Below are 144,179 nucleotides of genomic sequence, written 5' to 3' on the forward strand. Positions count from 1 at the left end.
TGAAAATGCTTGTTGATGCTGGCTCGACATATTTCAAAACTTCCACCAACCAACACATTCAAATCCACATTTTTGTGCTCGATGCTCCATTTAGTATCCTGTGTCCACGTCAACGTTTTCAAGTGAAAATGGAAAAGTTGAATTCTGTTTTGAGAGTCCGTTCACGCGACAACAGCGCTCGTAGCCTCTGAAAAAATGCGACATTTTGAAAATGGCTCCTAATGTGGAACTTTTCGAGAAAGTGCCAACGCCGCCTCCGTGGAAATGGCAGCAACATTACGCATGCGCACCACAGCGGTAGTTACTAGTTCTTCTGCACATGCTCAGTAGATGACGATAAGAACAGTGTTTCCTCCAGAGTGCCAGGACTCCCAGCTCTCTTGGGACTGCCATTACTATGTAAACGGACATCGTTTTCAAAACGATGCCGTGTAAACATGAAACTTTTCTGTTATGAAAACAATGAAACAACGCTTTTTTTGTCTTGAAACATTGTTTTGGTGGCTGGGCTTTCGTCGCTCCTTTGGAGATCTCGAGCAAATTATCACGGAAGCGAAGCAGTTTCCAGCAGAAAGTCTAATGCACAGGCCTAATGCACCCAAAATTTGCTCGTGGTTTTATCTTCAGTAAATCACCGTTGAAGCACACACAGAGCGAACTCAGTCAATTTAACAGTTTCTGCAGTCAGTCAGGCCCTGTGCAGGTTTTAACGGGTTCATGCCCTCCCTGCTTGACTCTCACCCTGACCAATTGTAACATGAACCCTAAAACCAATTTCTGACCCTTAAAGAACTGTAAAATATAGAGGAGCCCTGCATTTGACAGTATGTTCCCAGTTCTTGGGCTCACAGCGTAAGAAATACAAGATCCTACACATGGGCTGTATCGTCATGTCTTCCAGGGACTTTAATCCATCATCATCTCCAGCCATCTGGAGTTACAGCCTTCCTTTCTCTTTCTTTTTTCCTGATTCACAACTTCGAAACAGCATCTATTTCTGAGCGTTGTTTTTTTTTCCCCCTGTTGCATGCTGACCATTAAACATATATTTACAGCACAGCAGGACGCCACAACAGCTCTTAAGTCCTATAAAACATCCGGGATTCACAAGTCCATCTCCTCCGCCTGACATCCTTCCGTCCCAACAACTGCGAGATAATGACTATTCCACCTGGCACAAATCCTCTGAAAAGAAACAGAATCAAGTCGGGACTGTAAACTATAAATCAATGCGATTCGCTCTGCCCGGGCTGATCCAGCCTCTACGTGTATTAAGCAATTTCATATGGATTTCTCCTAAATTGACATTTCTGACTGGAGACGGTCAGGTGGAGGAGATTTGGGAAAACCAGGTGACACCGTGTCTATTTTCTGCTGAAAGCTGCAGGCGTTTTGACTGACGCCGCAACACACTGCTGGTGCTGCACACGGCAGCGTTTTTTTTTTCCAGCCGTTCACAGAGAACGGCCTGTTTAATATTCTGACGGAGCAGGATAAACACTTAACATAAGGAAGCACTTGATTCAAGCGGGACGATTCAAGTCAGACACCGGATGGGAAGGGGGACATGAAAGAGGCCCCTTCATGACTCCGACCGGCCCCCCAGGTCAAGTTTCAAAGTCACACACACACACACACACACACACACACACACACACACACACACACACACACACACACACACACACACACACACACACACACACACACACGCTCTCGACTGTATTTGCGCTTCAGATGTACCAAGCAAGCACAAAACACACTCCACTGACAACCCTGTGTAAACTGTCTATAGTGTGGGGAGGTTTACCCCGTGATGTCAAGCAGTCAGTACTTTATTGTTAAAAAACAAACCTGAGGATTTTAGACTGATGAATTATTTAAAGCTCCATAAACGCCCCGAGGAGCTTCAAGGAGTTTGACCGCTGCGCTTCTGCACATGGTATCAGATAAAAAGCGGCATACTTGAAAAGTTAACTCCTTTTTTTTTTAATTCCTTCGACATCAGAGAAGCTCAAACAAACATCGAAGACGAACATTCAATTCATCGCCGTCGGTCAATTTCTATTTAGATTTCAGGAATAGAAGGAAGAAGCTAATTTTGGCAGCATGGAAAGTTTTCCGTTTACACAGCAGCACTTTGAAAATGACATCCGTTTACATGGAAACGGCAGGAACGCTGAAAATTATGTAGTCCGCAGGCCAGGCCACAAGTTGGCGCAATTGTTTGTTTTTGTAACGAAACCACACACACATGCACGCAGAGAGCAATATGCTATGATTATTAATATGGACATTTGTATGGACCAAATTGGATGCTATTGCAGGTGACTCAAAAATAAAACAAATGACCAATATCGGCTATGAAACAATCCGAGCACCGTTGTCGTGTAAACGGACGGCCAAATCGCAATGGAAGATTTGCGTTTTCGCTTGAAAACGTTGAGTAAACAAGCCCTGACTCACACAGCAATTCGTTTTTTATTTACTCTGGATGTATTTTAAAACTTGTAATGCCGATCATTTCAAAGGTGTAATTCTCTACTTTAATGTCTTCTACAGCAGCTTTTTTAAAAGGCCGAAGGTCTTTTCTCTGATTTCACCCACTTCTATCACCAGCAAGTTCACTCTCACAAAGCGAGCGGATGATACTCGTTATGCTAATGTTTTTGAGTGAAGAGGAATTATTGATCATAGATCAGAGCCATGTGGCGTCGTACAGGAAGTACAGAGGAGTGTTAGGGGGGACGGGGGGGGGGGACTCGGGCAGGTTTAAATGAGAAAAGTGAAATGAATTATGCACATCCACCTTCTCCTCATTATGTGGAGCCATCTGAGTGGTAATTAAATTCATGCACTGATAGGATTCCCTCGTTTTCTGCCACCATGCTTTCCTCGTGCACTTTGTCATTCTGGCACTTTTCTAGGAGGGAGGGGGAGTCGTGGCGGAGGGCGGCCTCAACGAGGCAGGCAGTTATGAACAGAGCAACACATTTTACTTTCATACTATTTATTTCCTTTGACACTGTTATGTCTTCAAATCTGACTGGATTCTCCTTTCATTTTACAATCAGGACTGTAATTATTGACATGTTGAAAACTGTTGGAAATTGATTATTGTTATTGTGTAACTATTATTGAATCTGCTCTGATTTATTGTCATGGACACAGACACTTGCCAGACAGAGCTACACCATTTTACACATCATTTTCAAAATGTTACTCTCAAAACACAAAACTTTTCTGAAGCGAAAATGTAAAAAAAACATTTTCACTTTAAACATTTTTATGTTAATGAGGTCTTGGGCTATAACAGTGCAGCTGCTTTAATAGGAGAGGCACAGAGGAATCCTGCATATTTTCTTCCACACCGACCTGCAGTCCGCACGGGCCTCCGTTTGGCCTTGAGGCTACCACATGGCTCTCTGCTGAGAATAGAGCGCTTTCCCTGTGAACAGCCGAGGGTTCAGAGTCATTACAGAGAATATGTGACAGAGGTGTAGCAAAGGTTAAACATACTGAAGATTGTGATAAAGCCACATTTTATACAGATCACAAAACAGGGTGTGCAAGCAGAGGCAGACCCAACCAAGAAAGTACGACCGGCTCAGACTGTTCGATGGACTTTATTTGTCTGAAAGCATCAAAATACAAACAAATCAGAGTGTTGACCATTGTTTTATTAGTATATTTTGAACCTTTAATGGCAGAATGAGTATTTTTAGACTTATCTTTGAAATAGTGCACCTTGTCACAAACTCACAGTTTGGATGCCATTCAAATTTGAAACAAGCTTTCACTGAGGCCCTGTTTACCCGGTTTTATGTGAAAATGCGAAACTTTCATTGCATTTTGGATGTCTGTTTACAATGCAATGGTGGAAATGACAAAAAAACTGTGAAAAAGCTCTACATCCTAGAAATAGCATTGGTCAATGTGGAAAAGAGGAATTTTCCCACAGGGAATCAATAAGGTATGATCAGTTTTAGTTTTATTCCCTTTTGAATTCCAGTGAAGTTCAATATAATCGATAAAACAAAGCATAACCCTACTCACTGTGAAACCAATAAGGGTGTATTCATATCTGGCAACGCTGCTATTGCTGCGTTCGGATTCATTTCTGGAAGTTTGAACTCTCCCATGTAACGCTTGATGTGCGGCAAATGAACTGACCTTTTTAAAAAGCTGAATTCACTTTCAAATGAACTCTTGTTCTGTCGTTGTTCAATTGACGTCTGAAGGACGGCAGAGTTATGAACAAATCTAACAAAGAACACGGCTGGCTTCAGACGCACTGGATTTTTCCCCACACATTGTAAATAATGTGCACAATGGACTCCGTACATTTTATAAGCTGTTAGAGAATTCTTTGCTTGCACACAATAATCCAAAATGGAGTTATGTCCCAGAATATACATCAATACATGTCTGCTATGCAGTTTGTTTACTGCTATTGATCCAATGTGAAAAACACCAAGCTGAGTACAACAGGGATCAGACAAGAGAGCAAATTTAATGCCTAAATGTGATAGAATCTTGCAACAGTTTTCAAATAAATAGTTAAGATATCATTAAAAATATGATTAAAAAGGTATTTAAAAGGTAGAGCTGAGTGTCGTCTGCACAGCAGCGGAGTTGAATATATACTTATAATAAATGCTTTACAATTTCACACTATAGTTAAAGTTTGTTTTATTTTTGGAAGCAAAAACTATCCGTCATCGCTACTGATTTGTTCAATTTGGGGGATGAATGAAGAAATCTTCTATCTTTCACAGGGAAACAAAGACACTCCATATTCAATTTATTATGACCACTTTACCTCAAACACTCGTTTTCGAACTGTGGAGGAAACCACAGTGAGAACATGCAAACTGGGCAGAACAGCTCAAAATTTGAACTGCGGACATTCCCTCTATGAGAAAAGGGAACTAACCACTCCACCACATTGCGGCTTTGCCCGGTAATTTTCTGTTGATAAGGATTGTTTCAGCACTATTGCTCGAGGCCGCATGTGTTTTTCCCATCCACTCATCGACATCCATCTTCAGGGAGCCATCCTCCGAGCGGCCGATCTGCATCTGATGGTCAAAGCAAAGCCTTAAAGCCCTACATTATTTCAGCAGGGAGGAGGAGACAGTCCATTTTGCAAATTAACTCCTTGAGGAGGCTGCGGTCTTGCAATATCCTCGCCTCCCCGATGTACAGCCCTGCGGAGGGAGCAGCACAGAGCAGGAAACCGCTCCTGCGAAGACGGGCGTGGATTTATGATGCGGAGGCAAGTGCGACTGAACAAGACCTATTCCCATCTGGGCTGGGAGCCACTGCTGGACTGAGATTTATGACGAGGATGACACAGCTGATTACTCTTGGTTACCGAAGAGAATTGGACGCGGACCAGCTTCGGGGATGTTTAGTGTGCTCGTGTTTACAAAAGGGCAAATGGAACAACGGTAACCGGGATTTGTTAATGTCTCCTTCAGATATGACCTTCACCAAATCTCCTTCATCTTCATCGGTCTGCAGACATCAGTGGACCAGACCTATTTCAAGAAGACATGTTGAAACTGAGACATTTTACGAGTTCACAGAAAATATTAGCTCATTTTGAATTTCATGACCCAAATACGTCTTTTTTTTTTCTTTTTTTTTTTACAATTGTGGTGGATGAATAAAATAAAAATAATTAGAAAACAAAGAAAGGAAAGAATAAATAAATACCACACCCAGACTAATGATAAAAACACACTGAGCCCGCTGGCTCTGGATGTGGAGAAATGTGGTGTCTTTGCTATGACCCCATAAACTACATGAACTGTGGACTTCTCCTGATTCCTCTTGACAAATTTGTGGGCTCGGCATTACACTGTGGCCAAAACCTGGACTTTAAGAGTTCAGCCAAACCAAATAATAGACTGCACAAAGCCTGAGGAGTTGTTATGACCCCTCTGACATGCCTGGGATGTGCTTCTGGATTGTGGTCCGGGTTGCACCAAGCGAGAGAGTGTCACCTACGGAGACGCAGCCAGGCGAAGCAATCCCGCCAAGGTCGTAAAAACAAATCAAAGAAATGCTTTTATTCTTGAGTAAATCAGCATGAGGTCAAGTTCAAGTGGAAATAACAAATAGGAAAGGAAAGCCCAGCCAACGTTTGTCTGTTTTCCCTCAACTTACATTTATTGCAAGTCTAAATTCGGCCTTGCTTAACGTGGCATGTACGACACCCTGAGATTTGACTATTATTAAAATCCACTCTGCGTCTCTCAGCCTCGTCAAAGACTTGGGTGACAAATCTACTTTTTGTGAGCTTACAGTTAAGGGGAAATAGTGTCGACATGTCAGGAAAGACAAAGGACAGACACACACATTGCTTGACATTAACTTGGAATAAGTGTGGTTTTCTCACAAACCACTTGCCCCTCCCTACCCAAAGCCTACTTTTAGGCCTCTGGGAGGCATCGAGTCCATTCCACGGCTCTCAGTTCCTCTTGGCTGTTTTGGATGAGATTTCGGGGGAAAGCGGTTGCTCTGTGTGATTGATGAGCCATGGCCAATTAGAAGCTTATCCTCGGAGGCCCACAAAGACACCCGTGATCTCAGACACAAACATTGGTGGCCATGGGGCTTGGGAATACCTGTTGTCCGTGGAAAAACGGGAAGGCATCCGGAGAGCAGCTGTGGTGGACACTCGCTTTTCCCAGGAGGCTTCGGATGCTTCACCGACTCAAAATACCTTTTTAAAACAACCCGGGAAGCATTTTAAAACAACAAAAGCTCTGTCCTGTGAGGGGAAATTCCTTGGATGATGTCAGTATTCCAGCATGGTGCCATCCCGGTGGGGGCAGGGTGGCGGATGGCTGCTCCGTCTGACACAGTGTGGTTGACGAGCAACAGGGCGCCAGACAGGAGCTTGTTAGACAAACTATGACAACAAAATGTTGCCCTTGAAAATCAATTAGACAGCCTCTCTGCATCTGTTTCTGCTCGGAGTTATGCAGCGCCGTCTGCCTCGCTCTGTTTTCTCTCCAAGGGTCTGACTCCACTGCCGTTCAGATGGTCATCCCTGTGGGATTAGTGATGGCACTAAAACCACTGGGACAGTGCTTGTAAATCACAGCAGATGAACTGAAGCGTTGACAGGTCTAGGAGGCCCTCGGTCATTTGACTGGACCATTTATTGGGGCGTCCTGGTCGGGGAGTGCTCCATTACAGATAGTCAGTGTGTTCCCGACATGCAAAACTCAAATAAAAAATGATTTTGACCATTTTGCGAGATCCATATGTGGCCGGCAGCCTGCAAGCGAGGGCTAACAAGACCTTTCTTAACAAAGTCTATTAATGTCCCTTCAGCACTTTGCTTACACAAGCCGTGCCGGTGATGGCCTAAATTGATTCAACATGTCACCTTTTCACCACAAAGTGCCAAGGAGCTGTGTTTTAAATGGAAAGCTGGGTTAATTCCGGGACCCTTGAAATGACTGAAGAAAGCCTTTTTCCTCTTTGCACTCAGAAAACCAGACTGCCAGAGAGCCTGACACCGTACAATCCCATCAATCTTCCTGACAGCTGCTTTTCCACTCCAGCATTATTTGGGTTTGCTTTCTTTGCGTGTAAACTAAGCCACTTTTTACAGTATTTCAAAAAGATTAAGTTTCAAAAGAAAACCCTGGCTTTATGTGTCTACTTATTAGTGTTGTGTGCGCTCCCATGCTTCAGGTGGAAGAACAAACGCCACTCTTTGTTTACATATCCTGTGTCCAGTGCTTATTTTGACCAAAAGGACGATACAACTGACCTCAGCTGCAAAGTGGTAAAAGCTGCTTTATCAACCTGAAAAATCAAAGTAAAGCAAAGCTTTCAAGGACAATAAAACTCTCCCGATTAGCTCTAAACTCACCTCACACGTAAAGTCGTACATTTAGTCTGTGTCACATCGTTACTTTCATTAGAGAGATTGTGAAAGGTTGAGTATGGAGTCCCGCTGCCCTCCAATACCACTGAGGGTTACGTTATATTTAGTCAAACATAGATCACGATCTGCTGTGGAGATCCCAGAAGGGACCATTCCAAAGACCATCATTACATTTATTACATCCATCCATCTTTTATACTGCTTTTAAGTTCAGGGCCACAGGGAGGTGGAGACGATCGCGGCTCTGGGCGAAGGCGGGATACATGCTGGATTGATCCTCACTCCATCACAGGAAAAACACACGGAGAGAAAACGAATCGCATTCACACCCATGAGAAAATCTGGACTGACGCCTTGAGACAAAAGAAACCCACTCACACACAGGGAGAACATTCAAACCTACGCTTTGTTTACACGACAACGTTTCAAGTGAAAATGCACTGTTTTGGGATTTTTCCTCGCAGAGAAGTTTTGTGTTTACACAGAAACATTTTGAACACAGTGTCTGACTACACTGAAAAGGCAGAAATGTTAGAATTATGTAATTTTCATGTTTGGCCAGTAGTTGGCGAGTTGTTTTTGTGATGAAACCACACACACATACACACAGTGAACAATACGCTACAAACATTAACAATGGGAATGAGTCGGAGTGATCTCAGAAAGATGCATTTTCAGTGGCTTCAACCACTGTTGTTGAGTAAACAGACCCCTCAAAAGAGTTTTGCATTCGGTCTGAAATCAAACCACTGACCATCATGCTGTGAGGCAAGTGTGCACACCACTATAACACCATGTAGCCCATATTTAAGACATAAATCATGAAGTAAAATGTAAAAACGTGAACCTTTTTCTGTTAACGACTCTCCTCTTCACCTTTATACAACCACCCTGGTGAGTCTGTCAAAAAAGAAATTGCAAGGGTGCAATGTCTGTCTCTATCCTCAAAGTAAACTGCCTTTATTTACCTCTAAGGCAGGGGTGTCAAACATCAGGCCCGTGGGCCAGAACCGGCCCCCAAGAGACTCCAATCCGGCCAAACCACCAAGCAAATTGTAAATATTTCAAATATTTAAAAACACATTTCCTCAGAGTAGGGACATAACACAACACTGAGACTCGAGCTGAAATGTCGGCGATGCTGCCATGAAAGTTATATACCTCGTTGCTCATCTCAAAGCCATATTGCCAGGGTGATTTTATAAAACCACCCATAATGCAACAGCTATAGGAGAATTTTTCTGGGACATTTCACTGTATTTTGCACCAGAAAGTTTCATTCAAATTGGGTTTATGTCAAGATTGTAGTCAATTTTACATAGTAATTATTTGGTGTTTGCAAAAATATTAAAATTTTCATCAGATATATTCTGCGCCACAACAAAGAAAAACCTTAAAGTTGAAATTTATAGGTATGTGGCCTTTTCACTTAAATGTGCACACACAAAAGAAAACCCTGATCCGAGGTATATTTTAACACCAAACACACAAGCAAACCTGGGTCACTCTGAAAATGGTAGCGACTTTTATTGCTGTGAGCAGCAGAAGGTGAGTTGTGTGAATCCTGCAGAAGCGAACGTCCTCTGGCTGCCAATCAGGCCGCTTTTACGCTGATAAACGGTGTCATCACCCTGACAATACCAGCCCTCGCTCCCTTTGTTCCCTCACTTCTCTCTGGAGAGGATGTCTACAGCCATTTCATTTTTGTCAAGATGGTGAAAGCAGTGTGATGAAAGGGACTCGTACTGAGACCACCACCAGAGGTGGAATGACTGTAAAGAGTCTCTGAAAAGCCCACTCAAGTTGAGTCCCCACCCCACTCCTATTGTTTCTGAGCCATTTCACTCCACTTTTCCCATCTGTTCGTCAGGTCCTGTCTTCTGGTGAACCTTCTGGATGGAGGGCATTGGAGGGATGTTTAGCTTTGTCTTGACTTACCGGAGTGCGTTGTGCAATTATCTGAACAAAAGGACTTTCTGACGTCAAGAAACAAGAATTCCTACAGAATTGTCTTCGTCTGTTTGGTGGGAGAAAAAAAAAAGAAAGAGAGAGAAAAGAATCAATATCAAATTGTCTTTTGTATCTTGAAATACTATAAAAATGAAATATCTTGTCTCAGTGCATTAGCCTGAGACTAATGGTCAGGCAGGAGCGTGAGGAGATCCCCCGAGGCCGGACTATTCACACTCACTCAGAGGACAAACTATTCCTTCATGCAATAAACAAATATTATTCCGTTCCAGTCCAGGAGAGGAAAGCCGGCCGCTTCATCTCCAACAAGCCTGTTTGTTATTGTAGCTCTGTGAGGTTGTGTTAGTGGAGGTGGCCTGCTGCGCCACAATAACTGGCTGTTTGCGCCCTGCACAGGCATTTACATGGTATCTTTAACCCTGTTTATATGACGTTTTTAAGTAAAAATGCAATGTTTTTGTAACGTCCTTTTACATGACAACGGTGCTTGCAGTCGCTGAAAACGCAACTGTTAGGAAATGTCTCCCACGGAGGAACTCTTTAAAAGTGCTCTGATTCCGACTCCATCTCCATGTAAATGGAGGAAAATGCAACATTCTGGAAAAATCGTTTTCATCATTTCCGTGTAAACGCGAAACTAATCTGAAACTCAAAGGATTTTCACTTGAAACACTGCAGGAAGAGAATGAAATCAATGCGAAATTGAAAAGAGGTACATAGAAATACTGAGAACCAATCTTCATCGCAGCCCTTTGATCAAAAGCACATGTAAAGAGTTTGACCGGGTCAGCGCTGAATGGAATCTTGTAGAACAGAACATAATGGCTATCTCCGGCAATAAAGGTGATGTTTGCTGGATCTGAGATGGCCTTGTGTGTATTGTTGGCATTCATCAGCCTCTGCATCCAAACGGCGCGTGAAGATTACAGCATGTAATCTTAGCAGGGGGAAGAGGAGCTGGCGGTGCAGTGAAATAAGTGAGATGGATCAGAAGAGCTGGACGCTCAGCTTGGATTGCAGTGAGAGTTGACTTCATCGACAATGGCTGTGATTGTAAAAGATGTTTGCTTCAAAGGTGATTCATAAAACAAATCAGAGCAGTTAAGACGTTAATAATTTGTGCATATCTGCAAAATTAGAACACTAAGAATAACTGAGGAGCTAACCATATTGGATGCAGTTTGCACAATCAGATTAAACTGTCTGTCTGCACTAGGAAAATGCATTTGCTTAAGTATATAAGCATTCTGCTGTCATTAGATTTGCATATTGAGGGTAATAACTGGATGGCTTTTTTCTCTTTCTGTGGCCGTGAGGGTCAACAAAATGATCACACGCATAAATAACCGTCAAGTTAAAGGACACTCAAGGGCAGGACACCTCACGCTGAATCAGACAATATTGGCAATATTGCTTATGAAAAACGTTTATTTCTACCTATTGGTTGTAAATGATTTCAGTGTAGGTGACTGTTCGCACTTTATGGAAGTACAGGAGTGTGAAATACAGGACTGTGAGATTTAAATAAAAAATAAAAATTCCTCCTTCGTCACCATTGCCATCAGACTCCTGAACAGCAGACAAGAATCACAGACTATGTCACTAATATAACAGATTTAGCACACAACTGATTACACTTTATTCATGATTCTTCTTCTTCCTATTTTACTCATTGTATATAGACATTTATTTTCCTATTTTTTCTCTACTTTTGTTGATGTATTATACATCGAATGTAATATGCACTGTTCTCCTTTACTGCTGGCATTCTCTGTGGACAGCAGAGAAAGAATTTCATTGTACGTGGAAACAAAGTTTTCTGATGTGCATATGGCTACAATGTTTTAATGAAATGAAATTTAATTTCATTTAATTTTATTTAATTTCATTTCATTTCATTTAATTTCATTAACTATATCTTTGAAAGATATTATTGTTTGCGCTAAATAAATAATCACTAAATTAGAATCAAACAAAACAGAACAGGATGTATATTTTATTAATATGGTTTAAAATTAAATTAGTTAGTACTTCACTTTAAAGATTAACGGGAAGAAAATGTATATTGAAGTTCCAATAATAAACCTTAATTTTTTTATATGTTTATGCATTTTAATATTATTTTTTGATAATAAAAACACAATTTAAACGTCATTACGTATGAAGTTGACGTTTGTTGACCCGGAAGTGTTTCCAGTTACCCAATGCGGTCACAATGGCAGCGCGCTGCTTGTGAAGGGTCGTTACCGGAGCTTGTTACCGGAGCCGGCTTTATGCACCGAGAACATGTATAAAACACCATGTAGCAGGCTGACAGGTAATCCCCAGAGGAGGCTCTCATCTAGGAGCTGTGCTGGTTTATTTTTAAGTTACTTTAAATACTCATTTATTATAATCGGCTCTCGATGCTAAAGCGGAAGCTAATATGTTAGCTTAGCATGTGACCTTAAAAACCACCTAGCGGAATCATAACACAACTAAATAAGGAAAATTTTTTACCTCCAACTCGTTTATTGTAACTATGTGCCGATCGATGTCTTTTTGACGGGTGAAATTGAGCTTTAAACGGAACTTTCTCAGTAAGCGTGGGTTAAATAAGGACACGGTCGAGGAAAGGTTGTTGTTCTGTTGTCCTCATCACTTTGGGTCTATATTACTCAACCTAAAGTAATGATAGAACTCCTTTAAGCCTCATTGTATGCTGTAGTGGCTTGTCATGTTCATATTGAAGTTACTTAATGGCTCATAGTCAATGGAGATACTGTCCACTTGACTATGCGAACGAGGAGCTGTTCTATGCTTACAGGATATTCTATTTTACTGACAACATTCATTTGGCTGAATGGATGACATTCGCGATGTTTTGTGGAAGGCTCTGCATGCCACCGAGTCATCCTCTCTAACATGAATATGTGAGCATTTGATCAATATCTCGTGCAATGTCTACACGTTTTGTTGGAAGGAGTTTGTTATTCAGACTAACATGTTTTGGGAAGATGCGGCCATCCCTGAGTCTGATTGTTGCAGAAAGTCTCCTTCTCTGGGTCTGGTTCTACAGGTTTCAGGAGTGAATAATCCTCCCTTCTCTCCTCTAAATTGCACTACATTTGTACTCAGTTTTCCTCTAACAGACAAACCTGTCATGTTGGAATGCAGTTACTAAACACTGCTATCGTTCCAGGATTTGTTGGTGGAAGCGTGAAACAGAAATTAGTCCAAAGTGTGCCCCGATGTAACCAGACAACTCGTGGCATCATTCACCTGTACAGAAGAGACCCATCAAACTGGCTGACATATCAACATCTCAACTTCCTTAAACGTCAAGTATGTTTATTGAAATACTGATGCAGCCCCATGCTGAGTACTCACACTTCTTCCTCTTTGTTTGGATGTCTGTGGTCGTAAGAGCTAATGCTTTTCCCAGAAATAATCTAGTCTTATCTTTTCTTATCTTTTTTTTTCTCCAGTATGTGGCAAAGAACAACAGTGAGCTTCACCAACGTGCCGTCCCGAAACAGGCACCCGTGTTGACCATTGTAGACGAGAGAGATGACAGTGTTGAAAGGCAAGTGGAGAGAATACCAACTCTCGATCCTGCGGTCGCAGACAACGTCTCAAAGCCGCAGGATGTCAGCAGTAAGGCTCAGTCTGAAACTTCCAACACGAAGCCCGCTACAGGAGCTGCGGCAGCCCAACTTGATTTGGCGTCTCGGATGGTTTCGGGTTCAAATGAGACTCCACACATCCAGGCGGAGACGGATGAAGCCAAGGAGGATCGTCTGGGCAGACATTGGAAGCAGGTGAAGGTTGATCGGGCGGATTTACTTGACGTCTACGCCAGACTCTCCAAGATCAAACTCACAGGTAGAGCACAAAAAGTTATAATGTTGACATGTACAGGTACTACTAAAAATTACAATACCAGTGATAACTAAACACATTTTAGCTATTTATTCTCTTGGAAATCAGAAACTAAAACTTTTTTTGGATTTTCTTTTTTTTTTTTTTTTTTTTTGCTAATTATACCTTCTAGTTAAAAAATGTAGGGGGGGAAATGATTTTTGAAGTTTACAACATTTTCAGATCCAACAATTTAGATTTGTGTGGTGTTTTTGCAGAAAAAAATATTGAATAAAAGAAAAATATACGCGAGAATATTAGATTTACATTGTAATTCATCCTAAATAAGACATTTTTTCAGTTTGTATATTCAAAGCCTTTATTGATTTGTTACAAACTGACAAGTTTTACTTCCAGATATTCTCCAGATGATATTCTTGCCTTATTTATCTATTACACCTCCAGTGTGTAACAGCCTCCAGGCTAACGAATTAAACAAATACAGACACACATTTATTGCTGTTTTACAAAAATACTGTAAACAGGTATTATTTTCACACGACAGAGCTTTAAATATAAATCTCTTTTTTAGTCAGTAAGTGTTTTCATCCTACAGCTGATGTGCTGGTATAATTTTATATATGCTCACTATGATCAAAAATAGGGTCATAACAGTGGGAAAGAGTTTGTTTGGGAGCTGTGGTTGTTTGGACTGTTTCACTGTCGTATTGAGCTGAACGTGTGCTGCTATTACTGAGGAAAAACTAGATGTCATGTTTTTAACAGAAACTGAGTTAAATGAAAACAATCGTGCAGCAGCACTTACTGAGTCGGCTCCTCCACCCTTCACATTTATCAGAGAGTTTTAAAGAAAGGAGGTGGAGTAGCTTCTCTGTATAATGATACGTATCAATGCAAACAGCTATCATAAGAAAAGTTTGGCTCTTTTCATCATGTTGTCCAAGTGGAATCTTCCTGTCAGGCTATATTAGAAACTTAAACCACCAAAATACAACCTTCTTTTATGACTTTAGAAAATTACTGTCTGCTGTATGTATTGATTATAACTCCTAGATCATTTTGGACTTTCCAGCATGTAAGAAGGGATTCATTTTAAATGTTATTTCCAAAAGTCCAAACATTTCTGAGGTTATGGTGACGGATATGGCTGTTTCTGTTTATTCCAGCAAGAAATGTTTGTGCAAGGAAGAAGGTTAATTAATTACATTTGAACCTAATGTTCAAGTTCATTTGATAGAAATAAATGTATTTAACCCTTTACAGGTCACTTACTGTATTGAAAATTGTATCCCAAGTATGTTGTTATAGGCTATTTTGAGACTTTCGTCCCGATTTCTTTGATTAAAGGGAATTTCTTTACATAATTTCATATCTATTCACCTTACCATTTGGGCATCGTTTTTTTCAACACACCTTCATATTTTGGACTTTATGGTTTTTATTTCATTTTCAATTCCTGTACACTAGACCTGAAATCACACAGAAAAAAATTGTAAGATCTTTAGTTTTACTGTGGAAACCAAAAACAATGCACGTATGATTTGTAAATGTTTAACTTAAGAATATGTTCAGCAGTCAACAAATCTATATGCACACATTTACATTAAAAAGCAGGTGTTTTTGTACAACAATTTCCAAAGCATTCAAATTACACAAGTTAACTGTGCAACTTTAAAAAACAGCATCTGTAGAACATGAACAATTCTGCTGCAGACCCAGTTGCATTGTCTTCTCATTTTTTTGACACACTCTACACAATTGTACCATACCCTAATCGATTAATTTAGAATGTCAGCATTTTCTTTCAAATAGTCCCGCTTGTACTGTTTCTTCAGGCAGCCACTGCTCACCAAACGCCATGTAAATATTCAAGGAACTTCGTGTTGGGAATAATTTTTGTCATAATTGTTAAATTGTGACAGACAAAATGAACTGGCCATATGAATACACACTGATGTACTGTCACATGTACAAGGTTTAAGTTAAGTCAGGCATGACATCATGATTTGTAATGACTCAGTCAACTGTCCGAACCTGGAGTAAAAAGGGCAAAGAAAATGTACATTTTTGATATATTGTGAAATTTAAAATAGTTTATGTGCTGCATGCTGTTTTAGTAGGTAAACTATAAACCGAATCTTCCCGGCTGACTAATTTAAATTCTTCGGTTGATTTCAGCTCTGGTGGTCACGACTGCAGCAGCCGGCTTCGCCATGGCGCCTGTACCATTCGACCCCGTCCTCTTCGTCGTGTCCTCTCTGGGAACAGGCCTCGCCTCATGTGCTGCCAATTCCATCAACCAGGTTGGTTATCTCCGTGCAGAAGAAGACAACCATGTATGTCTTTAGATATGAGCACTGATGACAGCTGACGGAGTGAGTCAACATCTGGTCTACATGTTGCCTACAAAATCTGAAACCGACCGAGAATCACAGGATTACAATCATAGATGATTTACTACTGCTAATTAATGGACGTACAAACACAATACGAAGACATTAAACATGGCGCTTGTTTCAAGAGCTGCACTGAACGTGACAGATGTTTCTGCTCTTGTATACGTTTATTTTCGAAGTACCAATTTCCTCTTGGAAAGAGGGTGACTTCAGAGCTGGCAGGATATCTGTAGGTCTCCTGGCGGTTTAGATTTTTTATATTGACATATTATACAAACACGAATTTGCTTGTTGACAGACACACATGTCCAGTTTCCTTTTTGGAGACGATTTTGTTCCTAAAAGCTGAAATAGCCTGAACATCTCTTTTTTGTTCTTTTTCTTTTTCACTCTTTCTACCTTCCAGTTTCGCTACGCATTTCAAAAATGCATCGAGCTAAGTGTAATGCTGTTATTATTTCTCCGCTGAAAGGTCTTTTTGAAGCCGTAAACAAAGGAGGGGTGCTGTGTTTGGACTCTTAAAAGCCGAGGATAAGTAGAGCCGCACTCTGCTGTTGACGTTGTACATTGGAATTTGCTCCGTGACTTAAAATTATTAGTATAATGGCTGACCTCTCCCTCAGCCTTGAATTGAACTGTGCTTAGTGGTGTCTTTGGCCTGTAATTTGGCAAAAAACCTTGATTACACTGCAGGTTCATAGCTTGGAGGAAGATCTGCCGCCCCCTCCCCTGCGTCACCTTCACAGCTTTGTTGCTTTTGCTGTTGACATGTTTTCCAGTGCTGAAAGTCACTGTAAAGTCTAAATCAGGGGGGTTCAAAATGTAGTTGATGTGACACATATAGCCCAATGTCATCTTGAGTTGGCCGGACCGGTAAAATAGTGCCATAATAAACTTTGAGTTTAAACTTTTAAGTTTTTCTTTGTTGTGGCACAGAGTATACGTGATGAACATGACTGTATTTTCACCAAACCAAACAATTACTACCAGAAATAACTACAATCGCAACATACAGCCAATTTTAAAGAAACCTTGTGCTGCAAAATACAGTGAAATGTCCAAAAAAACCTCTCTAGCGTTTGCATTATGCATTTATCTCAGCTTGGGTCTCAGTGTTGTTATGTCCACTACTCTTAAGAAATGTGTTTAAAAAAAAATAAGTATGTTTTATTTGCAATTTTTATAATTTGCTTGGTGGTTTGGCTGGATTGGAGCCTCTTGCAGGCCAGTATTGGCCCACGGGCCTTATGTTTGACACCCCAGCAGTAAAATCTGAATAGTTTGTAATCACAATGACGATTATGGATCTCAGTTTGTGTGGTGTGTCCCCGGTATGAGCTTTTCTGTGCCGGTTTTCTCACACAGCCCATTAACACATGTTATAAGCCAAGTAGTCACTCCAAATTGCCCGTAGGTTTGAGTGTGTGTGTGTGTGTGTTGGACTGGTGGTCTGCCCAGTGTGTACACTGCATAGCTGGGATTGGCTCCAGCCCCCATCAAACCTATTATGGGTAAGATGGATGGACGGAGAGGGTTACATATGTGTGCATGAATGTGTACACCGCACAGTTCTGTTGCTGTGGTCAGGCATGAATAGTGTCAATCAGTCCATCACAAAGGTTGCCTCTGTATTGTCTTTGCATTGGCCTGTAACGGAGCCGGCTTCTCCGTGTGTGCCTCCACCTCACACTGAGCAGGTGTGTAAATATCCTTCAGGTATGTGAAAAATGTCCCCTTCAGTCGAGGCCGACTCGAGCTTTGAGGCGTTCAAAGCGTTGAGTGACAGAAGAGGCAGCAGCCACTGTCCGTGCCCTGGCTTCCCCTCATCTGTGAGTCGGATCATTTTCGAAAAGTAGCATTTTCAGTGGCTCCAAACAACGCTGTAGTGAAAACGGACTCGCAAAGCACATCGAGCATTATGCATTTACACTTTAAAACTTCATGAAAACGAGGCCTAAATCAGCCTCATACTTCACCTAAACAATGTCATGTATTCCTCTCTCGAAGCTTCCTCGAGTCTCCTTTCATACTCAGAACGAACGGGGGAAACCGCATGCTCGACTCTGCTGCTCATCCCACAAATGCATGCTACTTTTAAAAGTGTCACCATTTAAAATACAAGTAATGTTATCAGATTTATTGTCAACAAGCATTGCAGCAATAATAAAATAAAAAACCCTCAACACTTGGATTGTTTTATATAAGTCAGCTTTTGAAGTGGAATCAAACCCCTGCTTAAATCCTGAACATTAACACAACGGCATTACCTCGGAGAAATGTGGCAGGATCGAGTGCGGGGAAACCCCAGCCTCTTTGTATTGACTTTCTGAGCTTCATAATAAACATCTTGGGTATCATGGAATTTTTAAACCTGTTTTAATGCAATAATCCAGTGTCGACTAACATCAAACAGTGGTTTTGAAGTTGTAAGAACATTTATTATTCGACTGTGTAAATGAAGCATCCAGAGGGTAAATCTATGGAGACTGACAAGATTGTGGCTGTCTGAGAGATTCTGGCCTTCATTGTGGATTTTGCATGTGGGTGAAAAGCGTCCTATACCAGAATTTGTGGTATTTAGCGAATGCTTCACATGGTTTTTGTAGATAAATACACAGAAAGATCCTGCAGGGTAATACTTACACATTTCTCTCTGTTTTCACAAATGGCCTTGTGTATGTTCGCCTGGAATTCAACAGTGCTTAATCTGTTTGAGGCCAAGAAATGGTATGCGAGTGGGGTCTTTCTCATAAGTCAGATTCATTCTGCTCCCTTATCCAAAAGTTTGTCTGGGGGCATTTTGCATGTCATCATAGTCTTAATTGGAAAGTCTGAGATGGGATTATTGTCTCGGACAAATTAGCCACCTGTGTTCATGGAGAGGTAACTTTGAAGCAAGCTTGAACCTAAAAGGGGATTTAAAGGGAGAGTTTCCTTCGCAGAGAGAGCTTGTTTATAGCTGGCTGTGCCCGTTTTCTGTCTTTGTGTTGGCTGTATGAAAGTTTTTGATAAAGAATAGTGTAAGGAAACAAAACAAGAAAGGAATACACTGAGAAAACAGTCGAGATTCGGTATGGAGTTTAAAAATTGCACCCTGTAATATTTGTGAGTTTAAAACCTTCAATCACATAATTTAACTATGTGAGATTTTAAGGGTATCATTTTGCATCTCGGCAGCATCCCACAACGTCCTGAATAAAGTCACTGTCATTATGAGTTGCATTATCTTCTCAGACCAGTTGGACAGTGCTTCTGGCTAAATGATGTCAAATTAGCAGCCTTAGCTGTGGTTAATAACGTCCATTCACCCCCTGGAGGTTCTGCCTTGAGGTTGTATGAGCCATAAAGTAGTTCAAGTATTAGTTACAAAACTGCATGAAACTAGTTAGTGGTGTTTATTTTCTTGTCATAATGAGCAATTTCCCTCATAGATTGGCTGTGACACTGCAAATTTTAGCTTTTTCTTTTTTTTTTGCTCCACCCCTGGCAACGTGTGCACTTTTAATTTAACAGCTGCTCGCCAATAAAATGCACATTTACTACACCATCATGGGGATGACATGGAGTTTCTCAACATGCCCCCATGATGTACAGAGTCTATCTCTCAGACTTCTCATCGCGCTGCATTAAAACGTGGAGGGGACTGCTGGATAACTGCTTTACAGCTCAACTACTGGCAGGTTGTTTAAGCGTTTTGTACAATCAAACATTTTGTAATATTCCTGCTGCAGACGTTCAAGAGATCGGCCAACTAAGTATTGAAAGTGCCTTTCTCCATTCGAAGTATCCCGAGCTGGCTTTGTCACTTTGTTTGTAGGAAGATGCCCCCCCCCCCCCCCCCCCCCCAAAAGTAATTATACACATAAACATAGGAGATGTCAGGCGTGACTCATAATTGCCCGTTGCAGCTCCACTGTGGTGATACTCGCCAGCTCTTTGTTGTTGACTGACACACTCGGCATTATCATTTGGCTCTTTCTATTAGACATACCTTCACCTGCATGCAGTGGATTTCAACACGTCGGCCGTCCATTTGTTTTTCGTAATCTCCAAACGAAAACATGGAGCTGAAAAGAAAATGAACCCGACTTCAGATGTGTTGCCATGTCTTTTTTTTTTTTTCTTCTTCTTCTTCTTCTTCTTCTTCTTCTTCATTTAGTCCTTTTCATCTTTTGAATACCGGTGCTCCACCGCTAGTGTGTTTAGGTGTGATCAAAGCAAAAGTCTTTTTATATGGGGAATCAAACAAAAGCCTGACGAGCAAATCAAAGCAGAGAAAGACCCTTGTGAAGATCACTTCCTATGGATTCAGCTGCTCCACCCTAATCCTTTAATGTTCTGCATCTAAAGAGGCAGAGGAGTGCGCCCGTGTGTGTGTGACCGCACAACTGTCGAATTACCTTTAGGAAAAGAGGAAAAATGCCTCGAGGGAGAGAAAAAGGCTTTGGCTCGAGGAAGTGGCAGTGAGACCTTCAGCTGAGCTGTCAAAAGCTAAGGCTGCTCTTTGTCCCACTGGGAAGTGCCTGCAGGGCAAACAGAAACGCTGTGGTTTCTTTTTAAAAATGGGACTTTATTTAGGAAACTGATGGGAGGGTGGAAGCACACAGGAGTCACGTAACAATGGCATGTCACCGTCTAGAGTTTCCCACCACAGTCGGAAGGCTCTGTGTTGCAGTCCGAGAGGACAGTGAGGTCCAGCCGTGAAGGGATGTAATCATTTAAGCTCCCAGTTCAGTACTCTCCTGGACAGTGCGTTTCGAAAAAGTCAAACAGCAAACAGTTTCGGTTGCCACTAAACGTCAATGAAGGGGGGAAAACTCTACTTTTAGGAAACTGTCCCAGCCAGTTTGCAGTGTGTTTGTGGAACCAAGTCTACCAAAGTTTTGCTTTTTCACTTGAAAACATTGTCATGTAAACAGGACCTAAGGTATGCAACAAAAAACACGGCTTCCCGAATATTCAGACCCACATGAGACTCTGCAGGTGTTCCAGCCGTCGTCTCCTTGTCGTCTGCTCAGTACTTCAGCTAATTGGATAATTGGGTCAAAGCAGAGTTTGAGGCCAAAGCCCAAAAATCCCAGCGGTCTCAGATCACCAGCAGTGTAAATAAGACCTGATGTGGCCTTTTACTGTCAAATAAATGCTGCTCCACTATTTTGACAGCATCTGTAGTGTAAGTCACACCACGTCAGTCCTGCCTGTTTGTTTTGATGGAGATTCACACTGGCTTGTTTTGTGGCTGACGAGATGAAGGCAGCCGGTTTCCTTTTGTGTCTGTTCTCCGCCGATCCGTCTGAGGCTGGCACGCACAAGCGAGCCCCCACAAGCCCCCGTAGCCCATCCACCCTGAGCTACGCCCTACTCCTCTGTCCTGTGCAGGCATGCATTATTTACCCTCCTGCACGCTCTCATCTACGAGCATCTTGGTCAGCCCCTCTGAGTGTACGGGTCCACGAGTGCACATAGGCTCAGGTCTGCAGAGTCGTGTGTTACATGTTTTTTATTGTTCGGGATGCTCAGAGCAGTTCCAAAGAATCTGTTTTAATGTCAAATCTGACGCTGACAGCTGAGGGACCAGCACACCTGAGCTATAGCATAGCATTTTAAACCTTCTCTCATCAACAAAGTAATGATCTGTACACTTTGCAGTGTCGTATAAACCTTCTTTATCCAGCAGAAGCCTCTGTTTTCTACTTTTAAATCAATGCAAAGCTTCTTCAAGCCCATTCATACCGGTGTTGTAACCCTACAACACAGACCAGTTAAGATCTTGATCTTGAACTTTTGCTTCTGTTTTGTTTGAACTCATCTTTTTAATTATATTTATCAAAACATTAGGCTGTCAGGCTGTTGTGCTGTCATTTGTAATATGAGCTGAATCAAGCCTGGAAATTCCCCATCAGTATTCTACATACTAAGTCCCCTTTGATTCATATCTGATGAAATTCATTGTATCTGTAGTTTCAACTATCAAAACATAGACAATTTAGTGACAATTTAACATATTGGTCCTTGTAATATCTTTTCCACTATATGTCTAATATGTAGTGGCGCACCATCTGTGGATCACTTTCATGGAGATAAAGGTCAGATGCATCAGATTGAATGGGCCATTAGACAACAAAAGACACACCGTCTTGACTACAGACGCTCCGGTTCAAATCTCGTTTTCCACCGGCTCAGTTAAAACAAAAGACAGAGCCGATCTTTGACATTAATAGTTTTCAGCTTTTTGTTTGACGGTTGTTCACCAAGCTGTTAAATCACCCCGAAGAAAGAAATGGAAATTCCCTTTTTAATTGCCTTGCAAGATGGAACAAAAAGGACGTGGTGGGTATCTCTGTCTCTCGGTGCTGGATTAAAATGAATATTTAACCAGACAGCCCTGTTTAATAGTTAATTTCTTTAAAGCCTTTTGTCTTTGTCAACGGTGGGGTGCCAGTCCGCTTCAAACTGTACAAATGGATCTCCTTGTATAGCCTCAGATGGGGGACAGATGCTGCCCTCTGATTAAGTCATCAAGGCTAAATCCACCTATTGCATTTCTCTAGTGCCCTGGAGATAAATTCCCAAGAGAAAGTAGAAGGAAAAAAAACCCTGTTTCTTGGCAAATGTTAGGATTTTTACTATGTTTACAAATTATCGCGTTAGTCCAGCTAACACCAGATTTTAACATCGGACATCTAGACATACGAACTCAACTGTAATCAGTTTTGAAGGTCAGGCCAACATGTGCAGTAGATTGAAAGTCAAAAGTCGAACGAGATGCCGTGAGTGCAATCCTGACCTAGAAATCTACCGGCGTGTAAAATGATAAACACAAGCTCAACCAGAAGAAGCTGACTTGTCGTCTGTAGTCGTGGAGAAAATTGAGACACACTTCATGCTGTGGAGGTCTGTGATCTTGGAGGTCAAGGGGAAATAGTCCAATACAGATGAGCTGGAAGATCACGACCTGTTGTCACGGAGGCAAAGTGAATCAACAGTAAATGGATTACTCTGCCATGCATGTGTGTCGGCACAAAGACAATTCTCCAATGAAACACTGTTCATCTGGATCAGTCTGACTGCTCTGTATGCAGAAATCCTTTCAGGCATTATCTGGGTGTGTTTAGAAACTTTTTTCAAAATGTTGCTGCGTAATCCTAAACTTTTCTGAAACAAAAAAACGCCAAAACAATGTTTTTCTCTTGAAACGTCATGTAAATGGGGCCTAAACCATAGTGAATATCTCATCTGACCTGCAATCGTAGCTCAACTAAGATTGACATGTAAACTGAACTTTTACTGTCTTACTGTAGTTTTTCCTCACGAAATAAGGCCTTGAACAACGTCTTTGTATTCAGTCCGACCAAAGTAAAACTTAAAACCAACTTTACTTTCCATCTAGTTTCAGGAAATGGAAACTAATCGATGAAGCTCCCTGAGGTGGAAGAGCATAGAGAGGTTTTATTTAACTGTACTGGCAGGCAGCAGCCATGATGGAATTCATGCGGGGTGTTAATTCAAAGCAGCGCAGCTTCGCCCTCTGATTTGAATCCTTGAAATAATGGCTCGCCTCTTAGTAGTTAGTATGAAAGCTGCCTTGTAACGTTTAATGAGTCCAGCAGAGTTCATTTGTGTAAAGTTTTCAGCAGCTAAACCGAGGTCTTTATCATTATCAATGTTCTTTACCTTTTTAATAATTCAACAGTCTATTTGCATCAACTGAGATAAGAGTCCATTTTTAATTTTCAGCTGGGTATTTTCAAGTTTAAATAGCTGTTGTTAGCAAACCTTCTTTTTTTAATTCAATATGTGGGACTTTTTCCTCCATATTCCCACTGATCCTTTTTTTTTTTTTTGCTCGCTCAGCACATTCTTTTTCCTTTTGATTAATGAATTTTTTCAATTCTACTCATGTTTACAGGCATTCATGAGTGGACCGATTCCATACATTTCTTCAATAATCAATAGCTTGATTCAAGCACATCAACATGTTTTTCAATTGTTTTCACATTTCCACCTTATTTTCAAGTAAATTGACTGGAAAAGGCTGGAAAAAAAGAAATACACATTGTGTACACACTGATCCTTTTATTGTGAGCTCACGCCTCTGCTGATAAATACAGGGTGTCCGCGTTCAAAGAAGCAAGGGGCTTTGTCGGAAAACGGATTCTTACCAGCGTTGTCAACAACATGTTGCCTTCCTTTGTGAAGGTCACACTCAAGTGCTGCTGTAATGCTCTCAACCAAAGCATCCGTCTGAGCTTTCAGCACGGCGGCTCGTTGGCGCAAACACACGTCACCGCTGTAAAGTCGACTTCACTCGAGCGGCCGAACACGACTGAGTGATGGGCAGGTGGAGTGCCTCTTTCCACCTCCCTGATTAGCCTTTAGTTTTTGACACAACTCTGTGATTATGCTCTTGAGTAACCAACAGAGTGAGATAATGCGGATTCCACTGGGACTTGAGTCAGAGGCGGGGAAACCACCCACTGTAGCCTCGTCTGGCTCCAGCAGGCCTCTACACTTTTCACACATATACTTAAAGGCTGACTGACCTCGTACAGAGTGAGTCAATGTGGCCATAGCAATCTGGACACGGCAGCCGGCGACCCCGTAATCCCAGCGGCCCTTTTTAGGGCAGTGTTAATCGTCAGAGGAGACTTGTGATTGACCTGGATCTATTATACATACATCATCGAAACATCAATAAGAATGCAGCCACTCCCAAGACGTGAGCGGTTTTAATGAAAACTTGACAACAGTGAAATAAACACTGAATCGTGAGAGCGGGAGACTAAAAAGGACTTGATATTGTCAGTCTGCGTTCAGATGTTTTCATGTCTCCTTTATCTGTTTTTGTTAAGTCGAGCCGGCCTAATTGACCCATTCTGACACGAGAAACCAAACTGTCTGTTCGGCGGCTCCCTTTCTGCAGGGGTCGCCACAGCAAGTCACCACAGCTCGCAGGGTTAGACTAGACAAAGATTTCTGCCAGATGCTCTTCCTGCCACGACACCGATTCAAACCCGAACCCTGCACAGTTTAAGGCTCAGTTCTCGCGGCAAGTGAAAGCCGGCGCAGTGGTGTGGGAACTCTTTAGCGATGCTAATGCTGCTCAGATGACCACACACTGCGTTGTGTGACTGTACTGCGTTAAGATCTGTGACAGACGAGTGAATACTAAATTGTTACGGAGTGACCTGCTGTTTTTCTGTGGAGCCGAGACGTAATAGTTACTCAGCTCTCAGAGTTCTTCTGCCCTGCTGTCGGACAAGTCGATGCAAACGCGCCTTCAAAGCTTTTTGACATCTGTGCATTTTAATGTGACACACCACAACTTTATGGTGTCATATGGGTTTGGAAATAGAAAAGCAATCCTTTTGAAGTAAGAAAAATTGTAACATTATATCTGTTTCTGGTTTTGAGTAAAGAAATTTAATCAGATGGGGGGTTTTTTTGTTGTTGTTTTTTTTACAAAACTTTTGAAAGTAATCACTCGAGAAAGCGTTCTTAATACATCACATTCATGCGTTTGCGTACAATATGCAGGTTTTTTTTTTTTTTTTTTCAGGCCAACTCAAGTTTGCCCACTCTATTTGAAGGTAACTTAGCCAGAGGCAACGAGGAACACTCTTTGTAATGCTGAGATCCATGGATAATTAACAAAAGCAGCACTGTTTATGGCTTGCCCGTGAGCCAACGCTGCATGCTAATTTGATTCAAACCCAGAGGCTTTCGTGGCAAGGGCATCGCTGCTGGAAAACAACATGGTTACCCACACGCACCAAGTCTTTGGGCGTGTCTCGCAATCTCAAAATCTTGGTTTAATAGCTTTCTGTCCTGCCAAAAGCCGAACGAGGCAGAAATGAAGGCAAGCTAAAGGATTTCTTGCAGGTTGACATTGACGAGGAACATGGGAACTGCTTCCACTTGTTTCAAACGTTTTCCTGAGAAACATGCTCCTCTACAGTTGTTGCAATGGTGTCCTTCGTCATCTCTGACTTCATGTTTTAAAGGGCCAGTACACGTTATATCACTTTATTCAAAAAAAAAAAAGGTTCCCTCTTTTCTCCTTCGTTTTCTTCTTTTTCCTCATTCCTCTTCCTCTCACTTTTCTGATTCTTCTTTCAAGACTTCTTTCAATTCTTCCTTTATCTTCTCTGTCTTGATTTTAATTTTCACCTGTTTTCAGTTGGTCTACTTCTCCTTCTCCTCTTCTTCATCTTCTTTGGCCGACTGATAGTTTTTATCTGGATTTTAAGAATCGGGTTTCCAATCACAAGTGTCCTCCGTCCTTGAATCACGAAACAACCCTGAACAGCTGAGAAGCATCACACTGAATATTTAGTGTAAAAAAACAACAACAACCTGCTTCATGATTTTGGCTCTTTAATAGAATAAATTAATTTGTGGGTTATCCTGTCATGAGTGTCGTACACATGCTGAAATTGTTAACTATGTGAAGGCGTTTCTTTAATGACGGTCCAGTTCCACCGACTTCCTTTTTCATGAGGACTTGAAGGAGTCGTCGTTCCGCCCTTGTCCCTCCGCTCGAGTATCACCTCTGTTGTCGTCTGTGAGTTCACCTGCTCATCAACCACCACTCATTTCCATCTCACCTGAGGAAGCCGCCCCGGTCTGACCGTCGCTGGCTGGCGATGCTGCAGACTGTCTAGTTAAAAGGATCTTCATCTTTCTGATGACACAGCAGTCTGTCAGACTCTGTCATGTAGTAACTGTTGATTACTGTTCACGAGGCACTTCAAAGTGTTTGTCCGTGGGTGTGTGGAGCTTGCACATCCATATTTACTCCCCTGCACCAACACCTTTAACTGTACTTACCCCCCCCTCCGCGCGCCCTTTGAGGCGCTGTTTTCGGCTTTGTTCTTAACCCAACCTGAAAAACACAAAGGGCCGGTGAAATGACACTTGTATTGTTTTGTTTATGTCTACAGCAGAATGGTCCTTTACCCCTGGGTGTTGTTTGCCTTAATAACCGCTTGCTTGTTTTAGCCGGGGCCGAGTTGTAAAGACTGTCCGGGACAGCGTCAGAAACTTAGTGACGGTCGTGTCACATCCTCGGTGTGTTTGCAGCTCCGAGTTAAAGTTACTGAGCGATAGAATGATAGGAACGTCAAATGCTGGACCACGTCCGCATCCTCAATACCTGTTAGCGAAAGCTGTCAATCTTGTATAGCCTTTTTTTTTTAACACCATGCAATATTGTTTTTGATATTGAAATCTATTTAATATATAAGCCAATTTTAATGATGCCCCCTGGTGTAAAATGTAGTGAAATGTCGAAACAAATGTCTCCTTTAGCTGCTGCATTAGTCATGTTTTTACAAACTCAACTTGAGAAACTGTTGAAGTTGATGGTTTCTTTGCAATTTCTTGGGCCTGGTGAGAGCCTCTTGCGGTCCATGTTTTGCCCGTGGACCTTATGTTTGACACCCTTGATCTAGAACATTATTGCATGTTGACTTAATATGCAGCCTGAGTTGACGAGTCTAATTCAGTGGAGAGCACAACTGTCACACAGTGTAATAATAAACTCATGACTGTGAAAATCATGGTTTGTAGAAGTCTTAAGATGGTAAAGAATTCACTTTTTTTGCAAACCTACGAATGTAGCTTGATAATCTATAAAAACAAAGGTCCTGCCATTAAAGCTTTGTCGCCTCGTACAGCGAGCAGTGGTCGGCTTTTCCAGCTCATTGACATCAATACGTGACTGGAGACCTTGCACGATCCTTCATCTGTGATTCAGTGCTGCACTCGTCATCTGCCTGCCTACTCGGTCCAATACAAAACGCCGTGAATGTGCAAACACAAAGGCTGTTTTCTGAGTAAATCATTTTTTTCTCTGAACATCATCAATGCCACCGTACAGCTCCTCATTCAAGTAGAAGGACATACCCACTGCTGTGTTCCCATTCATTTGACTCCCACACAGCTGTAATCACTTTCTGGATGATAGTCATCTGTGTGTGTGTGTGTGTGTGTGTGTGTGTGTGTGTGTGTGTGTGTGTGTGTGTGTGTGTGTGTGTGTGTGTGTGTGTGTGTGTGTGTGTGTGTGTGTGTGTGTGTGTGTGTGTGTGTGTGTGTGTGTGTGTGTGTGTGTGTGTGTGTGTGTGTGTGTGTGTGTGTGTGTGTGTGTGTGTGTGTGTCTCTCTCTCTCTCTGTCTGTCTGTCTGTCTGTCTGTCTGTCTCTCTCTCTCTCTCTCTCTCTCTCTCTCTCTCTCTCTCTCTCTCTCTCTCTCTCTCTCTCTCTCTCTCTCTCTCTCTCTCTCTCTCTCTCTCTCTCTCTCTCTCTCTCTCTCTCTCTCTGGGAACATCTTACTGTATTTTACCCACTTCCTCGGGATTAAACCCTTTCTGCCGATGGGGGATGGTGCAATACTTTGTAGGTTTTTTTTGTTTGTTTGTTTTTTTTTGCTCGGTTGCTTCCATCTCTGATTCTTTAGTACCAAGTTCTGTAATATTGGGTGGCTGATGACAGTGGGACATTAAGACGTTGCCGGTATCAATACAATACTTCTGAAGCAGCTTTCAAACACATCATTTTTCAATCAATATTCTTTCTCCAGCTGCGAAGTGTTTCCCATCATGGTCTTAATTTATCTTTTTTTGGGGGGCGGTAATGGTTTGCATTTTTTTACTCAGTGGAACATCTGCCAGAGACTTTCTGGCTATCTTTCACACAACTGGCACCGGGGAAAACAACTTCCAGATACATGCACGTGGTTACTATAGTGAGTCAGTACGCACGTCATCTTCATTTTCACCTGCTCTGTTTCAAGTATAATCAAAAAAATCTAACTAAATGAGAAGTGCAACAAAAGATTAGGATGTAAAAGTGTAAAAGGGCTTTTCTTTAAGCCAGAGGTGTTGAGCTCAATTTCACCTTGAGTGGTCTGGTCCAGTAAAATAATGCATTAAAAACTTTCAAAATAAAACATTTGAGTTTTTCTTTGCAGTGACGCAGAATAGACATTATGCCAATGTCTATATTTTCGCAAAACACAAACAATACGCATCAGAAATGACTACAATCTCAACATAAAGCCAATTTTGATGAAACCTTCTCGAGTAAAATACAAGTATTCCAAAAAAACTTCTCCTATAGCTGTGGCGTTATTTATGTTTTGTCAAATTCATAGCAAGGAAGTAGCTCGCTCTCATGGCAGCGTCATCCATCGCTCAGCTCGGGTCACAGTGTTGTGTTGTGTCCACTACTTTTAAGAAATTTTTTTTTTTTTTTTTCCTTTGAAATTTTCACCATTTGCTTGGTGGTTTGGCAGACCAGAATATTTGACACCCCTGCTTTAAGCAATAATAGGAGATGATGTTCAAATGGTGCCAGATGCCGCAGGGTGGCGTTCTACCTATTTTGTGTAATTCTTTTTAAACCCTCTCTTCAAGGCACATTGCCTTTGAAAGCTAGATCCTCAATGTATTTAGTTTAGCTCTAACGGAAAAGCCGATATCCTGCCTCTCTAAGCTATTGCAAGCTTTGTTTTAAACTCACTAAATCCATGCAATAATCAATAAAGTCAATCTGCTATTTTTTTCCCCCCATCATTATTACCTTGTCTGGCCAAACTGTGCCAGCGCTGCGACACACTGAACGCTATGTTTATCCACACCCTGACAAGAGGCATTTCTGTTCCTTCTCCGGGAAAGATAGTTGACAGCTCACTTCTCGAGCCCATCGAGGAGTGAACTGGTTGCTTTTCCACTCGAGGGGCGAAGGAGAGAGACGAGGAGAAGCGATGGGTCTCACGGGCAAAGCTCTGGATGCGGAGGAGGACAGATTGTGACAGGAACTTTGTTACCGTGTTTACACAGTCCCCTCCTATTTGCCCTCGCAAACAAGACTGTCACTCACGGATGAATTATTTAGTCCTGTCGGTTTTTCGTCTGTTTGCTTCTAGCGCGTCTGCAAATGTTCCGCCAGCTTATGAACATATTTCACAGACGGGCTCAAATGGGAATTGGAGCTTTGTGGTATTTAGGGCCCGTTTACACGACAAAGTTTCGAGTCAAAATGCATCGTTTTTGTTCCAGAAAAGCTTTGCGTTTACACGGCAAGGTTTTCAAAATAATATAGTTAGCATGCCAGGCCAGGAGTTGGCGCTGTTGGATGCGGAGAATAATATGCTATAAACGGTTACAATGTTCATACAAGGACGTTCTAGTGGACAGACGACCTAGTTGGATAGTTATTACTAAGTCCCAGGAGAATATGGACCTGGACTCATGACACTAGCACTTTACACCAGCAGTTAAGGAGACGGCTCCACCAAGCCTCTTGTATTGGAGCTGTCTCATCATTTTCCAGGTATTTTAGGTTTCCATCAGAATTTGGGTCTTTTCGCCGGCTCCATCTCTTGAAACCAACTCTTCAACACGACTTGTCAGAAGTCAAGTTTACAGAACAGACTCATGAAGCGAAGAAGAACAAGCACGATTAAACGATCATTTGTCATGTCGTTTAACTGCAAACATCCTTATTTTGCCTGCTTTTTTATGAGACGCTTGGCGTTTGTCCCGACGTGTCACCACAAGGTAGAGGTACAAAAAAAAAGGAAAGACCCAAACAACAGAAACAATGGAAGACGTTTGTTTATGTTGACGTGTGTCTAGACCACAGGTCTAATCTGGAATTCTGTTGAATTGCATCTGTTGTTGGTGTCTTCTCCATCAATAACAAAGATGTGGAAACATGCTATCTATTTAACTGTTTGCTGTAACAGAAAACAAACCGAACTATCAGTCCAAAACTGAGGTACACATCCACTCGGGAAAGCTTTATAAAAAGGCAGATGCTCTTCTTTTTTTTTTTTGTTGAAAAGTTATTTGATGTCCTCCAGATTTCTATTTTGATGTCTATGTGAGGTAATACGATATACACACACAACTCGACTCAACTAATAGCCTTCATGACGCTTGGCTGCAACAAATGTTCACAGGGGTTTTCAAACCTGTCTCCTGAACCCTTTTGTGCAAAATAGTGTCATAGTTGTTGCAGATGTTTTAACTTGGTGAAAAGCCCGCAGATACAGAACAAGCAGAAGAAATGATTTCAGTATGTCAGGCTAGACTTCATCCAGGTTTATGCTCCTCATCCTGCCTCAGTGTCGTGAACTGTCGCAGACCAGAGAGATTGAGGTTTTTGTAAACACACACACACACACACGTGTCAGCGTCTTCATGGTCAGACACAGCTGTGGACGAAAAATCCAAACACTCGCATTCTCCCAAACATACACACACAGTCATGCACATGTCTTCTCTTTAAACTGTTGAGAGGCTTTCAAACTGCATGTCATGTCACTCACACCCTCACAGTCGTTGGCAAATGCCCGGCGGTGGTGGAAACGTGTGTTTATTTCTTTTAAACAAGTGACCACACACACACACACACACACACACACACACACACACACACCAGCTCTGTGAACTCACCTTTCACTGATATGTTTTCCCACAGCGTGTGAGGCTGAAGCACTCAAGTTAACGGTGATCAGAAACGGAGTGAAATGTTGTCATTAGTACGAACGGCAACTTATCATTCGTATTCAAAGGAATCTGTCTTGTTTGCAGAGTTTATGTTTACAGTAAGGTGAATATGAATCTGTGAGCCAACGTGGTCGAATGTGTTGAAAGGGAAACTTTTTCATTGAAGGATGAAGCCAAAACTCCAAGTTTAGATTGGTTTTGTAAGATTCACATGAGGGCTTCGCCGTATATCATACACTTACTGTCATCAGGATATCAACACAGACTGACCGGGAATAAATTCTGGTTCCTCCTACCCTCTAGGAGGCGCTGTGGTCTAGTTCAATTTTGCTATAACTGATAAAAAATAAATAAAAAATGGTGGAATGCAATGAATTTCAGATAAATCACTGCGAAACCCGAGGCGCAGATTCCCCAGGACTTTCATTCATTTTATTTATGGACTCAAAGCAGCAACTTTCACATCTTCCTTTGATCAGATGAGACGTTTTATGTATGAAGAGGCTTGTTTCTTCTTCCAAAAGTCTATTTCAGAGTACATGATGCCTCAGCCCTGCAGAGATTGCTCACATGTTGCCCGTATCTTCACAAGCAGAGGGACTTATTACAATCAGGGCAGAGGTAATGCAGCTCTGCGCGGCATTAATTGGCTGATTAACATGAGGACAGTTTAGCACTTCACTGTCCCACGCTCGGCCCATTAATCAGGGGGGAGGCCTGCCAGCTGAACCGCCGCCAGCAACTGTGCACAGACGAGAGGAAAGAGCCAGAAGAGGTGTGGGTTCAGCACCCGGCTGGAAGGAAGACGTGATCCACTCCTCAGCCAGACACTGAAGTCGTGGCTGCGCGAATAAAAGGAGGAGGCGTGTCGCAGTGTGATGGTGTTTATGTCACTTCTGAATGTCTGAAGCAACACATGGGTTTATTAGCAGACCTGGACACAAGGTCTACCCAGCAGCAAAAAATGTTTTAAATTATATCCTGAATCAAGGTAACTAATCCCCGATCAGGTTACGACTTCAAAGAAGCTGAAGAGCCAGAGACGCTACCAGCCGTCCATGAGCAGAATGTTTCAATGATTCGTCGCCTCAATATCTAAACCATTGAAACATTGCTGTTTCCTCGTGACAGCATTTACACAATATTTCAAGTGAAATTGCATGTTTCAGAAAAGTTTCACATTGACACGGCAACGTTTTGAAAACAATGTCCGTTTACATGGAAATGGCAAAAATGCTGAAACCGACGTAGTTTTCATGTAGGGCCCCCTACCAAGTCCGAGGAGAATATCAGCTTTGTCGTGTAAACGGGGCCGGAGATGCTCTTGAAAGAGTGTTAAATCCCCACAAAAAACGGGAGGTAGAGGACCAGCTTTCCATTTAAAGGGTTCGATTCCCTTCGTCTGTTACCAAAATGTTACAGCTGGGGGGATTTGCTGAGCTTCTCACTGCCTCTGCTCAGACTTGTTACCCAGCAGACTACTGACAAGTCCACGACCGAATCCTTCCCCATCCATTAATGGCAGCTCTCCTCTTATTGACCTCGTTGCTGACCTCTGTAAAGATTTAGTGGCTTGGATAAAAGCCCCAAGGATAGTGTTAATTTCATTTTCTGGAATAACCATAACAAATGTTTGAGATCACTCAGACATATGTACCAAACTTTCTTGCGCCTAATTTATCACCAATTGATGCATTTTTTTTTTTTACAGGATGTTTAGCGGGTGGGAGGCATCCAACAAAATAACGCATTTAGACTCATCTAACAAATTTCAAAGAGTCCAATTTTGGCTTCTAAGAAGTTTCTTAATTTAAGGCTCAAATGTGCTGCAGTGTTCTGATTGTTTGATCCATTTTTAGTTGTAGCGGTGTTATTCCAGCTGACAGCATATCAGTACCTCGTCTCTACTTTTCTAGTCTAGTCTACTTCCTTTTAAGCCCCCTTTTTTTTTTTTTTTTTTCAACCTCTTTTCTGCCTCTTCTTCTCAACACACCTGCTCGCCGCACAGGTTCATACTCTCAGGTTAATAAGTACTTTGGAAGTGTTTAACAGGTTCGGCGGTGAGGTGGTGGGGGGGTGGGGGGGAAAAAAAATCCCAGCATTGCTCGCATAACTCCAAGACTATCGGTTTGACTCGGGAGACATCAATAGCACGTCTGTGACAGCGCCGCGCTTCCTCCCCTGACACCTTGAGCTAACCTTGATGTGCCACCGCAGCGTCTCCGTGTTGCGACGAGGCAGGTTGCGTGGCTCGTCTGTTTGGTGCCACTTCCTTTCTTTCATTTGACTTCAAAACATGGCGTCTGCCAGAGCCGTGGCGTTGACTTCTGAGGAAACGCTTAATCTGAGTAAATCTCCGGCTGCTTGTTTGTCAAAGTGGCTGATCAGAGACGGTTCGCAGTTGGTGTTGAAGGGGAGCTTTTGAGAGCTCTCGCTCTTGGCTCATGTGTGAGGATGCACCACCCGTCTGCGTGGATGTTTGAGTCCGTCGTTCAGCCCAGCGGTGACTCTTGATTGTCGGTTTTAGCCGGTGCACCTGGGTTCTGCTCAGCACTGCGAGACAAGGCTGATGTTTCTGTCCCTGCGTCTGTGTTTGGACACGGCCTTGCCTCTGGAGTCAACACAGTGAACGCAGAGTGGAGTTACTGTATCGCTCCTCTCTAACTATCACCGCACTTCCAATTGTTGTTTTTGCTGGAGGATCAGAAATGGTTCGGTGGTTTTGGGTTTGGCGAGGCGGGTTTTTTTGTACTGCACGGAGCAACATAGCGTAAAAAGTCAGATTTTTTTCTTAATGAAGTGGTGGAACAAGCCGACCACGGCCTGAGCTTCAGCTCCTCAAATTACAGTCATCAAACAGATCCTGTACTGCACTTTGTGCCGCTTTAAGTGGTATCATGATACAAGGCTAGGTTATCTGCTGGAGCATAGGAAATGCCTCCTCGCAGCCTGTTATCAATTGAGGCCTGGTGGTTTTCAGTGGATCACGCTCCGTCTTTGATAACTAAACACCCCCTCTCACTTTAGTCTCGCCTGTTTTCCGTCTTCATCATCTGGCAGATAATTGTCGCCACAGAGGAGTCGGCAAAGCAAAACCAGCCTTAAGGTTGAAGAATTACACTCATTAATTCATTCTTCTGTCTTATAAATTGTTTAATCTAAATTAGTGGAGGAAAAAAAACCAAAAACATGCTGAATAAGGAAGCTCCACACTTAAACCAGTCAGTCAATGAAGCTAAGTTTATTAAAATTGCCCATTTTGTGCAGGTTAATACGTTTCAAAGGGCTCAACAGACAAAACAAACAAGTAAATACAAGACTACAGTCAGTATTCAGAGGCCGATTATTCAAATGAAGTGAGACCAAATACTTCACAATGAAATGAAATGCTTTGTAATGTGGTAATGAAATAATTCAAAACACAAATATGAAATATTTTAGTATTTTCTTTCATCCTGCTTTTGTTTTTGGGACATTGCGAGAAATCTTATACAGACCGGGAGAACATACAAACTGCACAGTGAACTGGAATCAGAATCAAACCCACAACCTTCTCGCTGTGATTCCAGACTGTAACCCGCTGCACCGTCGTGCAGCTGTAACAGAGACTTGAATGAAAAATGAAACCGAATAAACAAAAGAGCCTAAAATATCCCAAACATCTGATACAGATTAAAATCACAGGGTTACACACGGAGCTGCGTTCTGGTCAGCTTTTGCACATTACTGGTAGATTCGGCGATTCGGTGAAGACCCTCCCGAGTCTCAAGCGTCCCGACCGTCGGACCTACCTGCGCACACAAAACACCAACGCTCCAATTATTCCAATACCTCGGCTGTAGCGCATGGCAGCGTTGGGCGGAAATAATGACATGGGTTAGAGAGGGCCACTGATGCGAACCAGATGACTTTCAAAAGGCCGAGAGGGAGGAACGGAGGAGGCCTGGACCCATTCAGGGAGTCCACGGGCTGATTTGCATTCACACTAAATCATCAACACACAACAATGGCAGTACGGTAAATACTTGGAATACTTTCTCACGCTGCGGAGCTCTTCCCTGCTTCCGTACGTTCCCCAGGTGTGTGAGTGGGTCTGTTGTGCTCTCCAGCTCCATGGGGGGAGATGTTATTGGAAACTAAGTGGAGATCTTTTTTTTTTTTTTTTTATGAGAGCAGTGCTGCAGCGAGCTTGGCCCCCGGCCCGCCAGAGGCCTGGTTCAGGCACCGGGTTTTTTTCTAGGGGGGGCTGGCCACAAAGTGCATTCTCTCTCAAGCAGCCCCTGACCTCTTGACGCATTTCCTGACCCAGGAAATAGAATTAACACCTCGGTCTGGGCCTTGGGGTCCGACAGCCGCGCACACAGCTGTGTGCGAGCCCACCAGAGTCCAGACCCGGCAGGATGAGTACGCCAAACGAAAGAGCAACTAATAATGGAGGGACACTGAAACCAGTTACCACTGGAGCCAAATAATGACATGTTCAGCCATAAAGTCCTACATGACATCTTAGTGAAAGACCACCATTCGTTTCCACCCAGAGTTCTGTTCACTAATGGCTCGTGTAAGCTACAGCATTTAGTGAATGTCCCACCATCCAGCTGCTGGGATCGAGTTCAGAGGTCCCAACCAGATGCAAACACATGTGGGTCCTGTCGGCCATCTTTGATCTGGTCATTGGAGCCGTTCCCCTGGAAGTACCTGAAGAGAGAATGAACCTGTACACCTCCTCCAGAGCTGCTTGGATCTTTGTGTTGTTGTAAACCTGGAGAGTGGATTCTCCATCAAAACGTGTTTATTAGATATTTATTTGTTTATCAGACAAGATGCCTCTTGATATTTAATCACACTAGAGCTTTATCTGTTTTTTTCATTAGTAAGAGGCTTTTATCAGGCGCACACACACACACACACACACACACACACACACACACACACACACACACACACACACACACACACACACACACACACACACACACACACACACACACACACACACACACACACACACACACACACACACACACACACACACACACACACACACACACAGATTAGCCAGTTCCTGCGTTTAAGCACCCCATATGTTTGCATTTTAGTCACACATTGCCAATCTCCTGGGAGCACTTTGAAGCGCGCTCCTCGAGAGCGGATCATAAAACAGGAGTGTAAGTAGTTTTTCACAGAGTTGCATTGCAGAGCGGCCCCACCGCGACCACCACCCACCAAACGCCTCGCACGCCTCCGCCCTCCACCTCCAGTCCATTCACTCTCCACTCGCAGCGGCGGCGGCCGCTCGGGTCGGCGGTTTTGCCCCGGTGACTCCCCCCACACGTCCTTTCTTTTCATTAAAAGCCCGACCGGGGAGGGAAACGTGGGAGTTTTCCACGTTCGCCGTCCGACTCGCGTCTCTGTGAAAACAAGCGTCGCTGCGATTGCCGCTCGCTCCTTTCACACTGTTGTTTGCAGCATGAAAATGCATTTGTTACTCAGCCACAACCTTTGCTCCTCCACACTGTAGAAAAGCTCATTTGAATTTTTCGTACCGCGTCAGCATCTTTTTGATTTGCAGTGCATAAAAACACTCGAGCTGCATCTGATGTAACCGTAAGAAGAAGAAGAAAAAAAAACAACCTGAATATTTACTACCGTCGTACATCAAATGTCAAAGATTTCTCTCTGATGTTTGTTTGACTCTGACTTTATTTTGATGTGCTTCCCGCATTAAACCACCGTGTTGTCTTGTCTCCGCAGTACTTCGAGGTGCCGTTTGACTCCAACATGAACCGAACCAAGAACCGCCCGCTGGTCCGAGGACAGATCAGGTACCAGCAAACTTCTCGTCCTCTCTTTCAGACGGCGGCGAAGCCGACGGCGAGCTGTCGGGTGTAATCTGAACTTCAGCCGTCCTTACCCCGCGGCTCCACCTGAAGTCCTTTTTTGCTATACTATCCAATACCCGGACTTTAACCCACAGCTTATCTCGCTCCAGTCGCGGGATTCTCCGTCGACGTGCTGTTTAAGAAAGACTTCAGACGTGGCGACTGGAAGCGTTCCCGTCCTGTCTAAACACTCGGGCTTTTAGCTCGCCTCTGACAAGAGGAGGCGTGTGCGCGTCCCGTCTCCAGAAAGCCTTTATCTCTCTGCTCTCCGTCCCCCTTCTCCTCCTCAACACATACAAGCTCGTGTCAAGACAGAGAGCAGATGGGAAGCCGGACGGTCCTGTCAAACAAGCCGTCAAGGGGGCCACATCTTTACTCGGGCTTCATGTGATGTTTCCCTCTGCGCGCGGCGTGTTGGAAATAGTTTGTCATCATATGTACGTCCACCCAAGTGTATAATCTGTATTTGTTCCCCTGTGGAATGTGGATGACGGTTTTCTCTGTTGTGGTCCTGAGATGGTTTGAGGCTCCAAAGTGTTGTGATGCTCCAGTTCTTCTTCTCAGAGGGAAAAAACAAAACAAAACACTCACAAGAACTTTTTTGATCTTCCCAAGGGAAACTACGAGGCCTTCCAAATAATAACCACAAGTTTGGCTTTTGAGCGGGCAATTGTGACGCCATCAGGGCTTCTTTTTAGGTTTCATTCAAATTGTCGCGTTGTTTCTTCTAACTTACAATTTCAGACGTGGACACAAGCACTTGAGCCGGTTTTAATAGAGTAGAAGTGTAATGATGTATCAGAGAGGCAGACGGGTAACATTCAGCACCACTCAAGCTCAATTTACCTCGTTTTGGGGGGTTTTTTCCACGGAGTCGGAGCGTTTTCACCAAAGTTGCTTATTCCACCGTTTTTATTGAGACTGCGTCGGAGCGTTTTCAAACGGGTGTTTTTCAGTGGCTCCGGGCACCGCCGTCGTAAACGAACAAGCCAAATGCAAGTTTTCACTTCACAACAACGCTGTGTAACTAGCAGGTCATCGGCTCCCATCCCCTTCACCACGTATTCAGGCTAAATGTAATCTATTACTTTCCTGAAGCGCTTCTCTTCAACAAAGTAGAAACTTTCCATTTAAAGATCACTGTGGTGGAATTGAAGCGGTGCCTTGTACATCACTGTAACAGTCATTGGTTTTTACTATCGGATAATCTAGATAATCTCACATTGCAACAACACAAATTTCCTAAATCCTATATATATATTTTTTTTTTGCCATAGATTTCCATTTAAATCACTTTATGATTATTTTTTGATGTAGTAGCCCAGAAAGTCTTGCAAATAAAAGGTACAAGTGTGGGCTAAATGAATCCACTGCTGGTTTAGGGGATTATTCCTGATGGAATTTGCTTTCTATTCCCTCTCCTGTGAATTAGTGTGAAGTTTGTGGGGTTTTGACAGCAGCTCTTGAACCAAGTCTCTGCGGTTCTCCGCCGTTTGCTTTGGAACAACTCGGGACTATTCCGCAGGTGAACCGGCATTTAGTTCCTCAGACTGAGCGTGGCCGTCCGGCCTCGGTCCGACCAGAAGCCACATGTCGTTTCCCCCCAGTGGTGACTCTACCCGCCTGACGTTGTGACGGTACCGGACCCCCGCTGAGCCGACCCGCCACCGGCCCACATGAAACAGACGTAACACCACTAATCACATTAATGCGCCGCTCCGCAAAAAAAAGAGGGGGGGGGGGGGGGGGGGGGGGGGGTTCGAGATTGTAATCTCCCCTCTCTTTAATTTCTGGAGCATTTACTGGTGAATTTGAACCAGACCCGACCGTCGCTGCTTCCAGTTAAATAGGAGGAGGAGGACGAGGAGGAGGAAGCCTTCATCTGGCTAAAAGCTCGAGCCGCGTGGTTTTCTGCAGCGAGTTATGATCTCTGGCGTTGTGCTGCGTTTATCCTGACAGACTCTAATCAGATGAGTCTCCTTCCAGCCTCCCGTTTTGAGACGAGCCGTAAAGTTGAGACTCTGCATCTCATTGCCCCCCCGCCCTTCTCTCTCTCTCTCTCTCTGTGTCCCCCCCCCCCCCAGCCCCCTCCACGCCGTGTCCTTCGCCCTGGCCTGCGGACTTCCCGGAGTGGCCCTGCTCACCGCGGCCGTCAACCCGCTCACCGGCTTCCTGGGCGCCCTCAACATCTTCCTGTACACCTGCTGCTACACGCCGCTCAAGAGAGTGAGCATCAGCAACACCTGGGTGGGGGCCGTGGTGGGCGCCATCCCCCCCGTGATGGGCTGGACCGCCGCCACCGGCTGTCTGGAGCCAGGTACGAATCAGCAACCGTTAATCGGAGCGAACGGGTCAGAAAGTTCATTTGGGTTCCTCCAGGTTCCCACTGACAGGAAATGAAACCCCCGAATTCAAACAGGCTCAATGTTTCACTTCTGTTACCAGCATGTGTGGCGTCATGTGATCACAGACTTTATATTTTAAATGTTATTATTTATTCCAGACGTGTCAAAACTTACCCAAAATATGGATACATAGAAAAAAGATATATGTACACACACACACACACTGTACATACGTATATATGTACCATTTTGTTTTTGGTGAGTAGCCTTAGTTTAACTTTATTTCATTCATTGTTGGAAAAATAAAAAGGAGCAAAACAAACTTTGTTACGAAGCCAACTCATTCAGATTTCACATGTGGACCACATTTCATCACATTTTTAGAATTAAGAATTAAAGACGTGCAGACAAAACAGAGGAAACATCCACACGCTGTTCTTGTTTTATTGATTTGCTTCTTTTTTTTTTCCCAAAGAAACTTGTGGTGGAAGTTATTTAATTGATTTCTGAGTCGATTGATGAAACCTGATCCTTCTGGTCTGAATGGGTTTTGAAATCATTTCGCCTCGGGAAGGAAAGAAAGCTGCTTATTAAACCACAGAAACGATCAGCGCCCGGATTCAAAGAGGAGACACTGGAACAGGGTGTCAAACGTAAGGCCCGCGGACCCAAAACTGGCCCGTGAGCGGCTCCAAACCGGCCCGCCAACAAACTGGATGAATTTAAAAGAAAATCTCGATTTTTGAACTCCTTCCTTTAAGAGTAGCTCCACGACAGAACAGTGAGACCCGAGCTGAGAGATCAGCGGCGCTGCTGTGAAAGCGACTAAAAAAACTAGCATTAGCCTGAAAGCCATTCGGTCAGGGTGAGTTTGTAAAAACACCCATAATATTGAGTTTGATATTTCCTTGTATTTCGCACCAGGTTTCATCAAAATTGGATTTATGTTGAGATTTGAGTCATTTTTGGTGGTTTTTGTGAAAATATTGACATTTTCATCACGTAAACTCGGCGCCACGACAATGGGAAGTTTGAAATTGAAAAGTTTATTGTGTCACTATTTTACCCGTCCGACCCACGAATATGAAAGTGGACTGTTGTCTGTGTTTTTACAGTAAAGTGGAACAATTAGTTATATTCTAAAAATAAAGGAAGTGTGTGTTGTTGATGTCATTGACTGGGTGAAACTTAAAGAAACGAGCCTGTGCAGCCATTAAACACCCCCCCCCCCCTTGTTTTCTTTAATCCCCCCCAGGTGCTTTGTTGCTGGGTGGCTTCCTGTACAGCTGGCAGTTCCCCCACTTCAACGCCCTCAGCTGGAACTTGAGGGAGGACTACTCCCGCGGCGGCTATCGCATGATGTCCGTCACCCACCCGGCCATGTGCCGGCGGGTGGCCCTGCGCCACAGCCTGGCGCTCATCGGGCTGGCGACCGCGGCGCCGGCGCTGGGCGTCACCACCTGGACGTTCCCCGTCATCTCCCTGCCCATCAACCTGTACATCAGCTACCTGGCGCTGCGCTTCTACCAGCAGGGCGACCGCGGCAGCGCCCGCCGCCTCTTCTTCTGCAGCCTGTGGCACCTGCCCATGCTGCTGCTGCTGGCGCTCACCTGCAAGAAGCATGGCGGCGGCGACCAGCAGGGCGGCGCTCTGCCATCTGAACCTCACTGAATCACACAAACCAATGTAAATACTTATACTCCATATTTATTTGTGTACATGACTGATGTTGAAATCACCCGTAAAGTGTAAATGGATTACTCGGATTACTCATGTGCATTTCACTCTGGGTCGCTCCTCCTTGACGGTTCATGGTCGTATTACCCCCCCACACACACACACACACACACACACACACACACACACACACGGTGCTGTAATACTGAACTGCCCCAGAACCCAGAGAGTTTTAACCCCCACCCAACAGGACGGGGGGGGGGGGGGGAGTTCTCCGACAATAAACACAAGATTGTTTTACTCCGTCTTCGTCTTTTCATTCAGGATTTCATATTTGTCCTTCACCTTTAACCAAATACTTCGAAGCTGCAGCCGCTAATTATATTTGGATTTGTTTTTCAAATCGATTTATTACATGTAAACCTAAATATTTCAAATTAATGTTCTATAATTACAATTGTATAATTATATTTAAGTTTCTCACATGATTTTTAAATCAAACAACCAGAATTATAACTTTTGATTCACTTTTTAATGTAGATCATTTGAGTTTTAAAATAAGATAATTACTGGTAGAATTTTTTTTTTTAATTTTCTTTTGCAGGATCACAAGTTATTTCTATTATTTCTGATGTGGCTTCAACCAAATACAACAAACTGCAACCCAGAAAAGCTGGGACGCTTTTTTTCCCGGGGTGACCCGTCAGAAGAGCCACAGTGCACGGCATTCGGGGGGGGGGGGGGGGGTGGTGGTGGTGGTGGTGGAGAAATGGCTGCAGCTCAAATAACTACAATCAATAAGAAGTGAATAATTTATTTCTGGTCATCATTCAACATATAGAAAAGGACCAAGACAAGGAGCAAACCTGAAGCCAATGGATTATTTATACCTTTACTAATAATTCTGTAGATAATCTAGAATATGTACAATTTACCAACGGAAAATCCAAAAGAAAAGAAAAATCCAAAGAACATAAAATAATCAGTGATTTTACTGGTTTTCATCAGTGGGAACTTGAATTATTCTGTATTTAAATGTATATTTTGCTATTAAAAGCATTTCTTATTACATATAAACAAATATTTCAACTTTTTATTCCAATTGTTTCATAAATCCTTATATTAGAGTTTCTCACATGATTTTCAATCGAATAACCATAATTGGGACTTTTGTAATGCTCCTAACTTTGAGGTCAATATTTTAAGTGTAAAATAACAAAGAATAATTGAACAAACATAAATGATAATAAATCAAATAATGACTTTCTTTTGGGTGAGTTGGGCTCCAAATTAGTTCATTAAAGAGAAAATTGTCAGTTTTATTTAAGTTTTTAGTATTTGGGATGTAAATTTCACCCTTTGTCTTCCTGTTTTTTTTTTTTTAAATTGAGTTTCATAATCTCCATTAAGTGCAGACCTGTGCTTTCTCTCAGTGACCCTGCGTGGGGTCGTACGTACGGTGGCCACACTGGGACAAACCCCCCCCCCCCCCGAGATGCCCCCATTGGTGTGTGTGTGTGTGTGTGTGTGTGTATGAATGAAGCTCAGGATCAGGAAAATCTAGAAAAATATGGAATGCTCTCAAAGACACACACACACACACACACACGCCCCTCGTTAGTTAATGCTGAGTCGGCGTGCACATGAGACGCGGATTCGGGTTTTCAATCGGGATGATCTGCTCACTTGGGCTTTTTTTTTTTTGAACAGGCCACCTCTGCACCTGTCACTCAGCATGTGCTCCACTTCCGCCCCTTTCACCCCGAGTTTTGGTATTTGGTTACGTTTCCATCACCGTGCCGGGAGGAACAAGCGCCCCCTTCCCGTCCCTCCATAAAAAGGCTTGTAGGATTTAGCCAAGGCCGCCAGACCTGAAACGGCTCGACATCCTCGTAAAGTGTCTGACCGGATCCAGAGTTTCATATCAGAGGGCGAAGGCAGAGTGATCGGGCCAGCTGTTGAAGTGCAAACACACACACACACACACACACACACACACACACACACACACACACACACACACACACACACACACACACACACACACACACACACACACACACACACACACACACACACACACACAACCTGTGTGGGGATTAAATGTCTTCACCAAGTGATGGCCTGTCAGGGTTGTTTTTATTTTTTTTTATTTTTTTTATTTTAAAGCATCTGCCCCCATAAAGGTGCACCACTCACTCCACACTTTCCTCATACTGTTGTGTTCATCACAGGACCGGAATCCTGAGATTACAAAGTGAAGATAATCTCTCCCGAGCTCTCCCTCTGATTAAAGGTGACTTCATCCTTCTTCTTCTTTCTTTTTCCTTCTCCAAACGATCATTTTCATAATTATCTGTGAAAGTTTTGGGGCGAGTCGGAGCTCACGTGGAGCCGAAGAGGAGGCGTTTCCGCGGCCTCGGCTGGAGCGGAGCTTTCTCCTCTTGTCTCACGCCAGCCGCCCGGATTTCTTTTGCCACATTATCACAGATTATCGTTCGGAAACTCACTTTCAATACAGAAATCATAAAGATTCCACCCAAAATTAATCAAAGAACGTTAAAGCCGGTTTCTTTCTATATAATAAAGCCTATAGAGCAGCTTTAACCCCTCGTGGAGCGAGTGACTACATACATCCTCTTCTTTTCTCTGTACAACAGACTCTGATAAGTGCAGAATGATAACTTTTCTGAGGACAAACTCTCTGCAGGAGCGGGACGGGCTCTGCCTCCAGGACCATAAGAGAGCCCAGGTTGACCTCTCTGGTCTCTGCTCACACCTCCGCGTTGGAAAATCTGAAATGAAAGAGCTGCAGTAATCCTAAAACAACATTTAGACTGAAACCATGAAGCCACACACAGTAAAACTACACCGGCAGGGCCCTCAAGGGGGTTGAGGTGGGACACACACACACACACACACACACACACACACTTCAAGTCCAACAAGGGTTAGACATGCGGGATAGATATTCTTGTATCTTCAGTACTTCTAATTACTATTAAATTAATATGTGGATGCTCATAGGAAGATGTTCTTTGGTTTGTTTGGTTTGTTTTTTGTTTCAAATGTTCTGTCTCGATGTGGATTCGAACCAGCGTCCAACACCTGACTTTTATGCTACCAACACGCAGAGTAACTGAATTCCTCCGAGAGTGAGTCCTGCATGTTTCATGCGCGTAGAGCTGCTCTTCTCCCAACTTTGACGCACACGTTCAGCCCCGTTGGCTTGTTTTGAAGCAAAAACTAAAAGTGGCCCTGGATCCGTTTCAGGCGCGGCTGAAGGTTTGAGTTACGGCTCTGTTTTCACTCATCTCTTCTCTTTTTTTTTTTTTCTACCTAAATTGGAAACTGAGCGCGTGTTTTCAATATCGGATCTTTTAATATTTGAGCTTTTCTTTCTGAGATGTTTCCGAGTTGATTTTCTTTTTTTCTTTTTTTTCTTTTTAAAGTGTTTCCAGGAATTTAAAACAGTTCATGTAATAAGTGAGAGCCTGGTTTAGGAGCCATGAAATACAGTGTAAAAGACTGTGGACACTCTGAGAAGAGTCTTTTGTTATGTGGTTTCACCTTGGTGGGAATAGTTTTGTCTTTTTAAGTTTTGCGAATACAAAAAAAGGTTGGAAAACTTTATAAATCAGCGTTGCACCCCTAAGACATAGAAACAAAAACAACGTAAATCGACTAAAGCGTCCTGATGCCATAATGTGCGTATTTTGAATAATACAGGCTTACCGTTTAACCTGTTGAATACATGTAAAAGTTTATTGAAATACAGTTAGTTACTGTTACCGACTAGTTACCAACAAATTAATTATAAGTTAAAGTAATGCGTAAAAACGCATCAATTATAAAGTGCCTATTATTATTATTATTATTATTATTATTATTATTATTATTATTATTATTATTATTATTATTATTATTATTACATCTCCTCCCACTATGATTTGCATTTGTATATTGTTAGTTGTATTTCTATTGGCTTTTTTAGGACACTATAATGTAAGTTTTACATGGTTGACAGTGGTTTTTAAGTTTCTATTGTGATTATTTTTCCCACTGACACTGTTTCTAATTCTATTTCTTCCCGTTGTTTCAGTTCTCGCAGATGTTTGACCTTGTATACGTACTTTTACTATTGTATTTTTATCTGACTTTACTCTTCCGTTTGATGACAACGCTTCGTGTCAACGAACAATTTATCTCTACTGTTATATTACATTTGATGAATTTTTCATATTTGCCACATTATGACTCTGTAACACCTAAAAAAAAAAACAACTCTTGCACTATGGAGGGTTTTTTTTCCTTTCCGGTTTTAAAAGCTAGATTTCGTCCTAACGGACTAAACTCTTTTATCCAGGATCACAGAGACTGAAACTTTCACATGTGCAACGCACGGCTTCAAAAATTGATAATCCTGTAGATCTGCAGAATTTTTTTGGGGGGTTTTTCTTTTGTTAAATGATCATTGGCGTTTATTGTTGCACGGTTCTTAAATAAACTTGAGTGGAAATGACCTGGCTATTACAATAAAACTATATGAAGCCTTTAATGTGTCTTAAAGTCATCATCGACTCGGGAAACTGGAGTTAATTGCTCAGTTGGAAACTTTTCCAAACTCTCCGCTGCGTCCCGCACACGCTTCATTTCCATAAAGAGGGTCCCACGGCCGGTGCCGCCCACTCCTGTTCCTAATTGGTCCTCTTCGGTCCACACGCGGCTGCAGGTTCGCCTCCCGAGCGGCTGATTGGCTGCCGCGACTGTCAGTCTCTGCCATGTGTCTGTATAAGGTCCGGAGCTCCTGCGGGAGCTGAAACAAACGTGAGATGAAGCTGCTGGAGCGCGGCGGTGCGCCTCACGCAGCTCACTAGTTCTCAAAGAATTGACCAATTATGACTGCAAATCCCTCTCTGCCTTCTCATCCCTGGATATGCTCGTATTTACAATCAGATTTGGCTTAGGTTTGGCTTGATTTTTTTATTTTCTTTTTGCCGGTGCGGTGCGCGCAGTTTGAAGGGGAGCATGTGCGTAATTTTGCGTGGATTGCAGAAGGTGCCAAAGAGGGTGAGTTAGGCGATATGCGCCGCTGGGACATGAGCGTCACCCGAAAGGCTTATGGAATATAGCCCGGTGTGCCACAGCCTGTATGCCTTCTGGTCCAGCCCCGTGAAGAAGAAGCTCGTCCTGCTCAGCATCATGTTCCTGCTGTGGGTCTACATGCTCTACTCCTGCGTGGGCTACTGCTCCACGGTGCCAAGTGTGGTGGCGGAGAGTCACCGGGGCCGGGACGCCGGTTCCAGGACGGGAGAGGGCGGCAGGGGAGACGGTCTGGTGTCCAGACTGCTGGCCAAGCCGCAGCCCTGGGAGGATATTGAGAGCGACTACGAGGAGCCTTCCATCAGGACCGGCGCGTCCAGAGACCTGCTGCTCACTAACGAGCCGGACGCGGACTGGGAGCGAGCCCCGGAGCCCAGCGCCATGTCCAGCTTCTCCAACGGCTCCGGGAGCAAGAAGCTGCCGCAGGCGATCATCATCGGGGTGAAGAAAGGAGGCACCCGGGCTCTGCTGGAGTTCCTCCGGGTGCATCCGGACATCAGGGCCGTGGGCGCGGAGCCGCACTTCTTCGACCGCAACTACGACAACGGCCTGGAGTGGTACAGGTAAAAAAACACAAAACTCCTTTTTTACTTTAAATGATAAATACAATACAGGAGGAACAGCATTTGGAAGGTTTTATTCATCTACTTTCAAATATATAGTGACATAAATAAAAGTAGAATCAGTGCGTAAAGCAACAACTATTTAAAAAAACGAATTAATCCAAACGCGTATTTCTTCCATTTTCCTTCAAGTGCTTTTATTTTCTACATTCCAGTAATGTAATTACTCTCTAATTGACTCCAATTCGGACCTCATAAACGCTTCATATCACATTTTAACTATAACACACGTTGTTGTTTTTTTCCTCCAATTTAATGTAATTTCTTTAAACGTAAATGATAAGCGAGAGCTGCTTGTCTGTGACCTTTGTTCTATTTTATGCGCGCACGGATTTCTTCTTTTTAATTAAGTGTTCATTTTGAGGCTTGATTTTTATCTGTGTAATTTACTTTTGAGGGATTTGGCTCTTCGGGGAGGCTGGCTGCGCGTTTCTGCGATGCGCAGTGATCTCTGTTGGAGAGAGCGCAACACTGCAAGCTGCACCGCCTGTCTGTCAACTTACTCTGGCTTGAACGGCATTTTGACACATTTTCTCCTTTTTCTCTTTGGACTGAATTCTAGCTCATTCATTTTTGCCTTCATGGATGCATTCTAGTCGCTTCCGATCTGGTTTAAACTCCGATCCGAGCTTCATGCGTAATTTGATAAGAAGTGGATTTTGGGGTTTTGATACGATCCATGTTTGAATTATACAAAAAAATAAAAAAAATCTAAATTGTGAGAGCTGATCTGAGACTAAAAGCTGGTGGATTTTTTATATCTTTATTATTATTTTTTTTTTAATCCTGCAGCAGATTTAAGGTTTAAGACTTTGGTCAATGGGCTCCGCAGGCCCTCATAGCCCAGGTTGCAAAGGAAAAGCGATCTCCAAGACAAAAGAACAAAACCCCAACTCGATGAAGGTCTCAAGAGGCCAACAGAATCACTTTATCCCTTCACATTTACATCACAAAGTGTTGGTGTAACAAGCTGAAGGACTGCAGAGCTTAATGACTGTACTCCTGAGGTAGAAACTTCCCATTTAAGCAGCTTTTAGTTGTGCACACAATCCATCAATTTAAAGTCTTTCAGGGAGTTTCTTCCATGTTTGCAGGAAAAATCCGGGTTGAACTGTGCTTGATAAATTGCTTCTGCACAAATCAATACATTGACTGGTGTGTTGGCAGTTTCCTTTTTTATTACATTTTTTTAGAAACGTCTACAAAAACTTCCATAAAATCCACATTTTCATGATTAATTCTAAAGTATATTCTCATATTTGAAGGAACAGGGTCACTAATGTCCCAACTGATTGGATAAAGTGTTGGCAGCTGTAAAAATACAGACAACCAGCTTATTTTATTTGGCCAAATTTTTTTGATTTACTGCATCCTGAACTGAAGGAACGGTTGACTTTCACCTCCTGCATTTCCAACTGTGGAGGGGAAAAAAGTCGTTTTTCAAGCCTGGGGATGTTTTGTGATGGCCTGTGAAGACAACCAACTGGAAGCTGTTTGTCCGAGGAGGGTTTTTTTTTTTTTTTTTTTTTTTCTCCTTCTGCCATTGTAAAAGTCTGGATAATGCTTGTAATTTGAGTAATTTTATGCTTCGGCGGGATTTTGTAAACAGCCGTGGTTTTTTGCGAAAAATAAAAAAAAATTTCTGTGATGGAAGTTTACTGAGACTGGGGAACCAGTTGAAATTTCTCATGAGAAACTTTGCCCACCAGCTGCTTCGTGGAGATCCACAGCTCAGAGAGAAGAAATCCGACTTTTCTCCTCCCCACGAGGGACGAGAAGGGCTGATTCTTAGGAGAACTTGTACTGAAATTTGTTCTTTGGACTTCAGACGTGACAGACAGTGGTGTGTTTGTGTGTCTGTTGTGTAACTCATCTCTTGTTGTTTGTCCTTTATGCATATGCACAATCGGCCCTGCGACCCCCGCCCCCCAACCCCACCCCACCCCAACACGCACACATTTAGAGCTGGAATTCCACCAACTAAAAGCGGCCATAGAGCGAGCAGAAAGGGAGAAAGGAACCGGGAAGCGACGCAGAGAGAGGGAGAGAGGGAGAGAGAGAGAGGGAGAGAGAAAGTTTTCAAAGTGAAAGGAGGCGGCGATAACAAGTGTGGGGTTCTTTTTTTTTTTTCTTTTTTTTTTTGGGTGGATTTGCGATGTAGTTTGACAGTTTTTATTTGTGCCTAAGACAAACGCATGATTCACGCTTTTGACCGAGGGGTCCTCGTATCAGGAGGTACACATTTTCACAGTGAGGTCATGCATGAACCGGCTCCAAGGAACACACACACACACACACACACACACACACACACACACACACACACGCACACACACGCACACAACACAGAAAGGGCCGGTGTGACTGGATGTGAACAGTCAGGATTTTCCTTTTGCACCTGTTTTAGGTCGAGAGTGTTTAAATGTTATTATCTGATAGCAATGAGAACTATGCAGCGCTGATCATGTGCCTGGTGTTTGCACACGTAATAATCGCAGAAGTTCAACTCGTGTGTTTCAAAACTCACTTTTTTTTTTTTCTTTCTTTCAGCTTAGTCACATTTTAATATCTAAAAAAAAAACAAACACCAAATTCCATTTTTTACATCTTAAAAGCTTTTTAAAAGTGGCACGTATAGTTTAAAAATACACCTAATGAATGGATGCCTTTAAGCTTTCTCATATTATATCCTACTAGATATTAATGTCCTGCAACAAATCCTGTTTTTAGACTATTGATATTTTGTATAATTCTTCCTGTAAATCTTTATTAGAAAACCCTTTTTTTTTCACATTTAAACCTAAAACTAATGAACCAAAGCCACTTGAGATATACCTTCATGTCATACCAGCCTAAAAGACAAGTTTAATCCCATATTGTCCTTTACAGTCAATTTCCTCCAATTTTTTCTTTTACCAGTTGTTCTTATTTGAATGTGTGTTGGCTTTTACGTTAGGATGACATATTCCTCGATTTCTATATTCTTTGTCTGAGTTTCCTTACTTCAGTTGCTTTCATATTTGGACAATTTACTAAGACAAGGACCAAATGGCTCATGGGGAGCTCATGTCCAAATATTTGTCATAATTTGTTTAAAAATAGAATTAAAATTTTCTTACAAATACAAGAATCATCCCTCAAACTGTCCAGTTTTTCCAGACGACCTGTTGTTTGTAATAGTTTTTAACCCGTTCCGAGTTAAAATGAAAGGAGGATTGGATGTTGTTTATTTGCACCTGCTGTAATTTGCCTGGATTTCTAATCCAGGATATAATTTGTTCCAAACAAAACAATCGCATGTATAGAGCTCTGTATGTTTGTACTAATTTGGTTAGATGAATAGATAATCATATTCAAAAACGAGGATTGCAGTTTGAATTCATAGAGGGAAAATGTAACATTTCACATTTTGTCTTTCTTGAAACTTTGTAGAAGTTTTCTCAGAGTTCAAATTCACCCAAATCTTCCCGGTTTTCCTCCCCGTCTGGCTAAACATTGAGTGACTAGTCTGAAGTAGTGTGCAAGGCCCCCCCCCCCCCCCCCCCCCCGAGTGATTTTTTATTTACTCCTAACTCTTGTTGACTGTGGCCCTGGTCTCGTCCCGTCACTCTGTGGTGCGTGTTTCTCTCTTCATATTCCGTTTAGCCCGATTGGCTCTGAAGGGGCTTTGATATGTAATTACTGTGCTGCGGTTTTGCTGTCGTGTCGCGGGCTCTGGTCTCAGCTCGCTGTCGGTCCGGGCCGTGTTGACTCTGCTGCTCCTCCCTCGGAGTCCGGGCTACACACACACACACACACACGGGAGAGTTTATGGGTGTGTGCTGGCATGGCTTCTGTGTTTCACTATTGCGCTGAAGTCTGTAGTAGTGTAAGCGTTTGGATTTTGTTCATCTGCGTACTTACACATGAAACATTTGCTTCTATTTGTGGATTCTCATGAACTCGTGTGTCGTATAACGTTCAGATCTCATGGCTTAACAGTATAACTCGATGCAACGTGGTGTGTAATGCAAGATTGGCTTTGTTGAAAGGTGGTTGGGATTGAAAAAAACTCAGTAGAAGATAGTTTTAGGTGAAAACGCATCGCTTTTACTTTTTCGTTTACACAGCAATGTTTTGAAAACGATGCAGTTTTCATGTTGGGCCACTAGTGGGTGCTGTTGTTTGTTTTTTGTAATGAAACCACACACACAGAGAATAATTCGCTATAAACACTAACACTGGGAGAAGACAGACATCTGTATGGACAGATGACTGTCAACTATAAAACTACCAAGTCCAGGAGAATATGGACTGGGAGTCATGACACTCTGAACGAAACATTGTTGTTATTGTCCGTCTACTGAGCATGTGCAGAACAACTATGACTGTGGCGCACATGAGCAGTAGCAGCGTCTCAGACGGTTTCATAAAGTTGCGTTTTCAGTGGCTCCGGCCACCGTAGTGATGTAACCGGACCCCAAAATGCTTCAAAAGTTTTGACTTTTCACTTGTGTAAACGTGGCCCCGGTGCAACCCCTCAACAATACGCCACTTGTCCCTTTGTGGCGCTATCGGGCGTGGGGCTGCTTGTGGAAGTGTCCGTTATCTCCCGCCTCCCCCACTGCTGGTTTGTGGAGGCTGAGTCAGTCTGCAGCTCCCGTCCATGTCGGGGACAGTTCTGGATGGCTGCACGTCCTTTTATCTGCTCGCCACAGGGGCGCTCCTATTTCCACGTAGGTGACCCGTTTGCTCTCTGTTGCCACTGACCTGGCCCTCCCTCCTTCCCTCCTTCCTTCCTCCTAATGGCCAGAGGCCACCTGGCTCTATAGAGCGGCGGTGAAAGGCATCAAGACACCTAACGCTGATGTTTGCATACACGGGATGTTTTGTGGAAAGCCAGCGGGCGCAGAGGGGTTATTCAACAATTGCACACGGCGTGGCTGTGACAGGCTCAGCTGTGAAACCAGAAATAATCTTCGGTGGAAACGGGCAGCCTGCACAAATACGGTCACGGCCCGGCTCCGCTGGGATGGGCTGGTATTGATCGGTCAGGCTTGATTGGAGGTAATGTGTGGAGATGGGCTAAGGGCCTTTGGCTGGGGTCAGACCCATGTCCGCTTGTTGACAGGCTCTGCGTGCTGACCATCTGCAGAGTTCCAGAAAGCTGCAGGAAGCTACAAGCTCCACTGGGGATGTTTCGGCCTGTTCATGAAATAAAAAGTCATTGTTTTTTTGTTTTTTTTCTTTAAACCTCTTAAAGGGCGATAAACAAGGACGATTCCTCAACAAGAAGCGGTGAGAAGTTAAAGGTGGAGAAGCTCTTCTCCTGTTCTCACTGTGTTGAAGACAGTGGCGGGTTTGATGATTAGATATTTTGGCCGTGTCAATTGTTTCCTGATTCCTGGAAGTCCACAGCTCCTCGGGGACGCGGCGCCCGGCCAGCCAACCGTACAGCTGACAGCAGGTTCCCATCCGCTGCTCAGACGCCACAGCAGTTTGAAACTGTGCCGCTGTGTTGGCTAAACTTCCACCTCCAGTTCCCAAATGAGGGGAACTCTTTGCTAATGGCGCCGTGTTTTCCCCTCTCGGTTCCTCCCTCCAACATAGCCCTTAAATCCCGCGCAGAAAGGCCTTTGTCCTTCCTCCAGCTGTGCACTTGCGCGGCTGAAGCGTAACAATAGTGTCACATGTCACGCATGGTTTCGTTCAGTCCTGCTGCAGGCCTGACTGACCAGCCCCGTCCCAGAAGAAGTCTTTGGTCGGCGTGGAGGGACGGAGGCCCTCGCTCCCCGCTGCCTAAGCCGCCGTGGCCCACTGGAGAGAAAAGGCGGCTTTCATCCCCGAATTACAAGCGTTAAATAGTGGAAGGAAAAGACCTGTGGAGAGGGGAGTGGCGGCGCCGTGCTGTGGCGCCCGGCCTCACGTACTTCCTCCAGTTGGTGTCCACTCAGCACACCGCAGTGGAGGCAATATGGCCGCCGCAGAAACCACAAACCTTCTACTTTCTGCTGGGAAGCGTCTGTCAAACATGAGTGATGTAAAATACAGCCAGGATATTTCTGTGTGGAGTTTCCGTGTTTCCTCTGAGGCTCCGTTTACACGCCGTTTCAAGTGAAAGCACATCGTTTTTGTTTGAAACGTTGTTCTTATTGTCTACTGAGCATGTGCAGAAGAACTACTTCCTACGGCGGCGGTGCACATGACCAGTAGCAGTGAATTTTTTAAAAAAGTAGCATTTTTTTCTTGCGTAGACAGATTCTGGTAGTTTTTAAAAAGTTATACTTTTAGAGTGGTTTTCTAAAAGTTGCGTTTTCAGCGGCTCAGAGTCCGGCTTTTCTGTTCTACATGTAGCTCGGTGGATCGGTGCATCTCTAGTATTCAGTAAAAGTGCAGAAATTAGTTTAACTTTGGTGAAATTGAAAGCACCGATTCAACTCAATTAAAAGTGTCACAGGTTCAGAAATGTGCTCAAGCACCAAATTAAAGATGATTTTTTTTTCTCTCACTTTATTCAGTTTACTATTTTATTCATCGTAAAAATATACAAAACCCCAACAACAAAACAATTCAATACTTGTCGATACACAATGCCTTTTTTTGAAGTAAGTTGACTGATTGATGAAGCGGTTCATCACTGTTTTGAATGAGAGGTAAATCATTTTCTTACTTTTTTTTTTTTTTTTTTTTTTTAAACTAACAACCTGACTGAACTCTATACATTCCAGTTAAAAATATTATGTTGATCATCTTTAGCAGTGAACTTGCACTTGAAAAAAGCAACGGCGAGATGCTCCACAGTTGTAATGGCGCATGTTTACTCCCTCGACGCGGCTTCTTTTCCTCCTCCAGTTTACAAACCCTCCCTCTGTGCGACGTGTGAATTAGTCCTGATTTAATGAGGTGATAATTTGGTTGTTGTTAAAGATGTCAGAACATAACCAGACATCCTCCCTCCAGGCTTAATGGTCATTCATGGCTGCTAAATAAACATTCTTTGGCTGTTTAAAGAGTTTCCCCGGGAGGCCGGGGGGGGGGGGGGGGTGAAACAAATACTGTCGGGTTCTTACGGTTTTGTTAGGGTGGGTTAGTTAGTTTAGTTAGTTAGTTAGTTAGTTAGTTAGACAGACCGTCGCTGCCCAAAGAGAAGAAAAAAAAGTCTTGGCGGAGGAGTTGGAGGACGAGGAGAAAACTGATGACGGTGAACCTGTGAAGCTTCACTTGTCCCAGGTATTAAATCCCAGAGGTAGCCATTAGGGTGTTAGAGAGTGTGTTTGCCTCTGGGAACGAGGAACACGCACACACATGCACACGCACACACAGACACACACACACACAGGAGGAAAGACGGAGAAAGAAAGTGACAAAGGTCTCCTGAGGTTTCCATCAGGCTGGCAGTAAAAGAGCAGAGCTCATTAGGAGCCCTGAGTTGTCTCTTTTCCACGGCGGCTGCTTCGACACTACTCACTCACTCCATTTAGATGTTAGTCCCAGAGTGCTGCCGGCTCCCTCATAAGAGGTGTGAGGACACTTCAGCTCCACTCCGAGACCGACCGGCCAAACTCCACTCGCTGCCAATTATTTTGGACGGCGGGTAGATTTCTTCTCTCCTCTTTAACTGCTCTCTGTGTCTGAGGAGGCTTCAGCTCCTCCTCTGATACAAACAGGGCATCCAAAAGGCCGTGGGTCACTGCATTGTGGTAGTTTGTAAAGATCGGAGTTTAAACGGGAAAGTTCATTTCGCCATTTGTTGTGTCATGACTCAGACTGCTCGATATCAGGTTGTTGAATATTGTGGTAAGATCTGATTGGACAAATACATGCAGGCATGAGCACACAGAGTGTGGAAATGTGATTTCAAGTAAAAATAGAAAAACTTCCAATGCGTTTTGGATGTGCATTTTTTATGACGGTGCTCCGAGCCACTGACAACTTTGAAAACGGCTACCAAGGTGGAACTTCCTCGTTCACACTTTGCCTTTACGTCAAACGGGTAAAAATGCAACTTTTCTGAAATGCTACTACTGCACATGTGCGGCACATCTGGAGTAAATAGTTCTTCTGCACATGCTCAGTAGATGGACAATAAGAACAATGTTTCCTCCATATTCTCCTGGGACTTGTTAGTTTTATGGTCGACCGTCGCCGTAATGACAATCCAACTTGGTCGTCTGTCCGCTAGAATGTCCGTGTTCTCCCTTTGTGAATGTTTAGAGTGGATTGGTTTCTGCAAACGCGTGTGGTTTTATTACAAAAAAGGACCGACAGCAGCCATTGGCATCCCGACATACCAACGACACTGTTTTCAGCATTTCTGCCGTTTCTGTGAAAACCGGTGCGTAAGGGCAGTATAATCTTTTGTGATATGTCAGTTGCACATGTTGATATTGAAATATTTCAGCTGAAGTGGTGGAAGTGTAGACCAGAAGAAGACGTAATCCACCACCCAGCCCAACCAGTGAGCGATTTACACGGCCACCATCCGCCCCGACCACCTCCCCAATGCAATATTCATAGTTTTGTGGACTGAATGAGTATAACTACAACATCAAGCAGTTACTGAGCACATTGCACCTCAACGTGACTAAATCGGGGTTTTATAAAGTATAATATCTCTGTTTTTATCTTGATGGTGCTTGGAGATGTTTGGGGAAACTCCTTTTTGGCTCATATCCACAGAAAAGAGAAGGATTTCCTCAAGCACTGTTTCCATCGCCGGGAGGAGCGGGCTAATCTTCGCGACGGGTGCTTTCGTCACTCAATATAGCTAATTACATGTTTGCTGGCGAGGCGGGCCGCGCGCAGGAATTCATAAACCATTAACCTGCCAGAACAGCTGCAGCGTGGGTAACGCAGACAAAATGATAGCCCCGACACGCAGGGAGATGGTTTTCTGCTCCGTGAGTGACACTCGGCGGTGAGGAAATCCCCTCGTTCGGGCAGGCGCACTTTGTAGTTCACCTGTCTCCAAGAAAGGTGTGCAGGCAGTTACGGATGACAGCCAACTCAAACAGGATGCAAAGCAGCTCGCTGGCTGCCTCCCTCCGTCTGCCTGAATGCGTGTGTGTGTGACTGTGTGTGACTGTGTGTGTGTGTGTGTGTGTGTGTCTGGGGAGTGGGGGGTGGTGGCATGTATGTTCTTCTGGAGTCTGTTTCATCTTTTATTCATCTCTGCTGTTGCTAGATCAAGGAGTCATGTGCCTCTTGGTGCATGTCAAGTGTCAGGATATCAGTCAGAATGGCTGATTCTGCACACAACACACACACACACACACACACACACACAAACTCACACTCACACACTCAGTCTCCACCTGCAGCTCTTCATTGTTGTCTTGTTGAGTCCCCCCCCCCCCCCCCCCCCCCCCCCCAATCCTTTCACGCTTCGGAGGTTTATTTCGTCCGAGCTGTCAGTCGGTTTCTCCTCCGATACTGACGGAGTGGAGGAATGTGTGGCTCGCTTCAGGCTAACACCTTCAGCAAACACACTCGGCAAACACATTGATTACCGAGGATTAACAACACTCGACATGTGTGTGAGATGTCGTGTTAACCCTGCATTTAACTGCATTTAACTGACATTTTGAACCCGAAAATGTTTTTGAAGATCAGCACGTTATTCTAGGATAAGAATATTTCTACTGCAATACCTTAAAATCAGTATAAAGTTTCGATTAGATACCATTAATCCAATCTAAAGGTGTGTATAATTCAGCAAAACCAAATATATTTGACCATTTTTTAAATGGGACTGCCTGATACAATATACAACAAAGTAAGAAAAAAACATGGTGCCACTTGCAGTTCTTGGATATATGAAAGCGATATTACTTTCAATCTTTTGAAGTTATTAAATGCATCAATCGGATACAGTAATTATGAATACGACATGTTAGTTCAGGGGTCACTTGAAGACCAATACCTTGAGTGGGTCCGGACCGGAAAAATAGTGCCACAAAAAACCCTTTAAATTTGAAATCTTTCTTTGTCGTGGTGCAGAGTATACCTGATGGAAAAGTCAATAGGTTTCCAAATCTGAACAACCGGTTCCAAAAATCACTATAATTTCAACATTAAGTCAGTTTTAATGACACAAATTACAGTTACAGACAACCATTTATGACTGTTGCATTATGGGTGTTTTCACAAACTCACCCTGACAACATGCCTCTGAGGCTAACGCTAGTTTGCTCACTTTCATGACATGATATCTCAGCTCCCGTCTCAGTGTCGTGATATGTCCACTACTCTTAAGAAATGTGTTCTCTTTGAAATCTTTTGGAATTTTCTTGGTGGTTTGACCGGATTGGAGCCTCTTGCAGGCCGATTTTGGCCCACGGGCCTCATGTTTGGCCACTTTCAATTAGCAAATCTTGTCCTACTCCAATGGCGTTTATGCTACTTTAAGAAAAGCGAAACCTTTTCTTACTATCACCTTCGACGCAATCACCAAGAGATGCTCGATAAAGGATTAAGACATCTTTATTAAAGCATTGGGTTAAAAAAAAATAAAAAAATATATATATATATATTTATTTTCCAGCATCCAGCGACGGATAAAGAGCATGTGAATTCATGCTGTTGCACATTCATGAGAGGAGAGGAGGAGGTGTAGCTGCTTTCCGCTCTCCACCGTTGCTTTTCACCAACTCCTCTGTTTTATTTATGCCACATGGTGGGCTCGCTCGCTCGCCCGCTTCGCTGCAGGGTTATTAACACTCTGTAATTCCAGGCAGCCGTCTATGGCCACAGGCCGTTTGTGGTTCCAGGCCTGAAGAAAAAAGAGAGAAAAAAAATCCTCACATTCCTGCGTTGTTTTTCCGAAGGTGCCGAACAGCAACAAATACACTTAAAAACAGATTTTCCGAATGGGGGAGAGAAAAAAAAAAAAAGAAAAAAGTTGCCTATAAAATTGAAAAATTCGTGCGGCACGGTGCTGCACATGAGAAGACGACCACGATGGTATCGGAGGAGGAATGTCTCAGCCAGAGTATTTTCAGGATGTACTGTAACAGTCTTGACATGTCGTCTATGACATTATATATGGCGGTTACTTCTCTATTTATTTATTCTGCGTCGCCGGTGTCTGATGTTGCCTCCAAAACCCGTCTGGAAACGAGCCCAAGACCAATCTGGATGGTCGGCAACCGCGAGACCCGGCTTCCCTTCCACGACTCTCCCTGTCTTTGTTGATTCACATCGTCTCTGTTATTCGCGCTCAATCTTTTATTCACAATCTTTGAGGAAAAAAACCCCCAAAACAAAACAATGATCCACTCTGGTGAAGCAGAAAGGCTCGGGACGCGAAGGAGAAAACTCTCCTCTCTGGTGGAGCGTGACTCCCTGATCTCGGCGTACGATGATGGATGGACGGGTTGCGTCGGTCGGGTTCACAGATTTGTTTACTCGCGGGGTCAGTAGATTCCCAGGCTGGAGTTCAGGGTCTGAGAGCTGCATTCATCAGCACCGGATCGAGGGTCCGGCTCCGGCGGCAGAGTTGGAGGTGTCAAAGAGTCACGGAAGCAGGAGGCAGGACAAGCCGCGAGCAGTTTACAGGCAGGAGGTTTCACAGTGGGAAAGATTAAAAAACGGATTCATTATGCTCTGACCTTGGGCCTGGTTGGGAAGTCTTCCAACATTTTCCCACTTGATAAAGAGCTTGGCAAATTTTTCAATCGTAATGATGGTTTTGTTTTTTTTTTCCACTTTGTTGCTCAAATGATTGGAAAAGCTCTTTAGAAACGATAGTCGCTGACCTTATTGATCAAAAATGATGATAAATAATTATCAGTAGCACGGGAGTCAAACACATTTTAGTTCAGGGGCCACATACATCCTGGTAAAATAGGGCAAGAATAAGCTCTAAAAAGTTACATTTTAAAGGTTGTCCTTTGCTGTGAGGCAGAGTATACATGGTGAAAATGTCAATATTTCAGCAAATATTACAGTAAATTACTAGTATCTCTAAATAAAGCCAATTTTAATGATTCCTTCTTGTTCAAAATACAGAGAAATGTTCAAAAACCTTCTCCAATAGCCGGTGCATTAAGCATGTTTTTACAAACTCCATATGTCAGCTCGAGTCTCAGTGGGTTATGTCTATTAGGCTTAAAACATTTGTTGAAAGATCGGTTTTCTTTTAGATGTTGACGATTTTCTCGGTGGTTTGGGATTGGCGCTTCTTGTTGGCCGGTTTTGGGCCACGGGCCTTATGTTTGACGTCCATTTAGTCAAAGACGGGAGTACAAACAGTCTGCGGCGGCTCCATTTATAGTGACAGCAGCCTTCTGGGTAATCTGGAGGAGCCATTTAGCTGTCCTCCTTCGGGCAGCGTGATATGCCCCATCATCCCGGTCTGAGCGAGTGATACTAGGCCAGCCTGCATTATTAATCCTTTTAGTGGGCAGATGATTCGGAGGGGCTTTCACTCGGGCCACCTTCCCGAGGTTTCCAGTTGACACCATTATTCAGTGAAGCTGCAGCATCACTCGGGGCGTGTTCACACAGCCACGGTTTCAAGTGGAAACGCAACATTTCGGGTTTTTTTGGTGTACGTTTACATAACGACAGGGCTCGGAGTCACTGAAGACGCAACCTTTTTTGGAAACTGTTACCAAAGTGGGACATTTTTAAAACACTGACGTGTCAACGGGCGAAACCCAAAGTTGCTGGAAAACGTCTTCCTGTTGACGCTGCGACCGTGCATGCACACGAGGGAAAAACGTTTTTTGGAAAACGTTCCCACTCCGTCTCCATGGAAACGGGGGAAGAAAACGCAACTTTTCTTAAACGCTGCTACTGAAGGACCTTAGAGTTCATCACCGCTCCTCGAGTTACTCCCGGGGTTTGAATATTTCTGATCTGCACTGAAAGTCATCACACAGACAGATTAATGGAGCGACACAGAGACTCCCTTCAGAAAGCTGCTCCTGCAAAATGTCCATCACGAGCAGGAATCTCTGCTTCTTCTCAGCCAGGAAATGAAGTGTCGGGATGGTGCAAGAGGCCACACACAGTAATACCTGGCCCCCACTCGGACTGCTCCGGAGAGACCAGATGAAGCTCCTCTCCCTGCCGCCTGCGCCATAAACCATCTCCTTTTATTCTTTTAATTTACAGCCAAAGCCATGCTCTGCGGTCAAACGTAATGTCAGACTTCAGGCACTCGGCAGTATATTTCAAAACGCTTGGCTTCTGTACGGGCTTAAATAGTACTTTGGAAATATTCAGAGTCCAGTGTGCACGCCTTCCCCCGGCCGGAGCCAAAGTGCTGTTTGTGTGTGTGTGTGTGTGTGTGTGTGCATGTGGGTGAATAACATTTTGCTTCTAATTATTTTTATAGTAAAATATAAAGGATGAATATTTTGAGAAAGTGTATTAATCCCCTTGGGAAAGTGAACCTTTCCTATTCATTAACACATTCTGGGCCGTCACGGTGTTGCACCCATGGAGCTGCTGTGGGGGGTTCAAAGGTCATGCTCAGGGAGCCACAGCAGGAACCTGCAGTGGGATTTCAACAGGCAAACCTTCAATCCCAGTACAGTGTAGTGTAGATCAGCGGTGTCAAACATAAGGCCCGTGGGCCAAAATTCCCACCTTTTCACACTGTGCTGCTTGTTGTCGGCAGCGTTTAATCGGTCGAACACATTCGACTGTGAGCGAACAAAGTGGCTCTCCAGATTCTTATCATCTAATAAGGGAGAGAGAGAGATGTTTCTTTGTGTTTCCTGAAAATGCTTCACCGATGGCCTTCAAGTAAAGAGGCCTTTGGAGAAGAAAGGAAGTCTTTCACCGCTCCTTCCCTCGTTTCCTCTGTCTCACTTCTGAAGTGTCACTTTGGTAATCAGAGCCCGAGCTCCGGTAGCACAGGGTCGAGTGAACCTCGTAGGTCGGTGGAAAAGCGATTAGGGTGGAGAATAGAAGTGGAAATTGTCTTTGACGTGAATAATTTTCAGGCTTTGCCGCATGCTTGAGTGGAATACGGCAAATTGTTGTCTTTTTGAACGTTAGAGTTAGGTTCGGTTTCCTATGTCTGATTTATTCAGTCAATTTCAACATTTTCAAAAGGAAACTGAGAACTTTTGTATCATTTTGGGTGTTTGTTTAAACAACAATGGTGCACGAAGCCACTGAAAACGTTCTGAAAACTGCAACTTTTTTCAAAAAGCCGTGTAGACGGCTGAAAACACAACTTTTTGATAAATGCTCTGATTCCATCTCTATGGAATTGGAACAAAACACAACTTTTTGAATATGCTCCAACGCTGTCTCTGGGAAACGGGGGAATATGCAACTTTTCAGAAACATTACTCATGTGCATGGGCGGAGTGTATAGTTCTTCTGCACATGCCCGAGTAGATAGATGGTAAAAACGAGTCCATCCTCTCCTGGGACTTGGTAGTTTTTATTGTTGACAGTCAATGCCATAACAATCGACTATGCTGTTACCTCCCGTGTGTCTCTTTTCCATAGAAACCAGGCTCCTTCAGCTTTAAATGCCCCAAAGAGTCACAGCCACACCCTCCGCTCACCGGTGGATACAAAGTGCCCGGTGATTTGCCTGTATTCAAATACCCCGACCTCCATTTGAGATTCAAATGCTTCCGACATGCAGACATGTGACACAATTGAAAACCTTTTGTATCCGATATAAAATCGACACGCACACCAAATAGCTTTTTTTGGTGTTTTTTTTTGGAACTCCCTTTTGTCTATGAGCAAACTAATCATTTTGTCAGCGATGCTGTGACACAGACGGCTCTGTGGCAGCCCGTTATCATCAAATCAAAAATGACAGGAGGGAGGCAAGCAGCATCAGACAGAAATAACCCTTTTCCTGTCTGCAGCCTGGCTCCGGTGGGATGGGGGCTCTTTAAAACGCGGGCCAAAGGGCCACTCCGCCGGCTCCCGTTTGATGCCGTCATGTGACAAGGGCTTCTGCTTTCTGTCTTATCACTGTTTTTGGCATGCCTTTCAACTCTGAGATATTCTCAGCGGACAAAAGGTGAAGAGAGGCGCAGAAGGGGGAGGAGGGGAGGGGGGGGGGGGGGATGAAGCACACATAGATCATTTGAAAGTGCTCGCAAACAAGAAGGCAGTGTTTTTTTTGGGGTCAAGTTTACAGTATTGTTGTTTCCTGTGGAGTGTGTGCGGAGCGATTGTTCTGGAGGCGGAGGGGACAGGCTGATGTTTGCGACGGCAGTTTTGGCACACGCTCCACTCAAGGGCTCTCCAAAAGGCTTCTCTCACTTCAGGCCGAGGAGGATGGAGAAGTGCTCCACTCGGCCCCCGCTCAACACCCACGCTCTCCTCCTCCTCCTCCTCCTCCTCCTCTCTACCCTGCCCCCAACCTCGCCCCCGGTGCCCTGACCACTGCCCCGCTCGGCCCTCCGCTCGGGGACAATGGCTCACTTTCAAAGAAAAGCAGGAAAAAAGAGGAGCCCAGTGTCACAGAATTGCCCGTTTGCTGACGGGATCTTTAAAAGCGGCACCTCATAAATCAAAAAAAGAGCATAATAGGCATTGTTTCTCCCAAGAGCTACTTGTCCCACTAAAATTCCCCCGTCTTTTCTCCCCTTCCCAAGAGTTTGCAAGTGAGTGGGCAAAGTCAGAGGTGGAGATTTTTTATTAGCGAGGGGGCCTCTTCTCGTGGATTCGCTGCCTTTCACGGGTTTTCCCCTCCACTTCTTGACCGTCCCCCTTGTCTTACGCTCCTTCAACCCCCCCCCCCCTCCCACAGCACTTGATGTGTTTTCTCCTTCCAAGGATTCTCTTGGCTTGGATCAGCATAATCTATCACTATGCACATTGTAACTCAGGCCTCCTCCCCATCTCCGTGCCGCATTGTCATGTTGAAATCGGATTAGATGGGGAGCCATTTGCCTCTTCTGTTTGGCTCCAGACTCTTTTTGTATGTTAGCACAAGGAATGACAAAAAAGCTTGCAGGCAGTATCGCCATTGTGCATCGAGGGAGTGACGAATAGCGCGCAGTTTAAGTCAAGCATGTTTGGGTTTTTATCCCTCCAAGACATCCATGAGGTGCTGTACAAGCACTATGAGGTTTTCCCGGTATTCGTGAATGCTCGTATGGCGTCTGCATTTAGATCTGCAGAGGCAGTTTTCTGGGTCTGTCATGCTGTTGCGTAAATCCACATGCACTATCTGTTTTGATTTCAATGGGCTATTAATGAGCTTTTGGAAGCAGCCCTGCCTTCTCCCTCTGATGTGTCACCAATCAAGATGATATTATCATAATTAGATCACTGGCACTGCATTAGGATTACACAAATCTGCCAACACTATTTGCATGAGGCATTTTATAGGTTACCTGACATTACCCTGGGCATTTTATCTTTTCCCTCCCGACCGCCTCTCTCTTTGTCGAGAAATCCTTGCATGCACACACACACACACACGCACAAAAAAAATAAATATGTGCATTGATGGAGAGCGGATGTTGCATGAATTACCCATGAGGTAGATGGACATGAACTAGATTCCAGCTTTTAGAGTATATTTCTGAGGAGAAGCAGGAGCTCTGGGGAGGAATTGAGCATGACGGACTTCTGAGTGTACCGAATGTGTTCGGCATTGTAGTTTCCTTGTCTCTCACCTTTATCAGTGTGTGAGCATCCTGGGTAGGATTACAAGGCACGTGAATGGGATCCGGGACTGTCGTCTTGTCCTACACAATGGGTGTATCAGTGCTCAAGCCTCAACAACAAAGGTGAGCTTTGAGGCACAAGGGGGATCTTATCCGGGAGAGTGTGCACACCCTGATAGATCATCAGTTATCTTTGCTGTTGTTTTGTTTTTCTTGAATGCTCAGCCCTTGAAAAACTTGCCCCGCCTCCCAATTGGAAGCTCGAGCATTATGTTCGATTCCAGGCTCAGTTTCAAAGGGTTAAGCAGAATAATTGCCTGTTTTGTTTGGGTGTTCGTATCGGCAATTGTCGTTTTGACCTGGGTGATTACTGTTGGTGTCTTTCTTTGATTTAAAATGTTTACACCACAATCTTTCATGTGAAAAAAAACCAACGTTTTTGCATTTTCATTTCAGAAATGTTTTGCAGTTATGCGGCAATGACAGAGATGCTGAAAAATGATGTAGTTTTCATTTTGGGCCACTAGTTGGTGCTGTTTGGTTTTGTAATGAAACCACACACACACACACACACACACACACACGCATGCAGACAACACCACGCAATAAACATTAACAATGGGAGTACATCGATATTCGTATGGACAGACCTGGTTGGATTGTTTTCATGATGACTCTATAAAAAGTCCCTGGACAATATGGACTCGCACATGCGTCGCGTTTCAGAAAAGATTCACTATTTTTAAAAAAAAAAGCGGTGTTTTCAGCGGCTCCTTGTCATACAAATGGGGCCTGAGTTTCAGGGGAACTGTCTGTAATCCACCAAGCAAGGCGGAGAAACCTATTATTCTGTCCATATGGTACTCAACACAGGCTGTTTTATTCCGGATCAAGGATACAGACCAGGAAAGGTGATCCACATCCCAATGTCAGTCAAAGTGTTCTTATCGCCTCCACCATAATCTAGATCCTGCGGTTGGCCACCGATAGTGAAACCCAACGCCGAGAGAACAGAGTGCACTCGCTTTTCCTTCACAACCAGTTGTTCTCAGGTCCCCGTTGATTATATGTCTGCATGTAACGTATCTGTATAAGGCCCATCAACCAGCCTTCACCCAAAACCAAACCCACTCTGGTAAAAACAACCCCAACAAAAAACAGATTTACTTTCTGCAATAAGCCTTATCATCTTTCAGCGCTGTTGCATTTTTTAATGCTTTGAGTGGCTGATTGGGGGCGGGGCGGCGTGGCACGACTACGCCTGAGTCAGCAAGGCATCGAGGGTATATTTTTTTTAATTTTTGCTCCAGTTGTGCAAAAAAAGAGGAGGGTGGATTCCGATTGAGGCGGACCACTTTGGGACATTGAGGAAACGCAGGCTCGGGGGAAAATAATGGGATTCACACACCGAGTTGATTTTAAGCAAAAACATATAAGCCTGATGCAATGAAGGAAAAAAAAGATTAAAAATAGCAACGCAGCGAGTTTAAGTGTGTGCAGGAGTGAGAAAACACAGCTCTTAATCTTTGCAACTTGGATAATTGCAGGTCGGCCATGTTTAGGAATTCCTGTAAACGTTTCACCATGTTTGATTATGCCGTCAATAAGGCTTTTCTGCTTTTTGTCAGAAGTGAGATATCTTGTGAGTGAGTGAGCTTGTTGATGCTGGAGAGCTGCCTACACTAATAGGTTTTCAAGCCCTATAATAAGGCTAAACAGGCTCAGTGAGTCATTGATTGCGGAGCACGGTACACTCCATCAACTTGATTACATTATGCAACACTTCCTCGGCCTTACCCTTCTTCTAACCTTCTTTTTGTGCGTTCTTTAGGGAGCTGATGCCGAAGACCCTGGAGGGCCAGATCACGATGGAGAAAACCCCCAGCTACTTCGTGACCCGGGAGGCTCCGGCCAGGATCTCGGCCATGTCTCGGGACACCAAGCTGATCGTGGTGGTGAGGGACCCGGTCACCAGAGCCATCTCGGACTACACACAGACGCTGTCCAAGAAGCCCGACATTCCCTCCTTTGAGAGCCTCACCTTCAAAAACAGGACTACGGGGCTCATCGACACCTCGTGGAGCGCCATCCAGATCGGCATCTACGCCAAGCACCTGGACAACTGGCTGCAGTACTTCCCCATGGACCAGATCCTGTTTGTGAGCGGCGAGCGTCTGATCAGCGACCCGGCCGGTGAGCTGGGCCGCGTGCAGGACTTCCTGGGGCTCAAGAGGATCATCACGGACAAACATTTCTACTTCAACCAGACCAAGGGATTCCCGTGCCTCAAGAAAGCGGAAGGAAGCAGCAAGCCCCACTGCTTGGGGAAAACCAAAGGACGAACCCATCCAAACATCGACCCTGAAGTGGTGCAGAGGCTACGGGACTTCTACCGGCCGTTCAACATGAAGTTCTACCAGATGACTGGACATAACTTTGGTTGGGACTGATGTGAAAAAACATGAGACTTGTTTTGTTTTTGTTTTCTTTCTGTCAAGTTTTGTTGTTGAGAAGTAATTTTTTTTTTCCCCTCTGTAATTCAATGGCAAGATGTGGAGATATTGCTATATATATGTAAAATGTACAGAAATCTATTTTATAATAATTTATTTTTATTTCTAAGCAATTAATTCACTAAGCTGCCTAACCATATTTGTACATAACATCTGACCCACTTTTTTTTTTTTTTTTTTTAACATTCCTCATTTTAGTTTAATTCTCTTGCTCCTCTCGTGGTTCCTGTAAACTCAGTGGATGCTTTCTTTTTTGGTGCTTCATATTACAGATAATCAGCGGCGATTGAAGTGAAAACTGGGGGGAAGATATGTCAATGCACCATATTACGGGTACGGCGTGCTCACAGAGAAGCGGGGAAACACCCTAACCATATGCATCCCCAATTATATATGCATCACAGCTTCACTTTCATCCTCTTTAAACCCTTTCTGAGTGTGATTCTTTTATTAGGTGTTTCACTTCCTGTTAGAGGTTTTTACCCTGCGCTGGCGTACGCCTCAGTAGCAGGCCTTGCGTCCCATTCCACTCAATAACAGGTAGATCAATAGGCCTAATTGATACTCATTGTGTCACTCATGCTTATAGTATCCAGCTGCCCTTTCGTTCTCGGTGCTCCCGCTGCCCGGCCTAATGAACGACCTATCCATCAAACGTTAAATCCCATCCCGGACCACGTGAAGGGCCCATGTTAACATTATGCTGATGGGGTAAAGGTAACTGGCGGATCGATGGAGCCTCCACTTTGTAACTCCCCATTAGAAGCAGCGCTGGCTCGGAGCCAGGCTGTCCCCTCAGTTCAAAGGTCACGCAAAGTCCCAATCAAATTTGCTGGATTGGCTTCGGTGGGAGCGCGTGGCTTTCCTTTTCGCCGCGGGAGGTAGCAGAGGCACGTTTGGCAGAAATCAAGGGGAAAGATGGGAAAGATGACAAACCTCGGTGAGCGGGCGCTTTTCAAACACAAAGTGGACCAGACTAAATACATCAAATCTTCAGTAAAGTTTTTTTTTGTGTGTGTGTGTGAATCGCCTCAGGCAGGGTTTCACCGTCGACTCTCCAGCGTCGTCACCAAAACCTCATGTGCCATCGACCATGGCCTATATACTTTATGCCTTATTCACCCGTCCTCACCTCTCCACAGCAGATCTTAACTTTCTACTCGTTGCCAAATAAAAAAAAAAGAATAAAAAAAAAAAAAAAAAAAACTTGGGTTGATATCATGTTTCACACAGCTTAGAATCTCTGTTTGTTTTGCATTGCGTCGTAGTTTTTTTTTTGTCTTTCTACTTGAATTCTTGATATGCAAGAGGGCGAACTTTGATGTGATGTCTTTGCAGCGGGTGGCACGCCACTATCAGGGCACGGGGCGGCGTCGATGCTACGCCGTGCTACGCTAAGCTATGCATGCTAAGTGCGGCGGCCGTTTGAGAAAACGCAGGCATATTGAAAGGGAGTCTTAGCATTCGGAGAAGGGTTTGGTGTGATTTCGACTGAATGTACACAACCTATCCTCACACAAAACATCCCTCAAATCAATGTTGAAGGTCAGATTGCCACTAAGTGAAAAGTTCAGTCTGATTATCTTTCTGTCCTTTTGCAAGTTACGGAAATGTGCCTCTTCAAGCTATCAATCCAACACAGTCAGCCTGCTCCTGTCACTCAAAGACATGATGGATAATTCACCTCTTTTTTCTTTTTGTTGAGAACAGCTGTGTGGTTCAGCCTCAAACCAATGGTTGGTAGCAGGGGAGATGGAGGCTTGTTGCAATGTTTTTTTTACATTTTTTTTTTATTGTAGGGTTTTATTATAAGGCCCCGTTTACACGACCACAATTTCAAGTGAAAACACAAAACTTTTGTTCCGTCTGTTTACACGACAACGGTGGTCGGAGCCGCTGACAACGCAGCCTTTTTGAAAACTGCTCCTAAAGTGGAACTTTTTGAAAACGCTCCATCTCAGTGGAAATGGGCAAAATGGAGCTCTTTGAAAACACTTGTCTCCATGGAAACGAAGTGAAATGCAACTTTTTGAAAATGACCCGTCTCCAAGGAAACGGGGGAAACGCACAACTTTTGTGAAATACTGGCACGCTAACTATATTTTCACCGTTTTCATGGAAACGCATATTGTTTTCAAAACATTGCTGCGCAAATGTGAAACTTTTTGAAAAGAAAACGCCAAAGTGATGCGTTTTCACTCATATTGCGGTCGTGTAAACGAGGTCCAACTCAACCCGAGTGACGATACTCTGAGTGAGGAAAGCCTTCATCCCCCTTTCTCTGCTTAGTGCAATGTTTGATGGTACAAAAAAAAAAAAAAGCATTTATGGCCTCGCTGAGCAAGCTGTCACCTTCTGGAATGAAAAGTCCGAGGTTTTTGTTGTGCATTTAAATTTCTGGTCAAGTTTATGTAACTGAGGGATTATCTGTGGGGGGAGGGGGAGGGGCAAAAAGAACAACTTGCACTCGTGGCTTACTCCATGTTGCTGCATTGGCTATGGTTGAGTTTTATTCAACCTGTTTTTGAGATCTAAAACAATGTTAGAAAAAGGTTTGTCTTATCCACATATAATATGTATTTAGACTAGCAGATCTGTATGTACAAAGATGAAAAAGACATGTAAATCAAGTATTTTGTGGTATGTACATCAAAGGAATTAATTTTACACAAAAATGCAAGAGAAAAATGGAAGAGACGTTTCTAGACGATTAAATACTGAACATTCATAAAATTTCTTTGTATGAAGAAATAAATAAATAAAAAATATATATATTTTACCAAAACCTGGAGCTTCATTTCCTTGTTTTATTTCACACACACACACACACAAGTTTTTACAACGGGAGTGTCAAACATGAGGCCTGTGGACCAAAACCGGCCGACTGCAGTCTGGCCTATGAAAGAGATTTTCAATCTTGTTTTTTCAGCACATACGTTTTGCAAAGATTCATACAATTTTTCTTGTGCATCTGAAGATAAGATGCTCTTCAATGAAATGTGAGGAGTAAGTACCTGAAGAGCTTCAATGTACATGTCTGCACCATTTTCTAACTGCGTGCAGCGATAAACCGATGCTACAAGTAATTTTTGGGCAGGATTCCCAACAGTTGTGGCCAAATACTTGACAGCATTATATCACTCGATATATCTGTGTGAGACATTAACTGCTACATGGTCACATTTGTTCTCTAATTAAACAAATATGAATGTGAAATAGTCTAAATATCCCCTCCTGCAATGAGGAAACTTGGTGTATTTATTTTACTCACATCTGTCTTTGCATTCTCACACTAAATTAAAGAAAAAAAGCAATGTAATTCTGACCTAGAAAACCTCCTCCTTGCACCTTGAAGACTATAATTCCCTGCTCAGTGGTTTAAATAATGAAGCATCCTTTCAGAGGCTCTACTGGCTCCTTCCACTGTCTTGTCAATTTTGGAATATATTTAAAAAAATGTTCTCATAACGTTTTGCTCCCAGTGATGGTGATTCTTTTACACACTTGTTTTTAAGTGTGTAAAAAAAACTTTAAAATTCCAATCTCACCATTCTGATTGTCCCATTATAAATGTATGTATGTGTAATGTCAAAGCATTTTTCCAAAGCCGATTTCCTCTGTAGATCAAGTCAATGGTGGATGATGATGATGATGATGATGATGATGATGATGATGATGACATACTTAAAAAAAAAATTATTTGTTATTGACTGTACTCGGTAATAAACAATCTATTGCACTTCAGTGTTATATCATTTGTAGATGCTCATTTAAAAAAAGCTTGTATTGATACATATGGAATCAACTGCAATTAACAAAATTTACTTTTAACAAGCACATATTCATGTATTTCCTTTACATGAATGATGATACCTGTGTAAAACCTCCTAATAATTAGATTGAATTGGCAACTGTCCTAGTTCCCAGCTCATTGAACGCACCATCAACGTCTATAGTGCGCATGCGTGAAGTGATTACGCTCAAACACCTGTTACACTGCGCAACTTTTCAGTCAGACTTTTTATGCAGATGTTTGATGCATGCTTTGTTGCTGCAGTTTGTAGTGAAGAACCTCAGACTGTTGTATTAACGGCTCTGGAGGCTTGAATCCTCAGTAAATCATCCACTTTACTTTGCTCGTCACATTATCAACAGGATACTTCAGCTCAGCACGAACGTCGCAACTTCCGCGTTTGCGCACTCAAAACTACGGATGCCTGTTGGGCAATAACCTCAATACATTACAACCTGCGGAAATCACGTGTGGAAATCACCCGAAGGCCTGTGGAGCTCCGGATGTTGCCGCTTGACAACAAGACCTTGGGACCTACTGCAGCAGTGGAAGCAGCTTCTTCGTGCAGGTAGAAGTTTCCTCCTGCTTGTACCAACACGCACACTGTCAGTTGGTGTTTTGGTTCTGCAGAGCTGCTATTTCTGTGTTTACAGTGAGTCCACTGCAGCCTGTCTGCTCCTGTTGGCTGCACTCAGTAATCAGTTTAGAAACATATTATGAAACCTTTTTTTTTTTTATTTATTTAATATATACATATAAGTCAAACCATAAACAGGAGTGTTTTAAATTTCTTTCATCACTTATCCTTTGGCATGATGGAGTTTCCCTTTAAACTCCTTAGATGAGGAATTAGTTGGAGTGTAGACACAGCAATGCTGATGCGTCAGTATTATTGGTATTGTGCTCTGATGCTTGTCAAAAAACGTGAGGTTCACAGTTACTCATTGGAGAAAATGCACATTAGTTAATCTTCCTTAGTACAGTCGCTCTTCTATCCCAGTTTGAACATGATCAAGAGAATAAGAAAAGCAGAAACAACGTCTATATTTAACAAAATCTTCTGTCACCAGACTGCAGTTTGTGGAGCTTAACTATCTACATCTCGGCTTGCTGCGCCCGGCTCGCTGTGTGAGCTGATGAGACTTATCTTTGTGCTGTTGAGTCTCTGTACTCTGGTAATCTTCTGATCCGCGGAGAAGTGCGGTGAAAATAAGCCTCGGAGTCCTCGATCCTCGCGTTTGCAACAGTTTTTGTGCATCTCCATCTACATCGGGATTGTAATTTGGGATTTTGATTCCAAATGTTTGTGGGAAATTGGAGGAGTTGGAGTTAAACGGCCTGCCAGCGAGAGATCATTGTGATATGGCTCGATGAATCTTCTCCCGCTACCAATGCTACTTTATTTATGAAGCACACTTAAGATACCACAGTGGACCAAAGTGCTGTACAAGGAATAGATACAGTAGGAGGTGAAAGTGCACAGTTCAAACGTTTACATAAAATGGATTAAAAGATACAGACAATACAAATCAAAAGAGATGAAAACAGCTCTTGTGTTATTGAAGGCCGAAGAGAAAAGGTGGGTTTAAGGCGTGCACGTGTCCAAACTGAAGCAGCATTCAGCTTCCCGACTGACTTGTGACTGACTGAAGGTGTGGGTTGGCTTTCTTTGGAGTGGCTACCATAAAGTCTCCCTTTTAATTTCTTCTTGTGTGTGTTGTTTCTCTGCTTCCTGCTCGGTGTGGTTAGAGGTTGGGGGGTCTGTGTGGTTTCAGGTGACCTATAGCTGTGTGGGAGGTTCGACTGCCGGTAGCGGTGGGTCTGCCGGCTTCATCGGAAATGCCCTCTCCTGTGTACCCCCCCCAACACACACACACACACACACACACACACACACACACACACACACACACACACACACACACACACACACACACACACACACACACACACACACACACACACACACACACACACACACACAACCTCAGTGCCTGTGAAAAGCAGCCTGTGTATCCCTGTGGCTCATAATGAGTTACACCTCCAGGGCTGTTTATTTACAAGGCTCTGAAACACCTCTGTGCATTAACAGGGTTCTCTTTCACAGTATCAGTGCTGATGTGTTTACTAACCTGTCCATTGACGGGGATGTTGACATCCGTAGCAAATTCTGACTCAAGGTTTTCTCAGGTCTGGTCATAAATATACGGCTACCTAATCCAGAAGATACACCGACGTATACACCCGTATTATGTAAGGGACTGCCTGAAAGCTGTAGCTTATAGCGCCACGGTTCTTCATGTAAGCTTCGTTTTGAGTGCTTCTCTTGGGTTGACAGGGTTCATCGAAATGACCAAACAGCCACTGTTTTGCTGGTCGGCAATTTGAGTTTCCTTCATGTTCAAAGTTGCTCAAGCATGTTATACAGCTGCCTGCTACTAGTCGAGCTACAGGGTGATCAGATGTCTTTTCATAAATCCACTGCAGGTTCTCAAACCTTCATCTGGAAAAGAAAAACAAGGTAGCATGTAGGCTGTGTCAGAAAACCCAAACTGGTCTATACTTACTCCTCTGCAGCAAAATCAAACTCAAGCTTTGAACAATTTCCACGGAAATACCGCTCCTCGCCACATTAAGGCTGAGATATCGTTGACCCAGAGACGCTGGGATCAAACCAGTTAGAAGAGAACAATGGTGGCCTTGCGACATCCACTCCCACTCCCGTAAGGACCAAGGTAACATGACAGTGTTTCAAGTGAAAATGCATTGTTTTTGCATTTTTGTTTCACAAATTCGAATTTACAAGGCAGTGTTACATGGCAGTAAAGCTAAAAAGCGATGTGATATTCATATTGGGCCACTAGTGGGTGCTGTTTGTTCTTGTAATGAAACCATACACACATGTGCGCAGAAAAGAATAGGCTCTAAACATTAAAAATGGGAGTACATGGACATTCTAGTGGCCAGACGACCAAGTTGGAATGTTATTACAGTGACTGTCAACTATACGAGTCAACTATAAAGCTACCAAGTCCCCGGAGAATATGGACTGGAGAGCGGTTTCAAAAAGTTCCACTTTGGGACTCGGTTTTCTGTTGTTGCGTAAACCGACGCCCAAAACGCAATGAAGGTTTTGACGCAACAGTCTATTCAAACACGTTAAGTCAAATTGAGTATCTCTGTAAATATATCAAAATGTTGTCATTTTACCATTTTTAACAAGCGGCAGCTGTGTAAATAGGTTTTAAATTAACTTTGAAAATACTGAGTTGACCTGATCTAGATTTCTTCAGGTTAGAACGAGCTCTGAATCGTTGTTTTCTCTCCCCTGAGAATAAACTTTCCATATCTGACTGACGCATCCTGCGGTTTCTTTTTCTGAAACAAAACCAACAAAGGGCCCGAAAAGCCACGCAGGAGCACTAAATCTGGCTCATTTGAACAAGAAGTAGTTTAAAGTGGAAGTATTTTTGCAAAGTAATCAAATGACTTAATGAAGACCAGGAGAGAACGGGACATTTTATGTAACGTAGGCACACCTTTTCGTCTTGGTTTGTATTTGGTGATTGCACCAAATAGGCTGATTCACGCTTTCCAGCCCCCGCAGGAGGAAGTAATGAGTGGAACATAGCTGATGTCCCATGGTGCACATGCCATGTGTAGTGGCAAATAAAAAAAGCTCTGTAAACCTCGTCTTTCCTGTCAGTCACAGGCAACATCCTCAGGGAATAAAACAGTGGTACAAAGCAAAGACACGTAACAGGTGTGTTTTTTTTTTGTTTTTTTTTACGGTTCTATTTTCAATGTATGGAGAAAAGAAATTCCCATATCTCCATTTCTCATCTTTAAAAATGATTATTTCAGCAAAGTGATCATCATTGGTGTCTTTTCCTTAAATAAGTGATAAATTATTCAAGGTCAGTTCAATTAAATTTTATTTATACAGCACCAAATACAACACAGTCATTTCTAGGTGCTAGTTTTGGGGGGGTTTACAGCATTGTATTCAATGTACAAGGTCCTGATATTGCCTGCCCCCTATATCAGGCAATAAAATGCAGTAAAAATCATGAAAATAAATTATATTAATTATATATATACATGGGTGTCAATAAGAACTACAAGCTGTTCCAAGCTGGTCTATATAACCTATTAACATCATGATCTATGAAACTGTCACAGATGACACAGCATTGACTAATGACAGAAAAGGGCTCCAAGTCTTATTAAAATTGTCCAAACAACCTCTAATACTGAACTTAATTTTCTCTAAATAAGATCAACATTAGAGCTTTCAGCCACGAATTACAAGATGGAGGTTTCTGATCTATCATATAGGGAAAAGTCATCCAGGCTAGTTAGGTCCTGAAGCATATTTTTCAGAACAAGACTAAAGAAGGTGTATCCGAGGCTGAAAACACACTTCGAGAATAACAATCCTGGCCGGTTTGTCAACTGCCTGACAGAATTCGGAGACAATGACATTGTCCAAACAAGCTTTCAGATGTGGCTCAGACACAAACAGTTGGAATTATGTTGTCATATCTCTGTTGGCTTTGCAGCAGAGCCTCTTAACCTCAATGGAAAATGCACTGTACAAAGTAAACATCAGTTTGTACTACAGCACAATACCATGCTGTGCAAACACGGCCATCGGTAAGCAGCGAGGCCCCGGCGGCGTGCAGTCTCCAGGCCCGGCCCAGTTCCCGCAGGTAGCGACACGCTCCTCATCGGAAATCATCAAGTCTGGAGCTGGATAATTGCTCAGCTGGAGCACTGAAAGACACGGCGGAGAGGAAGACAAACAGGATGTGGCGTGAGTGACGGGGGAGAATAGTTTCAAAAGCCTTCCAGCCTGGCAGGTAGAAGTGGAGCTCGTCCCGTTGGCCGGCGCCCAGCTCGCTCTCTGAATCGGGGCCACCTGTATTAGCTCACCGCTAACCTGATTAACCTGTTCATGGATCCGACAGACGCAGATCCAGCCAGTGATAGATTTCTGGGCCGGCGGCCAAGCGAGCCATCTTGAAGGAAATGGTTTGTGTAATTAACATGGAGGTTGAGCAGAATGACAGGGGGTAATTGTAGCGTTTGCAGATGATGTCTTATTGTCATCGCGGGTGCCTCCCGGGCTGTTATGTGTACAGGCGGCTGCTGCTCTGGGCTTTGGGATGGGAACAGACACCTGGCAGCACTAGACACGCGAAACCCCTATTGACTCGTCTCCATTCAGCGCCTCCTCCCCCCCCCTCCCCGATTCAGCCCCCCTCCTCCCTCCTTCCCCCCCGACACTGTACCTCCACCGCGGGCTGGCTGGTGTGTTTGATCATATTAGCTTCAAGCTGCTGCAGAGCAATTGCACAATATCCAAACAGGCTTGTCACAATGGCTGGAAACATGGCAGAAAGGCTGCGGGGGGCGAATTAAAAATGTAGGCGTCTGCCCCTGCGAGAGCTCGGTGAGGAGTCGATCTTTAAAAAGGAAATTGGGATTTTAGTGAATATCTCCACACGCGATCCTGCACTTTGGCCTTTGATGTTGATTTCTGTGTAACTCATCTACTGTGGTTTAATCAGCTAAGTCAACATTAAATACATGTATTCTTTCATCTTTACTTACCCTTTAGTATTTGACCAGTTTTTTCCCTTAATAGATTATATCGACGGTTTGATAGAAAAGAAACATTATGGGAATGTGATAAATATTGTTAGCTGAATGTAAATACTTACAACCTTAAGTAATCGGCTCAATGAGACAAAACAACGCTCATAATGACAGTTTAGTGTCGTGACGTCGGTAACAAAATGGTCAAGTTGAAATCCACAGAGTCTGCCAATACAAGTTTGCACCACTAGAGGGTGCATTCAGCTGCAGGAATCATTTCCACAATCTTTTACGGTCGAACTAATGCACCTTAATATTAGTATTAGCTATTGCACTTCATTCCAATCTGTTCTACAAAATCAGCATTTTATCTTTTAAGTCTGTCTTTAGTAATCTGCATCTTATCATTTCAACTCTTGCATATTGTTAAACGTGTTAAATCTGTGCTGTGGACCTCTCGGCCAGGTCAAATAAAGGTTAAATAGAGTGAACTTTTCTCGACCACAATAACAATTTGATGCAGTGTCAGAGGAATTCTGAAGCCAGTAAAAACGAGCTGATATACGTGACGGTGGCGGTGAAATGTCCACTGCAGTTGAGCTGGTTGCGAAGTTATCACTGTTGGTTTTACTTTCCAGTAAGTAAATGCAAACTGCATTCCTGCAGTCATCCGTCTCCCGATCACACCTTTTTTCATTTGATGACTCAGTCTATTCTTTTTTTTTATTGACATAATTCAGCTTTTCTTTACTGTGTGAGCTTTGTCTCAGATTCTGGAGGTCAACGTTGTTGGTTGTGTAACAGTGCTCAAAACCATGTTGACTCCCAGATATTCCACAGTAAAATCACAGAACAAGCACAGAGCCAGAGGAAGTTGTATCTTTATAATTATTTATTAAAGGTTTTTCATTGGGTGTTCATCCGTTTCCCCTCTGTCGTATAATGTGGTTATAACATCCAGCTTCAACACCCTTTAATAATCCACAGAATTTGTGTTGTCCACACTTAAATGTAAATGTTGATAGTGTGTTGGTGGTTATCCAGCACATGACTGTTGGTGTAAATTTAGGCCTGGCATCATTGTCGTGTGAACGGAGACAAAAAAAACCCTGAGTTTTCCGTTTTCGTGACTGAGGCCTTATTTATGAATATGCATGTCGATCAAATGAAGTTGTAGGGAGAGAAAAACAAGAGGGGCCCGCTCATATTTAACGGGCAGTACTGTCTCAGTGGAATTCCCCACAGACACTTCAAAACCACAGCGAAGAGTAAAAAAAACGACCTTTTGTATCGCTGGAATTAAAATGTTCTCGCCTATATTCGACATAAATCAAGATTTTGGTCATCTTAAGTTAACTCAGAACAAATAGTCTGTATGTGCCAAATATAGCCCCAGCATCTGGAGCCTGAAGCCCCCATGTGACAGATGTCAGGCGTGCTGCGACAGGCTCAGCCCCGGAGAGATGTTGCGGCGAGAGGAAACGGGGGGGGGGGATCAAGTGGGAGTCTATCTTATCACTGCAGGTATAAAAAGAGATTAGCGGCTGCACCTGAGTTGAGGCCCGCGCTGGATCTTACATGAATTCTAAGTGTTTGCAGCGCGGAACATCGCAGCTGCTTTCTCAGTGGGACATGTTCAAGCTGGGATCAGGCTTTGGCTTGTCCCGTCTTATTCTTTTCCGCCCCTGTTCCTGTAGGAGGCACTGGAAACTCCAGAATCAGGTTATATGTGATGCCTATGATGTCTTCTTAATTAAAAATGGATTGACAGGAGGTTAATAGACTGATTTGGTGTTTCAGTGTCGAGATGTTGGTGTCTTCGTAACTCTGGTTTGCTCACGGTCTGTGTGCAATATAACTTCTGTATCAGGCCCCCTTTCAAATCAAAATGCTAATTATTTCATTGCATTTTTAGTGTCCGTTTACAAGACAATGGTGCTCGGAGCCAATTGAAAACGTCACTTTTGGTAAACAGCTCCCAACAGGCAACTTTACAAAAATGGTCCGACTCCGTCTCCGTGGAAACAAGGAAAATGTAACCTTTTGAAAAACGCTCCAACTCCGTGGAAACGGGAGTTTTTCACATGAAGCCCCTTGGAAGAAATGTCCTAATACAAATATTTCCTTTTGAAATGAAATCAGTTATTTTGAATACAGAATAAAATGGACCATTGTACATAAAAGAAATAGAATCAAAAAGGAGATTTAGGACAAACTAATTTCCACTTACTCTCCCTCAGTCACTGGAAAATATTCGGAATCCCATTGGCTGAGGCCGCGTTTCCACGGCAACGTTTTCAAATCAGAACGTCGCGTTTTTTGCTGTCCGTTGACGCCGAGCAACTGAAAATGCAACTTTTTGAAAATTACACCCAAGGGGGAACTTTATCAAAACGCTCTGTCTCTGTGTAAATGTTAAAAAAAAAGCAACATTGCTGAAATGCTGCTACTGCTCATGCGCACCACAGCCGTAGTAAATAGTTGTTCTGCACATGCTCAGTCGATGGACAATAAGAACAACGTTTCCTCCAGAGTGTCATGTACGCCCAGTGATTGTTAGTGTTGGGATTTTCAATTTGTGCTTGTTTTTACAGTCTTCTGCAGTCCATTCTAACTCCAGCTCAGGAAAACATCGTTACTTTTCTTGTGATTTAGTCCCCTTTCAAAAGATTTTATTGCCGCTACCTGACTTTGTGTCAGTTTGAGTATTCCGCGCCGGTACGTGAGCAGAGTTCATACTCTGCTGGAGTGATGCATGGATGCCGCAGATGCAGTGTGATTGTAAAAACACTGACAAACAGTTTTCACAACAGAAAGGTGATTTTAAAACTGGCTAATTTTTAGTTTAGTGCACCTTATTGTGGTTTGATGGGCGGATTTGGCATGATGCGGCTCTGTGAAACAACAGGATCTATGTACTCGGTTGAAAATAAAACATTTGGATTGGGTCAGGCCAAAAAGAAAACAGGTGCACATAGATTATACAAAAATAAAAATATTTGAGAGGAGAAAAACAGTATTGTAGTGCTGCAGCACATTGTTATGTAATGACATCATAGCCTCTTGCACATATTTGGATGAGGGTAAATGAGCATAATTAAGACAATTATACCAGTGGAAGTGCCCCTTAACCATTTCCAGATCTGGGTTATTGTTTTAGTAAAGCACTCCAGATGAATCATCCATAGTAAGGAATGAGGAGCTCGAACGCGCGAGGCAGTTTCTGCAGTGTTGTGATCACACTGACTCGGGTCTCAAAGCTCAGCTCCGTCCACAAGGACAGCCGGTGTGAGATCAAGCCTGAGTTTCAGCCTTCTGGGGATGCAGGTGAGACAATTAAAGAGGTGGAACTTCAACAACAGGTTTTGTTATTGTGACAGTTCTTTACAACCTATAGTCCTAAAAGAAGGTGTATTTCTGATGCAGGATATTCAGGGTCCGAGCTCCAAGGGCAGAGGACCTGTTTGGAAGAGCTCAGAAGAATTGAAAAAAGGGATAAAAATGGGATCGGTGAGCAAAAAGTTGTTAAAATCTTCCGTACTAGTCTGAGGGCGTAGCGCTGGCCACAACACAAAGTTTGATGTTTCACCATGAAAAAGGACGTGCCGTGTAAATGGCGTGAGCGTGGTCCGATCGGCCCGAAACTTTACACGTGCCATCAGAGTACGGAACTTATCACAGCTTTATGGCGAAAGTGACCCATAGTGCCACCTACTGAGAAAAGGAAGTACCTATAGGTATCTCAAGGCTGCTTGTGGCTTTGTTTGTTTTGTGTGACCATAGCAGCGTCATAAGCAAAAGTTTTCAGCAGTGTGTGAACGTGTGGGTGGTAAAATGGTGTGTGAAGTGTGCTTACTGGCTTGGACCAATACATCACTTGTGAGTGCCAGTTTGAATATGCTGATGCACCCATGATGACGGACGATGTGGGACTGTGTATGTGTGTATGTGTTTGTGTGTGTTGATCACTAACCCCTCCCCCCCTGCTGAGACACTTAAATGTGGTCGGACACACACCGACTGATGGCCATCAATAATGCACATGGCGGGAGGATCCAGCGGCCCCACGTTATCATCAGGGACAATTGGTCTGTCCCTGCTGGAAGCCTCCATCTCCACAGACGGATGGCTTCAATTTTCTATCTGATGATCTAGAAAAGTCAAAAAAAGAAAAAGGAAAAAAAAAAAAAAAAAGATCCTTCCAGTGCCACACGGGGTTGGCCCGAGTGTAAGACTGAGTATCATCGTCCCCGTCTAATACGTGATTATCAACATTAGGTGGAAAAATGAGTCCTGGCGATGGGTAAAGCATCGGCTGACGGATGAGCCAATAGCTCACAGTTTGTCAGCGGGGGTGCGAGCCCAGCTGTTGGCATGATAATGGGAGGGAAGGATGCTGTGTGTGTGGAAAAGAGGGGAGACTGAGGGGAGAGGGTGAAGAATACTTCAACACATCACTTTGCTTTTGTGTGTTATTTCTGTGTGTCTTTTTCTTTTTTTGTTACATCTAATAGTTTTCATCCTGTCATCAGGAATTAGAAAAAAATAAAAAATTCAAAAATAAATCTGCAGAAATATTTTGGAAGTCAGACCGAGGAATGTCTGGAAATCTTCTTTATCTGTGAAACGTTTCTCTTCTCTGGCTGTGGTTGCGAGTTGGGTCCATCAAAGAGAAGAGGAAAGTGTGTGTGTGTGTGTGTGTGTGTGTGTGTGTGTGTGTGTGTGTGTGTGTGTGTGTGTGTGTGTGTGTGTGTGTGTGTGTGTGTGTGTGTGTGTGTGTGTGTGTGTGTGTGTGTGTGTGTGTGTGTGTGTGTGTGTGTGTGTGTGTGTGTGTGTGTGTGTGTGTGTGTGTGTGTGTGCGTGTGCGCGTGCGCGCGCGCGCGCACAGCCTCCGCCTCGGGGCGGGAGAACATTATATCTTCTGTTTAGCCGACGTCACATTCTTTAATAGACTTTAATAGTAACGCTTTACGTGCCGCACACTGGATAAGCTCCCACTCTTCGGTCTGGAAGTCATCGGCCCACCACTTCCTGCCGCCGGTCCGTGACCAACATCCCACTGGCAGCACTAATCAGGCCCTGATGAGTGCGGCCCGGCCTGCAGCCCAGCCTTCCTGCGTGGCTCACGGCCCGTTTGAGGTGGTTTGCTGGTGATGGAGGAGGTGGAAACTCCCTCGCCTGTTGTGAAGCACACCCGGCAGCTCCCGTCCAAATTCTGCTGCACGCCAACACCGTTATCGTGAAGAAGACCAAAAAAAAACACTCAAACGGCAAAAAGATTTCTTGTGTTAAAGATAAAACTTAAAAAAAAAAACCTGCATGGAAACGGGCCCCATTTGGCGTTTTCCTCTGACGACGTTTGCCTGGATAAACCAGCGAGGCCATCCCAGACTGAGCCAAGTCAACCCTGAATACACTCCCCCGTTTCCTTGATGACCATTACATGAATTGCCTGCATCACTGAGGCATTTGCACGTCACTCGCCGCTTTAAGGTCAGTACATTAGTGTAATAAATTTATTCATAGCCGTCTCTGGCTCCGGGGGCAGGTGGGCATCTTCTTCAATAAGGCGCTGACATCTGTCTACGGAGATCGCCCACTGAGCATCATCTTCCACAAATGGGGGCCACGGACCTCGAGTGAGTGCGCTCGTGTGCCATTGTTTCTGCAAACAACACACGTGCACACACACACGCGCGCACACACACACACGGGGTGTAATATTTGGCTGCGGGCCATCGAGGGACGAAAACACATGAGCACGTTAGCTCAAGCCATTGAGCAGCCTCCCATCCGCACAGAGTCATACCTGTATTTAACGCACAGGCTCGCCGTACGGCTGCTGTGAATACTAATGCGTAACACATACGTGACACCCCCATCAACAAGTAATTCGAAACACATGCAATTACTTCATTACACGGTGAATTCTATTTCTACGGTTGTTTCCACGCTCCTTCATTCCGCTCATAATTGCGTCGACACTGGAGGCGGCGTTTCGGAGCGTGCCGGCTCGACGTGAAGCACCGAGATGAAAGGCCAGCCTTCCCCTCTCCTGTATCATTACTTACCATTGTGATCAAATGATGGGAGTCACGGATAGTTCACCAGACTAAATTTAACCCACCCCACTTTTGAAGCCTGGTTCAAACATTCATCTTTATGGCTTCGGGGGCAATGGCTTCCTCGCACCCGTTCAAAGACAAAGAGAAAATCAAATGGGGCTCACGCATCTGATAGCATCTGCATCACAGAGAGTCAAATCATGTCACGGTGCCGGCGTGACAGCAGAGGGAAAACTGAGCCGCTTCTTTGACAGCAGAGACAATGTAATGGCTCACTGTGTTCAGGAGTGTCATTTAGCAGCTGTTTTTAAACTCGCACGGTTCTGTGATTACCATTGGAATAAGGTTTCATTATTTTTCTATTCATTAAGTCTTTCATTCAACTTTATTTAGAAAACACATTTTAGACACTGCAGTGGACCAAAATGCTGTACAAACAAATAAATAAGACATAAATGTGCACAATTTACATGCTATTCTGAAATTTATAAAAGATATAGACAACACAATAAAACATGTGGCTAAATCACATTAAAAGGAGATAAAGCTAAAGTTTGTTTTTACAGTAATAGATTAGAAAAAAATGGGGTCTTCTTGGTATTGAGGCGTGTATAGTTAGTGAAAATGCAACTTTGTGGAAATGGCTTCCAAGGTGGAACTTTTCGAAAACGCTCCAACTCCTTCTCCATGGAAACGGGGGTAAAATGCAACGTTTTGCAAATGCTCTCCATGGAAACAGCCCCCAAAAAAAAAGCTATTGTTCTTAAGTGCTGCTACTGCACAGGCACACCTTGGTCGTGGTAAATAGTTTTGCACATGCTCAGTAGATGGACAAGAGGACGAACGTTTCCTCCAGATTGTCATGACTCCCAGTCCAGATTCTCCTCGGACTTGATAGTCTCATAGTTGACAAGTCTTCGGGATAACAATCCAACTTGGGTCGTCTGTCCATTGTCCGGCATTGTTAATGTTTACAGCGTATTGTTGTCTGCACTTACGTGTGGGATCTCATTACAAGAACAACTAACTCCTGACCTGGCATGTTGACGTTCATAGTTTTCCAAATGTTGTCGTGTGAACCCAAAACTTTTCTGAAACGAAAAGTCAAAAACGATGAGTTTTAACTTGAAACGTCGTTGTGTAAACGAGGCCTTATACCCCCCGAATCACACAATAATCCTCTCACTTGATTGAGTCTGCTCTGCTTTGGAGAGATTTTAAAATGTGTTTTTGTCGTGTCTGAAACAGTCCGCAGGGGATACAAGTTATGTAAATAAAATAAAAAAAATGACATGCAAACATGTTGTTTCTTTTACCCTCCACACTGTCAGCGATTTCTAAACACAAGCAAAGTGCTTTCCTATGAAAACCAGCTCACGTGACGTGAACGTGGCAGCAACATTTTTACTTCAAGATCACAGACATTGCATAAACATTTCTACAAGAAGAGGCGGTGTAAATAAAGAAGAAGTAAACTGCGCGTGTGCTGCAGGAGGGAGTCGGCGTCCTTTTTAATAAGCGCCAATAAACTGGCGATATAACGACTTCATTTCAGTTGTCCTCCAGCCGGGTCAACGGGGTGAAGGGTAGAAATGTGTGTGAAGTTTTTTCTTCAGTAGAGGGAACGATAACCTGCATAAAAATGAGTCTGCCTTAGAAAAAAAAAAAAACAACTAACTATAAAACTCACCAATGAGTAAAGTTGCATATTTAACCGCTGCCAGAGAGTGCAGAGAGTTTACAAGGCTGTAAGTAGTGAGAAGACATGATAGAGGTGCCTTCGGATTATTATTTTTTTCACCCCGAAGTGAAGCAGCGTATGAGAGGTGCAAAAAAGAAAAAAAAGAGAGAGCATTAAAGAAAGTGCAACAAAACGAGAGGGTGGAAATTGGGGTTGAGAGTCTAGAGGGGTAGAGTTTCCTCCTCGTACTCTGTCCATTAGTGTGAGTGCTGCTTTTCGACGCCGGTTCCTGCTCTCTTCAGGTCGACTTCTGCCTCCCGGAGCACGCGGGAGACGCAGGGCAGCAGGTGGAGGGGAAGATGGAGGTAATGGAAGCAGAGGTGGGTGGTAATTAGAAACATTACCGTCACGGCGGGGCTATCGGTCCATCTCTTCGCGATAGTGACGGGTTTTGTGGAGGAAAATTACCCCAGCAGCCAATTAAAGGCCCTTTTCTCTCCTCCTCTGATAAGAGGCGCTATTAATACCGCGGCGGTGCTTTGGCACTTAACGGCGATGAATGACTGTCCATGGGTATTGAAAGTTTATCAACTCATCCCCGGGCTTAAGTTCTTCTTTTACTCGACGGAGGGAATTAACAAATACACGAGGGAGGCCAAGCTCCCGGCGTCCTATCAACCGACTTCCCACTAAAACCATCAAGTGGAATTTTAATGGAGGGAAAAGAGAGAGAGGAGTTGATTCTACTGTGAAATCCAAAAAACGGCTCTGGGCGAACAATGTACAAGCGCTGTCATGAATTATAACAAGCGTTTTGTGGATTTTCAATCTGGTCTCCGGTGCGCGGCGTGACGGGTTTCCTCTCCCTCCAGGAACGGCCGGGTTTCCTCTACAAGCCGTCTGCTTGTGGACATTTCTGCCCGCGTTCAGACGAGAGCCGGGAACGAGACACATTCCAACAGCGCAATGAAATGGTGTGGAAGCGTTTTTTTTTTTGTGTCGACAGACGTGAATCTAACGTGGCCCAAAATGCTCCCAAATCTTATCCTGCTGCTTTGACTGCACAAAGCTCTTTCTCTCCTGAAGTTATGTAACTCCAAATTGTCTGATGCAGTGAAACATTTAACAGTTGAAGAAGAGTGTCTTGTGCACTCTTAATAAAAGTCGAAATTGCACAGATGTACATTTGGTTGGCTTTGGTTAAGCTTCACTTATTTTCTTGTCTGCAGGATTTCTTTACGTCGGGGTTGTTTTGATGGATGTAACGTGTTCATATTATTGAATCCAGTGTTAAAAAATGGTCGTACGGATTCGAACTTGGGCCCGTTTACGCGACAACGTGAAAACGCGCTCTTTTTTTTCTTTTTGTTTCGGTAAACTTTCGTCTCTCCGCAGCAGGATTTTTGAAAATGATGTCCGTTTCCACGGAAATGGCAGAAATGCTGAAAGTGGTGTAGTTGGCCTGTCGGGCCACTAGTGGGTGCTGTTGGTTGTTTTTGTTATGGAAACCTCACACGTGTAGCAGAGCACAATCCGCTCTAAACATTAACTGTGGGAGTCACAGACATTCTGGTGCACAGAAAAACAAGTTGAATTGTTATTACGGTGACTGTCAACTATAAGACTATCAAGTCGCAGGAGAATATGGACTTATTGTCCGTCTATTGAGCAGTTTACTACAGTCGCGCAACACGAGTTTTCACCTCAAAACAATGAAGTAAATGGGGCTTTTAGTTAAAATAGTCTTGTTTTGTTCTTTTTTTGTTGATTTGATTCTTATTTTGAACTATGTCTTTCCAAACAGCTAAATATGCACAGTTTGCATTGCGCTCTGGATATTAGTACTTCTACTCACATGATATGACAAGCAGGTATGTATTAGCAAAGTTCAGACTAATTACATGGACCTGACCTCATCACTCGGCATGCGCTTGTTCGCTTGTAACGTTGTTTAAGTTAACCTCAGCATAAAAAGGAAGGGCTTTTTGATCTATTTTACTTGATCTTCTTTTATTTATTTGGCTGCAGATTGAGGATGCAGATTTTAGACTTTGACCATCTTATTGTGAAGTAACAACAGAAGGTTTCTTGTATGCCAGATCGGCTTTTTGAGCAGGGTGATTTATGTATTTACAGTATTAATGTAAGCAACGTCGAGTAGAGGAAGTTCTCTGTGCACATGTGAAGTCAAGTTACAAAGAGCAAACACGCTGGAGAGCTTCGCCAACATTTTGTGCTTTTTTTTTTTTTTTTTAAGGGGGTTTGATGCAGTTTGTGTGTCGCGTTCGACTTTCTTTCGATGCTGCTTGCGTGATGGGGTTTGGCCTCAGAGAGCATCCATTGTCGGAGTCCGGGATTGAGTGTGTGGTGGTCTGTCTGTTGGACTGCTTGACCCTGTGCATAATGTTCTCGACCTCCGCCGTAGTTTGCTTGGATCGGCTCCAGCGACTCCCGTTCACGCGACGACATTTGCAAGTGAAAATGAAAAACGGACTGACTTTACGCATCCAACATAAGAATTCGACCTTTCTATGTGAGCGGAGGAAGCGCTTCACTGCATCACTTCAAAAATGATTCCAAAATGTATTTCAAGGGGCAATTTTCAACTCAATTACAGTTCCAAATGTGAGTTGAAGGGGTTTATAAAATAGCATATAAAGGTAAGAACTTTAATAGGATAAAGGTAATACAAGTAAAAATCTGTTGTTGGTTCAAAAGCAACTTTTCTGAAAGGCAGCTCCTGCACATGCGCAACGCGGCCGTAGTGAACACTTCCTCTGCACATGCTCAGTAGATGGACAATAACAACAATGTTTGCCTCCAGAGTGTGATTTAGTAGTTTCATAATTGACAGTCAACTTGAAGAACAATCTGATTTCCTCCTCTGTTCACACAAATGTCTGTGTGGTTTCAGTATGAAAAACCAAACAGGACCAACACGCGGCCCGACATGAAAGCAACATCGTTTTCCGTGTCAACGGACACCCTTCTCCAAGCGTTGCCGTGTAAACGGGGCGTCAGTAACATGGATTTGAAGCTCGAAGCTTGGTTTTCTCTAAAGAGGTGATTAAATCTCCTTCGATGCATGAGGCTCTAAAGGCGCACGGCGGTTGAATGCATGGCCGCGACCAGTGAGGATGTTGATTTCCTCTGGGAGAGTCCACGCTGAAACATCCTCCGCAGGTTCCGAGTCACTTTGTACCCGGGGCGGTGGGGGGGGGGGGGGGGGGGGGGGCGCCTCCCCGCAGCCGGTCCGCCGACGAACAAACGAGTCCAGATGTACGACGGTAAATAGCCCCATCAAGCCGGAGCGGAGTGGCCTGTCACCGCGGCGCGCCTGCTGCGGTCTGCTTCTCTGCGAGGCGTGCGGCGTCGGGGTGTGTTGCTTCCCGCCGTGCGCACGTCCACGTGTGTCTATGCGCCCACAGGGGCGCACGTGAGTGAGGGAATGAGGCTAGCCTCGCAAACTTGCAGGGGGAGCGAGGCACCGGGTAAAAGCAAGAGTGGCCCTTAAGAGAGCGGAGCGGCAGGCGAGAGGCACTGCTCGGCTGTACATTTACGGATGAAAATTTCATGACACTAAATCTAGACAGACTTTTAGTGTCAGTCAGGATTACGGCAGCAGCCCGAACACTCATGAATTATTGAAACGGGGGAGAGATCCCCGAGTGCTTGCACCAGGAGCAGATGAGAAGAGAGACGAGGGAGGTAAAAAGGAAGAAGGTGAGAGAAAGAATCAAGTTAGCCGTAAATAAATAAATAGATCAATACATGCAAAAGTAAATAAAGTCGGCACAGTCGGCTTCAAAGCTGGATTGCACCCACGCGGGGGGGAGTGGGGGGTGTAAGTGTTGGGTATAAACTGGCTGCTGGATGTCGCTGCCTGTCGGTGCCTACTCAGCTTTCAGGGTAAAAGCAGCTCAGTGTGACAAGACGAGGAACTTGGGAGTGCTTGCGCCTGAGAGTTTTGGGAGGGGGAAGGATGAGTTGGGGTGGGGGGTGGGGTGGTGTTGAGCTGGAGCAGAGATGCACGTCTAATACAAAAACCTGCACAGAGTGTGGCAGAAATCCTGTGATGTGGAGAGTCTTTACTGCGTGTTTGAAGCCCAGAGTGCCCAGAGAGTAAAGATGGCACATTTTGCTGAGCCAAGTTCATTTCATGCAACGACTTTAATGATTTTATCAACTAAATTCTGTATTTTAGAGTAAAATTAGTGACGTGGAGAGACATCTCCAGCCCAACTGTACTCAGATTGTCCAATCATATTCAAACTGTCTTTGGATATTGCTCATTTCTGGGGTATATTGTATGTTTTTAATTATTCTATTGTATATTACACATTTCAGTGTTTTGACTTTGATTTAAAAAAATTTTTTTTAAATTCTCTCCCCTTTTCTCTATTTATCTCATTGTATTTTATGAGATCTATTTTGTCTACATGCAAACGAGACAGCATTCCGATTCCCCTGTGTGTTTCGTGTGTACAGCGGAATTGTAACCCTCACTTTGTTTCGCTGTCGATGAACAACATGACGAGCTGGCCTTGCACACAGGTTATGTCATGTCACATCTTTAATGGGAACCACCGTGTTGCATAATCTGCCATCAGATTCACTTTTGGTGGTTTGGCTTTATCTTCACTCGGCTCCTCTTCCACTGATTAACTGCTCTGCTGAGAGGTTGATGCGAAATGATGCAATTTGAGACGGTGACACGGGACTCGCATGCTGTTTTGGATCTAAATGTGGTCAAATCCTGTGCTGTCCCTCTTTCGTCCCCCGTGGTGCAGGAACACAAGCTTGAGCAGGCTGGAATATTTTTTTTCCACCATCTCTTATCATTTGTGTGCTTGATCGTATTTTGCTGACTCGGCCGTAAGTTCTTTTGGGAACTCTTTAAAAACACTTAATTTATCGGCCACCCGCCGCACAAAAGGTGGAAAACATGCGTGCACTTGCACGTTGAAGCACACGGATAATAATAATTCCCTAAAGGAATTCTCCGCAGATATGAGGATGCCCTCACAAATACGCCCATGCACACCTACATATATATATATATATACACCCTGATACACACCACATGGAGGCTCTTAAGTTCCTCTCATCCAGCTGATGTGATGATTTCATTAATGACTAACTTTGTTTTTTTTTTTTCCGTTTTAAAATCAATTTGCACTTTGAAGATTGAGCATGTGTGCCGGTCGCGACTCGGCCTGAAGGCTCTGTAAACACTGGAGTAAATCAGGACATCACTGATACCCCCCCGGACAGCTAAACAAATAGAGGCGACAGCCGCGCCGCCCCCCTGCCGTCCTCTGCTATGCCACACAGCCAAAACCAGGTGAGATGACACCCCCCGTATCCGTCTCACTCCCGGAATGTGAAGGGCTGCACTGTTGACCCAGACGGAGCTGCCACTCAGTGTGTGTGTGTGTGTGTGTGTGTGTGTGTGTGTGTGTGTGTGTGTGTGTGTGTGTGTGTGTGTGTGTGTGTGTGTGTGTGTGTGTGTGTGTGTGTGTGTGTGTGTGTGTGGTAAATGATAGTGGGGTTTGGTGGAAGGGGTGGGGCAAAGGGACACCAGCAGAGAAGAGACAGGTGCAGCGTCTGGTTTAGGTTTGGTGTATCCACTGTCCCTACTGTATCTGCTTCTTTCCCACACTGCCAGTTAAAAGACTTCGACTCTCCAGCAGGAATCGTCCGTTTACTCAACCTGCTCGTGGAGTCGAGGGGGGACGCGACCGACCGGGCTTTGTAAAGCACACTTGAAACTGCTAAACAAAATATGGCAGCACGGTTGTGGAGTGGTGAGTTTGCATGTTCTCCTTGCAATGAAGGGGAACCATAGTATAAGACACGAATGCTAAATTAGAGAAGAGAGTCATTTCGATTTTTAAATCTACATTTAAGATTATACCGTAAAATCAACGACTAAAAATAAGTGAATAACTTTGAAAAACAAGCAAAATTATCCGTCAAGTCTAAAAATACGATTTTAAATCATGTGTTTGTGACTCTACGGTTCCGTTCACGCGACGATGTTTTCAAGTGAAAACTAGACTTTTGTTGTGTTTTGGGTGTCCATTTACGTGACTCAGAGCCACTGCAGATGCGACTTTTTAAAAACAGCTTCCAAGTCCCACTCTCTGCGACTTGGTAGTTTTTTAGTTGAGAGTCACTGGAATGTCTGTGTACACCCATTGTTAATGTTTAGAGCGTATTGATCTCTGCGAGCTCCAACATGAAAACGACAGCGCTTTCAGCATTTTTGCCATTCCCATAGAAACTGACCTCCTTTTCAAAACATTGAACGTGAACGTTTTTCTGAAATTAAAACGCACTGGAAACATTGTCGTGTGAACGTGGCACATTTTAAAACGGTGGCTCGATTACGAACACGCGACATATTGGAAGATTTTATGAACATGATTTCGATTCTGTCACGCAATCGGCTTCATGTAATCAGGCACAGAGCGAGAAGAAGTCAAGCAGATGTGTTTTCACTTTGTCTTCTAGACGAGGTCGCAGGCGTCTTTGCTGAGCTGCGTAACAATGAAACTATGCAAGAAGTTTCAGTTAGCCGCGTCCGCTCCATTTGAACGTAAAACCTCGAATAATAAATCCCGGTTATCTAAGCTATGTTGTTGCTCCAGTGGTTTCTCCTCTCCTCCATTGAATGTCAGCATTTGTCTAAAGCTGAAATATCAAATTCAAGAGCTTTTGGTCCAAGCTTGTGTGTCCCTGCACGTGCAGAAAAAGTGCTCCAGATAGAAAGTTTTGGTAAAGGGCCTAATGGGCTGTAATCCCACGGATAAATTCAGGAGCCAAACAGCATAGCGCCGGTTCAGCGGGCGACACAATCCGGCGATACGCGGGGCTCACATGTGCGTCTATCTGTTGCCATCTGCCGTGCCGATCATTAGAACGGATGTCACGCTGAGTCGGGACTCTCCGAGACGCTCGTGCCCTTCTTTTGTATTCCTCTCCATCTTAGCTGCTCCTTTGTTGTCTCGTGATTTTGGCGCAAATATGCGATTAAATTCGCAGGCTGAGGCGGATAATTATTATTATTTATTTATTTTTTCCCCATCCAGCAGAGGAATCCCCAGAAGAAGGTCGCGTCAAAGACCTCGGGGGCCGCTCGCATGTGCTCGTGGTGAAAGGTCACACGATGCCCATTCTTGTGTTGCATATTTATTTTAATTTGTCATTGTTTTTGTGAGAATTACTTGTCTCTCTTGGGTAATTTGCATCTCCATTGCACACCGAGCCCCCCCCCCCCCCCCCCCCCCCCCTCCTCCGCCTTGGTTATCTCATCTAAGGATGTGCCGGGTCATTCTCCCTGCATGTGCTCACTGCTTGATTTCTCCCTGTGAATTCTTCAAATGTGGAATGTTTAAAAAGCTGCAGTAACATCACAACACTCGGTATTGTAAAGAAGACGTCATCCGTTTTGAAACCCGGGTGATCAACAGGCTTGTGTGTGATCGCATCCTCTGATAGTAGATGTTCAGTGTGTGACCTGAGGGATGTTCGTGCCCCTCCAGACCCCAACCGGGACTCTCAACAGCTTGAAAGATAAACATCTAATCAATACACGGCCACATTTGCATGGAGGAGGCCGTCTGTGGCGTGTGGTAATGCGCTGGTTTGCACACAAAGCAATGGGGTTCGGCTTTACGATGCCTTACATTTGTTTTCGACTAAATTGTTCATTTAACGTAATCAAATCTTGTATAAAGAATAGTGGCTTGGAGGAAGTGGAGGCCATGATTTAGTAAAGTCATAACCAAACCAGCCTTAAACGCCCTGGGGCTAAATCCTCCTATTCTATTGTAAACGTTCAAGCAAAGCAGCATTGTTCAGTTCCAGGAGTTGATTGTTCAGAATCGGAGGGGAAAAATCGAAAAAAAGATAAGCAATTAAACAGTATTTGGAGGAGCTTAACTAAACAGTATCCTTTCTATGGTATTTATTTTAACATCGGCCTTACAAATCCCCTTTGCAGAGAAGATAATCTTCCCATGACATTCAAAGTCAATTTGCTCCGACTAATCCCCAATTTCCATCCAGATTCTATAGAGTTTAGATATTTGGTCTCAGCTTGTCGAGCCATGTGTGATCCGCAGCATCGATGAGCCTGCCTGACCCCCCCCCCCTTCCCCTCGGAGACCGGCCTGAGTGGCGTCGCTCGGACCTCCAGCCAATGGAAGGTCAAGTGAGAGCACATCGTCCACGCTCCGTGTGTCAGCGCCTCCATCTGTCACATTAAAACCTGCGGGCCGTCGGGATCCCTGATCGATGTGGATGTTATACAGACCCAACATTGACACTCTCGGTCACCCTCCATTGTGTGGACCCGAGGACCAGCAACAACACGGCAGAGGTGTGCATCAATCAGCCGCCTCATAACAGCAAATCAAACCTGAGATACTGAGGAGTGATCACAGCAGATGTCCAAAAGTTATTCAGTGGGTTTTAAAGGCTGCACAAATGGTGTGTCTGTGAGCGGGGGGTGTCAAACACGTTTTGGGCCTACATACAGCCTAATTTCATCTGGAGTGGGCTGGACCGGTAAAATAGTGCCATAATAACCTTTAAATTTCAACTTTAAAGTTTTCTTTGGTCGATGGAATTGTGCATATTTTTGCAACCCCAAGCAAATACTAGGGAAAATGGCTACAATCTCAATATAAACTCAATTTTAATGATATTTTGTGTCGGAAAATACAGTGAAATGTCAAGAAAACGTCTCCTACAGCTGTTGTATTATGCATGTTTTTACAAACACGCCCCGACAGCATGGCTTTGAGGCAGTCATGGCAGCATCATCGATATCTCAGCTCAGGTCTCAGAGTTGTGTTATTTCCGCTACTCTTAACTTTGTCCTTAAATATCAGTTGTGGTTTAGTTTACTTCTTCGTTGGAAACTCTAATGTCACAGTCGATTCTCGTGCGTCACATCAGCACTGTAATGCAACTTTTCTCTCGTTACACAAGTCAAAGCAACACTTTGCTCAATATCACCCCTACTGATTTAAACAGGTTATACAATTTTTTTTTTTATTATTTGTACAAAATATACCTCAAAATCAAGCAAAAAAAAAAAAAGATATACATGCTCAGATAAATCTTCCCATGTTCCAGATTTCCACTGCATCACTCGTGTTTCCCACGGGATTGACTTAATTAAGCAAAGTGTTTTTTGTTTTTCCAACTTTTTCCACTGCCTCTCCAGCGTATCCTGGGCGGCTCTGCTAAGATACTTCCGTTTACTTGCCGAGAAACGGGATGAGAGCCGGTGTTTATTCATTTGAAGTGTCCCTTGACGAAGGTGCCAGAAAGCGTGACAGGGTGCGAGCGAGGGAGAGGGCGAAGAAATGGAGGAGAAGTAAACTACAAGCCGGCTGACAGTCCCGGGGCTTCGCCGTCACTTCACAGCCATGTTTGGAGGACGCCGCGCAGGGAGAAGCCCCAACAGGAGGTGTTGTCACCCCTGAAACATTGCTAGCTGAGGCATTAGTGGCCGGGGGGGGGGGGGGTGACAGGAGACGGGGCAGATAGGAGGAGATAGGAGCTCTTCCTCTGGGTCCTCCTCTGGTGGACGGTGACAGAAATCACATGGAAATTACACGCTGCTATTTAAAGCCCTGCAGTGAGTTCCCTTGAATAAGAACACGTGATTTGACCGGCGTGTGAGAAGATGTGGCTGAAGGAAACGAAACCGCAAGCTGAATGGAATCGAAAGGGAACTAATAAAGTAATGAGAACAACAAGAGTGAGGTACAACTGTAAAAAGAGAAGAATGACCAGAAGAAGGAAACGAATTAAGTCCCCGTTTAAAAAAAAAAAACGCTTTTAAGTGAGAGCGCATACGTTTTTAAATGGCAACGTTTTGAAAATGATGTAGTTTTCATGTTGAGCCACTAGTGGGTGGTGTGGTGGAGGAAACCTTGTTGTTATTGTACATCTACTGAGCATGTGCAGAAGAACAATTTTTTTCAAAAAGTAGCATTTTCAGTGGCTCGAAAGCCATTGTTGTGTAATCCGACCCCCAAAACGCAACGAAAGATCCGAAACAATTTCAATAATATAATGATAAGTAAAAAAAAACTATTTTTAAGGCTGAAATTACAGAGAGAATACAGATGAAGTCAAAGAAAATGCAGTGATATTAAAAGAAGAGTACAAACGTATTGAATCTGATGAATACCGATGTAATTATATTGCTCGTTACCCTTCTCCAGGATTTGTGATAAAAAAACAAGAGAAAGGAATGTTTTGTTTGGGGGTATTTTTGCGCCAAAAAAAGAACTGACGTCAGATAAAAGAGCAATAATAGAGAGTAAATTTAAAAACTGATTGGATCCAAACGGAACGCTTTCAAACATGTAGACATTTATTTGACGCCTTTGGGTCTCGTCTGCTGGTGAAGGAGCTTAAATCATGATGTAGAAGAGCTGAAACAGAAGGAGGAACATGGTGACCGCTCAGTCCCTGTTTTCTTCATCTCAGTTCTGTTTGCGCTTTCTTTATCTGTTCTTTTTTGTTTGTTTGTTTGTTTCACTTTATGATGTTTTATTTTCTCCAACAAGATTCAAGTGACTAATATCGTCCTCTCCACATTTGACTTCCTTTGAGTTGTCATGTATTTTGCAGTGTCTTGCAACATCATGTTCAAAGAACCAGACAAAAAATGGAGACGAAACAGGTGGAAGTAAAGGAAGAAAATGGAGAAGAAGATGAGAGAAATCCAAGGAAATCTTTCATGTGCGCTGTGGGCTGTGGCGTTGATGCATTCTGTGGACGACGGGGACTTTTCAAGAGACAAATTCAGGCTAATTGTTGCTGCATGTCGGCCAGACTCTTTGGAACGGGCCACTGCTGGGGTCAGGCCAGCATCAATCACCGAGGGGTGACCACACAGATCCAGTCCCTCTCCGGAGACCATTACAATGGGTCAACAATAGGCTGCGGTCAGCCTCCTCCGTCCCAGAGGAAAGGGGGGGATGAGGTCAGAGCGTCCTGAATGGACAGTGGCCAGCAGTGACCCACTCTTTATTGGTATGCAGAATAATGGACAGTGGTCAGTGGTGTAGGGGGGTTGTGGGAACGGATTTAATCGGAGAGGTGATCACGGTCACACCGGTTTAGTTTCACAATGGAAGGAATCGACAGGATTTCTTTTGTGTGCGCAGGATTCAAAAATGCCCGTCCCGCCATCATGAAGCGATCCGCTCATAACATTCCTGTTTCCTTCACGTTCTAGTAGTATCTTATACACAGATGTAAAACACAGGAGAATGGCACACTCCCAAAAAGACTCCAAAATGTGTGTTCACATCACACAACAGTTTCCCATCTATTGCTTTCTTGCCGCGTCTTTTCCCTTTCTTGACTTTCACTGGTAGACAGCATTGTTTTTCTATTTTTAGGTTTGACTGTTACTGAGCTTTTCTTTAAAAAAAAAAAAAATCTAATTGCAAGTACACTGTATGTGTGATATATTAGCATGGATGTTGGTTTGTTTCATAGATTCTGCTGGTGTGTGGAAGTTGTGTAATTGCTGCTTCTTCTTAGTTCCTTTCAATACTCAAAATTCCAGATTATAGAGAATCTACCTCCTCTAACATCCAAAATATAGAGCATCTTCCTCCAACTAAATGATCTAACTTCAGCTAAAAACGGGCCCAATTGGATTCGAATTAACAGTTACAAACTGCGGTAATGAGGTATTTTGTGTATCTTGTAACTCATAAAGTAACCTCTCTACGTTTTAAATAATAACCAATAACTGAAATGAATCCCAGAAATGCACACAGCTCTGTTTATGACTTACATTCTTTCTGTTTAAATGATGAAAACTGCAGTCGCTTCTTTACAAAGCCAGATGCTGTGACTTTTAATACACCAGAAATCTAAAAACATCTCCTGGATTTTCTCCCACAGTACATCTGTCACTCTTGTGGGAATACCCAACAATTTGCATGTCACGCTGTAATTCCTGCCATTTCACCTTTCCGGGCTTTTCTTGCGCGTAATGGATAAAACACCTGATAAACTCTCCTATTCTTGCTCTCTGGGGCCCAGACGTTGTGGTCACAGCCGGCTCTTTCACTGTAACGTCTTTGTGTTCCTCCACTTTCTTTATATCTATGTTTCCTGCTCTGTCAGACCTGCATGCTTTACTGTGGCCTGTACAGTACTTTTCCTTGTGTCTTTTCGTTTCAGTCCCGCCTGTGACCTCTGACGTTTTACCCCGTTTTAAACAGATTTTAAGGTGGTCGAACAAGTTTACTGAAATATGACATATTTTAAAGTATAGCTTGCAGATGTTGTACGAAGATAAGTCTGTTTTTTTTAAAGAGTTGGAGGATGAGTTCACCATTGGAAATGATCTAATATTGCAGTGGCTGAAAGGCAGCCATTGTTGCTACGCGATGATGCTTTTTCTCCCTTTCCTGCCGTTGGCCAGCTTCCTCATCAAAATGCGGTCAATAATTGTGATAACTTGCGTTTCCCGCACAGTTACAGTCGAGCTTGCAGAGCTAAAGAGTAGAATTTACCAGACGTACAGGAGCACAATGTTAAAGGTGAACGGGGGCTTGTTTACATAATGTTTTCAGAAAACGTGAAACTTTCAACTTTTGGGTGTACTCCCGTTACATGATAATGGTACTCTTTGAAAATGCTCCGTCTCTGTGAAAACAAGGGGAAAATGCCACTTTATGCAACTTTTTGAAAACGCTCCCACTCGGTTTTCTTGGAAAAAGGGAAATACGCAACCTTTGAAAAACGCTCCGACTGTGTTTCCGTGGAAACGGGAGAATACGCAATGTTTCAAAATTTCGTCCCAGCACAAACTTGTGGCCCAACATTTTAACTACCGTAATATCCGGACTATAATCTGCTACTTTTTTCCACACGCTTTGAACCCTGCACCTTATAAAATGATGTGGGTAATTTATGGATTTTTAGGGGTTAACGGGCTTCATGCCGCCAGATTCTACTTCTGCATGTAGGTACATTATGTTTTGAGCCTCTGCATCTCCAAAACTTTCCCTAAAAGTGATATTTCTGCTCTTCATGACCTCGTCTTGTGCTGCTTTCCGTGGTCCAGGACTCCAGCAGCTGACTGCCGTGAGTGATGCGTTCAGGTGCATCACGTAAAGCCGCCCTAGTGGACTCTGTGGCTGACAAATCTTCCTCCTGTGGCTTATAGTCAAGTGCGGCCTATATATGTACTTTTTTTTCTTTTTAAGTTTTGCGAGTGCAGCTTATATCCAGGTGCGCTCAATAGTCCGGAAAATACGGTACATTGTTTTTGCCGTTTTCATGGAAACGAACCTTGTTTTCAAAACATTGCCATGTTAATGCAAAACTTTTTAGAAATCAAAATTCAAAAGCAATTTTTAAAGCATTTGAAAAACTCGCCATGTAACCAGGGCGTCAGTGTCCAGCCAGAAAGCAGTTTAGGGAAACTATACAAAATACAAAATTATGGTGTCGATGCAATAAAAACATCAGAGCACTTAAAACACATAAGGAACATCAAACAACTCATTTCGAAATGACTAATACAGAAAAATCGATCAATCCAAACTACCCTGGAAAATAAAAGCAGTTCCTTCACCTGGAAACCCTGAAATGTTGTATAAGTCCCTGTTGTATAATCTTCAGCTTGCTGTTGTATCTGTTCCATCTTCAGTAGCTGCAACTACTTTTTGTTTATCTGTTTCCAATTCTGGTCTCCTCAGAAATCCCGGGCAGGCGTGATTAGAGCTGGATCCGAACATCTGTAATCTCATCTCAGGAAACGAAAAACATTTGCAAAATGTGGCCTGTATTTAAAAGAAAAAAGATTTGTCTGCATTGTATTTGCAGCAGGACTTTCATGTGGGACTTTCACCAGCTGGTTCCGATGGATCGATCACATCGATTTAGGTACAGAATCATTTTTTACGGCAATTGGAATCAGTTACGCCGTGAACGCTTTCTGTATACAAGCCACTTAACAGACTGGAATCATCCGCTCATTTCTGATTGGCTCAATACATCTGACCAAGAAAGTAAAGGAAAGAAGGTCAACATGGCTCCAATGTTCCAACTCATTTCCTCGACTTGGAGCTAATAGAAGAGGCCGTTTGTCTTCTCGAGGCTCCATCTTCAGATTTATGGCTGCGTTGATGGACAGACTTTAGCGCCGATACGTCACGGGCTGAAGAACTTATTGCTTTGCGGCTTTCATGTTGACTCCAAGTCCATTGATGGGGTCGCCGTATTATGGACGTTTGCATGTAAGATCATTTGGAGAAGTGTTTAATGTCGAGATCAAAACTCCGGCGCTCGCCTTGTTCCCATTTAAAGTGACGTCCTTAAAGATAGAGAAGTGTTTTACAATTCCCGTCCGAAAAGACAATCGTGATGAAATTCTCCAGCTGCATGAAGGAGTCATGCCTAGTTCCTTGGCTAAACATTGCGAAATGGAAGTATAATTGATTTTATAGAAAGCATCGGGGAGTCGGCTCCGCTCTGGAAGGCAACAACACGGTTCATCTCGAGTTCAGTTTAAAATGAGACTCCAACCATAACTGCTGTTCTTGCAGTTATTGACCACTGCGTGTCTGAACGTCCTGTACGTACCATCGACTTTGATGTATCGCCGGCTTATCTGCATTCTGTGCAAATCGCTGGCAACCCTGTAAATTCCCATGCAAACTTCAGGACTTGCAGAGAAAGTGCGGCGACGCTGAAATATTTATATAGAGCACGCTGCCGTTTCTGCATGAGCGGAGCCTTCAAGATGAGATGCGGTTAATTTGAGCAGAAAATACATAAGCCTATTAATATGTGTATACGATGAATATTTGAAGGCTTCTCTCGGTTGTGTCTGACGCTGGGGACGGGTGACGGAGGCGAGCTCTCCTCGACCGCCGCCGCCGGGTTCACATTGGAAGCACTCAGGACAATTAGCAGTCCTGTGGCGAGCGGCTTCCTGTCGCCCGGGCCCCCCAAAAAAACCTGCGTGCCACCCTGCTGGCGCCGAGCATTTGATTTGGCTAATGTAAAACATACAAGCAGAGTGGCTCTTCGCAAATGAGATTAGAGAAGCTCACATATGGCTCCTAATCCTCTTGATTCAAGGTCCAGCTAAGGCATATTTCCCATCACCGTGTTTCCAGTTCCTGTTGGATAACGTCAACTTTCATTGTACTTATATGTTGATACAAGGTTGGTGTTGTTAAGGAGCACTGGAGGCATTTCTTTTTGATATTATAGAAATAAACCAGGAACACACTGAACCTCCTGCAATGACTAAGAAATCAAATGAATCAATCAAAGATTGCTAAAAGAAACACAATAGTTGTTTTTTTATACTTGTTATATGTACTTTTTGCTGTTTTCTACTTGTATGTCCTTGAAATTGTGAACACATTCATTCGATTTTCTGTTTTACAACATATTAATGAACACATACGTGAAGTTTGTACACTGAATGAGAATTTCTTTGAAAAATGAAATATATTTTGCTGGGTCAAGATGTTCCCTTTATTTTTCTTCTGCTGCCTCATGTGAACAAGAAGAACCGCCCTCGAAAACCATGAATGTTGTTCCCTTTTTTATCTTTATCCCCTCAAAAAAACTATACATTTTTCGAAGTTATACCACAAAAGAAAATGAAACCAATACAAGGAAAATAAGAAATCTAGTCTGAACTGGTATTTTTCTTGCTGTTTATTGACCTGTGTTTTATCCTTCCGCGGACTTGTAAAGACACCTTCCGCATGTTGGTTTAAAACACTGGTGGTTTCCTCGTTAACTAAAAGCATCACAAGTATAACTTGTGCGTCGTCGTCTCCGCCGAGACCGAGACGCTTGTCCCACGGTGAGGCGCACAACAAATACAGCGACACATGCCGCATGTTACGGGCAGGATAGAAGGGGACTGAGAAACTCACAAACAAAGAGACATAAATGAGAGCAGCTGGGCTTCCTGCACTGTACTGGACTTTCTGAGTGAATCCATCTCTCGCTGCCGGCGGCAAAACTCGAAAACGTTCCTGTCCGGCATCGAGTATAAAACACCTCATCTCAAAAAATCTTCGTCACACATAAAGAGAATAAAGCGAACCCGTCATAAGCAAATGGAAATCAGATCACTTCCCGGTTTGTTTTTCCCCTCCTTCCAGCAGGATTTGACATTAAATTCGCCATGCAGCACGCCGCTCGGCTGTTTCCTGGCAGGCAGCTGTGCTGACGAGCGGCCGGTGACGACCGAGCGCTCGCTCACATCGACAACGTGGCTACAGGGCGAGCGCTCCCTGTCACAAGCTCGGACTGTCAAGAGGTGGACGGCCATCTGCTCCGGCCTGCAGGCGCCCGCTGGTTCGCTCCATCTAAATATACACAACACACCCATTCACTTATCTTACGAGTCCCTGGAGAGTCTCATGGTGTCTTTACATCGCCGGATTTGTCTGAAATCTACACGTTTAACGGTCTAAAAAGCTTGTCCGACTACAATCATGAGCTGGTTAATGGAGCACGGCTTTACGTGGGGAAGATTTCCTGACATATAATAACAAATACAGGCTGAACATGAACAAGTTTAATTCTACTTGATATTTACAATGAGAGATAAGTGGAACGTATCAGGAAAACTGTATATATTCTACTGTTTCACCTTGACTGTCAGAGATACCGGTACATTGCTAATGACAATGATTGGTTCCTGAAATAGTCAACACATTGTTTTATAACCAAAGGTAGTGCTGTTATATTAAATAGGCACTCGCATTTCCCTCTTCCATAATATATAGAAAGCTTTCATAAATGCTTTATACCAACATGTATATACCTGGTAACCTGGTATTCATTTATTGGGAACATCATAAATTGTATGTAAAGCCCAGCTAAATGAGTTATTACCTTTTTTTATTAGAGCTCAAGGACACTCTAATAGACAAATCACGACATCGACTGACTTTGTATTTCAACATTTACACACGAATTTGGTTTTTTTCACAAATGGTGAATGCCCTGAACGTCTCATGGAGAGCGAACAGGTTCGAAAGCCGACCTGCCAACACGTGTAGGAACCGCCGTAGGTGTACAGATGGACAAGCAGAGGGGCGAAAGCTAATCTTTTCCTCCCTCACATTGTGCAATCTGTGAACCAACAGCCACTGAATTAAGCAGAGAAACTGTCGGCTTCGTTTCTTTAACGGTGCTTTGAAATCAGCATTCCCCACACATTTCCGCAGCTGTTAGAGGAGCCGTAATGGGGATGAGTGGCGGAAGTTCTTTTTGCATGTCTGATAAAATAAGCACAAATCCGGTATAATCTCAGTTTTCTTTGCATTTTTTGCGACTTGCATAAGTTGGCACCGCCAACTTTCTGCAGCTCTCTAATCCTCCCAGACTGTCCCTTTATGAACTCCTTCGAGTCGTCACTCCTCCCGGCACCCTGAACTCAAAATCCAGGCATTAAGATAAACTCCGGAGGGAATTTGGCTGCCTTGCTCTGTACCTTTTGACCACTGATTGACGTTGCTGTCCTCTTTTCTCCCTTTCCCTCAGATTTTCCTTCACTTCTCATCCAAGTCTCTTTCTCCGTCTCTTATCTGTCAACCCAAGTCATCTGCAAACGTCATCATACTTCTGTCTTTGTTCCAACTCTCTTCCTATCCTGAACTTGTGTCATTTCAGACTTAATCTTGGGTGCAGTCGCCATCTCCTTCTCTGGCTGATTACAGTGCGTCTCTGTCGCTTGTCTGGCCGCCTCCCCCCAGTTCCAGTCGACCCTCCGGCCTCAGACTCTTACCTCAGCTCCCCCCCGGAAGGCCTGATTAGTCCCCTGCTGACGCCAGCAGGGGGCTTTGGGTTTATGGGGGGGGGGGGGAGTTTTATGGTGGGCTATCCACCGTTATTATCGCAACATGGAAGTCTAAGGGCAGTTTTTGGACTCGTAAATTTCTGGAGATTACTGACTGGTCCTGTGACTGGCAGGCAACAGATTGCATGGGCCTGAGTGGGTCTGGGTTGGCGAGGACAGATTGGTTTGGATTGCCCGGCAGGACACATGTGCGCCGGCTCCATGGTGTTAATTCATGCTAATGTGATGCTACAATCCCCTTCTTTTTATAATTTGTACATTTCTGCATAAAACCACATTAAATTGTGGAGGGACATTTGTTCGAGAATCTTATGGATATGTGCTTGTTTTTTTGTTTTGTTTTAATATATATGTATATATAAACCAGGAGTGTCAAGTATATTTTGGTCCAAGGGGCCACATGCAGTCTACATTCATGTTGAGTGGGCCGGACTGGTCAAATAGAGCCATAATAAGTTTAGATGCAAACTTTTTTCTTTGTTGTGGTGCAGAGTGTATGTGATGAAAATTTATTTTCACAATATATTTTCGCAAAACCAAACAATTTACTATGGAAAATGACTACAATCTCAACGTAAAGCCATTGTTACTGAAAGCTTATGATGCAAAATACGGTGTAATGTCTGGAAAACTGAACTCCTATAATGCACAGACTCAACCCTGACAGCATGGCTTTGAGTACAAGGTAGAGACTCAGTGTTGTGTTGTGACTGATGCTCTTGATAAATGTTTTTTTTTTTTTTTAAAAAGCAATGTTTTCTTAGAAATTTTTACCATTTTCTTGGTGGTGTGTGGGTTGGTTTTGGCTCACAGGCCTTTCCATTGCTTTCTTATTGGCCTTCCAATATGGACGAGTCTATGATTGCTTTACATAAAATATATCAATTGAAGGGAAAATTCATCATTTTATTAAACATTCATCAGATGTTTTTTTTTGTTTTTCATTTTCTATTTTCCAAGAGATTGAGATGTCTTATTTAAAGAGAAGGGGCACGTCATACAGATACGATTTTTCTTGAAGCGATTGACTCAAAAGGATCCGATCCTTGAAGTGGACTCTTGCACCTTCCCATTGTTTCACTATAAGAAAATGTACCGATCCGTGGCCCTCCAGGATCGACCCGGCACATCTGTGACCTGTCATTGTTGACAGGCAAATGAACGGGTGTGCATGCAGACTGGTCATCATTCCTGCCAAATATAGAAGAACAGCGGCCGTGGTTACCTGAGATTTAAGTAATCAGATTAAACTGCATCATCTAAACACCTCTATCTGATTTGTTTGCCTGAAAATCTGGAAAAAAACGAGGTAAAGTAACCCCATCTGTCTTTTTTGCCATACACCATGCGGATGTCCTGATCAGGCTGTGAATGTGGAGGAAGTTTCTCAAGATGTGTAACAATCTTGACGAGTTGACAAATGTCTGAAAGCTTCGAGGCATCTTTATGACATTGATCCACCTATGGAATCAGATGGTATTCTTTATGACTTTATTTAATGCTCATATGAACACTCTGATCTCTTAAATAGAAAAAAAAAAAAAATCCAGTCAGATTGATAAAAACACCATGTTTATTAAGTTATGGCTTATTTTCTGAGGTAGATGTGAACATTTTGGAGTTCCCAGAGGGAACGTGGTCATAAATAAAGTTCAGAGGCAGAAACATTCGACGTAGACGTCCCGCTTTTGCCCAAGGAAATCATTTTCAAGTGTTTTTGGGAATGTGGGGGAATCCCGGACCGTGTTTTTTTTTCACGAGCAGAGCTTCCCTGGGGCTTCATCAGGTGGTACAAAGAGGCAGCACACCTTCCCAGACATATCACAGGAGGCAGCTGGTAGATATGATAAAAACAAATGAGTCGAGAATATGACTCAAAAAGCTATTTGTGTTTATGAACTCTCACTCTGCCATTTGCATAATTTCATACCGTCAGATGTAAATGTGCACCGCACTGCCCCGCATGCACATTTCCACTGGTTACTCAGAAAGTGTGCTGCATGAACGGCTCCCTGCAGGCGCGTTGCAAGCCTCGCAGTGACCATTAATCAAATTAGCAGAAGTTGGAGTGTGATTTTATGAAAACCTATTCATCCTTTCTGGGGAGCAATTACCTTCGCACGTGTTACATGATGTCATTTCATCAGCCTTTCGGTGGCGTTTCTCTTTCTTTTCTTCCTCCTCCTTGCCAATGAACTGGATGAAAGTTGGCATGACGTGAACGCTTGACACAAGATGGATGTTTCAGTTTCAGAACATCTGCTTCATTTTCATCAGCCATCCAATCACATCAATCATGACTTGCAAGGCATTGTGACGGGTCATCCTGAGGGAAATACCCACTTTTGTTTTTTTGTTGTTTTTTTTCCGAAAGAAACTGCAGTGCACATTCAGGTAAACGTTCACCTCCTCACCTTGACTGCGTTAGATTTACTTGCGGAGCCTCTATTGGTTTAAATTATAAATTGCATTGTGTTTTCAAAATGCCTCTTCAACTGCTTTAAGTGTGCAGAAGTCCCTCGTTGGAACATTGAGTCTTCTATTGATTCAATATAGTTGGTCTTGGTATCCCTGGAAATCTTTGTGTGAGAAGCTCCTTGCTAAGAGTCCAACAGTAGCTGTATTGTCATGGTCCTCATACTTAACACAGTCTGAGCCTTTAATGCTCGCGATCTCTAGTTTCTACTCCCAGGGCTGCCTCGTTGTCCTAACGCCACTGTCTGATGACAGGACATTGAAAGACGGGCTTTGAGTTGTTTTCATTTTTGTTTTCGTAACAAGTACTTCCCTCCGACAGCCCTGGAGTAAGCGTGAAGCGCAGACAAAGTATTATTTTGGTCACTGTGGGACTCCGGGGTCTATCCATCACCCCTGTCAGTGGCCAAACTGCGCCCTCGCATGAGTTACCACAGACACATCTGCAGAAAATACGCCATGAAATTGTGTGGCTCCTACACCAGTGGGGCCATCTGCACCCCCCCACCCCCACCCCCACCCCCCCACCCCTGCAGTCCACTGGGGCAAAGTGTCAGTGGTACTGTTTTACCCACTATGTGTTCATGTAGACAACCGCCTGAACATTTTAGTCCAAGATTCATGAAACATGAGACGACTCATTAGTTTGTATAACCGTGTTCATCAAGCCATCTATCTATGACGGACCTATTGAGCTATGTGTTTGTCGCGCTATCGAGAGATCTTCCGACTTGTGCTGTCAGTTTTTTACCTATTTACCAAGCCATCTATAGTGAACTGAGCGATCTCGCGAGATGTCCATCGGACTAACTTCTCAGACCCTGTTCACGGGCGAAAACACAGAACCTTCGTCGCGTTTTGGGTGTCCGTTTACATGACAACAGTGCCTGTAAATGCAAGTTTTGGAAATAGTCTGACTATGTCTCCATGGCAACGGGAGAAGGTGCAGCATTTTGAAAATGCTCGAGCTCCATCTCCATGTCGACAGTGGAAATGCTGTTATAGTTCTCATGCTCATGACAACAATGTTTCCTCCAGAGTGTCATGACTCCGCGTCCATATTCTCCTGGGACTTGGTGCTTTTATATTTGACAGTCACCGTAATAACGATCCAACTTGGTCATTGGTCCACCATAATGTCTGTGTACTCCCATCATTAATGTTTATAGCGTTTTTGTTCTCTGCTGCATGTGTGTGTGGTTTTCTTACAAAAACAGCACCCACTATTGGCCCAACATGCTAACTACTAACTATGCAAAACGTTGTCCATAACGACAAACTTTTCCTAAAACAAAAACACAAAAGCGATGCGTTTCCACTTTCAACGTTGTCGTGGAAACAGGGCCTGTTTTAAAAAAGTGAACGTTGTCTATTGACAGACAGTTTTGCTTGAGATCGTTTGCAGTCTGAGTACTGAAATGGTTGTGAACATTGAGCGTTATTACCGCTGGCAAATGTTGGAACAGCTTGTTTTTATTTTTCTGTCCGCACACAATAAACATTTGGATTTTGTGATTACGAGATCACATTTTTGTGTCATCTGGTTTTCAGCATTCGCTGCACTTTTCCAAGAACCGTTCGTCTGCCGAGTTTTGTTGTGTTGTCTTATTAGGCTTATTTGATTGTGTCTGGCATGAGGAGTTGCGGTTTTGGTCTCATTTGTAATTTCCACAAGCGGCCTCATGCGGTGCCACTGTAGCTGTCTCACTCTCTCCAACCCGGAGAATTATGCATCTTTAACCTTTTCTGTGTGTCAGACCTCATTAGTTATTCAGTAACCCTAATCTGTCCTTCATCCTTATGGAAGACAGATCCTCCTCATGAGGTGGTCGCTCCTCTTTATCTTGGCTCCAGTGCAGTGCTACTGCAAATAATTGATGCCCTAATAGAGTGGGGTAATTGAATAATGCTCCCAGGTAATGAATTTAGCACATTTGGTCTGAGACACCCCTCTCAGACAGACTGTTATTATCTGCTCAAAGATCCTGAGGCAAGAGTTGCCAATTACACGCCACACAACTCTCCAAACCAATGAAAAAAAAAAAAAAGAGAGAGAGAGAGGGGAAAAGGAACAACTGCCAGCCATTTTTACTGCCTGTCTCAGAGGAGAGGCACCACATCGGTCTGTATGTCTGCAAAGGAGAGAGAGAGCGAGCAAAAGAGAAAGATTGAAATGAAACAATCCGCCCCTTATGTCGCATCAGATTGGAACATTCTTGCCATTTCACACTGCCGAGCCAGGATTATTTGGGAGACTTCGGGAAAGGCAATCTAGTCTTGCTGCAGGCGTCGTGGAGAGTAGAATCAGTGTGATGGGAGCTCGGCCCAAACAAATCCAATGACTGAAATCCCCCACGCCTCTGTGTGTGTTATGAGAATACTTGCCCTTATACATAACAAGGTTAGGCATTTTTATTATCCCTTGTTAAATATTCCGTGTTTTAGCTGGAACTGGAGCAATCTCATGGGTCCCCGCCTCCCCCTGCTCAGGTGTCTCTCCTCTGGGGGCTCCCCCCCCCCCCCCCCCCCCCCCCCCCCCACCATCGCTTCCCTCACAGAGAGGGAGGTATGTGCGGTTTTGTAACTGGATCAAGACACTTCGGCCAAAGAAAACAACAGAGAGAAGCCTAATCCAAATTTACTGTCCGAACAGATAATTCAAATTCGTATTTCTTTCCATTTTTATTTGGTATTTTTAACTATCAAAGTGCAGCCCTGTGTCGGGGAGGTATGCGCTGGTGTGGGTGTCGGTATGCTTTTCTCCAATCGTGTCGGGAATGTGAAATGTGATAATGATCATTTAAATGGATCGATAGCCTCTTGTTTGGAAAAGATGGATGAAGTGAAAATAAAGGAGAGGTCTATATTAAAGTTTATGACTGCATTGGAGATAGTTTCTTCTTTTGTATATGGAGCTTCGTGTACCTCGGTTGGAATTTACTGCTGACCGTAGTAAATTCCTCCCCCACCGACCCACAGACCTGCTTTCTGACGCTCACAACAAACCCTGCCAACACTGAAACAGTGGGCATTTATTGGGCATTTAGATCAGCATATGGCAGAATCGGAGCAGAGTGGCATATCTGAGGGAATCTTTTTTTTTAACTGCAATCTTTATGTACACACAGGAAGCCTTTTCTTTGACTTTACAGATACATGCAAAGTGCATGAAGGAACTACGCTGATTTTACTTCAACTAATAGGATGATCACATTTATATGACATTCGTGGACTAGCTATCTAACTCACGAGCGACTTTCAGACAGATTCTAGCGAGATGAATAAAGTATGTTCTATTCTATTGTCTTTTTTTCTATTCTAGCCTATGTTTATGTGCGTTCTTCATTATTTTTTGGGGTCTATTTTGGTCTGTTTTTGGTTTCTTCTGGACTATTTTGGTCTATTTTGTCCTAATCTGTTCTATTCCGGATTTTTTTTTTTTCGTGTTAGTCTATCTTTGTTTATTTTAGATTATTTTGGTCTATTCTTGTCTAATGTTGGTGTATTTTCCTCTGATTTGATCTATTGCATTCTATTCTCATTTTTTCTCGTCTTCTTTGATCATTACTGGTCTCTGGAATTTTGCTCTGAAATTAATAAAGTCATTTCAATTCTGTTATATGTTGCTCTATTTTTATATAATCTGGTCTATTCTCATATATGCTGGTCTATTGTGATCTGATGCCGTCTTTTTTGGTATATGTCGTTCTATGCTGGCGGTGCACCAACTAAACATCTAACTGACCAGGATAAACCAACGATAGACCAGATTCTACCAAAATAGACCCTATCGGGGGTTTGAGTAGATAACATTAAACCATGAGGAAATTGTATTTCTTTCAGTCGAAAATTCTTACATTTTCACTTCTGTTTTATTTCCCCAAAAATGTCCTTGGCAAGCTTCATAAGCCTTCAAATGAATATTTGATATTATGATCCTTTCCAAGGGCAGAAGTCATTGAAAGCCCTTCTCTTGATGTACTTGTTAGGATTCAAACCGTTAAATTACAATAAATGAAACATTTCACCAGGTGGAGAAAAAAAAAAAAAAAAAAGGATAAAGTGAGAAACAACTCAAGTTCAGAGTCATAAAGGGATCAACCTAGAAGCCCAGATGCAGATTTTCTATTGTAATAAAAGAAAATTGAACCTCTAAAGGTGTTGTAAACACTTCTCACAGGTATCTTGACTTCTGGGAAATTACTGACAAATAGTATTTTGTCATCGTCGAGAAGAGGCACTAATAATTAAGCCTCGGAAGAAATTGCCAAGCGAGGCAGGGAATGCTGTTTCCTACGTGAACAAAAGGCGGCTGGAATAAAGCCTGAACAAAATCACAAGTCTCGTTTCTGAGAGTCAACAGGCTGCATGACAAGTGGCTCAAACAAGCTTCACTTCAGGACTCAAGTTTCAGTTTGTGACTACTTAAAGAGGTCAAGTGGCTTTAAGAAAGTCTTTTCTAAAAAAGAAAAGCTCACAAGTAGGAGGTTTTAAGCATTATAATGTGCTATTTGTCTATATATATGCAATTTACTTAGCTTTTATTTTTCCAAGTCTTTTGCCACACAGTTTTAAGTGGAAACCAAAACATCCAGAACCTTTGACCAGGAGTTTAGTTACCGCAGTTTAAATTGTGCAAAAATGTTCAATCGAATGACTAGTTGCCATAAAATTAAACACATGATGTGCTGCCGCCCTTTCTCAGTGAAAATGCATGCAAGCTGTTTCAATGTCTGCATGAATAAATTCTCCGTGAAAGTCCCTGGCTTCCTGTGCAGATCAGTATCAGCCTGACATCCATTCTTTAATTCAAAAGGCCTCCGCCCCAACACAAACACCGTGCTCGCACACAAACGCTCCCCCGCTCCGCCCTTCATCAGCCGCCACGTTTGAACCCCGAAGAGCCGCGGATTCGTCACAGCTGAGGTTGTTTCCCCCCCGACCCCCCCCCCCCAACTGCCTTCCCCACTGCAGCTGAAGTAACTGCAGTCCACTTGTTGCCCCAGCCCCTGTCTGCACCTGTCAATCAAAAGCCCTGGAGGTGTGTGACCTGACCCCTCCCCTTCCACAGAGCCAGTCACTTCCTGCTCCAGCCCCCACCTCATCACGGCTTGGTTTATAGCCGTGGTGTCGGGGTTAAAGCTCAAATATGCTTCCATGACTCGCATAAGCCTATAAGTGTGTTGGTTGTTAGTCTGCTCCACACTGCCCCCGCAGGTCACCATTGGTATTATTGTTTGCTCCACATCTGTAAACTCCTACATTACACGGTAATGAAGACAGAAGGCTGTCTGTGGAGTGCAGGGGTGTCAAACATAAGGCCCGTGAACCAAAGCCGCACTGCAAGAGGCTCCGATCTGGCCCACAAAACCACAAGGGAAATTGTGATCATTTCAAAGAAACTCAGCAGACGCAACACAACAGCTTAGAGATCAGCGATGCTGTTAATGAAAGAAAAACTTTCAATTGAAAGGTGAATAGGACATTTTTTACATGTCTGGCCCACTCATGATGGAATTTTGCTTATTATGTGGCCCCTCTCTCTTCTTCATTCCTCATACCAATCCCTCCATCCTCAGCTCTACTGCATACATCACCAGATCATCTCCACCTCCAGCTGTGGTTTTATTACTGGGGATTACACTGTTTTGGGGGGAGTAGGAGACACAACATGAAACTACCTTTTTGCTTTTGAACATTTTCTCCTTATCATGAGTCATTCTGTCAGGCAGTAAAATGTGAGAAATTATACTTTTAACAGCAATAACCCAAATAGCTATTTTAGGTCCAATTGATTTTCACGGTGTACAACTGACCAAAGTGCATTTATTTGAGGGTTTGGCGTTAAAATAGTGCGTTTCAAAGCAAGAGAACGAGGCAATAAACGAGTGTGATTATTATCAGTTTTGATCATTTCCATAAAGTCACAAAACAATAACCAATTAAAAGTAATTAATAATAGATTCAATGATAATTACTTGCCTGTTAAAAGTTTAATGTGAATAAAAAAATACCTCGGCAAGCAGGATTTCTGATTTGAGTTTTGCATTTAACTGTTTAAAAAAAAAAATTCATTATTGTTTGCATTTTGTATTAACTATCCTCTACTCCTGCAACAATGAAAATTGTTTATGAAAAACCTCCCATTAGTTTAGATAATCTTGTATTTGCCCCACAATTTGGAAATGTTCGACCTGTTCACGTTTTGTAAAAAGGTAATTAATTAAATGTCGATTTATTTATTTTTCTTTCTTCTTCAATCTGCATGTTTACCACTGTGCACCGAAACGAAGGCAAGCCTCTGGAGCTGAAGCGAATTGTGCTTTCTTTTTATTGGTCCGGCTCAAACTGAGATCAAACGTTGCCCCCTGAACTACACTGAGTTTGGTTCAGGAAAATGCTCACTTATGTACTCGAGCTGCTATTTTAAACAGCCAGTGAAACTCACGAGGGTTTGTGAGCTTTCTTTTGGTCAGTAGATCAAATATAATATCTGAATAAAATCCTGTAAAGCCGATTAAATCCTTTCTTTTGTCACGGTACAATCATAACGTTGCATTTCCTTAACTGTATGTATCCGGTTGTTTGAGGGGAAAAAAAACTTTTCCCATTGATTGGATGCGTGTCGGCAGCGAGTGTAAGAAACAGCATGTGAACGGGCCGCGGACTAAAATCGATAAACGGCGAAGACGTTTGTTTGAATTTGACTCGTACACGAGTCCAACCACGATACTCTGGAGTTCGTAACGAGCTCGAGGTTTACGATGGAAACACGAGAGCTGCGTATTTATACTGCCTTCATGTACGAGGCTTAAGTATGCAAACCCTCCAGCGTGTGTATTTGTTTTACTTGATGCAAATCAACTCAAATCTGAATTCATAGCTTGTATGTAGAGTGACTACCGCTTCATGTGTCTTACAAAAAAAAACAAAAAAACAGAAAGAGCGGCTGGCTGCTTGGTTCTAATCTATTGTGCCTCCCGAGCTGTTCCTCGGGTTTATGTGGTTCCTGTTCAGCCGCAGAAGGGAAGTGTGATTGACAGCAAACTAAATACAGGTTGAGAACGCAGCCGATCGGCCTCGCTGTATGTTCAGTGGCACCATGCAGTGATCCAGCTGCACAGGCACTGGGAGTTATATAATGAGCGGAGTGCGTGCTCGTATGTGCAATTACATGTGCTTGGCATCCTCTTATATATATAGATGCACGTACAGCTGGTGTGACCGAGCAACTATTTTGGGTGCGTGATGGAAGTGACCATGTGGTAACCGCGTTATTGCCACCAGCCTGGTTTTTACAATGGGCCCATAAATTGGAGCGTATATTTTTATTGGTTTGATGAATATTCAGTCAAAGTTTGTGTATCCAAGCGGTGGTCCGAGGGCCACGTGTAGTTTTAAGCTGGTTCTGTAACAAGCGACATGCATCGTGCGCATAAACAGCAGGAATCTCTAGCCAGCAACACCAGCATGTTCTCTCCAGCGTAATTCTGAATTCTGAATTACAAGTGTTGATGTGTTCGCAGTCAAAGTTGGAGTAATTTTACCCTGAAGTACTTTGCGCTCCATACAGTTTTTTGTTTTTTCTCTCTCTTTGAAACAGGAGCTCTCATGCAGCTCAAAAACACATATTTCATATTTTATGAATCTGCTCCCCGTGGTTACCTTTGGCGATCTGCTGAGTCGACGCCACTGCCAAACCCCCCCCCCCCCCCCCCCCCCCAAAAAAAAACATCTTTTGCCCTCAAGACTGACGATTGGTTATCATCATTAATGAACCTCGTTCATTCCTAATGACAAATATTCCCTCCAGGGGACCAATCAGCGTTACCGTACGTGTAAACATTCGCCATACTGTAAAATCTGATATTCAGCACATTATCTGATTAGCAGTGAGGGGAAATCTTAAAGAAGGTGGGGGGGGGGGGGGGGGGGGGGGGGATTGGCCCGAAAGCAAAAAGTAACTCGCTTTGAATACAAAGTTTGCTGAATTTGCAACATTGAAATTGATGTTACTTTAAAAAAAAAAAAAAGAAACTCAAAAAAGTTGGTAGTTTTCTAGTTTACAGTCACCATAAATAAGTCTGCATCTTCCCATTGTTAACGTTTTCTTTTATTTTTTTAAGATCATTTTTTTTCCTAATGTCGACGGCGTATTGTTTTCTGCTTGCATGTGTGTGCGGCTTTGTTCCGCAAACAACCAAAAGCACCAAGTCGTGACCTCCGAACTGCACCGTCTCCGCCATTTCTGCGCTTCGGGCATCGTTTTCAAAACGACGTCGAAACGTTTCTGAAACGGAAACGCCAAAAAACGATGCATTTTCACTTGAAACATTGAGTAAAATGGGACCTTAGATGCCGTAGGGGTGAAAATGTGTTTTTATAAGCATCAGCACATTTGCAATTGTTCATGGAAATAACCCAGCAACCATGTGAGGAACCCGGAGCAAACTGATGTACGTAAACTGATGTATAAACAAAGCCTGGATCCTCTTGACCGTGAGCCAACGGTGCTGCTCACTGATACAAATACGTGTGTGTGTGTGTGTGTGTGGCTTAAAACAACGGGCTTTTGTAAAAGCAGATACATGTGGAATTGAATAAGCAGCAGTTTCAATAATCAACCGTGTTGAAAAGAACAAAGAGGAGGTGACTTCCTTTGCCGTGGTTTGCCAGCAACCTCCCACCCGTCACAAATATCCGCTGCGCGTTGTGTGCCGACCCTGCCTGCCAAGCCGGAGATAGTCACGGAGGGGGAAGGAGGCGAGGGCCCGCGCGGCGGGCTTGACAGAGTCCCGACGTGCCTCCGGGGGCTGCCCACCTGGGTCGGCCTTGGCTCCTGCGCTGTACTGCCGGGTAAAGGGGAGATAAGCCCTGAGAGACGGCCTTTATCCTCGCGGCCACAGAGTTTCAGAGCTGCCCTGGAAAAGGAGGCAGAGGTTCTTATCGGCCTGATAAGCCCGTACAGGAAGCGGTGGCTCCGAGACCCAACGGAACAGGAAGGGAGAGAGAATGTCAGCTGGACGAAGGGGTTTGGAGCCGATCTGGTTTGTTGAAAAGTTTACATCTGGGGGGGAAAAAAAAAAGGCCTTGACAGATTGGGATGACAGGCAGGGATTGTGTTTGCAGCTATATTCATTTTCCATTTTCCATTTTTTCTAATGCCAACCAGTGTTTTATGCACACATGCAAGGATTTGATACATTCTGAGTGTCTTAACTCTTCTTTTATCTTCATTCGTTTCGTGAAATCCAACCACAGAACCAGATAAACTATTGCCTATACCTGATTCATCTACAGTGGCATCGTTCTAAATTCCTCAACTGCCAATGGGAGTTTTCTTCCCATGAACTGCAAAAGAAACAGCAAGGATTCTTTAGAAAATAAAATATAGATCCCAAGTTTGGCTGCCTGCATGTGCCAGAACAAGTATTAATGTATCTATTGTGATTCTCGGGGTTCCTGAAACTGCGGCCAAAGCCGCAGATATTTTGGGGGATTTTCCTCAACTGATTGATGGAGATTTTTGTCTGTTCTTGTTGTGGACACTTTCAGACTAGGTATTTCCTCGGCGCATGTGCATGCCATTATAAGCATTGCAATTGATAAGGTATGAAATCTTTTTTTTCCACCATGAGAGGGGATACGGTAAGTAGAGCTGACGCAGACGCCGAGCCAGGCCACCAGCCCATGCATGTACACCCACACACACATGTCGGGCTGCGATAAATCATCATATTATGTGTTGTCATAGGGTTAACATCACTTTCACGAGGCTTTTATCCACTTTTTTGACATATGGAATTAGAGCCAGATAGATGTTGTCGGTGTGCCAGACAAGTGGGAGGAAAGAGAAAGACGATAACGTGTCGGGGAAAAGAAGCGGTACTTTGCTATTTGCAGACAGCCAAATGAAACAAAAGTAGAACAGGTGAACCATTGTGTAGGGGAAAAGGGGCCGCGCAGTGAACTGGAGCAGCAGTCTGCATGTGAGCCGTGATGCATTGTGCCTCTCGGACAGAATTAGGTTGGATTTGGAAGTCCGTTCGGTTACTGTTATTCTGTTCGGCCTGGTATGTCAACAGCTACTGCACTGTCACTTCGGTGTGAAGACAGGCTCTAAGTGCTTTCCGCTGTTCCCACCTGGCTCGGGCCTGCTGTGTGATTCTTTCTTAGAGAATGAGGGACTGTTCATGCCACTGTATACAATACTTTTACCGTCCAATCTTTTCCTTATGCTGACTCCCTAAATGTCTGTCTACCCCGGTTCTAATCCGGCCTGATGGATGTAAAGCAGGTGAAACAGTCACCGGTCCATCTAATAGGGAGGGACAAATACCCGCGGTTTTTACACTTGTGGACAATTTGTACTCCACAGTTCATATGCATCAAGGGAAGACTGGAAAAACTACGTTGAGGAATCTGAGGAACGAATAGGAAGCTCAAGACCCATGCAAACGGAGCTCAGAATCACTACACGATGTGGCCAGACCGCAGGGTTTCTATTCAGTCTTTTGTTCATCGATCAACTCATCTTTAATATCACTTTATCCAACTTCGGGTTGCAGGGAGCAGGTGTCCATTTAAGCTCACTAACGCAAGTCCTTTTATATCGGACTTTTATCTCAGCCAGAAATTCAGGATGTTGTTGTTTAGACCCCCTGTTGTCCCCGCCCACACAAACCTTTAGTAGAAATATATTTATTGTATTGATTCAAGGAAAATGACTATATTCCCCAAAGTGTTTTGCATGAGAAAGACTTTCTCTCTTTTCCTCAGGGTTGGGGTGGAGCGGACCACCCTGCACTCTCCATGATGTCCACCCGTATTAACGATGAGTCAGTAAAAGCCAGTGAAAATTAAATAAATAACACCGGGCAAGAATATCAGATTGAAATTATTATAGTATTTGAAAAAAAAATGTTCCTTCCCGGCTTGTGGTATGATTATTATGATTAGCAGTATAAAGGAAAGAAGGAGATACAGATGGGAACACATTAATTGGGCTGTGTTTTCTTTCTTTTTTTCTGTAATCTTGCAAACATGTCCCACAAATTCCTTAATTATAGAACAGTCCCTTAAGCAAAGTTTCCAGTCTAGGAATTCTACTGTGGGTTTGTCTCTTCTTCTTCTTCTTCTTCTTTTTTTTTTTTTTACCCTTTAAAGTCAAGGCTGGTAATGATTTCCCTCGGCTATTCTAGCTGTTGTTTTTCACCTCGCACCAACTCTTTGTACGACGACGGTCTTCTACAGTATGTGAATTATCTTTGAGAGAAAATCTTGGGATGTAAAACAATCTCCCGGAGCTGTTAAAAGACCAATCTAGTGCTGCCTTATGTGGGATTGAACGCCTTTTGTCTGACAAGGGAGCCGGTTTTCAAGAGTAATCAATCGATAAAACCTCTTGATAGAAAACGTCGAATTCGACTCTGCTTTCTTTTTTTTTTTTTTGGGGTGTTTTCCAGCTCAGACGTTTCTCTGAAGGCCCGTCACGTCAGGCCGACGCTGAGAAAAACTGCCTAAGTGTGTGCGACTTCAAAACCAGACCTCTTCCTCTAATCGTTTGATCAGTGTTGAGAGAAATAATCTCCTCTTCGGGCTCTTTATTCTCTCCCTCATGTGAAATTTCACCCTAAGCCATGGGGTATCTGTAAATCTTCCTCTTGTTTGGGTTTGTCTGCGGGAGGCTCGCCGGCTCTGTAACTTTGAATCACCTTCTGAGAAACACATCCAAAGAGCTCCGAGGACTCTGAATGTGACAGGTAGGGGATTCAGCTCCCTTCTCTTTATACATTTTTTTTTTTTTTTTTACTCTGTGAAAAAGACAGAACCACAGCAGGTATTTCATCAAAGGATTTTCCTCACAGAGGTTATCATTAAAACGCCTTCACAACGATTTTAGATGACATATTTTCAAGATGATTTATCCAAAGGAGTTTTTTTTATTTTTTTTTATTTTACGGCTACCACAGTGGGTTTCGGATCAGTGGCGGTTATTCGGTGAACGCTGCAGATTTTCATCTTTATAACGTTTATTAATCACAGGGGAGGCGTGTTTGATGTCCACAGAATGTGACGCCGTTTCACTTTGCCTTCGCTGCTTCTTCTTGGCTTTTCTACCCGTTGAATTACATCACGGTTCCTGTCAATGGAAGGCCAAAGAATTTTATTTAATTTTTTTTAAAAAGGCTTCATTTGAGTTATTTTCTCTGCCGTAATGGCCTCACCATCAAGAACTTACATTGTGAAGAATTGTATAAGAATCACATTTCCCTCATTTACAAGAAAAATGAATTGATCGCAAAGGCAAAGCGTGTTTCAGGAGCTAAAGAGAAGAGAACGTTGGGGAACTGTTTATTTCAAAACCAAAGACCGTGACATATCGTTCTGAATTCCAAAGTGTAGCCATTAAAACTCATCCTTTGCAGGCCGAAAACAACGGATTTCTCGCATTCACAAGAACTCGACTGACTGACGTGACCTCATTGTTTAAATTTCATCAAAATGTTTTGATTCGATCCTGTTAATGAAGTTCCGCACTGATGGAGAGCTGAGATTAACACATACATCAACCAGTGCGGTGATCATAGTTGTACGAACTATTTTCTGTTCCTGCAGTATGGGAATGATAAAAGAGTCGACGAACTGCCCAGTCACTGTCACTTCATCCCGATATTGTACTTTTTGTTATTTAAACAGATTAAAAGTTCATTTTTTGAGAAATCTTGACGCTGCCAATAGTGTATCTGACCTGACCATTTCAAGCATCTTCTTTTATTTTCCTTTGACTGGTTAGTAATGAAAGGCTTTGTGTTTGTTCGTCCTGCATACAGATTTAAAGTGAATTCAACTCCCTCATGGGGCTCATGTTTGTCTTCAAAGTGATGGTTTTCAACTTGTTTTTTTTTTTTTTTGTTCGTATCAGCCTGAGACTTTCTCGGCTGGAAATCACTCCCACGTCTAAACAGCGAGACATAAATCTGCTTTTTTAACCTGGAGGTTACCTTTTTGTTCTTTTCCCCCCCTTTGCCAAACACGCGTCATCAATGAATGCTCACTAGTGTTTTTGAGGTTCTCCGATATCTCCAGTTTAAATGTGATAATGTGTTCTCACGAGTGTCTCGATAGGTATAGTTCTACATGGATCACATGTATTGGCCGACTCATATTGTAATCGGTGTCCATCTCCTCAGATCTAAGCTATTGAGAGTCAACTGAGGAGCTACTGTCTGTTCTGGTGTCTGGCTTAGTCATCAGAGGGATGAGTATGAAAGCCTGATTGTAACTGAAGAATGCAGCTAAGCGGAGCTGCATGGCGTGCAGTCGGATGATAAATGGAGTGACATCCCGGGGAGCGGATGAGTTCTCTTGACGGTAGACGTCTGGGGTTGGGGCACTCGTCTACCCACTGGACCCCTCAAAAAAATCCATCCCGCTGACCTTTTTTTCACCACCCATGCTCCAAATTGGGACCAGCAGTTTGTAGATATTCTCACACGATGTCTTTGCTTGTGTGTTTGCTGATGTTTATGCGATTTAACACTGGCCTGTGTGGTGTGTCTCACCTGGTCTCAGAGATCATTAAGCTCCTGTTCAGTCGGTCCGGGGGTGGGGGGGTAACGAGTCATTATGGTTCACGGGGGCTGTCGCTGGCTTCGACTTCAGATCCAACTAACACATCATCATCTTTCTGGCCGCAGACACTGTTCAGATGTGTTACAGCGCATTTTAGGTGTTTCATTGAGCTGCGCTCAACGGGGACGCGGATAAGTTGAAATTCCTTTAAGCGTAACTGACTCCAGCTCTCACTATCATTATTGCTCAGTTGACATGGAAGCCATTGTCATTAATCAAAACGACAAACCTGCAAATCCTATTCCCAACTTTTAATGGTTAACACCCAAACAAATCGGAGACATGAAATGATTGAACACAAAAACTAAAGATATTTGAAGAGGAAGTAAATGTACTTCTTACCTTATCATCCATCCATTCTATACTATTTGTTACAGCTGACTCTTTGTGAAGTCAGCTTACACAATGTTACTGAACAAACGGCGAGAGGTGAGGTACACACACTCACATTCGTGCTCGGGTATCTGTTTTAGCAACCGATTATCCTCAAATGCTTGTTTTTTTCACTGTTGGACAGTCATGCAAACGCCAGACAGTGAGTGGGTGTTTCCTTATTCATTTTTTGGACTGTAGAACTAAAAAAAAAAAAAAAGACTTTGCACAGGAAGACCGAAAAGCCTGGAATTGAACCCTGTGCCAATCAATGTATCACCAGCTGAACACATTATTACGGAAATTGGTATGTGCAATTCAAATGTTGTCATGTGTCACTGATGGTGGCTGTGGCTCATTTGGTAGTCTCTCCGTCGGTTTGGTTCCCCAACTCCACATGTCAAATTGTCCTTGAGCAGGACACTGAACCCCAAAATGATCCCAATGGATGGATTGAGTGTCTTGCATGTGTGTGAATGGGTGAATGTTACAGTGTAAAACGCTTTGGAGACTACTCAAGAGGCGGAAAAGTGATACATAAGTGAAATCTATGTATTTTACATTCCCATGTGTTCTTTATGTTTGTGTGGTTGTTAATCAATCCATCCAGTAGGGGGCAGTGCGCATTACCAGTTTCATGCGGGACAACATTTCTGGTCGGAACATATATGAAACAAGTTCAAACGGATGAAATAAGTACTCCTGTCGCTGATTGTATTTAAATTTAGTGCCTTATGTTTTAAACTTTGCTTGTCGACACATTTCTAATCTGTGAGTACCTCTGATAGTTCTTTGTCCTCCAGCTGAGGACATGTTGGAGATTTGTTTGTATCCACACACACACATTCACGCAATGTGTCCTCAAGGATCTTTATTTCTGATTTTCTTGGTTTGTTTCTCTGGTCGCATAGGAGTTATACTTTTGAACACTGCCCCCACAGGTCATCAGTGGTATTAGCCAGTTTGCTACACATCTGTAAGCTGCCTGAAAACCAACCAAATTACATTGTGATGAACACAGAAGATGGAAAGAAGCTCAACATCATGTTCACTCTCTCGTCGGCATCCCATCTCTTGTAAAAGTCGCCGTGCAAACACACAAAGCAACCCAGTCGATAATGTGCGCGACTTGAGCCACGGCGGTCAAACAACACCAATGCACATTCTCCATTCTGTGGAATGACAGTTCAAAGGAGAGGTGAAAGTGAGTTAATAGAGATGAATTGCGTGGCATTCGCTCCTGCGGTTGCTCGTCGTCACTGACGCTTCCCAGATTCCATACCCCATCCCCATGTCTTCATCACACTGAAGCATGGACAGCTCTCTCCACTGTGGCACATCTCCACATACTTATGTGAACTCCCGTCCATCCCTTTTTTTTTTTTTTCTTTTTTCCTGTGGCTGGATTGAATTATTTTCTCCTTAGAGCAAAATGGGATCTTTCAGTCTGCGCTACAGTCGACTGGCCTGTATCAAAGGCGCTGCATGCTCTAAAACCCAATGGCAGTTTGATCATTCCTTTCCTTTCTTCCATTTCCATCGTTAAAGGGGGTATTTTTTTGCTGGGTGGCCTGGATGTAATGCAGTTGGGGCTGTTTCAGCGCAGGTTTTAGTGCTGCCAGTAATATATGGCCCAAAGTTTAAGAGGAAGAATCGTCTTGACCGTGAAGACGATCCCAGGTGCAGTTTCTCATCATGGCACACTAAACACACAGTCCACTATCAGAATAACTCATAAGCACCATATCATCAACTCTGGAGAGACAATGGGGGGGGGGGGGGGGGGGGGGGTGGGGGGGGGGAGACTTCCATGCACCTTTTACATAACATGGGATACTATTTTTCAGTGTTTTCTTTGATCTGTCCCATTGGGAACGTTTCACTAATGTGCCATATCGCCGTAGGTTTGAGTCGAGGCAAATGGTATTTGCAGACGATTCTTGGAATTGGCTTTAACCTGTTTAGAGTATGGGGGTTTACCACAGATGACAGTGCCAGACAGTTGTACCCGTCTTGTAGTGTTTTTTTTCTGGAAAATCCATCAAGTTTACAGTTTTGTGATTGAAAACTTAATCTGATATCCCCCCCCCCCCCCCCGAAAAAAAATGTGCCGCGCCTCAAAAAATATTTCCACAGGCTTACTTTGAGCGGCGCTTTCGATGCTAACAGCAGACAGATTTTGGTTATTTATTTGGGGGGGTTATTCTATCCAGGTTGAAAGGTGACAGAAGCTCCCTGTGGACCGCAGCACGCTTCTCTGATGTTGTGCATGTGCGCTTTCCTGTTTAACGCGTGATAAAGATTTTATTTTCTTGTTTTAGGAGGGAGAAGAAAAGAAAAAAAAAAGAGTAAAATTGAACTTTTTTTTCCCCCCGGCTAAGTCTTCAAATTCTTTCCAAAAATGCTTCTGGATTTTATTTTCCTGTCTGATTTTAATGGCTGCAGAGAATAAAGGATGGATATGGGCTTTCTGGTGGCTTCCAAATGGGAATGCAAACTTCTCTGTTTCTGTTTCCTGTGACCCACTGTGCCAAAAAATTATGAACAAAATTTGGTCTCTCTTTTTTTTTTTATTAATAATAAATACCCTCCACAGTCGAGAATGTGTTTTCATTTTCAAGAGGTTTAGCAGACTGACAGTCTTTCCACACAAATACTCAAAGGAGTGCCCACTTTTTTTTCTTTTTTTTTTTCCTGAACATCTTTGCTCGGGTCCACTGAATCATTTCAAAATTATTTGACAGCTGGAGGCAATTACATGTTTGGAAAAGGTAAATGAATGCATGGCGGAATGCGTTTAGATGCCTCTAATGCCAAAAGGGTATCCATCTGTGGGTGAGTATTATTGTGCTTGTGTCTCGCCGACTGTCATGGCTTCTTTTGAATGAAAAATGAGTGTGGAAGTAAATGAGCTGTGAGGTATCGGCTTTGAAGCAGGTTTAGCTCTGAATTGATGTGGTGTGACTCTGAAACCCAGTGTGGGATTTTGTTTTTGGACTCTCTCCCACCTTTTGTCTCCAGAGTCTTTGACTGGTTCTGTTCCATTTCAGGGGAACACTCGCAACACGCATACAGGCATGTACGCTCGAACGCAAGGTGACCTCAGAGTGTGGCCTCACCTTGAAGGAGGGCATCCTGTCGGTGGACCCAAATGGCGCGCTTCCATTACACAAGTCTGGCACGACTCGCCTCGTTTCCGATTCCAATTTCGTGGCACCTCGGCGTGGGCGGAGTCGTCGGAGCAAGGCGGCCGTTCGACCCACTCCGGCATGTTGTGGTGTTTGTTTGACTCAACTCGCTTGGAACCGTGGTCGAGTAGGTGGCATGGGGCCGTGTGGCTCAGTTAGCTGAGCGGTCGTCTCCCGATAGGAAGGTTGCATGTTCGATTCCTATCTTCACATGTCAAAGAGCAAGACACTGAAGACAGAACTGGAGCAATGGATTGACAGCGCCTTGCATGGTGCGTGAATGTATGTGTGAATGGGTGAATGTGATTAATGATGTAAATCGCTTTGGGACCGCTCACACAGTTGAAAAGCGCTTCATAAGTGAAGTTAAAAGTAGTTAGTATCAGGTACTAATACGTTGAGCTGAGTACGTGCTACTGGCAAAGCACCAAAAGTTTTCTTTGTCCTTATAGTTAACGTCTCGGAGTGACTTCCAGAACCGTTGTCATGTAAACAGGCCCCCAAAACGCAATGGAAGTTTTCTATTTTTACTTGAAAACATTATTGACATGATGCTTACATCTGGTTATACCATGTACTACTTTGATATTTGCTTTGTTTGTCATTCTAATCTTATTAGCTTTCCTGCTTTTTTTTTTTTTTCCCCGCAAGTTTACATGACAATGTTTTCAACTTTTGTTTGGTTTTGGATGTTCAATCACTCGACACTCAATGGATTGACAATAAGAACAATGTTTTCCTCCAAACTGTCATGACTCCCAGTCCACATTCTCCTGGGACTTGGCAGTTTAATCGTTGACAGTCGCCGTAAAAACAATCCAACTTGGTCGTGTGTCCACGAGAATGTCCGCGTTCTCACCATTGTCATTGTGTGGAGCATATTGTTCTAACATGTGGCCTGGCATGCTAACCTAAGCGTTTTGAGAATTTCTGTGTAAACAGGCATTTTTTTTCCCAAAATGTTACAGTTTAACGTGAAACTGAAGAGAATTTGCAAAAATGGTGCATTTTCACATGAATGTCAACGCAAAGGAGGTCGCTCATTTGAAATGACTTATTAAATATATTTAGAAGACTTTTATTGTCTTATTTATTGATTTAAAAAAAAAATTCAAATCTTGCTTTATATTATCTGGTTTCATTTTCCTGTTCTGACATCACCCTATGTCCCATGCTCAATTGTTTCCTTGACAGATTACATTTTCAACTATTTGTTTATTGACTGATCGCTCGAGTGAATGTAAACGTGCACTGGGTGGTTACAAATGAATTGCCCCTTGCGGAATAAATAAAGTTGTCTGAACTGAACTGAACAGATTAAATCCCTTTCTCGCTCTGTGTCCTTGAGCAAGACACTTCAACCCCGGTGGAGGTCGAAGTCCTTGAATGGACTTTGTGAAGCAGCGAAGGACTTCGTGATACACGTGAAGTTTATTTAACCATTGTTGAAAAAAAAAAACGACTTGAGTGGTGACTGGACAGCTCAGAGGTGTCTGCATGCTTCATGGATAAAATATTGAGATTTGTGGCTTGGGTGTAGTCCTTACAAAAAGAAAAATGCATCACGTTTGATCCATAAAAAAATTCTGCTGATCTCATGCTGTCAGACTCTCGGGCTACACTGGGAAAATAAGTGGTTTGGTGTGTCGGCGTGAGCGTAAACTCCTCTGGCGACGCACGGACCAAACTCATTTTAAATTCTGTGCGCCGAAAAGAGAGTTTTAATGTATGGCGAAGTCACATCAGAGCTTTCAACGTATCATTCATCATCGTCACGGCCGTTCCTCCAGTTGGCCAGGAAAAAGTACATTTTGTCTTACTTGTGTCATGACAGATTATGTCTCATTGAATGACAGATTTCATAGTTCCCCCACGGAGAATTAAATCTGAATCTATCATTTCAGTCATTTTGGTTGAAATCCCTAACTTGGATATTAATCTTTCTTTTGATGGACATTTTCTCCTTTCATCGCTGCATATGTGGTCATATCGTTAAAGCATGTCCAAATATAATATTTTCCAGCGTCTATCTGTTCACTTGTGTTTATTGCGTCGCATTCATCAACGTCCGCGGGTGTTTGTGTGCTTGTCTCTGAGCCCATTTCTTCCGCAATTTATCCGTTCATGGTCGTTTTGTTGCTGTAAACCATTGTTAGCCCTTGCGCGCCGTTTCTCTAGGCCGCAAGTTTTCCCCGTGATTAATGACCACTCAGTGCCTAATGAAAGCATTTAAAAGCAAACCAAGTATTTCAACATGGCACACGCAGGGAGTCGGGAAAGAAAAAAAAAACTAAACAAAAAAAAAAAAGGACACGTAGCCTTGTTGTGGTCCACAATTCACCAATGTTTGACCTGCGGTTACTCATTAGCTTCTTTGAACTTTCTTTTTGCCCGTGAGTTTGTTGCCCTTGGACTCTGTCGGGCCACCATCATCATCATCATCTCCAGAGCGAGGCAAACACTTTCAGTGTTGCTATGTTCATAGAGGTAAACAACTTTCCAGACAATAACAGAAAACCGGTATTAGGTTTGTTGGACAAGGTGTATTTGTCTTCCTTTTCCTTGGTGTTACTGAGCCTGTTTGCACGGCTTAGAATCTAATGAGGAGCAAACGTGTCGCCACAGTTTCTCAGGGAGTAAGTTTTCTTTTCTATTGCTCCGAAATCGAATCAATAAACCCATCTCTGACTCAACATTTGTATGAGGCTGAGAGGAAATCCCTTTCTCTGAATCGTAGAGCAAACGTGTTTGTGTGGAAGCAGAGGGTACAACAAATCTGAATGATTGATAGACACGTCATCGGATCAGTCAGTGATCGTCAGTTGATCTTACACCCAGATACACTGGAATTCATACTGTACAAGTAGATGGACAACAGCAACACTGATGGTCTTCGGCGTAAAATAGAAATAAATAAATAAATAAATGAATACCTAAAACCAAAAAATAGCTAGAGAAAGCTAAATGACTATAAAGGGCTAAAACTAATGAGATAATGGCTCATACTGCTGATAATACCTTCAAAAGGTGAAACACCAAGAGTTAGATAAAAGGAAAAAAAACCCTCCCAAAATGGCTAATATTGTATAGAAATGGTTAACTTTGAACACAAGCTGAAAATATCTGAAGGGTCCAAACGGCCTAAACAGCTAAAATAGTTTAAATCATTAAAATGCCCAAATTCACTTTGGCTACAAATGTATGTAATGTAGGTAGAAATGCAAAACTAAATATAAACTACTTTATGAGCGTTGTTCTCTTCACTTTCAAGGTTACACGTGTTTTTAAGGCTACAGATCAATTTTATTTTGGTAGAAAGTGAGAAAAGAAATGGTGGAAAAGGTTGAAGACCGCCGTCCCGGAGTCTTTTCTTTCAACAGTGTTTTGTTTGGTTTTGAAAGTGGATGTGAACGGCACGGCCAGCATTTGTACTTTAAGCTGCGCCATATCAACCGACGGCTCGATTCGCTCATCTTGTGTTCCTGTGGCCACTTAGCTCATGTTGTCTTCTGGAAAGAGGAACTTATTCAAAGGGACTAATCACCGGAGGGGTCCACTTTGAAGAGGTGCACAGCAAGAATGAGGGGGGCCAAAAGACGGCTGGAGGAGAGTGGATGTGAGGGGATAAGATGCTCCGTTACAGCCAAGGCAGCGGGGAGGATTTCAATAGCAAGCTGCTGGCAGGACCACGTATCTCAGGATTCCTGGCGTTGCCTGTGTGTCTTCAGGGGGGCTGTCTTTGCGTGCCCACCATATTAAGGTGGGCCAAGACCCCTCCGAATTCAGCCCATATGCTCCTGTTTCCACTCACCGACGGCACCCTGTGCCACGGCCAAAGCATACAATCTGTCCCGATTACTAAACCCCTCCCTGCTTTGATACTGGCCTCATCTAAGACATGCGTGTCTGGTTGTCTCAGCTCTGTAATAAATCACAAACCACACTTGCCCCACCGGTCTCTGTCTCTGCCTCTGCCCTCGTTGATCTCGTATGAATCGCGGCGAAAAACGTCCATTTGCGACCCCGCGGCACGAATCCAGAAAGTCACCTTGTGGTTGGAAGATTTGGATAAATGTCGCCGCGTAGCTTGAGTAGCACCGCACCACAGTCATGCCCTCGCTTCGGAGACGAGGCCTCCGTGTTCGCCAGCTTTTCATTCATCATTCAGCAGGGGTGTGACACCAGAGCCCCTCACCTCCTCGGCCACGCTGTTCGCTCCATCTCCGGCCAAAGCCGAGGGCAGGCAGACACTCGCTGCAGCTTTCACGCTGCCGCCGAGTTTCACTGGACATTTTTTGGCTCGGTGGAAGACGGGTGCAGCTGCAGTCGACCCGGGTCCACAGCGTTCCGCTCGCCGAGGTTTATTCAGTTGAAGCGCGGCGCTAACGGCCAGTCGCACGAAACCAGGACTGAATATACTCAAACTCAGTCAGACGTGCATTGTCATCCCCTTCTAATGTGTCAGTCCATCTTGTAGAAACCCTAAAAAAGCCCATGTTGATATCTGGAGCTATCTCTTTTGATTTTAAGTTAAAAACTAGAGATTTCTTTATATTATTGTTTCTTTTTAACCAACACTTCAGTAATGAGGGATGTTTTTACCTGACTGAACACTACTGGAGCAACACATCATCAGTAGGGTAAAACTAAAACATTTCTTCTTTCCCTAATGTCAAAAGGAAGAAGGCAGCAAAATATTCATATCTGTTTTTTTTTTTTTCAATGAATCAATGAAATATTTGCATTTTTTGGGGAAAATCTTCAACTTCGAATTGTGCAATGCCTGAAGCATCATTTGGAGCAGCATTTCAGAAAAGTTGTGTGGTCTCCAGATAACATGGAGACGTACGTAGAACGTTTTCAAAAAGTTGCGTTTTCAGTGACTCCAAGCGCCATTGCCATGTGCACGGGACCCTAATATCTTTGCCTAAATGCTCTTGGTACTCATGTTGTATTAATAAACGTGTGGAATGATATAGTCACTCTGCAAAACGGAGTTCATTTGGTTCCTCCAGTGACTCATCTCACGCTCGTTTGCCAGCAGCCACAGCAAACACGTTTCGTCATGCGTGTGGGAATAGATAGAAAACAGCGTCTAGCATATAATAAAGTCAGAGGGCACTACACAACAAGTCAAGAGGCTTCTTTTAAGAGGTCTGCAACCACAGAGACGAGATGCATGCTGTCATCACATTTGCCGTACATGCATGACTTGGAGCTCCATGGAAATGTCTGTGAGAGAAGCTTCAAGTCCACGGAGGGGAAATTCAGTTCAATCAAAAACCGAAAGAGGTGGTGACATGATTAAATCCTTCGCATTTACTCTGTTTTTATTAACCAAAAAGAGCCAAAAACCTTAAAGCGACATGGTAATTCAACAGGTATGGTCCACACACACACACACACACACACACAGCAGACGGCATGAACTACACTTCCACTGTGCTTGCTGTTTTTTTTTGTTTTTTTTCCCTGCAGTATGTCAATGTGCTTCATTGTATTTGAAAAAATGAGTTTTGTTTATTCAGACGTCATTCAGAAATCCACCTCAGGCAAGATTTATCATCTGTGTTTCTTATAACTATGATTCCCAGCCCATTTATAGCATACCACACACACACACACACACACACACACACAACCACAAACAAACACAGAAACACACAAACAGACACACACTAAAGCAAACATACACAAACACAGAAAACACACACACAGATGATAAGTCTTTATTTTGTACTTTAATGAAACCACACACACACATGCGTGCAGAGAACAGTACGCTATAAACATTAACAATGAGGAGCACACGGACATTTGATTGGCCTGACGACCAAGTTGGATTGTTGTTACGGTGACTGTCAACTGTAAAACTACCAAGTCCCAGAAGAATAAGTACTGGGAGTCATGACACTCTGGAGGAAACGTTGTTCTTATTGTCCGTCTACTGAGCATGTGCGGAACAACTATTTACTACGGCGCATGAGCAGTAGCAGTATTTCCGAAATGTTGCACTTTCCCCATTTACACAGAGACACAGCGTTTTGCTAAACTTCCACCGTGGGAGTCGTTTTCCAAAAGTTGAATTTTCAGTAATTGTGCCGTAAATAGAAACCAAAAAATGCGACATTCTGATTTGAAAAGGTTGCCGTGGAAACACAGCCTCAGCCAATGTGATTCCAATTACTGGTGTTTTCCGGTGACTCAGGGAGAATTTGTGGAAATTAGTTTATACTAAATCTCCTTTTTGATTATGTTTGAAGTAATTAAAAAAAACAACGGATAATGTGATTTTAAAAATTCGGTTTTAGCAAATTTGTGTGGGTAAAAAAATGGAGCAAAACTTCAAATAGGTTAAAAAAGTTTTTTTTTTTTTTTTTTTTTCCCCAAACTTTCAAAATGTGATTCACTCAAATCGGATGCGGGGTTCCCCGTGGGAGAAATTGCCGCTCGGATTGATGCAGATGGAAGAATAACACACGAGCATGTGAAAGAAGTAGATTTGAATAGTGTCGTCTTTGTTTTCCCAGCACTGCAGAGGTGCTTCAGGTCGCCACGTGGCCGGTTGTAGAAATGTGAGACTGATAAAAGAAAGCAGACGCCTGAGACGGCCCGACACCATATTAGATATTTCCACTGTACACTTATGTAAGTCGTCCCGGATTTTGTTTTAAATGGAACACCCAAGAATTTTCAGGCGGGCTTCGGAGCCCAGAGGAGCCGTGGGGTTTTGGATGGTGCTTTTCTCTATTCAAAACACTTACTGTGCCCAAATCGTGGTGTCTGGGCAGAACCGAGCTGGTTCCCATTTAGAGACAGTGGCTGGCTCCGGCCTGTAATTCGCAGAAGGGGGAAACAAATTGCTCTCTGGTCTCTGTCTCTCCTCGAGGCCAGTTTATTTCATGCTACTTTGGCTCCGCCATTCTTTTCCTTGCGTGTGTCACCCTTCCAACTATTTCAAACACTTGCGAGGGCCGTTACCGTGGGCGTCCCGCGAGGGCCCGGAGGGTGGGGCCAGCCAGTCGCTTGGCTCGCCGGTTGGTAGAAGACATGTTTCACACCACACCCAAAGCCTGAAGCAGCGCGAGCGTCCCCTCCGACGGCAGCTCGGGTCCACATCACGCTCATCGGGAGATTTGGCTTTGACTGCTTGGGAGTTATTACTTTTACAGCAACATCATTAATATTCCCGCAGCTTTTCTCTGAGGAAAAGAAGAAAATCTGAACGGAGCAAAAAAAAAAAAGAAAAAAAAAAAAGAGTGAGACATCACAAGTCTGTTTCTGTCTCTCAGCTGGGATCAGATCTTCTCTGGTCCACGTTCAGGAACCACAACAAGCCTCCATTCCCACAGAGAATTTACTCAGCAAACATTTTCTAAGTCGCGTATCAAAGGCGCGGCATGATTAGCCTGATAAACCTCACATTAAAATAAAGCGGCTGCTTTTTTTCCCTCTTCATCCTCGGCTTTCTGCCTCTCATGCTCCCCGAATACTGTGGGCTCCGTTATGGTCAGACACTTTTCAGATAAATCACATGCGTAAACTTTTTTGCTGATTTTCCATTGCTTGCCATGCAAGTTTCAGATATTTTGAAGCAGTTTTTTTTTTTTTTTTTTTTTTACCTTTTCAATCATCTATTAGTTTTACATTTATGCTTGTATTTTATTGAAACCTCTTTTCTCACTATTCCTACAAAGTTTATGTATTACATGAAGTTTAGGCTTTAAAGTTAAGGGAAAGAAAATAATGAATAAATTACCTTTGATAGGCAGCGACAATCAAAACAAAGAGAAAAAGAGGACGGATATAGTTTAAAACCAACAACTAAAAACTTTCAAAACAAATTAAATATGAAGTTAATATCTAACACAGACAAAATAAAATCAATCAAAACAGAAAAAGTCTAAAGCAGATCACACAACCAGCTAAAATAAACCAGAAAAACACACTCCATCGTACTCCATCACTGGTGTGACTGCATGACCCAGACGTCCCATTAACATTAAAACCAACCAGACAATAATCCAAAAGAGCCACAAAAGAAACTCAATACCGTTAAAGTTAAAGAAAAAAAGCGTATCATGAGACCTGTCAACTCCGTGTGCATTAAACCTTATTAGTAGAAGCAACTTGTGCGCACACTCCTGTGTCTTGTTCACACACACATGTTCTGCATGTTCTGCATGTTCTGCATCTGCTCCGTGTTTATTTAGATGCCCCGAGCCGCCTGCCCCCGGTTTCTGTCTTCCTTCCTTCTCAGTGTATACATGGAGTCATTTTCAAGCCTTTCTGCTTCCTGTTGGCCTCGGGCAGTTTTCAGCCTCTGGCTCCGTATCAGTTTGCACCCATCAACCCCCCACTGCCTCTGTTGGTGCCCCTGCCCAGGTTTAATACCTCAGTACCTCCTCATCACGGACCAGTGTGTTAAATCTGGCCGCTGTCCACGACGACCGAGCCAGAGGAGCTTTTGAGGCTGACTGGAGACACCGAAATATTAGAAAAATCCTCCGACCAGGCAAGAGTGCAATGTTGTTGTGGCGGCGCTAACATCGCGGGTGTGGGTTTTCTGGTGTGGCCCAAAGCAGAAACATGTGAAAATATCACGTTTTAGTCTGGCTCACTTTGCCTTCCCACTGGAATTTTTAACACTGCACAGAAAAATCCCAACTAGACCATATATTGGATGACTTAATGGCGTATATTATGTGACAGAGCTTTCATAACTTTCACAATAGTTCGGTGATAAATGCATCAGTGGGACTATTGTGGGAATATTTTTAGCAGTGGAGAACTCACCAAGAGCTTATAAAATGTATAAAAGGAGCAAAAACAGCAGCAGGAATTTCTCGGCTGCACACGCCTTTTGGCAGCTCCGACGAGCTGCACGTTGGTGAAGTGTTCAGCACTCTCGCTTCAAAGTGGGAAGGTCTCTGGTTCGAGCTTCGGGGCCTTGAATGGATGGATGAATGGATGGATTTAACCGCTGCCATATATAATAAACAGCTAAAGTCAAACTACACAAGTTTATGGTAATTTATTGCATTTTTACTTAAGCCCTATAGTTTCTTCTTAAGAGTTACGTAAAACGGGGCGTGGAAAATCCCCCAGCTGGTAATATCTTTCTTACTCTAATACAAATTGCCCAGTGCGTATCAAGGATACATAGCCACACATCAGCACATATCCTCTTATCTCATTTCCTCTGATACACTCAGGCTAAGCATGACAGTTATAGTGAAACCTCGCATTGCTTCACTACAACACCTCAGCAGTCTGCTCCTCATAAGATCCTGATATACGGCACTATGACAGATCAGCTCCCCCCAGACAGACTTTTTTGAAAATTTTTTTGGTCTTCAATTTACATGCTCGTCAGTGTTTTTCCTGCCAGCGGGAGTCTGAACCAGTGTTGGATTGTCAGATAGTGAGTAATACAGTGAGCGCTCTCTGTGAAGAACAAAGGCTTTGGCCCGACTCTCCCCACTGAAATGCAGCGTCTCTTCAGTTCCTTTTTTTGTTTTTGTTTCAGTCAATAAGAATATCAAGATCGTGATTTAAAGTCTGTGTCTAAAAGATGTACTATTTTGAGCCCGCTCTATTAGACGCATTTCTAAGAATAACGTGTTTTTAAGTCGCCGTGAGACTTCCTTGCTTTTCATAAAAGATTGGCAGTCTACTGGATACTTGTTCATGTAAGTTATAGCTGTAAAGAAAAAAAAAAAAGCTTTTCTATGCATTTTGCAGTCCATTGCTCGCTATAAACTGTGTGATTCTGACCGTCTCGTTTAGAAGATGTCCAACCGTGCTGATATATTTGTGGTGGTTAAAATCTGCCGTTATGTGTCGTGCAGTGAGAGGGCTTCGCGAGCTGCTCTCGTCACGGTTTGGTGACCACAGAGAGCCAGAGATCATCTCCTGACAGAGCCGCAGTGTCACTGCTGTCGTGAGTCACTGCGATTTACAACCAGGAGAAATGGAGCAAAGAGTGACGCCCAATATGACACCAGAGCAACGGACTGATGCCGATTGGTGTAAACTTCCTGATCATCTCTCAACCGCCGTATTATTCTTTAACACCATGAAAAAACCCATGGATTTTTGGTTTTTAATTTCCTTGAAGATGGAGCACAAAGTGGAAGAGTTCAGGAAGGTGATATTATCCTTACCTCTTGATGTGTCTCACAACTCGAATCCAGTTCACTCGATAACGTCATCATTCAATAAGAGTTTGACCCCGTTTACACACAAAGTGAAAGCGCATCGATTTTGCGTTTTAATTTCAAAAAAACTTCACATTTACACAGCAAGTTTTGAAAATGGCGTTCGTTCACACCAGAAACGCCATAAACATTAACATTAAGAAGTGCATGAGCACTCTTATTGACACTCGACCAAGTTGGATTGTTTTTACGGTGACTGTCGACTATAAAACGAGCAGGTCCCAGGAGAATATGGAGTCATGACACCCTGGAGGCAAACATTGTTCTTATTGTGCATCTACTGAGCATGTGCAGAAGAACTAGTTACTACGGCTGTCGTGCACAGGCACAGTCGCAACGTTTCTGCCGTCAACACGGAGACGGAACCCGAGCATTTTCAATTTGCAAAAAGTCGAGTTTTCAGTGGTTCCGAGCAGTTTTACATTTTCACTTGAAAACGTTGTGTCAAAGGACAAGAAAATCTACTCACTAAAGAGTTTGTGCTTCACCTTGTACAGTGTAGCAGGCAGGAAACTTAAAACTCTGCTAAAATCAATTCTGTCAGAGCCTTTAATCCCAGATTAAAGCGTCTGATGTGGTGTGGTCTACGTATCGGAGATCTCCGAACACGATCCCGAGAATCTATATTGAAGATCACAGCCCACACTTGGGTCACGTTGGGTCAAATGAAGGAGCAAGTATCACTGCAAGACTTCACCAACCTTCTACTCCGCTCCGTTGTGTCCCTGATGAGGGCCGATTGGACAAGTGCACGGCCCATCAACCACCCCTTCAAATCATTATCCAGCTGCTGCAACCGCAGTCGGCTCCCCCGCTGACCTCTGCCTTGCAGATAATGGAGCGGTGAACTACAGTGCGAAGGTAAGTGAACCGAGCATTTTCACTTTTAGTATCGACACAATGGACACCAGCAGCGTCCAGCCGGTGACTGAAGACCTGGAGCTTTGTTTGGACTTTTGGGGGGGGGGGGGGGGGGCGGATAACAGACCCCTGTAGATGACATAATGACATAACACTTACAGTTACCACATCCATCCAAGTACCTTTCAACAAGCAAACCGAACAAACCTGAGCAGCACTTTCCAGATATACGTAAGCATAAACTGATTTTTTGTCAAACAAATGCACACATAAGCAAAACAACAACGACAGATTGTTACTGGTTGTCACATTTATCTCACAGTGAGTAAATGACTGATTCAAGTCCAAGTTCGAATGTTCTCCCTGTGCGTGCCTGGGTTTTCTTCGGGTTAATTTCTGACTCTCAAACGTGCGACTGTGACTGTGTCCTATTGTCAGCGTCTCTGTTTGTGATGGTCGGTGAACTGGCAAGGATGTAATTTTATCCATGGTAAGCTGGGGTCGCCACAAGCACCCTCTGACCAACGGGAAAAGCATGGGGAGGTTTGAGAGACAAGCGTAATGTCCAAGCAGCTTCTCATTACCTCTCCTCTTTGGTTAGATGACGGGAGGTAAAAATGACAAATTGAATCTATCTGTATAATTAATCTTTCAAAAACCTTAAGGGTGGAAGAAAGTGTGTACGATGCGCTCACGTCTGTGTATTTCTGTGCACCTCTCCATTTCTTGAGCACCTCCCTCCTCAGACAATCAGTGCAGTGGAGATTTTCTTTTACTGTGGGAGCTGTCGCAGCCAAAGTATGGCCAAAGCTACAATTGAACGGTTTTGCTCCATTTGCAGTTAAATAAATGGGGGACACTGAGGCAAAGTGGGTGTCAGCACACAGCACGAGGGAAGCATGCAGGCGTGCAGCACGTGATTGGAATATATGGCTCAGGCGGTGTGCCGGATGCAAGGGGTTTCATCAAGCCTGTGTAAATGTTTACCCTGCACACAGTTTCCATTTCAGCTGGCGGCCCAGCATCACCTTACCACTTAGTGGTCCGTAGGTTTCAGCTCTGTCAACGCTACCATCGCGCAGCTGGCGAGGGCTGGAGGTACGGCAGCAGACGCCAGGTTGTTGTCAGAGCTTCTTATGACACAGTAAGCGCGTCTCGAGCAGCTATTTACCTTGTCACGCTACATTAGCTCATTTATGAATTAATGGCTAAGCGTACAGCTAACCCTGAACAGAGTAAAAAATATGTCGCAGACGACAGATTCTGGTTCTATTTTGCCACTTTGTGGCAAATCAGGTGAGAAAAAACTAAGTCCATGGCTCTGTTGTGCATCGGGGTGGCAGTGTTGAGTAACGTTTGCATTAGCCTGTTCTGTGCCTGGCTTTCAGCCTCAGTTTTATCTCTTCAAGTCGACTCAATGCACCATCTTGTGGTACAAACTTGTATTGCAAGACAAAAACAGCTGGATAATTACAGAACTTTTACAACAAACACATCATAACGTTTGGTACTATTGTTAATATTCCTCTGCTTATTATTTGAGGCTAAATTAATGAGCAAACAAAATCAAAATATTGACATATTTTATAAAGGAAAGAAAGTTCAAATTTATTCGATGAATGGGCGTAAAGACAAACTCTTGGTAGCTGGAAGAGGAAATGCTGTTTTAGGGAACTTTGTGCATCCATTAAGTGTCGATAAGTGAATGTACGTAAATGAGTTAGAAATGTAACATGATCGTACTTTCTGGTCAGTTGATGTATTTTGTCACAATAATTTAGGGAAAATAATCCAGGATCTGTTCTGATAAGTCAAGTTTCTAGTATAAAATTGAACAAAGTGCATTAGGGATACAATAATATCCTTGTTACCAACGTAATTCCAGACTTTCTGTTTTTGTACAGTTATTGTAACATTGTTTTGAGCTTTGGCTGAAAATAAAGTCAATAATTCATTTGTTTAAAAAAAAAATGCTTCAATGTCTGTCTGGAGTCTCCTTTGTATATGTCTTGATTGTGAAGAAATAATGACATCATATATCACATAAAGACATCCTCAAGAAATATCTAAATTTTATGATTTGCAATCGTCTCAAGCTGTTTGTCTTTCACCTTCACATATTTGCTGAAATCTTGGCTAATTAGGAGCTCATGATGACTTGTTCTACTTCATTGTGTACATCTGAAAATATCCTCTCAATATCCTTCTGTTCATTTCTGTTCCACCTTCAGCTCCGCATGTGGACGTGAAAGAACGTCATGACTAAATGTAGAAGATTCTCAGAAGAGAAGAGAAGAGCTACAATCTGTGATGCAGCCACAGCTGAGGGCTTCGGCTCCAATGATTCATCACAAGATGATTAGTTGTGGCCGAGCTGGTATCCTCCTTTCTTTTCAAACCCCGGGCTTTTGAAAGCTATTCTGGACATGAGCAGCGTTAGATGTGGATTGGAGATAAGTGTTGTGTCTCTGAACAATCCAGCAAACCTGCAGACCAGATGAGCTCCAGCTCTTACGTGTGTGTGTGTGTTTGTGTGTGTGTGTGTGTGTGTTGTGTGTGTGTGTGTGTGTGTGTGTGTGTGTGTGTGTGTGTGTGTGTGTGTGTGTGTGTGTGTGTGTGTGTGTGTGTGTGTGTGTGTGTGTGTGTGTGTGTGTGTGTGTGTGTGTGTGTGTGTGTGTGTGTGTGTGTGTGTGTGTGTGTGTGTGTGTGTGTGTGTGAGAAGAAAGGAAGATGACTAAGTAGTGCTGTTGATGGATGTAATACGTCTCAGACAAATTCAATAATGACTTCACAGATGATAAACCAACTGTTGCTCTATTCCTCTGTTCTGCATGTACTTGTCATATGTATTATCCTAAATCAATTGATTTTAAGTCTTTATTTGTTTTTGATGTTTTTTCAGAACCATGACTGAAAGAGTGTATGCAGTGGTTGCATGCCTAAAAATAGGACTTCCACTGGAGGTGTGGTTTGCACTCCTACCTCACAATGAAATGTCTCAGTTTGAGTTCAGGCTTCCATGCGCCACTGTCCTGAGTTTGCATGGTCTCTCGGTGCCTTTGTGGGTTTGCTCCAGGGTTTTCCACAGTCCACAGCCTCCGACAGTCTCAAACAGTGCCCCACACTCCCAAAAAACTGAATTTCAGGTTATTTATTATCTCCTGTGGAGGACTGGAGGTGTGTCCAGTGTGTCTTGTCTTCACCTGCAGTCGGCTGGGATCTGCTCCAGCAAAACATATGCGACTGTATAATTTACAGGACTTACAAATATGAATTATTCGAGTGGCATTTCGAAAACGAGCAGTCAATAGAAAATGCACAAAATCCTTGCAAATACCTTGCAGCTCACGAATATCAAACATAATAGCACAAAATATTTGAATATTTTAGGAAATCTTAATTTGGTGCTTTGTTTTCAACTGAATACCTTCATTTTCACCAACGTCATTTAAAGGGGACATATCATGCTAAATCCACTTTTTTAGCCCTTAAATGCATTTTGTTGTATATTTAGAGTGTTTAGAAGTACAGAAAAGTTCAAAGTAGTCTCTTCAGGTGCTCCGTTGATATCTTTATATTCTGTTTTGGTCATATTTTGCGATCGGTTTCGATTTTTCTATTCTCTATTACGTTTTTTGAACAATGACGTCACAGTATTCTCAGCGGAACTGCCAAATTAGGACATCGACGTTTCGAGCAATCCGCCATTTTTGTTTCTCGCTGCGATTTTGTAGTCCAACCGAAGTTACGAGAGGATAAGTCGAAATGTTCGGTTGTTGGATGTAGTAACCCACAAGCTTCGTTACGCCGTCTCCCAGCATCAGAACCTTTTCCAAGTGCCTGGTTGAGTTTTATTTTTCACAGAAATGTACCCACATCTGTGGGTAAGGTCATTTTTGTGTGCGCGAATCACTTTAAGGACGACTGCTTCAGCAACCTCCGCCAGTATAAAGAAGGATTTGCCGAAAGACTTGGTCTGATTGAGCGGTCAGTTCCTTCTATCTATGGAGACGACGAACAGAGCACTTCGGTAAGCTGTATATAACGCTAAAAAGTGTGATGATAAGACGTCCCTGTCATTGTTTTGTTAGCATTAGCAGTTGCACCGTCTTCATATGTTAGCGCTGTGTGCTCGTTTTAGATTATAATGTAACTTCTGTGTTAAATAGTCGTTGTAATACAGGCAGTATTGTAGTAGTGGGCATGGATGGAGAAGTTAGTGTAAATATAGTAACACACCATTGCGTTACATCCATATGAAGACGTTGTTCTGTAGGTGCATCATCGTCATTTTCATCTCGCTCCGCCGGGTCCGACTCTGGCTCCAACATGTATGGCTGGATGGACAAATCTTCCCTTGTTGACATTTTGTAAATAATGTGTGAATATAAAGTTTCTGCGCCGCTAGATAATTGTATCTGTTCTATCAAACTACAAAGATGGCCGAACAGGGTGACGTTGAACCGAGTGTCACCTCTGCAACCTGGAGAGGAGGCGGGGTATGAAGAGACCGCCCCAAAACGAGTTGCTCTCAGAAGCACATCAGAAAAGGGGTTGAAAAGGGGCCTGTGGAGCTCTAATAATGAGGGATTCAGACCCAAGCATTGCAGTTTCGCGTTGTATAGACCACAACTGTATGATTTATATGTAAAAAGGAAGGATTTAAAAGCATGATATGTCTCCTTTAACAAATACTTGGAAATGGTTAAGATATACATTGTGAGTGTAGAATCTAACAGAAAAAGAAATCTTTCATCGAAATCCAGTGCGATTTTTTTTTCAGATGCACTTTTAACTTTGGTCTCAAAAGGCACCAGAAAGAATTCACAGCATTTGTAGTATTAAAGGAAAATCTGTCGGAGTAGTTTGAAGACACTTCTGAAGTGTGAGCGCTTTAAGCAAACCTGCTAATTATGTGCTGTTGCCATAAAAATATTGCTGAGGAGCTGTTTAAGTAGCACATTTACGTCTTACTTACATTAGCCAGTGACATTGATGGCGGGGAACTGCTGCTGTAGAGAAACGGAGTTCTATTTAAATCTCCGCGCTCGCTTTGTACTGTAAACACTTTCAGTGCGTTTGCTATTTTATGATGTGCCTGGCATGACTTTATGGCGAAGCAGTCTGCTTTTACACTTGTTTATACCTTCTCTTGCGCTTTGCATGGTTTCCCCAGCAGTCAAATGAATGCACCCCGGTCTGGAAAGCATGTAAACACTCCTGCTAAGCGATGGGATTGACTGTCCTTGGGGCAGACTCGGTGACAACCTGCTGCCTGTGTGGGCCCCCTTTGTATCTGGGGGTCTTCTCTGTTGGTGGCTCTGTTTTAACAGCCTCCTTTCCCCTCAAACTGTTACCCTGCAACAGAGACGGGCTGCTGCCTGAAAACCCCCCATGCATAATTAACGCTGTTTTGCAACTTACTTATACATCATAAATGGCTGGAGGGGGCCATATTAGAAGCATGTTGTTTATTGAATGTCTGGTTTCTTTAACAGCGTGCTGTTTTATGCAAACCCGTTGCCACAGCGAAGGTGGAAACAAAATGTTTAAAAAGGGTTAGGGGTGCAAAACGCTGTATGGGCCTGTGATAAAAAAATCTTGTGGGTTTTTTTTTTTTGCTTGGACCGGTATCAAGCGGAGAGGTGGCGGTGCAGAGCTGACACCAACCGACAAGACCACCAGAGGTAGCGGTCTGAGAGCGCAGGAGCCAGGAAATAAAGTCCGGTCCGCGGCAAAGGGGAGCTGGAAAAAGCAGCTACGTCAGATTACCGAGGAGTAATGATGCCACGTTGAAATTATAGAGCTTCCCTTGCTTTATGGAGACGTGGAAGAGGGAAAACCTGGTGACAGGATGATTAAGGTGTAAAGAAGACGGTGATCAGGGTTACTACAGAGCATAAAAACAGTTTCCTCTCATCAACATTAAAAAAAAAAAAACAGCCATTTTGGTTACCAACTCGGCGGCGCTTTCAGTTTTTTATGACCCTCCAAGTTAAAGTTGAACTTCTTTCGTCCTCATCTGTCATGATTCCTTTCTGTATCCCGTCATCATCGCATACTTTTCTCTTGCACTTTGTCTTCAGCCACTCATCCTTAACATTTTCTGTGTAATGATTCTACCCCCTCGTCCGGACCCTGCCCACTCACCCCCTTGTTTTGCACTCCCCCCTACCCCCCCCCCCCCCAACCACTCTTTTCTCTGCCATGCGTGTGTATGGAAGCCAACAGATCAAACAGAATCCCCTCATAAATACCAGCTTAGTTCATCTAATCAGCCAAATTGCCGCTGAACGCTGCGCCTGAGGGGAACATTTTGCTTCGCTGCGATACATCAACAAATGGCACCCAGTCAGCCATCGAAAGCATGCGATTGTCTCGTTGTTTAAAAAAAGAATAAAACTTTATGTGTCTGTCTTTTTGGCTTCTGGTTCCAAACACTTTGTGGATATAAAAGGATGCTTCTTTAATGTAATCTATAATAAACTCTTTCAGATTGCCCCGTCACAAAGTCAAAACTTGAGGAAAGACTCCTTCCAGTAATATCCTGTTTCACTGGGGTGTCAAACATAAGACCCGTAATCATAATATAAGGCAATTAAATATAAAAAATACAAACAGCATTCAGTAATCTAAATTCTTTTAACTCTCTTTGTAGCTCAGATTCTCCTGATCAGATGATCATTTTCTCCCGTTAACCCTCTGCTGACTGAACCTGCACCTTATCTCCATCAGTGTGAGCAGATACGAGGCGAGACTGAGGCTTAAATCACCTGCCGTGCCCAGGAGCTCCAATCTCCCTCCCCTTCCTCTACAATTCCAGCTCTCGCCCACTTTACATTATTTCCGAGCCAAAATGAAATTCCAGTGAACCATCCAGAATAAAGAGGAGGAAGTAAAATCCATTCCAAGAAGCAATAGCCGTGTCTGCCGTCGTTCAGCTTAATGACTCTTTGCAAAACAGGACTCGCTCTTAAATAAAAAAAAAAAAAAAAAAAAAAAAAAGGCTTGTAAGCTTTTTCTTTGATTGCTTTTCTTGTTCCCTTTATTCTTTTGACACAGTATTTCAATCGTGACAATGTTAGCGTAGGTCATCCTACTGTATCGCTGCCTTGGTGATGGAGCGGGACTCGGCCAAGGACACGAAACAGCAGAGGTTTATCAGAGGGGCCGATGTCCTATGGTTATAACCTTGGCTCACGTCCGCTGCTGCGTCCCGCTAACTGAAAGGAAGCAGGACTCGTGTGATGGCGTCAACAACAACATTGTCATCGGTGGAAAAACAACAAACAGGATATTTAGTCCCCACTTCCCGTTGTTGAATCTGGACATATTGTGGACTGCTCAATGAAATATTTATTGCGCTTTAGCAGATTATGTCAAAGTAAAAGTAATGTGTTAAATCATAGAATTAAAGAGATTTTTTTATTTTTAATTTTTTTAACAAGCAAAGAGACAAATACTTTTGCCATAATAACCTGAAATTTTAACTTTTAAGATTTTGGCACAGAGTATGTGTGATGAAAATATCAATATTTTCCAAGAACCAAACAATTACGATCAAGAATCATTATAATCTCAACAGAAACTCAACTTGAATGAAACCATCTGGTGGAAATACAGGGAAATATCCTAAAAACAATTCTCGTGCACGTTTTCACAAAGTCACGGACAGCTTGGCTTTGAGTTCATTCTACTTCACTATCTTTCATGGCAGCGTCACCGACATCTCATCTCAGGTCTCAGTGTTGTGTTTTGCCCACTACTCTTAAACAATTTGTTTTTAAAAAAAAAAAAAAAACCCGTGTTCTTTAAAATTTAGACAGTTTGCTTGGTGGTTTGGTGGATGGATCTGTGCTTCTTGCGGGCCAAGACAACTTTCCTTTTGTACACTGGGTAAATACGATGAAAATAATCATTAGACTTCATTCATACAGCACATTCCCATTGCCTCACAAGTCTTTACGCTTTATTGACACACACAAACACACACACACACACACACCATTGACGTTTTTCAACCTGCATTGGTATTTGTTGTCTTGTCCAAGGACGCTCTGAGATGTGGTCGGTTTTAGATGGGTGATCGAACCAACATATCGGTGTTGGAAAATGACGTGCTCCACCAACCCCTATTAAGAAAATATATCCGCATTTTATGAAATATATCGTAACAAAACCACAGGTTCAAATTTCTCAAGAAGAAAAAAAAATCTTACTGAGGATTTCTGGTGCAAAATGCAGGGAAATGTCCTCAATTATGTTTCTGTATGTATATTCTGTATACTGCAGTGCATGTTGCTGATGCTAATTCTGCTTCCGTAGAGTTTGAATGGTATTTCTTGCTAAAAGGAATTTTAATTCCTAATGAAAAAGTAGAATCAGTTACTTGTACTGAAAAATGAATAATAATGTGTTTTTTGTCATGATCACACTGTTGTAACATCCTGGTGGACCCTTGGTCAGGCTGGTTTCGACTGCCTGAGGCCGTTTTACTCTCCCGGTTTATTCGATCAGAAAAGGATTATCGCCTGCTATCTACATCCAAAAATGCTTGTGACTATCTCCAGATTTATTTTTTTCTTTCCTATCACAGGGAAGCGGTGATTGATCCCGTTTTAATCCCAGGTTGCTTAACTTCAGTTTGCCACATGCCCTCGACAAAGATCTTAATTCAGTGGGAAATCACTTGAATACCTTGGCTTTCCTGCAGATCTGCCATCGGGAGGACCATCTTGTCTCCGAGGGTGAGGAGTTTATGTTAGTATTAGCCGATGCTGGCGATCAATCTGAAGATCCTGAATTCTTTAGACGAGAGCAGCTCTGGTCAAGGTCTTGGCCATGCAGACAATTAGGAGGGAAAGCCATGGGAGAGAGAGCACCAGGCAGCTGTAAATCTTGACCACAGCCAAGTTTATGACAGTGGAGGATAATGCATGTCTAGAATGAGGGTGAGGGGATTAATTTGGCCGTTTTCCTGTAATTCTCGGGGCTTAAATCAGGCAGCAGCCATTCTTCACCCCGGCTCCCACCGCACGGCCTTGAAACTCCCAGGTCCCGGGTTCAGCTGAGATGGAAGCGCCGCTAATGGATGTCTTGTTGTTTGAACTGCGGTCCGACATGGAGCTTCGATGGAAATAAAAATGCGACCGTTTGCGGAGTAATTTGTTCAACACCAGTCAGGGCTCGTACGTTGGGAAATGCTCTGATATCAGCAGCTCAAATCTGCTTTCTGGTGTTTTTCAAAGCCAAGACCAAATTCTTTTTTCTATGAAATGAGACAATTAAAAACAAATCTTAACCCCCACCCCACCCCACCCCCCCTGTCTTCTGACTTGTTCTATAACTTTAAAAATCTAATTTCAAACGATTAATTTTGCGATTTGAACAGATTGTAGACAAAGCCTCATCGTCTATGGTTTGTCACGTGAGCGCTATTCACAATCCTTTTCCATTCAGGCTCTCTGTGCAACATTTAATTGAATTTCTACACCATTGTCTCGATACGTTCTGTCCTGATGCAAGTGATCTACCTCATTCAGATCAATGTGTGTTGATTGCCTTGAAGCGCTCCAGTACTGGAGCCTGATTTACTAAGATCCTGTATCAAGTGTCTCAAATTACACATTCACGCAATGTATTGCAGGCGATTTGCAAAGAATACCATCATCATTGTTTTGAAGCCCTTCCTTCTAACTGAACCAGGGTTTTAATCCATCCCTACAGTATTTTATTTTGGCAAATAACTCCGACTTTTGCGAAAAAGCAAAACGAAAAATTGCCTGTCATCACAATAATAGCAGATGTAGTAAATCACATTGCACGTTGAACACTAATCGATTGACGGAAACTGCTCCCGGACGATTTTCTGTATTCATGAAGGAAACCTGGCCAAATAAATATTGCTATTTCATCATCGTTGTGTCCTATTAGTACATCAGCTTCCACATCTAGAGGCTCACAATATCGTTAACCACTCAGCATTTAATGGACGGTGCTTCCAATGACTCTCCCCATAGCTCCAAATATTTCGGATATTTCTTTCCAATTTCTACTCGTGAGCTCTAGAAGTTCTGGAAAAATCCTGTGGATTATCGTAGCTCCCAAACCAGACATTCAGACTACAATATCGCTTCCCCGACAGTTATTTGTTGCTCTCCTAGCTGGGGCGATGAGACGATTTCCTGGTGGTTCGGGTTGGAAAAGTGGTAGCGGAAGAGAGGATTTCTGCTTGTATTCCCACAATATTGCATAAATGCATGATAGTTTCCTGTCTACGTTTATGCAAAGCGTCAGGCAACTGTTTTCTGTGGCGGTTTGAAGTCATTTTTGATGGCAGATAAGAGCGTTTCTCCTAACTTGAATACCATCTGGTGCATTGTGGTGACGTTTTGATTGAGGTCAGTCATGTAAATGCATTTAATAACGAAAGATCGTGGAAATCTTGAAAGCTTGAGAGAAGCGGCAACTGTTCTCGAGTTTCATTACAATTTGTTGATCTTCCAAATGTGATTTTCCAAACGGACGGAGCATCGGCCTCCAATCTACTCCTGCCCTGAAGGTTAATAGCACATCCTCTGAAGCCTCCGCTAGGCCGTTTCATACACAGACCCAAATCCCATTCTCTTCGTCGCCGTCCAAATCCAGCTATCTCTATAGCAACAGGCGTGTGTTTTGTATACACATTGTGGTTGAGGACTGAAAGGTGTTTCGGGGAGGGGAAGGAAATGAATCACCATTGAGAAATACAAGTTAGCTTCTCCCCCCACCCCCGGGGGGGTCAAAGGTGAACACAGACTAGGGAGCCCATAGATTCCTGGTAAAATGACCCCCATTCTCCATTCACTCTCAGCCTGTTCCCGTCACCTTCCTCGCTCGCTATGATTACAAACCATAACCTCATGCTTCACTGTCACACCGTGTCTACCTCCATTTGGCAAGAGGAGCTAAATGGCCTGCTTGTGGGGCTGGGACTGAGGCTGCACCTTTAACCCCCTCAGCTGGAAGAAAAAAGTGGGGACTTTGGTGGTCTAATCATCTCGGGCCGGGCTGATTATAGAGCCCCCTCCGCTCTCCCCCGATCTTCCTGTGACATGTTAATCAGGCCGGAGTCGTGGACCTTCTTTAAACACACAGCAGTTCTGCTGCTTTGATGCTGCTTCCACTCCAAGCCTGGTCAAGGTCACTGCTGATGACTTGTTTGATGTCGCGTCGCAGGTTACTCCACCGGGTGAAAGTGTTACTGTCGGTAATGGCATTATGTGACAGTAATTGCTAAATACAGAGTCCTGACGCTGTGAGTGGGGTTTACTTTCAAGCATCCTGTTTTTTTCTTTTTTTTTTTCCCCCCCGTATGAAAGTGAGCTTCTAGTTATCTGAGTTTTTCTGCTCTCCTGCGCTGCCAAGAGTTTCCAGACAAATTGTTCTCTATCTCACAGTTTGGCATTTTCTTAACTCCTCCATTGATTTTGCGGGCACCGGAGCATTTTTTGAAAAATGAGGGTCGGATCAGGAGATTTTAAATTAATTTCCGACTCGTTCTGTGGCTGCAGGACTACCAACGAGATCCACGTTTCACTGGTGACCTCATAAATAAGGCCATTAGAGCAATCAAAGTGAAGTATGAAATAGGTGGATTTTGGTTTTGAAGAAACATTGGGGCAGGAAGCCTTTCATTAAAGACACAAATGAATCTTTGGTATGGGAGACTTCTGCGCAGGCCGAGTGATCCCCAGACGATGGTAAATCAATCTGAATATCCGCTGGTGTCATCACACAGTTAATGGTTATGAAAGAGCCCGGTGAGAGGAAAAAAAAAAAAAAAGAACTTTTTTCTTCCTTTTCCCTCTCTGAGCCTCAGTTGAACCGCTTAACTTTCAACAATCACCCTTTGAAAGAACGAGCGTTTGATAGACACACATGGCATTGAGGAGGAGGAAGAAGAAAAAAAAAAAAAAAAAAAAACCTCTTACCATCTGTCATTTCCACTCTCATCTTGTCACGGTGATATTTA

General features: G+C 43.4%; 2 protein-coding genes across 2 annotated transcripts; both read left to right on the forward strand.

The window, feature by feature from the left end:
- The first annotated feature begins 12,084 nt into the window (after positions 1-12,084).
- On the forward strand, positions 12,085-41,856 carry cox10 (cytochrome c oxidase assembly factor heme A:farnesyltransferase COX10). The gene is made up of 7 exons (XM_080487571.1): positions 12,085-12,200; positions 13,065-13,207; positions 13,351-13,747; positions 15,923-16,047; positions 37,408-37,478; positions 39,620-39,852; positions 41,136-41,856. The coding sequence occupies exons 1-7, from the start codon at positions 12,170-12,172 to the stop codon at positions 41,549-41,551; spliced, it is 1,416 nt and encodes a 471-aa protein (XP_080343697.1). The 5' UTR covers positions 12,085-12,169; the 3' UTR covers positions 41,552-41,856.
- A 4,519-nt stretch (positions 41,857-46,375) lies between these two features.
- Positions 46,376-67,545, forward strand: hs3st3b1b (heparan sulfate (glucosamine) 3-O-sulfotransferase 3B1b). Its single transcript, XM_080476419.1, has 2 exons — positions 46,376-47,223; positions 65,698-67,545. Exons 1-2 carry the CDS (start codon positions 46,679-46,681, stop codon positions 66,314-66,316), a joined length of 1,164 nt encoding a protein of 387 aa, XP_080332545.1. The 5' UTR covers positions 46,376-46,678; the 3' UTR covers positions 66,317-67,545.
- The last annotated feature ends 76,634 nt before the right edge of the window (positions 67,546-144,179 follow it).

The sequence above is a fragment of the Lipophrys pholis genome (assembly GCF_963383615.2).
Source record: "Lipophrys pholis genome assembly, chromosome: 1".
In the NCBI taxonomy this organism is placed as follows: Eukaryota; Metazoa; Chordata; class Actinopteri; order Blenniiformes; family Blenniidae; genus Lipophrys; species Lipophrys pholis.

What these genes read in the sequence shown, in the direction of transcription:
- cox10 (XM_080487571.1), top strand. Translation starts at nt 12,170, where the DNA reads ATGTATAAAACACCATGTAGCAGGCTGACAG. An exon ending in CTGCCAATTCCATCAACCAG is followed by an intron (nt 16,048 to 37,407) that starts GTTGGTTATCTC and finishes TTGTCTCCGCAG; the next exon opens with TACTTCGAGGTGCCGTTTGA. An exon ending in CACCGGCTGTCTGGAGCCAG is followed by an intron (nt 39,853 to 41,135) that starts GTACGAATCAGC and finishes AATCCCCCCCAG; the next exon opens with GTGCTTTGTTGCTGGGTGGC.
- hs3st3b1b (XM_080476419.1), top strand. Translation starts at nt 46,679, where the DNA reads ATGGAATATAGCCCGGTGTGCCACAGCCTGTATGCCTTCTGGTCCAGC. An exon ending in AACGGCCTGGAGTGGTACAG is followed by an intron (nt 47,224 to 65,697) that starts GTAAAAAAACAC and finishes TGCGTTCTTTAG; the next exon opens with GGAGCTGATGCCGAAGACCC.